The following is a 121,896-nucleotide window of genomic DNA, read 5'->3' as shown; positions in this document are numbered from 1 at the left end:
CAAGATTGAATAATATCCCCTTTTTCTAAAATGATTGAGGACAATCAAATTAAGAAGGGAGGAGTTAACACTAAACATATTTACATTTCTCACCAAACATATTTACATTTCTTATTAATTATTACGAAACGTATAAGCATATTTTTTCTATACTTTTGCTGACTATCATTTCCTGTTTACGTCCCAAATTTTGTTTAGCCCATTTCTGATCGTTGCACGCGCGACCCAAAAGTGCTGACGTAGCGTCTGCATTGAATGCACGGTCACGTTGCACTGCATGTGATCGCTGCTCACACACTTTTAATTCCAATATAACTAATTTTTAACATAAGTTTCATTTCAGTAGTTAAGTGGTAGTCAATAAGAATAGTTAAGAAAAAGAGGTTGGACTAAAAAGACATAGTCTTCCCAACGAATAATAATAAATAACCGAAAAAAATTGTATTATAAAATAAAATCCTTTTTAAAATAAAAAAATGAAAAGTATTTTATTAACTTACTTACAAGATGCACACATATGTATGTATTTACCTACGATTTGTACCTACCTCTATTACCGCCTACCTTCAAATAATATTTTATCTGCCGAGATGCATCCCGTAGTAATAATAAGCCATGGTGTGCGGAATTGACTAAATTTAAATAGAATATATATTGTCTATACTGATTGTATATATGTACATTAGAGTGGGTCAATTTTTTTCTTGACAAAGCGGTTATCAAAATCGTAAACTACGATGAATTCTAAGAAAATTTGCTTAAGAAACCATGGGTCGAATATGAAAATCGAGCTTCCGGTTTTTAGCGAGAAAATTTCGTGTATTGTATTTTGTAAAAAAAAATCCAATTCCTATTCCACTGTCGATTGTTTGCTTGTTTTGTAGCTATCGAAGCTAATTTGCTCAAATTTGGTATGTGATGTTGTATTTAAGCAGAAAATTCGACAGTAAAGAGATTTTTTACAGGGGGCGTGCCACTGCCCCCTTTGAATTCATATGTATGTATATCTCTGGAACCACCCCACCGATTTCGTTCAAATTTGGTATACATATTACACAATGCCTACTTAAGGGATATCTGGAAAATGATTGAAATCGGATAATAACCACGCCCACCTCCCATATAACGGTAATTTTTGAAAACACTAAAGATCAGAAATTTTAATAACTGTTGAAGGGAAACATCTTGAGTTTGGTATTCGGTGTTGTATTGTAGCCAGAAATCCGACTATATGAAAAATTGGCATGTCACCGCCCACTTTTGAGTGCATATGTAAATCTCTGGAACTACTTTATCGATTTCGTCTAAATTTAGTACACATTTTAGATTGTAGCTAGTTAGGTGAGATTATGAAAATGATTAAAATTGGGCAAAAACTACGGCCACCTCCCATATAACGGTATTTTTCTGTACGGTCACTGCTTTATGTTTTCGACTCTAGTAGTTGTTACGTATACTGTCTTCCTTTTCATTTAGTAAAAAAAAAAATCAAATCATTCCAAAAACAAAAAAAAAAACTGCTATATGACTTCTTTGTTAAAAAGAACATAGCTCTTTTCGATCTGGTTGGTATTTGTTGCGACGGTGAAGTCAGCAATACTGGCACGGAAAACGGCATATTACGACGGTTTGAAGTGTGGTAGACAGACCATTGCACTGGTTTGTTTGCTTGTTACATTTAATGGAGAGGAAACATATACTTTATTTTTAAAGGTCACAACGTTTTATTTCTTAAAATTATAAAACCTATGAGCTTTTACTTATCTTGTGTATTTATGATTTAATGGCCAATTTCATAAAAAACTTTTTTAACATTAATCCAAACATCAAAATTAGACCATTATCTATACAGCTTCTAAAGCTCTTGGAATTTCCTTTCGATCAAATCCAGACATAACCACTTTTGTTAGTTTTCTTAAAAGATTCAATAACATTTTTGAATGTTTTAAATTTGTGTAGAGCACTTTCTCAAAATTGCAAGTATATAGAGATCTTAAGATCAATTTGATATGCATCACAAAAAGAACGCTGATGAGAAGGTGTAGCAGCACCTCTACGGTCACTGCTTGATGTTTTCGGCCCCAGTAGTTGTTACTATTTTCCATTTCATTTATTGAAAAAAAAAAAAACAAATGAAAAGTTTCTCGTTAAAAACCGGAAGCTCCATTTTGATTTGAGACCCATGGTTTCTTGGTCAAATTTTCTTAGAATTCATCGTAGTTTACGATTTTGATAGCCGCTTGGTGCATTTTTTTTGCTCCATACAAATTGACCCACTCTAATGTACATACATATATTTAGCAGGTAATTCAACCCATACAAACATACTTAGGTACAATAACCCTTTTCAAATGACGTCAATTGGCGCCAAATAAAAAAGGGAAGATAATTGTATGTCTACTTTTAAAATAGAGGGACAAGTGTATCAATTAATAGGGTCCATAAACAGCACACCCGGGTAAATATAATGCTCCAGCTGTAAATGAGGTAGCCGTCCTCTTAGTTGACGAAGAAAAACGCGCATAAGATATAGTGCTCCATGGTAGAGACGGCCAACATAAAAGGGTTTATGAGTTACACCGATCGTATAAGCGCATAACAAAACAATGACGTGCATGCAATTTTATGTATTTAGGTTGATGGTTAGAACTAATTGTTTCAATCCATTACACTGTGGTATTAGAGAGATTTAGGTGTTCATTCTAAATTCATTAAACCCTTTTGGACTGCCACATGAATTGGCTTAAAAAATTATGCTACGAAAGTAAAATATATAGTAAAGGCCTTTTTAGAAAAAAAATGGCAGGCTGCGAGTATTAGATATTTATCCTTTTGCAACATGTTGCTACATAGTATAATATTTATGTTCACCTAACTATTATAGTCCAAAAAAAGATACACAACTGTTATATAGTATGGTGCAATGAATCACGAATTTAAAAAAATTGTCGTGGTTCCGACTGCTAATTGGTTTGATGTATATACATATTTCCCAAACCACTCAAACTATTTGATAGTATACAACAGCCCTTGCGACAACGCGAAAATATGTGAAAGTGCGATAAAGCAGTAACTAATGCGAGAGGACTTTATAGGAGACGGTGTCAAAATAGGACCGTGCACCGCCCAACTTCATGTGACGTGACATATATATATCCGGACTTACTTTATAAATTTCAATCAAATTAGGCATACGGGAATATTTTCATATACGATATCAGAGAAGAACCACTCCTATTTCCCATATTAATCACCTAAAAATCTATATTTATTTCTATATTTACCAAAGATACCTCGTTTGAGGACGTAAAATCTTATGTTTCGCCATTAGGTTAGTTTAGATGGCTGATCAAGAGATCGCACATGGACTAGTAGAATTAGTCCTTTGTGAAGCCATTGAAAAACGAACTCTGGTGTTCGGACTTAGATATCGGCAAACCGTTTAGTATCCAATACAAATCTACAGAGACGCTTAATTTCTATGCTCGCCAAGTCGGCGGGTGTTTTGAAGCTATGTGCCCCCAAGTGTCTAAGTCTTGACCTCCCATAAGCAGGGCAGTCAAGAAGGAAGTGCTGGCTGGTTTCTACTGCATCCTCCTCCAAGCATTCTGCATGCGGCGTCCGGTAAGATTCCCAGTCTTACAGCATGTATGCCAATAGGGCAGTGGCCCGTTAGGAGCCCCATCATTAATGAGAGGCTAGCCTTACTGAGGGCAAAGAGATCACCAGATTTCGCCATTAAAAAATTAATAATATTTATATCCGTAAGCTTAATCATCGTTTAAAATATACGTTTCTCTTGATATGATTTTATACATCTCATTCTGGCCACCCTAGGCTTTAATACGTGAATTTGTTCCGAGATTTAGAAACCATAGTGAGGAAACAATTATTAAAACTCCGAAAGTAATCACCAAGGCAACCCAAAAATTGCACTAAAAACTTCATTTTTGGCGCAATAAAATTGCACCAAAAATTGCGTTTTTTGCACTTAAAATTGCACTTTAAAAAAACCTTACAAAATTGTTTTATGTAAATTTTATTTTTATAATATGTATATAAAAGAGACAAAAAACTTAAAAGAGTACGTATTCATAGTACCAAAGGTTTCTCTTGTTGTAAAAAAGAAAAATAAACTTAAAAAACTACTTATTCATAGTACCACAGATTTATCTTGGGAATTTAAAAATGAAATAGAAATATTTTAATTTTTTGACTTATTGTTTGAATAAATCACAAGCATTTGCATTAAATTACTTAATAAAAAAACTATGCCAATTGTCGCGACAAATAGATTTATACATCGAAACCGATCTTTCTACTTCAACTGAAGTCAGGGGTGCGAATCTAAAAGCGCAAATTTCTGCAATGTCGTAATTTAAAGTAGCACCAATCTTCTCTCCAGAAATTTGATTCGATATTTCTTTTATTATTGGAAAACCTTTGTTTTTTGTTAAAATCGAATTAAATTTTCGTACTATAATATCGTTACCACTTTGTTGAAGTACTCGTAATTCTTTGGCCTCCAGTATTACTCTAAGTTGAGTATGTAGAGCTAATCCGTTTGATTCCAAAGTTTTAATTGATTTGAGTATAAACCCGAAATTACTTGAGATAGAAATTAAGTTTAGGCGGACGTCATCATCGTTTAGAATATCAATGGCAATTTGTATAAATTTTGATTCAGTTTTATCGAGCAACAAAAGTATGCGTTTAATTTTTTCGAAATTTTTCGCATAATAAAAAGCTGCCTCCAGCCAAGTACCCCATCGAGTGATAATTGGCTGTGAAGGCAATTCGAGCCCTGGCTCAGTGGCTTTGAAAATATGTACTCTTTTTGGTGCCTTAACAAAATTTTTTTTACGCTAGAGATTAATTGGTCGACTTTTGGACTGCTCTCGCGAATCTTTTAGCATACTCTGTGGAGACCATGAATGAGACATGTTAAATGCGTCATTTTTGGATAGAAAATCTTTAAAGCAGTTGCGGCTTTCACCATATACGGCGCAGCGTCTGTGAGAAATAAAAGAATACGAGTTTTGTCAAATTTTGGGTCCAACAATTTAATTGCATCGTCAAAACATCTAGCAATAGCAGTGTGATCGGGTTTCTCTAACTCTGCTACATGCACAAAAAAATGTTTTTTGGCCTCTTCGGGATTCGTATCCAATATGCCACAGACGACGTTAGCAATGTACGAGTCGGTTGTCTCGTCAATCGATATCCACAAATATTTGTTTTTTATTTGGATTCTTATGGCTTCAAGAGTTTCGTTGTAAATTTCACCAACTATTCTACGCATGGAGGTTTCAGAAGGAATAGTTAAATCTACATATTTTCCAAAAAAACTTTTTAGGTTTTCATTCCTTAATTTATGAAGTGGAATGTCCGATGCAACTAATGCTTTGCATAAATCTTGCGCGAACTGATTTTGATTGGAACTTGTGGTTTGAGTTAATAATGGCTACGTACTTGTTGATGATTTTTTTTTCCGCTTCACTATGTGCCAAACTTGCAACATGCGATTGCAAAGAGTATAATCTTTCTGACGACACAGACTTGTTGCAAGCTTTGCAAAACAATACGACGCCATCAGTTTTAAAAATAGGATATTTCGCGACATAAGAAGCTAATTTGTCCGTTTCTCGCTGTTTTGCTTTCGGCATTATCTAAATTATAGAATAAAATAAATAAATCACTTTGTTTAATTGAAATTGAATAAATTTACCTCACTCGATTCTGCAACTAAAAATTAGTTACATGCCCGGCCACGCTATATAACTTTATGTTAGATATGGTAAACTTCAAAACATCTGTTCACAGAGATGTGACATATGATAATTTGTGTATCGATAATTTTTCAAATGTAATCGAAATTATGAAAATGGCTACTTGAAATTGCATTTTTGCACAAAATTGCATTTATTGTTCAAACTGCTTCATAAAATCGTATTTATTTGCAAAATTGACACTAAAAAGTCATTTTTGCAAAATATTGCATTTATTGCTAAAATTGCAAAAAATTGCAACAACAAGTTTAGTTTAAATTAAAGAGAAATTTACAAAACGTATTCCTAATTAACCGACATTAGAATTGCGATCACGCAAACAACTTGCAAATGCAATTTTTGGGTTGCCCTAGTAATCACATACCAAATTAACTGATTGGTACTTCAACAGAACTAATTGTAGTTTTTTATAATAGTTGTTTAAATAAGCAAACATCCCCCTACCACACCAATCTATTCGGGAAAAACTGACACACCCTAGCACAACTCACCACACTTGAGAATAACACCACACTCAACATCTAAAACGAACATGCACCGGAGAATATGTTAAAAATGATATGCCTCAACGAGTTGAGGAACCAACTACCAGTAAATTTCAGCCATGAGCTGGAAGCATGGACAAGCCGCTTTGTACTTATTCCATGAGAGATAAGTTTCGTTTCCCTCGTATCCTTCGAAAGTCACTGGAGGGAGAGTAGATGTGGCAACTCCGCCTGCAATAAATTCTACTACGGCACCATTACAGATGTTGATGTTCAACAAGTTTATTGAAGCACAGAATATCTATAATATAAAAATAAATCGCAAAATGTGTTGGTAAACGCATAACTCAACAACGTCTGTACCAATTTGGCCAATTATTTTTTCAGATATTCGTTGAAGTCCAATGATGGTTTTTACGCCGAGAAAAATGGCAAGAAAAGCCCTAAAAACAGCCCTGTTATTGAATGTTTGTTTGTTAGTCAATTCCAAAAAGTAACTTTTTTCCATACAAATTTTTCTTTTTCCATTTATTTTTTTGGTTTTTTTTTAAATATTTTGATTTGTAAATTATTTGAATCGTTCAATTTCGGTCGCTTGCTTTTTTATTCCGGCTATTGAAAAGAAAAATTATTGAAAATTATTCAGTGAAAACTTTATGTGTGTTTCAGACGAAGTGATCAATTACAGATTGAAATTTGTTACGAAGCCACGAAGAGGTCACGCTAATATCGGTCACCAAGGCACTTGGATGAGTACTCCCAAGATGCGATGACATACGTGTGGAATTATAGATCGCGGTCAATGGCCAAAGCGATTGTCACGATGTCACAGCACGACTTTTCAAACAACATCTACGTTGTGTTCTATGTTTGATGGACTTTATCTTGAAGTAACGTATGGTACATATGGTGCTGTTAGATGCTGGAAGTACTCTGTTGAGTTGCAAAAAAGAGGTTTGCCGCACGCACACATCCTCCTTTGGATGATGGATGGTGGTTACACTAGATCAAATTGATGAAATCATTTCTGTGGAAATTCCAAATCCAGAGCAAGATCCAGTATTATGCGGAGTGGTAAAAACCAATATGGTTCATGGACCTTGCGGACACAACAATCCCTTTTCGGTTTGTATGTCTGCGTCGCTCAACAGATAACAATGGCAGAACATTCAACATTCAATTTAGAAGAGCGAATATCGAAGTTGGCAACACATGGAACGTACTATATTTCCCACTATTGTCTAATTCACATTCAAAACCCATATTATTGTTAGAATTGCAATTTGGTGAAATCGATAAAATACGTTTGTAAGTACGTCACTTGGCGGTTTTTGGTCTTGGGCGATACGGCGATATGTGAACTGCAATAAAGCGCTTTGTAGGATATCTACTTTTGCAATTCATGAACGTTTTCCGACTGTTGTGCATCTCGCAGTTAATTTGGAGAATGGCCAAAGAGTGTATTTGAACCCAGAAAAAACAGTACAGCCAGTGGAAACACCGCTTAATGACGCGGTTCAATTTCATTTGAGTCATTGCGTAGTGTGAATGGTACGGTGTGTGCAACTTTTTGAGAAGCAAGCCTGCAACTACAATTGCTCCAATACGATAATCACGATGCGATAGCTACTTCGAATGCAAATGAAGATCGCACACTTTTCGCGATAATCATCTCGACATATCACCCTTCAAATCTGCGCCTGTTCAAATATCATTGAACATGCTTACTTATCAGCAAAGCCGAATTTCTACTAAATAGAAATATCTATTTATATATTAATATACATACATACATACATATATACATAATGCATTTACAAGCAATGCACATCTAATAATAAGTAATAAAAATGCATGGGACACAAATCATAAATTTACAGAAGAGATAACATTAAACACACACACCCACATGTATTAAATTGTACTCTTGAAAATAACCCCATGTCAACCAGCAATAAACAATATGCTGCAATAGATACAAACATACACACATACACATATATTTAGTTATTTAAGATAGTGTTAATATTTGTATATAAGCAAGAAAAATACGGAATAAAATCAGAATGAATAAATTCTCACTCGATGAAGGTCTTTTCATTTCCCCCCACCAGAGGTAAGGAATGATAAATCTTTATTGAGTTACAAACGGCGTCAATTATAGGATACGAACAAAAATGACATTGCTGAAGACATTTTACATCGTACTCGCATTCGCTAAGAATTGGAGCAACTCCAGTGGTTTGATATTAATTCCATTTGCCGTTTATCAATTCACGAAAGATGAACTCATCACCAATGTTCGGATATTGGCCAAATTATCGTAACTATGATTCTTTAAGAACACGCGCATCCAAAAATACCGATGTTGTTGACTTAAACTGGAAGATTCAAAGTCAAATTCCGAGAGACTTGCGTTCATACAAATCTACCAAACGTCTTGACAATGAAGACGTCGCACAGTGGTGCCGCTTCATACAAGCCGCGGCAAAAAATAGAAGGAATCGAGGTAGGGCTTTGAAATTTGGCACACATCTCTCATATTGCCAAATTAGATGAAAAAAAAATTTGTTAAAATCTGACCACAACCACGCCCACCTCCCATATAACACAAAAATCAAAAATCATCCTACAGTAACAAAATTTTCTACAGTGTAATATTTTGTAAATATAAGCTTGTCCAGAAAAAATAAAGCAAATCCGCCCACAATTACGCCCATCTTCCATATAATATAATCACAAAAGTTGCAATATTTTCGCTGTTATCACAGTTAGACTGTTAAAAATTGTCAAACGGATTTGAAACAATAAAAATTATAATTTCTCTAAAAATGAAACAAGTCCGCCCATAACTACGCCCACCTCCCATATAACATAACCAATAAATATTCAAAAATGATCATATGTATATTATTAATTATTTATTCAACAAGTAATTTTTTAACATCATCGTCCAATTTTTTTTTGGGATTTGTTCTGAAACCATTAATAAAAGGATCCGATGAAGCTAAAAGCAAGTGCATTACATCTTGATTTGTAGAAATTCTGTCGCATTTTCTAGAATGATTAAGCCTATATTTCTTGTAATCTTTATTGCGAGCTTCTTGAGCCTCCTCTGATAGCATGCCCAATGGTAAAATAGAGGATGAAACAATTTTACTTCCAAGCATTAAAACTTTATGTACCGTCATTGGCATATAGTAAAATTCATAAAGGCTGACATATAACCTCGGAGTTTTCATGCAATAAATTTCAAATTTTTGAGGATCTATTGCTGCTTGACTATTGATTGTATTTAATATTGTTTTAAATTTCTGCAATATCACAATATTTTATTTCTTTTCCCATTTCAAAATTTCGTGTTTTCTTAATTTTTTTTCACCCGTGTGCACTTCTCTCGGTATCACATACGACATACGAACGCCAAACACTTTGAGGGTTTTACTATACTGACCTAGTACGATCACCCTGACTTGGAATTTCTCACCCCCCAGATTGGCTGTTGTATTGTGTAATTAGTTCAAATAATATAAGGCATATAAACTAGTATTTTGTTGTTGTTGTATAACGAGAGACAACTCCAAAAAATAACAACTAAGCAGCAAACCGAACAATAAAAAAACAAACAAAACAACGAAAAAAAAATGAAAATGCAACAGACAAGGTTGTAGCTATCTTTGATCCTTATCCTCACGTATCCGCAGTTCATTTTTTCGTTATCAAATCCCTTAAAGTGTACATAAAATATTAGGACTAACTAGACTATGTAGGTACATGTAGCTAATAGTCAAAGCTATAATTTTTACACAATTTTCAAGAGTTCTATTTTTATTTGACTTTAAAAATACGTTGTTATGTCAGTGCAATGTCAATTCGCAAATACGTGATGAATTAAACCGTATTCATTGTCTAGAAACACTACTGGAATGAAATTTTGTTAAAATTAGAAAGTTAAAAATTACATATTTTTTCCGCCTTTTACCCACTGTGCGTCGCCGTGAATTATCCAGTGGAATTTCTAAATTCTTTGGAGAGGCTTGGTAGTAAGCTACCGCATAATTTGCTTTTCAAAGTAGGATCTGTCGTTATTACGTTTCGCAATATTCATGCGCCGAAACTGTGTAATGGAACCCGATTGATTGTGCCGCAGCTATTGAATACAGGGAGGCAGAATGCTTGATTCTACGAATTCCTTTGAGTTCTAACGATTTGCCATTTCAGTTCAAACGTACACCGTTTCCAGTGTGGCTAAATGAGCTTCTGAGTAAAAAAGTAAAAAAGTGAATACCTGTGGACAAACTAAGTGCGAAAAAATTTAACAAAAGTGCGGTTACCAAACTGTTTTCGGTATCCGGTTTATTTTCCGTAAAACCGAGAAACCGCAAACAAAGCAGTTTGGTACTGTATATAGCGGATTATTGATTGCCGGTAAATGCTTACCGTTGTGTTATAAAACTATCCCAAAAACAAAACAAAAAAAAAATTTCAAGTATTGACTTGCACAATTTTCCAGCAATACCCCTTCTAATTAATCAAGTATAAGCAGGATTGCCTAAAAAGCAACGGCAATCATAAGGAAAAAAAAAAACAAACAAAATAAAAGCGTATGTTAAAATAACATTCCTTATATTATAAACACATACATACATATATGTCCCATATCACATATTTACATATATTACATACTGAGAGCATAACTTGCTCATTTATTATATTAAGTTGGTTAATATGTTTAACAATTCTCACATCTGTATATGTATTTAAAAATATATACATACATACAGCTCAATTTACAAGATTTTTCTTTCTTTTCGCGGCTTCTTGTCACTGCGGATATATATATGTGGCAACGCCGTATTCACCGCTCATAAGCAACCCTTTGCTACGTTTTCAACACTATCCTTTAGCAACGCTGTACTACCTTTTTCATTCTAGCTGTAAGCAACCCGTTTCCCAGAATCCTATCATTCTTCCCTTTTTTCTACAAACCGTCATACCGATCGGACGTATCCACGGACAACATTTCTTCGTGCTAAGTATTATTTAAGTATTTGTAATAAACATCTAAATAAAGAAACAACTTCTAAAACTGGTGACCCCGAACAAGTGAAACGTACCTACAGATGGAACAGCAAGGAGAAAGCACCGCACAGGCATCTCCGCCCGCGAGCGTACGACCGGCAGCGCAGGCGAATCAAACTCAAGGCATTCTGGCCAGATCAGCAATCGAAGTGCATCAGCCCGATCTGCACGTGGATGCAGCAATGGTTTCTCGCATTAGACCGCCTAATATGAACGACACCAACATCGAGTCTTATTTTTTGTCACTGGAATTCTGGTTCGCGGCTACAGGTGTGATCCACGACGCACGAAAATACAATCTGGTCATGGCACAAGTTCCACCAAGCAAGCTAATGGAGCTGAAGACCATAATCGACTCTACTCCCGCCATAAATCGTTACGACTACATCAAGTCCAAACTTATAGCTCAATTCGCGGATAGCCAACAACGACGCGTACAACGTGTTCTTTCCGATATGCCATTAGGCGACTTAAAACCAAGTCAACTTTTCAACGAAATGCGCCGGGTGGCCGGCACAGCACTTTGCGAGACAGTAATAATCGACCTCTGGGCCTCGCGTCTACCTCCTCACGTTCAAGTTGCTGTTATCGCATCAAAGGGTGACGTAGCAGATAAAGTTGCTATTGCAGACGCCAGAGGAATTAAAGAAGGAAATCGCGCAACTGACGAGGTAAATCGAATCCATAAAAACACACCGATCGCGAAGCCGTAGCCGAAGCCGACCGAGACAAGAACGAAATACACGCCAGGATTGCGCACAGCCAAACGAATTATGCTGGTATCACCATAAATTTGGGGCCAACGCTCGAACTTGTAAGAAACCCTGCTCTTATAATACCAGGCAAAAGAGCGAATGACTATCCGAAACGAAAACTGCAACGCCTATCGGTAACGGAACTCCTGCAGTCACACAACGCTTGAAACTCTTCGACGGACTTTCCCAATACAACTTTTTAATAGACACCGGGGCAGATGCATCGGTAATTCCCAAAACCACTCGAAACAACAACATGAAGCCATCAACCGTTAAACTGTTTGCGACAAACGGCACCGCAATTACCGTATACGGCGAAGTGCATCTTAAAATCAATTTAGGCTTAAGACGAGAGTTCCTTTGGAACTTCCTTATCGCCGACGTTACGAGCGGAATTATTGGAGCCGACTTTATAAGTCACTATGGACTGTTGGTTGACTTAAAAAAGAAACGATTAGTCGACAACCTAACTTCAGTGACATCGCCTGGGAAGCTCGTAAGTAACAATAAATTATCAATAAAAACATTCGACACGTCATGCGCATATGCAAGTCTACTCAAAGAGTTTAGCAATTTACACACACACACGCGTGGCACAACCCGGAAACCCAGCTGTATCCTCAGTCATTCATCACATCGAAACTCGCGGCTCACCTCTATCTGCACGACCAAGACGCCTTTCACCAGATAAACTGGCAGCGGCTAAAGCAGAATTCGAAAGTTTAATCAAATTGGGTATCTGTCGCCCATCGAACAGCAGGTGGGCCAGCCCTCTTCACATGGTAATAAAAGCAGACGGTACCTGGCGACCATGTGGAGATTTCAGGGCACTCAACAGTGTAACAGTTCCAGACCGATATCCAATTCCGTACCTACAGGACTTCACCTGTAATTTAAAGGATAAGACGATATTTTCAAAGATAGATCTGCAAAAAGCCTTCCACCAAGCTCCTGTAAATCCAGAGGATGTTCCGAAAACAGCTATTATTACGCCTTTCGGCCTCTTCAAATTTATATTTATGCCTTTCGGTCTTCGCAACGCAGCGCAGACACTACAAAGACTCATACACAATGGACTGTATGGAGGAGGACGAGGACTAGATTTTGTATTTCCATATATGGATGACATCTGTGTAGCATCATCATCCTTAGACGAACATCTATCTCACCTCCGTCAACTTTTTGAGCGCCTACAAAAACATAACCTACGACTGAATGCTACAAAGTCAATCTTTGGAAAGTCCGAAATCACATTCTTAGGACACACAGAAGGAATACGACCTCTACAGTCAATGGTCTCAAACGATTCTTGGCCACAATAAATTTTTACAGACGCTTTATCCCACATGAAATCGAAGCGCAAATACCACTTTTAGCCATGTGTCCCGGAAACAAAAAGAACGATCGCTCTAAGCTCCACTGGACGGAAATTACGACAGCAGCTTTCGAAGAATGTAAAACCCAGCTTTCGAATGCATCTCTTTTAGCACACCCCTCAAAGAACGCCGAGTTGTCATTATGGGTCGACGCTTCAGATAAAGCTGTAGGAGCTGTCCTACACCAGGTAACGGACAGATACTTCGAACCCTTAGCATACTTTTCAAAAAAATTCGACAAAACGCAGGTACGTTATAGCACTTATGACAGAGAACTTACAGCAATATTCATGGCCGTTCGTCATTTTAAATACATACTAGAAGGACGCAACTGTCACATCTACAGCGATCACAAACCGCTAATTTACGAATTTCAGAAGAATCCTGAAAAGTGCTCCAACTGACAAGCTCGCCAGCTTGATTACATTTCCCAGATAACTACAGACAGTCGCCACGTGGAAGGAAAAGAGAATGTAACAGCTGACATGCTCTCCAGAATTGCGAAAATCCAAACAACCAGTATTGATTACAACAAACTCGCTGAAGACCAAAAAGTCGATCAAGAACTCAAGCTTCTACTCAAAAACAACGTTATCTCATCGCTTCAGTTAAAACTATTTACAATACCCGGATGCGATAAACAAATAGTCTGCGACGCATCGACCGGAAACATAAGACCATTCATCACAAAGAAGATTCGATCTGAAGTGTTACGAGCTACCCATGGGTTATGCCACCCAGGTACACACGCTACAGCCAGACTACTGACAAGCAGATTTGTTTGGCCTGGAATTCAAAAAGACAGTATTGCATTCGCAAGAGCATGCGAACAATGCCAAACGGCAAAAATCACTCGACACACATTTACGCCTCTCAAACGCTACGAGTCCGGAGACTCGCGATTCGATCACATTAATATCGACATTGTAGGACCATTTCCCTTACATGCAGATAACCGTTATTGTCTAACAATCATCGAACGCTTCTCTAGATCGCCTGAAACTATTCCTATACCCGATATGACAGCACCAACTATCGCAAAAGCTCTCATCGTCAATTGGATCGCAAGATTTGGAGTTCCAGCTATCATTACATCAGATCGTGGACCTTATTTGCAGAGCTAACAACATCGCTTGGCATAACTCATTTGAAGACAACACCATATCACCCACAAGCAAACGGTATAGTAGAAAGATGGCATCGAACGTTGAAAACTGCAATTTTATGCATTAACTCCAAACGTTGGACCGACTTTCTACCAACAATACTTTTGGGCCTACGAACCGTCTACAAACAAGATTTAGGAGCGTCACCGGCAGAACTAGTCTACGGTGTACGCTGTACTACCTTTTTCATTCTAGCTGTAAGCAACCCGTTTCCCAGAATCCTATCATTCTCCCCTTTTTTCTACAAACCGTCATACCGATCGTACGTATCCACGGACAACATTTCTTCGTGCTAAGTATTATTTAAGTATTTGTAATAAACATCTAAATAAAGAAACAACTTCTAAATATACATACAAACGAGTTAACTTGAGAAAATTACCTACGATCGGTGAATTCTCTTTTCGTGGCTTCTTCGTACATATATACATACATATATACGTATATATATATATATATATATATATACAATATATATATATATATATATATACATATATATATATATAATCGTTTTTTGTTATATTGATTAATTTATTTAAGTTGTACCACGTATATATATATATACAATATATATATACAATATATCAGCAATAATGTCGATATATATATATATATATATATATATATATACGTGGCACAACTTAAATAAATTAATCAATATAACAAAAAACGATTTTTATAACTTAATTAAATATTGTACATAAGTGTTTCGTCACATACGTAGTACGCTCACTGCTTCAAAGTCCACATTGCCATATTTCCCGCAATACCCCTTGATTTTTGATCAACAAAAACAAGCAGGATTGTGTAAAAAGCCAAAGCGTAATACATATGTACATACATACATGCATATGTACAAAGTGCAGTGATCTCCAAAACGAGCGCTCATTTGCACATAATAAATAAAATATCCACCTATAGGTATACCCTATAGGACATTTGGACATAAAGCATAAATAAAAAGTATATACAAAGGAAAAAAAAATACTTAGAATAATTTCCGGTCATTAAAAAAAAAAAATAATTATTATAATTAAATCAAACTTAAGCAATTAATTATTTACTTAATTTTAAAACTCTTATTAACATAAAAGAGTTCGCGATTACACATATTTACAAATACGTAAAGCGTTATCTACATATATCAATTTCGTTCAAAACTCTTATTTACCTAAAAGAGTTCTCGTCTAATCATATAAATACTTATATAAGTTAATGTTTTACTTTATTGAGTTTTGGAAAGAAACTGATACATAGAATCTTAAAAATACCCTAAGCTAGCTGTGGTTCAACGGCAGCGGCGTCGGCAGAGTTTGGATGTTGAATAGTCAGCAGAATTGAAGTTGATTATTGTTGTATTGATCAGCAATAATGTCGATCACTTTTGGGAGTTGCGTCGGCAGAGTTTAACGGATGTTGAATGGTCAGCAGAATTGAAGTTGATTATTGTTGTTGATATTATTATTTATTGATCAGCAATAATGTCGATCAATTTTGGGAGTTGCAGCGGATGTTTGTTTATGTTATTCAACTTTAACAACAACATTGTTGCAATGATTGTTGTTATGTTGAAATAAATATTTGTTGTGTCAACTTTTAAGTTATTGAACTTTAACAATTACATTGTAGCAATGAATATTGTTGAAATAAATAAATATTTGTTGTATTAACTCTCCCTCCTCAAATTCCTACTTGTCCTCAAGTAGCTTTAAAAGTATGGTATGTTATTAAATTGTGGTTGGACTGATCTAGGAAAATTGTTCGTTTCACTCATGATTTCTGTCGGAACTTTTCCAATTTGTAGGATTAGGTTTTCCTTTGGTTTTATACAACTATTGCTATAATAATGGCCGATAGAAAAATTTTAGCTATTCGGTTCGAGGAGGAATCTGTATTTATTAGGTCTAATTGTTTCCTATTTTTTATGTTGAGTGCGTGAAGGGATTCCAATGATAATATTTGAAGATGCTCCAATTCTATTGGGGTCATTTGGATGAGTGGTGCTCCGGGTTTCAAAATAGTTTTCTCCTTGTTGCTGAATTCTTTATTATTTATGGTTATGTTCTCATTCCAATAGTGTACGAGATATGTTCCTTTCAGATGATGGGTTATATTATTCTGTATTAGGCTGCCGTTAAAGTTGTTAAGTAGGATTAAGCTGTTGTCAATCTCTTCGATTTCTGGGATATGGTCTGCATTACTGAAATCACACAGCGATTCTTTGCCCTCAACTAATTTAGAAATACATTTGGATTCTCTTAAGTTAATGGTTGTATCTTTTTTACAAATTTTTATATTGTTGGATATTTTACAATTTTTTGGTACTTTTAACATAGATTTTTCGGACAAAAATATTTCATTTGTTTCTAAGTGAACTATTAGTTTATTTTTTACAACTGGTTTTATTAATAAATTTTGATAATTGGTTGCTTCTAATTCTGGAATTTTTACAATGTAAACAATAGCTGTTTTATTATGTAAGACTGATACTTCAGCGAACTCTAACATTTCTTCGACTGATAAAGTTGTTATATTATTTTTTTGAAATATTTTGTGGACTTCTTGTAATTCTATTTCGTTTAAAAGTAAAGTATTTATTATATTTTGTTTTGCCCATTGAGTTGCATATTTGACATTTATTATTTCTTCTTTGATTAGTCTTACTTGATTTTGGAAACTTATTGCTATTTCATTATTAAACAAATTATCTTTCTTTATTGCATTTTTTAACATATTTGAAATTGTAGTTAAGTCATTAATTCTATTCTGTAGTTGATTATTTATAATGATCTGGTTGTTATTGTTTGCATTAAGGCTATTTAGATTATTTTGTATTATTAATAGATCATCATGATCTGGATTTCCTGCAACATATTTCCAGGCTGATCCGATCCAATTTATTGATCTAGTTTGGCGGTCTTGCGAAGTGAGTGTATTTAATGCAGTGAGTGATTGTACTATTTCGTGAGTTAGAGTATGAAAGAGATAACTTGTTTTAAGATCTTTAATGGTATGTTCACGAATTTTTAGAAGTTCAATTTCTATTTGCTGAAGATCTATTAAGTGGATTAATTTTATGGATGACGTTTGTAGCTTCCCTATTCCTTTATAGATGGTAATGGTATGTGCGTCTGTATAGTTCGTAATGTCGAGATTTGCCTTTGCCATTGGCAACCACAATAAGAGTAAAAGAGTTGGTTGAAAAACAGTATGTCTATGAAATGTAGGAAATGGAATGGTAAACTTGTAGTCAGGAGGATGTTCTTTGTAAATAAAAATTTGGTTTTTAAAAGCGTTTATCGGTACCTCAATGCTGGGAATAAGATTATGAGAAGAGCTTTGAACACTGTGTTGGGTTTCTGTTATTGAATTAATTTCATATTGTTTTGGTACTCGAGACAATGCATCGGCTACAATATTTTCTTTTCCTGGTTTATAGAGTAATTTCTTATTGTACTCATCCAGGTATGACTTCAATCTTTTAATCGCTATTCCACCTTTTTTCCAATTACAATTATGTGTAAGTGGTTCGTGATCTGTACTTGTGCGTATTTCGGCTTCAACGTTAGTGGTATAGGTCAGTTTGTCATCGGGTTTTGGAAACAAATTTGGGCATTTTTTAAACAAATGATTTAATTCTTTTCGTTGATAATTTGCGAGATGATCTAATTTGGGTATAATTGCATTTACTGATTCAAAATTTTTCTCTTTTATGGGAATACTCATGCCGTTTCTAAGGAACAATTTACCTCTTTCGGTGTCAATAATTGCACCAAGTTCCTTCAAACTGTCATTTCCTAATATTCCGTCAAATGTTCTGAGTGTGGGTAATAAAAAGAATTTAACTATTGATTTTGGATCATTAAACAAATTAGCCATTTTGTAATGGGTTATTTTTATTTTACCTCCTACGGATACTGCATTAAATGGGGTTTCATTCTGTAGTGGATTCTGAACAAATTTTGGCTGAATATAATTTCTATTGGATCCGGTATCAATCAGTATTTTAAGCATTTGTCCGCTACTCACCTTACATTCGAAATATGGAAGTGAGGAGTCAGTTATTTCTAAAAAATTAATATAAATAGAATCGGTTTGCTGTTCTTGGTCACTATTTTCAATAACTTCGGTATAGTCGCTAAGTGTTTCATCGTAATCTGTCTGTTCTTCTTGTTCTGAAATAGTTTGCTGATAATCAGCCATAGTTGGTACTGGTTCTTCTGTGCCTGTTTGTTGGTAAGTATCTGTCTGAATATTAAAATTCCTTTGTCGTTTGGCTATCTCGGCAGTGGGCATGGGTGGTCTTTTACCTAAATCAAATTGTGGTCGGTTCATGTAGTTAATCTGCTTAGTTTGGATACTTCTGTCAATGTCCATCGGTTCTGGTCGTGGTTGTGGTTTGGCAACCATAGGACGAGGTGGTTGGTATAATGGTCGTTGTATGTTATGGTTCTGTGCGAATTGGTTACCTATATTAGTAAAATATGGCCTTTGTTGTGGTTGTTCAAAAAAATTATTTAATTGTCTGGGATTCATGGTTGGGTTTTGCGGTGTTTTAATTCTGGATGGAATAAATGGTCTAGCTTGAAAATATGAAAAATGAGGTGTCGGAACTTGGCGTGGTACTGACGTTGGTCTATTGGGTTGATTTCTAAATATGTTTTGTTGTCCTCTATTTGACGCATGATTGGTACGGTATGCTTGATTTTCCAGTTTCAAACATAAATGCAATGCAGTTGGTAAATCAGCAGGCTCCTTCATGCCGAGAAGACGTGAAAGGTCTCCACGTAATCCGCGAATAAAGGTATCAAGAGCCTTATCCCTGTACAGCTTGGTCATTAATTGTTCCGATTCTCTGCCTAATTCCATACACCCTATCTTATTAAGGATCAACGATAAATGTTTATAGACGGCCTGATGGAATTCCTCAACAGACTGGTTAGCACCTTGTGCTATGGTGGTCATTTGGTACTCTAATGTACCCAAGTCTCTTTTATCTGCATAATGTAGCGTAAGGCATTTGGAGATGGCACTCCAATTTAAAGGTACGTTGTACGATTCTAACGCAGTGTCTGCGTTACCAGTTATTTTATTGCGAATGGTATGCAAAATACCAAAGTATTTTGGCGTACCAACTGTGTGTTCGTAAGTTCTTAAAATTCTGTCTACACTTTTTTCCATGAACCAAACTCGGCTGGGTCACCGGAAAATTCTCTTAAACTTTTTACTATGTCTGGCACTTTGTCTAGTTCTCCTAAATTACCTAGGTGCTCTTGGTCAATTCCTTGACTCTCTACATTGATAAAATCAAATGTTTGATTTTGAGTTTGTTGTAATAAAATCGGTAATTGTTCATATAACACTTGCCGAATGGCATTTGTTAAGTCGCTAGGTTGGGTCATATTTCTGTTGTTTTGAAATGTCGCTTGTCTTTGTAACTGTCTTTGTCGTTGATGGGGATTTTCTTCAATATCAATTAATGGGGGTCTAACTAAATTATTTGGATTAGCCATCCGTTTTATCAAAATTTAATTTTGTATTATTAACTTGATTGGAGTATTTTTACTACCATAAGTTTTTCATGATTCGCCTTAATCAATCAATAACATTATTTTAATTTATTATTATTGTTTTTGAAAACCAGTAGCTGGTTTTACCCTTTTATCTTGGAGGGTCCTTTGGGTAGGAATCGCAGAATTGGGTTAAATTATACTACTTTTGCTTACAAAACTTCGTTAAGTTAATTGTTTGCAAAAGTAGGAGTTATTATTTTTTTATCGCTTTACGCCCTTTTGATTATTTGTAATTTTATATGCACTTAAATTTCACAATTTCAATTAGTTAATTTCACTTTCACTTAGGTTTAATATTTTATGAAATATTTATATAAAATTTTAGTTTTCTACTTAATAATTATGTTTTGAGATTTAATATCAATTTGTTTGTATAAAATTTAAAATTCTCTAATATAATTTTTATTTTCAATTAAACTTAATATCTGTATATTTTTTTCATAAATTTTCAACATTTCAGGTATAATTTCTGGCGTACTTTATTTATTTCTTTTCTTTTCACTTTCAAATATCAAATTTTAATTTTTTAATTCACTTATGTTTCAAAATTTCTTAAATTCTAACTTACATACATTAGGGAATTTGATGTGGTCGCTCCTCCTGGTAACTCGGATTTTGTCCCGTTTGCTTCCTACTAGGGATCCTGCAGCTTACACAAGTGTAGAGGATGTCCTGCGGGCTGACCTGACAAGACTTGCAATCCACCGATGTTGTCCAACAAGGTCTACTTTTAAGTTTTTATCCTCGTTGGTCCCTGCTCGGGCGCCAGTTAATGTTTTACTTTATTGAGTTTTGGAAAGAAACTGATACATAGAATCTTAAAAATACCCTAAGCTAGCTGTGGTTCAACGGCAGCGGCGTCGGCAGAGTTTGGATGTTGAATAGTCAGCAGAATTGAAGTTGATTATTGTTGTATTGATCAGCAATAATGTCGATCACTTTTGGGAGTTGCGTCGGCAGAGTTTAACGGATGTTGAATGGTCAGCAGAATTGAAGTTGATTATTGTTGTTGATATTATTATTTATTGATCAGCAATAATGTCGATCAATTTTGGGAGTTGCAGCGGATGTTTGTTTATGTTATTCAACTTTAACAACAACATTGTTGCAATGATTGTTGTTATGTTGAAATAAATATTTGTTGTGTCAACTTTTAAGTTATTGAACTTTAACAATTACATTGTAGCAATGAATATTGTTGAAATAAATATTTGTTGTATTAACTTATATATATGCAAAAATATTTTGAAATCTCGGTTTATTAAAAAGCCATTTGGTTTATTGATTTTTTTTTGAAACTCTTACATATAAATTCCATTCCATTCAACATTTTATATACGAAATTTTTTCTAAACATATATTTACAAGTCTAGTTTTCACTAAGACGTTTTGATTCATTCTATACATCTTTTAAATGAGCTCAGACTCAAAGGAATCTAAAACAGCTCAGTTGCCAAAAGTTCCAAAGATGATTTCGGAAGAAAAAGGTCCATGCACACCGGCAAAAGCTACACGCTCAAAGCAAGGTGCTACAAAACTAAAGAGGGGTAAAGATATTTCATGTACAAAATTCATTGCTGAGAGTGACAGTTTGATTCGATACTGCACTCGATTTTCATCTTCACCGATTAAAGACAACTCTGAATCGGTATTAGAAATCAAAAAAGACAACTTCTGGACACGCCTCCAAGCGGCATATGACGCAATCGTAGAATCTGATAATTCAGATCTACCAGAAAATTTTAAATCCTCGGCATACACCAAATATGAACACTGCCTAGACCAGTTCGAAGACACAAAGGCAATGATTTCTGATCAACTAAAGCTATTAAGAGCAATTGCACCTACTCCACAACCGAGTTCAGGCATTCACCTTGAAGTGCCAGTATGCGACACAGATATATTTCATGGTGGTTATGAACAGTGGTCGTCCTTCTGGGACATGTTTACAGCTGTGTACATAAACCATCCTAAATTATCACAAGCGCAGAAATTATATCACCTCAGATACAAAACCAAAGGTCAGGCAGGCGTAATAGTCAAACAGTTCGCTCTCAATGACGAAAATTTCAATTTTGCTTGGGAAGATCTTAAAGCACGTTACGAAAACGAGAGAATATTGGTCGACAAGCAAGTGACGATACTAATGAATTTACCAAAAATTCAGAAAGAAACCAGTGAAGAATTCATAAAGCTTCAATCCACTGTTTCAAATTGTTTGTCTGTTTTATCGACACAGAATATTCCCACAGATAATTGGGACCCCATTCTGGTAAATATATGCACAGCTGCATTACCAGAAAAATCGTTACTTTTGTGGGAGCAGTCGCTCTCATCGCGAAGAAAGTGCCCAACGTGGCAGCAAATGAAAGAATTTCTTAACGAAAAACGTTCAAAACGACCTCAATAGAAGCTTTAATAGACCCCAAGCAAGTAGCCACAATAATTTAAACAGAAGCTTTTTTAAAAATCAATCGTTCACATCCGAACAATATAAACAAACGTCATGCGAACTTTGTAGAGGAGGTCACAAGCTAAAACGTGCAATTGAAAAAAATGAATGTTAGCGATCGAAACAATTTCGTAAGAACGAAAAAATTATGTACCAACTGTTTGTCGCATGCGCATACGCTTAAAGATTGCGAAAGCAAATTTAATTGCGTTTATTGCCATAAAAGACATCATTCTATGTAACATATAACCAATTTTTCCAGCTCACCCCCAAACAATGCAATGTCACAACAAATTCTGAATACTGCCAAGAAGCACCATGCTGCTCAAAGGCGTTAAAAACCCAAACCCTACATAGCGAAACCGAGGAGAACTGTTTAAACTCAGAGCCTTAATAGACCAAGGATCACAACGATCATTTATAGCGTCTAGGGCACAAAACAGGCTACAGTTACCAACAAAACTGGCCAACTTTGAAATCATGGGAATGGGCGGAAGTGTTGTTCAAAACTCAAATAAAATCTGCCCCATTACCCTCTTTTCCCCAAAAGCGGATAAGCGCATACAAGCAGAAGCTATTGTCTTACCGCAATTAACCAACATGCTACCAAGCTATCATATAAATAGCAAGCATTGGCAAAAGGTTTCACACCTAAAGCTAGCAGACCCAAACTGCAACACCTCCGCTCAAATAGATCTTCTATTAGGCAGCGATCTCATACCACAGATAATACTCGAAGGTATTGAGAAAATTACCAAAACACTTCTGGCGCAAAATACCATTTTCGGATGGGTCCTAAGTGGACTAGTTGCGGAACCAGTTAGATCATTGACAACTCAAGTTGAGGAAGTCTCAAATGAGTACCTCAATTCACAATTGTGAAAATTTTGGGAACTAGAAGAACTCCCCACCATATCAGTCACAACCCCTGAAGATCAGTGTTGTGAGGATTTTTACAAAGCCACAACTACAAGATCAGAAAATGGTCGGTACGTCGTACGGCTACCACTTAAGCAACAATTTCCTAACACACTCGCCTTAGGTCACTCTCGCACCTCTGCAATACAGCAGCTTCTAAGTATGGAAAGGAACCTACTTAAAAAAGGCGCACTCAAATCTGAGTATGATGGTGTGTTAGAAACACGGAAACCGAAAAAACCAAACCGATAATATCGCGATATAATAAAATCACTTAAACTTTCACTGTAATACGAGAAATACGTCAATATCGACCGTTAAAAGAAATAACAAATCGTCAAAAAATAAACATGGATGTAGATACGCCAGTCGCTACAACGCCAACCGCTCGTGCTACCAATGCGCCGCGCACCGGGCCTACACCAGCGCCCCGAACTGTGGTTGCAACACCGCCGGCACCTGTTCCGGCAACCGCGCCTGCAGCGGTACTTGCACCCGCATTTCGCGATGGCACCCTACCATCACCGGCCACATCAAGGACTTTGGAGACCCTTCGGATAAGGTGCCCCATCTGTCGATGCCCACATCGTCTCCACCATTGTGGAATATTCCGGGGTATGCGACCTATGCAACGGCAGCAAGTTGCCCAGGCCCACGGGCACTGCCTTAACTGCCTGTCGCACACTCATGCTACTCCAGAGTGTGAGTCACGGGGGCTGTGCCAAACGTGTCACCGGCCGCACCACACGCTGCTACATCGCAGCTCGTCACGCACGCGAACCGGCCACCCAACCATCGCGGCCGCGTATCTCGACTTCCACCCGCTGATCGTGTCATACACCAGCGGAGTGGAACCCAGTTGCGGCGTCGACAGACTGGACCACCACCTCGTCGATCCACGGGCCTCTGCAGCGTTGTGGCAACGCTGCAACAGCTGCAGCGCCTTCTAGGCTAAACAGTCGTTTAGGGGGGCCGGGATGGCTAAATGAGCACCTGACCCCCCTCTTAATATAATACTCCTACACCCCACACATAGACACCATACTCAACACGACTACACCATCTGTATCATCCACACATCATACTCAACACATCTATACCATATTCATCATCCACACCTCACACTCAACACACCTGCTGATAATCAGCCATAGTTGGTACTGGTTCTTCTGTGCCTGTTTGTTGGTAAGTATCTGTCTGAATATTAAAATTCCTTTGTCGTTTGGCTATCTCGGCAGTGGGCATGGGTGGTCTTTTACCTAAATCAAATTGTGGTCGGTTCATGTAGTTAATCTGCTTAGTTTGGATACTTCTGTCAATGTCCATCGGTTCTGGTCGTGGTTGTGGTTTGGCAACCATAGGACGAGGTGGTTGGTATAATGGTCGTTGTATGTTATGGTTCTGTGCGAATTGGTTACCTATATTAGTAAAATATGGCCTTTGTTGTGGTTGTTCAAAAAAATTATTTAATTGTCTGGGATTCATGGTTGGGTTTTGCGGTGTTTTAATTCTGGATGGAATAAATGGTCTAGCTTGAAAATATGAAAAATGAGGTGTCGGAACTTGGCGTGGTACTGACGTTGGTCTATTGGGTTGATTTCTAAATATGTTTTGTTGTCCTCTATTTGACGCATGATTGGTACGGTATGCTTGATTTTCCAGTTTCAAACATAAATGCAATGCAGTTGGTAAATCAGCAGGCTCCTTCATGCCGAGAAGACGTGAAAGGTCTCCACGTAATCCGCGAATAAAGGTATCAAGAGCCTTATCCCTGTACAGCTTGGTCATTAATTGTTCCGATTCTCTGCCTAATTCCATACACCCTATCTTATTAAGGATCAACGATAAATGTTTATAGACGGCCTGATGGAATTCCTCAACAGACTGGTTAGCACCTTGTGCTATGGTGGTCATTTGGTACTCTAATGTACCCAAGTCCCTTTTATCTGCATAATGTAGCGTAAGGCATTTGGAGATGGCACTCCAACTTAAAGGTACGTTGTACGATTCTAACGCAGTGTCTGCGTTACCAGTTATTTTATTGCGAATGGTATGCAAAATACCAAAGTATTTTGGCGTACCAACTGTGTGTTCGTAAGTTCTTAAAATTCTGTCTACACTTTTTTTCCATGAACCAAACTCGGCTGGGTCACCGGAAAATTCTCTTAAACTTTTTACTATGTCTGGCACTTTGTCTAGTTCTCCTAAATTACCTAGGTGCTCTTGGTCAATTCCTTGACTCTCTACATTGATAAAATCAAATGTTTGATTTTGAGTTTGTTGTAATAAAATCGGTAATTGTTCATATAACACTTGCCGAATGGCATTTGTTAAGTCGCTAGGTTGGGTCATATTTCTGTTGTTTTGAAATGTCGCTTGTCTTTGTAACTGTCTTTGTCGTTGATGGGGATTTTCTTCAATATCAATTAATGGGGGTCTAACTAAATTATTTGGATTAGCCATCCGTTTTATCAAAATTTAATTTTGTATTATTAACTTGATTGGAGTATTTTTACTACCATAAGTTTTTCATGATTCGCCTTCATCTATACCATATTCATCATCCACACCTCACACTCAACACACCTGCATCATATACACCACACACGAGGATACCGGACACAATGCAAAAAAGGGACTGACGGACGGCGCTGAGGCTCTTTCTGATTCGATTGGTGCGCTTATACGTATGTACATACTAATCAGTCAACCGAGTATCCCGCGAGATACACCCCGGTGTTTGTCCGATCAGGGTTATTTTTTTTTGAAGCGCGGCCAAAGGCCACCCACGCAAAAAAAAAATTCAATGCGTAAAAACTTTGATACACGCAAAAAAGAGCCATACGCGAAGAAGTAGCAATGCCATAGAGGGTATAACAACCTCTCTAACATCTGATCATATTTAACCATTTGATAAATAAATTTTAACAATAAGTTAAATATTGAAATAAAACTGTTTTTGTACTATATAATGTTAAATAAATGTGTACAAACGAATTAGTGAACTGCTAGTGGATACAAAAGTGCAAAATTAATTTTATATCGAGAATATACGTACTTCAAATAGTGGTAATTTTCAACTTTAAACGCGAATATCTCGAAAACTATAAGCTTACTATATATTTTCTTGATCTGGAGAATCTCCCCTATCCGACCATACCCATTTTATTCCCCAAGTCCTGGGACGGTATACTAAAGTTTTCCCGTTTTGTGGTAGAAGGCGGGGTCATGCCTATTTCTTACAACTTTTGAAACCATGCTCGCCTCTTTCCAGTGGTCAGATTTGAATTTTATATCTTCGTTTGTGATTTTTATTAAAATTAACCTTTGTTGGTAATAGTGAACACAGATCACAATTCATCTTAATTGTCATGCTGTAGGAAATTTTATAAATGAACTTAGCGTTATAGTTAATTCGGGGAATGTTTAGTTTAGTATCCCATTTTGAAGAGGTTTTGCGCAAAGGGGAAGGGGGCTGGGGACTTGCTACCCCCCTCATTTGAAAGGTAATGAATGGAGCTTTTGAATAATAGCACCCTTCCCCCCTAGGACCACGGAGGACTCTAGGGCAGCCTCCTGAAAATTGTGTAAAATCGTAGTTTTTCCAAACAATTTTTACTAATTATTATAAAATTTATGTATTTTTACGCATAGAGTGACTCTATGTTTATTATTTTTATTATTTCAATGAATTAAAGTGGAAATCCACTTTATTTAAATAATAAAAACACTGAAAATAAAAAATTATATATGTATCGGTAATAATGCATACAAGTAGTTGAAGTACCAAGATAACCCAACCAACCATTTATACAAGACCCCCTAAATAATACAATTGGGTTTTAATCGCGCAATTTTTTTTCCAAATTTTGAATATATTTTCAGCATAATATACTACATTGAAACAAGCGCCGCAGTATATAAGACCTACCATTTTGTTTCGTTGGGTTATTACTGTCTTCCTTTTGTGCTTATTTTCTTGGTCGTTTGACAGTTCATATTCAGCAATTTTGCTTACATTTCAAGGAACTTTATAACACGTAATTGAAAGCTGTTTTATTTATTAAACTAGAGGAGCCGTCCACGCTTCACTGTGGCTGATACATAGATAATACTACTCCTACCATCTACATATGTATATGTATATGATTTCTATTAGTTGGATTATAACTATTAGTTAATGAGATATAGCATTTTTGTGAAGCAACTTGTGTTAGTTTACAAAAAATGGATCATAAAACATTTCGTGTGTCAATAAAGCATTGTTTTTTTGGGGAAAATACTGTTGAATTTGGGCTCAGGGAAATCCACCGCTGAAAAGACATTTGCTAAGCTGGAAACAGGCGAAATAAACAAAGTAGGCGGCTCGCAAGTTCATAATCCAATAAAAACAACGAATAACAGATTCTGAGAAGTGTTTAAGTGCTCTCTAATCGGAATAAAGTGGGTAATAGAAACATAGCTCCATCATTTCCCACTGGAGTCCAATCGACAGTCATTCTAGTGGACTGCACATGATGAACCGGTTCTCAGGCGTGGAAAAACAAAAAAGTCGGCTGGAAAAGTTATAACATCAGTCTTTTGGGAATCAACGACTGATTACTGAGCCAGTTATAATCTACTTCACTGCGTATTTGGTTGCAGTTCATTTCTTCTGTTCCAAATACTTAGCAATTGCATTATTTTTTAGAAGCTAAGCTACCTCTCCACCAATTTTCAGCCAAATCGGTTAAGCCGTTCTTGAGTTATAAATGATGTAACTAACAACAACTTTCTTTTATATATATAGATGTGAGGTTTTTTTTATTGTTTTTGCTTTGTTTTTTTTTTTTTTGAAGAAATGGAATATTCAAATATGCTTACAAACATGAATTTTGAACAAATGCTTATTTGAAATATAATTTTTGTATTTATGAGTTGTATTAAACTTTGACATAAAGAGCTAAAAAAGGTATCCTATGTCATTAGCCTGGTTCTAAACTACCTCTCCACCAATTTTCAGCCAAATCGGTTAAGCCGTTCTTGAGTTATAAATGATGTAACTAACAACAACTTTCTTTTATATATATATAGATGTGAGGTTTTTTTTATTGTTTTTGCTTTGTTTTTTTTTTTTAAGAAATGAAATATTCAAATATGCCTACAAACATGAATTCTGAACAAATGCTTATTTGAAATATAATTTTTGTATTTATGAGTTGTATTAAACTTTGACATAAAGAGCTAAAAGGTATCCTATGTCCTTAGCCTGGTTCTAAGCTACCTCTCCACCAATTTTCAGCCAAATCGGTTAAGCCGTTCTTGAGTTATAAATGATGTAACTAACAACAACTTTCTTTTATATATATAGATTGTACATAAAATTGCAACTTAAAATTCATAATTTATCATTAATTCAATTAAATATATTTCAAAGAATGTGTGTGTGTTAAATTGGTTAAATTTTTTGCAAGCAGTGCAACAAAAACTTCAAAAGAAGTTTAAAAGTTTAATTCATTGGCTATCCGTGCTATATAAATTTAAAAAAATCCGTGCACGCATTTAAGAGGAATAAGCAGTGAAAATGAGATACTAAACTAAACCCAACCCGTTAATTCTATTAGTTAATAATATGTGTATAAAATAATAAAAAAAAAAAATATTTTCTTACATAAAGATTAACGAGCAAATAAAAGTGGTGTTTAAAGAGCTTATGAAAGGTCGTTACGCCGGATTTGATCCAGAGATGATTGTTGAAGAAAGAGAGTCAACACAATCATTAATATCTAAAACATCCATACCAGATAGTGCCAATGCAATTTAAAAATATGCTCTCCTTCAAACGTAGCAGATATTTAATTAAATTTATAGTTTAATTTTGTTTTAAATTTCATTATATGTATATGAAATTAATCAGCTCACGACTTCCGGTCTTTGACCAAGTATCCTCTGGGTAGCCTAAGAACATCCGTTTGAAGGCGAGCTAAACTGAGAAGGCGAAACATCTCCTGCATAGGGTTGTGCGCTGGGTTTGGGACCCGCCACGTAAAAAATAAAAACCACCAACAGCCTCGGATGAGAGACCCCCCCTTTTAATGACGACCATGGCAAACGAAATAAGGACTATGATTTGAGGGCATGCACCTGGAATGTCCGGTCCCTTAATTGGGAAGGTGCCGCTGCCCAGCTGGTAGATGTCCTCGTAAAGATAAAGGCTGACATCACCGCCGTCCAAGAAATGCGATGGACGGGACAAGGACAGAGACGAGTAGGTCCTTGTGACATTTACTAAAGTGGCCATATAAAGGAGCGCAAGTTTGGTATTGGATTCGTGGTGGGAGAGAGACTCCGTCGCCGAGTACTATCATTCACTCCGGAGAACGAACGTCTAGCCACAATCCGCATCAAAGCGAGGTTCTTCAACATATCGCTGATTTGCGCCCACGCCCCGACGGAAGAGAAGGACGATGTGACCAAAGATGTCTTTTATGAGTGCTTGGAGCGCACTTATGAGAGATGCCCCCGCCACGATGTCAAAATCGTGCTTGGCGACTTCAACGCCAGGGTGGGCAAAAAAGATATCTTTGGCACTACGGTCGGAAAATTCAGCCTCCACGAGGAAACATCCCCAAATGGGTTGAGGCTGATCGACTTCGCCGGGGCCCGAAATATGGTTATCTGTAGTACTAGTTTCCAGCATAAGAAGATACATCAAGCTACCTGGCTGTCTCCGGATCGAAAAACCACCAACCAGATCGATCATGTTGTAATAGACGGAAGACACGTCTCCAGTGTTTTAGATGTGCATGCGCTCCGAGGTCCTAACATCGACTCGGACCACTATCTTGTTGCAGCCAAGATTCGCACCCGCCTCTGTGCAGCAAAAAACGCACGTCAACAAACACAAGGAAGGTTCTATGTCGAGAAGCTGCAATCACAACAGACAGCCGAAAGATTTTCCACTCGGCTTGCACTCCTGCTCTCTAAGAGCACTCGTCAACAACTCGGTATGAGGGAACTGTGGGACGGCATTTCAAACTCTTTACGTACAGCTGCAACCGAAACAATTGGTTTTCGGAAAGTGCAAAAGAACAGCTGGTTCGGCGAGGAGTGCCGTGTCGCAGCGGAGAGAAAACAGGCTGCCTACCTCGCAACGTTCCGATCGACCACAACAAGTGCGGGATGGGATAGATACCGAGAGCTGAAGAGGAAAGCGAAACGCATTTGCAGACAGAAGAAGGAAGAGGCCGAAATGCGTGAGTACGAACAGCTTGATAAGCTGGCCGACAGGGGTAATGCTCGAAAATTCTACGAAAAAATGCGGCGACTTACAGAAGGTTTCAAGACCGGAGCATACTCCTGTAGAACCCCCAAAGGTGATCTAGCCACCGATGCCCAGAGCATAGTTAAATTATGGAGGGAACACTTCTCCAGCCTGCTGAATGGCAGTGAACACATAACACCAGGAGAAGGCGAACCCGATTCCCCAATTCATGACGATGGAGTAGACGTTCCATTACCCGGCCATGAAGAAGTTCGAATAGCAGTTGCCCGCCTGAAGAACAACAAAGCGACAGGGGCCGACGGATTGCCGGCCGAGCTATTCAAACACGGCGGCGAAGAACTGATAAGGAGCATGCATCAGCTTCTTTGCAAAATATGGTCGGATGAATGCATGCCCAACGATTGGAATTTAAGTGTGCTATGCCCAATCCATAAAAAAGAAGACCCCACAATCTGCGCCAACTAAAGTGGGATAAGCCTTCTCAACATCGCGTACAAGGTCCTATCGAGCGTATTGTGTGAAAGATTAAAGCCCACCGTCAACAAACTGATTGGACCTTATCAGTGTGGCTTCAGACCTGGTAAATCAACAACCGACCAGATATTCACCATGCGCCAAATCTTGGAAAAGACACGTGAAAGGAGAATCGACACTCACCACATATTCGTCGATTACAAAGCTGCTTTCGACAGCACGATCGAGGCGACTCCCTATCGTGCGACTTTTTCAATCTGCTGCTGGAGAAAATTATTAGAGCTGCAGAACTGAATCGAGCAGGTACAATCTTTTATAAGAGTGTACAGCTGCTGGCGTATGCCGATGATATTGACATCATCGGTCTCAACACCCGCGCCGTTAGTTCTGCTTTCTCCAGACTGAACAAGGAAGCAACGCGAATGGGTCTGGCAGTGAACGAGAGCAAGACGAAATATCTCCTGTCATCAAACCAACAGTCGTCGCACTCGCGACTTGGCTCTCACGTCACTGTTGACAGTCATAACTTTGAAGTTGTAGATAATTTCGTCTACTTAGGAACCAGCATTAACACCACCAGCAATGTCAGCCTGGAAATTTAACGCAGGATTACTCTTGCCAACAGGTGCTACTTCGGACTGAGTAGGCAATTGAAAAGTAAAGTCCTCTCTCGACGAACAAAAACCAAACTCTATAAGTCGCTCATAATTCCCGTTCTGCTATATGGTGCAGAGGCTTAAACGATGACAACGACCGATGAGTCGACGTTGCGAGTTTTCGAGAGAAAAGTTCTGCGAAAGATTTATGGTCCTTTGCGCGTTGGCCACGGCGAATATCGCATTGATTAAACGATGAGCTGTACGAGATATACGACGACATTGACATAGTTCAGCGAATTAAAAGACTGCGGCTACGCTGGCTAGGTTATATTGTCCGGATGGATGAAAACACTCCAGCTCTGAAAGTATTCGACGCAGTACCCGCCGCGGGAAGCAGAGGAAGAGGAAGACCTCCACTCCGGTGGAAGGACCTAGTGGAGAAGGACCTGGCCTCGCTTGGAATATCCAATTGGCGCCACGTAGCGAAGAGAAGAAACGACTGGCGCGCTGTTGTTGACTCGGCTATAATCGTGTAAGCGGTGTCTACGCCAGTAAAGAAGAAGATATAAAATTATTAATGTCACGGTATTCAATATACTTTAATTAGCTAATGGTCAAAGCTACATTTATTTAGTTTTGATGAGTTATTTTACTTACAGGTAGATTAGAGTGGGCAAAAAATCCAATATTACTCTGAACACTAGGTTCGCTTAGACACCTGTAAGAAAATTTCCCTAAGTGTGAGGTCTTAATTGTAACGGGAAGGTTCTATACCAGTTCTCTAGTTTTTCTTATTATCATATGGAAAAATTCAAATCTCGCATCCAGCAAACCGGACCTTTTAAAAGATAGTGAAATTTTCTTATTTCAAGGCATTTTTTTAATGAATTTTATAAATGATAGTTTCGTAGGAAACTACAAAATATACTAGTTTTTTACTAATATTAATACCAGAGAATGTTATTGAATAGAGAAGGTGCAAATGTTAAATCAAATATTTTTGAGTAAACATTATGTGTATGTACATAAATATGATAATCACACATACAATCATAACCGTCCGCTAATGCTTAATTCATCTTATTCCGTAATGTTCCAAGTTCTTCACTTTTGTTTTTATAAGAGAACGAACGCAAACCACCAAAAATTAAAAAAATGGGAATAATAAACGTTACAAAATTTTTATGAAATCTTATCCGTTTACCAGAGATAATTTGAACGAATATTTCCAAAATAGTGTCCGTGCCCGGTCATTGGAACGTAATCTTATCCGGTTATAGGAAAATTTACATCACAAATTTGTGAGGAAATTGCGAGGATTTGAGCTTTTGAAATCACCAGCATATGAAAACCTCACAATAGTGATGGAGGTAATTTTTGTGAGGGCCTAAGAATAAAGCTGTTAAGTTTAATTTATTTGCCTGTGATATTTGACATTTTAATTGCACTATTTAGTTGTACATGTCGGCGCACCCTAATGGTGTGTGGATGTTGGTTTGCGTGTGTGAGTGTATGTGTACACAGTTTAGGGAATTTCATTAGAAGACTAAGTTCTCATTATTCCATCAGCCGTTAATTGTGCTGTGATTGGTTGACGCTTCAAGAAGTACCGCTTTAGCAGGGCGACAGCGTGGCGACGCCACCATCGAGTGCGGTTGTCTGCATGTCGTCTCTTCAAGGAGTACCGTTTTAGCGGGACGGCAGCGTGGCGTCGCTGTCGTCGAGCGTGGTTCGGGGGCAAGCACAGAAAGATTCCTTCTTCAGTTGAGTTTTAGAACTTAGTGAGTGAACAAGTGAACAAAGTGTATAAGTGAACAAGTGAACAAACATAAAAGCCGAAACTCGCTGCGCTACTACGATGTCCCAAAATTACGATCTTGCTGCAACATCAGAAGTGGGATCTGGCTCGCTACCTAACGAATTAGATGGGCCATGGCGAGTTGCAATGGAAATGCAAAACAAAAATTTGATTGAACTTATCAAGGCTGTTCAATCATCGACACCCGAAACAACGAATAAAAAAACAATTCGCTACCAAAATTTAACGCAGACCTTGATGGCGCCGACGTGTCGGCATGGTGTTCCACAGCAAGTATAATTTTGACGGAAAATACCGTAAAAGGCAGTGCGTTGGTGATGGCCTTGAGTGCATCGTTGGAAGGCAGTGCGTCGCAGTGGCTTTCTCAAATATGTTATCCTGACATAACTTGGGACGAATTTAAAGAGCTTTTCATGCAGCGTTTCGGTAGTGTAGAGACGCCAGCGGCTATGTTTCTGTCAATGTTAGCTAATTGTCCGACCGATGGCGAGTGCCTCTCCAATTATGCTAGTCGTATGATGACGTCACTTATCACAAAATGGCGCGACATGGACTTGGAGGAAATTGCAGTTTCTGTGACGCTTGCGAAGATGGCTCATGTTGATAACAGATTGCAGCGCCTAACCTTTACTTCAAATATGCGCACCAGAAGTGAATTACAAACCGAGCTTAAAGCATTCACGTTCAACAAAAGGAAGAAAAATCTGCAAGAAGAAATGTGTTCACCTGAAATAAAGCGTCCGAAACTTTCAACAATCAAATGCCATTTCTGTGGAAAATTAGGCCACAAGATGATGGAATGTCGAGCTAGACAGCATCAAGATCATCCTTCGTCTCGTGTTATGAATAGTAGCGGAAGGAGTGCATTTGGCCACCAGCAAAAAGCGAATGTAACCTGCTTTAAGTGTGGTGAACTTGGTCATATTTCAACACATTGCAGTAAATTCAAAATGGATAAGGTCAAGGATACACACCAGACGAAAAGAGTGGAGCTATGCGAAGTTGTTGAGCCCAAAGGAGAGATGATTCATCATGGTCAGACGTTTATAACAACATTCGACTCTGGAGCGGAATGTTCATTAATTAAACAAAAGATAAGTATCAAATTAGTTGGTAAGAGAATTAACAATGTTGTGATGTTAAAGGGTATTGGTGGTGACGGCATATGTAGCACGTTACAGATACTTAGCAACGTAAGAATTAGTCAACACTATATTGAAGTTTTGTTTCATGTTGTGGACAATGAATATTTGAAAAATGATATTATTATTGGTCGAGAAGTACTGTCCCCTGGATTTAATGTTATAATATCACCAGGCAAATTCGAAATTATTAGATCAAAAACTGTAAACTTTTGTTCAAATGATGAGAAATTTTGTGAATTAAATACTGATCTTGTTGGGGAAGATAGAGATAAATTACAAAATTTATTGGAAAAATATTCAAAATCTTTTATTAAGGGAATTCCTTCGAGTAGAGTTATTTCGGGTGAAATGAAAATTAAATTAGTAGATCCAAGAAAAACTGTTCAAAGAAGACCATATAGGCTTAGCCCAAATGAAAGAGAATTAGTACGAGACAAGATTAATGAATTATTGCAATGTAAAATTATAAGGCCAAGTTGCTCACCTTACGCTAGTCCCATAATGTTGGTTAATAAAAAAGACGGCACACATCGTTTGTGTGTTGATTACCGCGAGTTAAATTCTAATACAGTCGCAGATAGATATCCCTTGCCCCTTATATCAGACCAGATAGCCAGACTTTATGGAGCGAAATATTTTACATGTTTAGATATGGCAAGTGGGTATTATCAAATTCCCATGCACGAAGAATCGGTAGAGTGTACAGCATTTGTCACTCCAGATGGGCAATATGAATTTTTGGCAATGCCTTTTGGGCTCAGGAATGCCCCTTCAATATTTCAACGCACAGTTATGCAGACACTTGGAGATCTTGCAAATACGTTTGTTGTTGTTTATATGGATGATGTAATGGTGGCTGCTGCAACAAAAAGTGAGGCTTTGGAAAGGTTACAAATCACTCTTGATTGTCTCACGAATGCTGGATTCTCATTCAATATAGGAAAATGTTCCTTTCTCAAGTCAACAGTTCAATATCTAGGATATGAAGTGAGTGCAGGTGAAATCCGCCCGAATTCGCGTAAAGTTACAGCGTTAACTACTTTGCCACCTCCTCAGTCAGTCTCTGCTTTACGCCAATTTATTGGATTGGCGTCTTATTTCAGGCAATTTATGAAAGGATTCTCCTGTTTTATGAAACCGTTATATCTTTTAACCTCGGAGAAGAATGATTTTGTTTGGAAATCGGAACATGAAGAAATTAGACAAAAAGTTATTTCTATCCTTACGCAAAAACCAGTCTTAGTAATTTTTGATCCGAACCACCCTATTGAGTTGCATACCGATGCAAGTTCTCGGGGATACGGTGCCATTTTGTTACACAAAATCAACAACAAGTCGCATGTCATTGAATATTTTAGTAAAGCTGCTTCTCCTGCTGAATCACGGTATCATTCTTATGAGTTGGAAACTCTTGCTGTTGTTTTGTCTATAAAACATTTTCGCCATTATTTATTAGGTAGAAATTTTGTTGTCTTCACTGATTGTAACTCACTTAAAGCATCAAGAACTAAACAAGATCTATGTCCCAGGGTACAAAGATGGTGGGCGTATTTACAGTCCTTTACATTTGACATACAATATAAAGAAGGTAAACGAATGTCTCATGTTGACTTCTTTTCAAGAAATTTGCCTTCAACAGAGTTGACTTGCAAAGTTCCAGAAAAACGAGTTAATTTGGCAGAAATATCTGACAATATTGTAAATAAAGTAAAAGAAAATTCTCTTGCTGAGGATATTGCTAAAACTTATGAGTTGAGAGCAGGAATATTATATCGAAAAATTCAGCGAAATGGTAGAACTCGATCTTTACCAATTGTTCCTCGACCATTTAGATGGTCCGTAATAAATCAGATCCATGAGTCCATCATGCATTTGGGATGGGAGAAGACCTTAGATAAGGCCTACGACTATTACTGGTTTGATAACATGTCCAAGTATATTCGAAAGTTTGTTGAGAACTGCATTACGTGTAAGATGTCAAAGTCTTCTTCGGGTAAAGTTCAAGTAAATCTTCATCCAATACCAAAAGTAAATACACCTTGGCACGCCATTCACATCGACATAACTGGAAAGCTGAGTGGCAAGTCTGATCAGAAGGAGTACATCATTGTTCAGGTGGACGCCTTTACCAAATTTGTTTATTTAACGCACACGCTTAAAATAGATGCTGAAAATTGCATAAATGCTGTCACGTCTGCTATTTCTCTGTTTGGAGTACCGGATCGCATGATAGCGGATCAGGGCAGATGTTTCGCCAGCACTAGATTTAGTGAGTTTTGTTCACAACAAAAAATTAATTTGCATTTGATTGCGACAGGTGCAAGTAGAGCAAACGGACAAGTTGAACGCGTTATGAGCACCTTAAAGAACTTATTAACTGCCGTTGAAACTAGCAATCGATCTTGGCAAGATGCATTAGGAGAAGTTCAATTAGCTTTGAACTGTACGGCTAGTCGAGTGACAAAGGCAAGCCCCTTAGAATTGTTTATCGGCAAAGTTGCCCGCCCGTTAGGGTTGCTTCCACCTTGCGATATAGTAGAGGAAATCGACTTGGCAGAGGTGAGAGCACGAGCAGGGCAAAACATTTCAGCTGCAGCAGCATATAATAAGGAGCAATTTGATAAAAACAAGGCTAAAGTTGTAGGATGCAGGGTTGGAGATTTCGTATTATTAAAAAATGAAGAGAGGCATCAAACAAAATTAAGTCCCAAGTTTAAAGGGCCGTTTCAAATAACCGAATTGTTAGAGGGGAATAGATATATGCTCAGGTCTTTGACAAATAATAGAAAATATAAATATGCTCATGAAGATATAAGGAAAATGCCAAATGGGCAAATACCAGTTGACTTTGAAAGTTGTGATAAGGATTTGAGTAATGAAATAGTTGAAAAAGACACTGTTGAAAGAGACAGTATTGAAATAGTTGAAAAAGACACTGTTGAAAGAGACAGTATTGAAAGCATGTAAGATGAAACTGTTGAAAGAGACAGTAATGAAAGCATGTAAAAAGGAAACTGTTGAAAGAGACAGTAATGAAAGCATGTAAAAAGGAAACTGTTGAAAGAGACAGTACAGGTGCCTTAAGGGCCAATAATGAAATTTGTAACAATAATGAAATCTGTAATTATAATGTAAGCACAAGTGCAAAACAATTGTTTTGATCATGGCGTGTGGCGCATTAGATAACAAAATGTAAAACCTGAATGGTTAATGAGAATGTAAAATCGAGCTGTGTCAAAGAAAACAATTTGTATTAGTAAAAAACAAAAAACAAAAAAATGGAAATGTAAATGTAAATGTAAATGTAAATGTAAAGTAAGTTGTAATGGAAATTTTAAGTTTTTAAATGGAAAATTAGAAGTTATTATTGAATAAACTTTATAAGTTGGTTAATTGATAACAAAGCATCTTTGATAAAATTGCACGAGGTCGTGTATTGGTCAGGATGGCCGTGTCGGCGCACCCTAATGGTGTGTGGATGTTGGTTTGCGTGTGTGAGTGTATGTGTACACAGTTTAGGGAATTTCATTAGAAGACTAAGTTCTCATTATTCCATCAGCCGTTAATTGTGCTGTGATTGGTTGTCGCTTCAAGAAGTACCGCTTTAGCAGGGCGACAGCGTGGCGACGCCACCATCGAGTGCGGTTGCCTGCATGTCGTCTCTTCAAGGAGTACCGTTTTAGCGGGACGGCAGCGTGGCGTCGCTGTCGTCGAGCGTGGTTCGGTGGCAAGCACAGAAAGATTCCTTCTTCAGTTGAGTTTTAGAACTTAGTGAGTGAACAAGTGAACAAAGTGTATAAGTGAACAAGTGAACAAACATAAAAGCCGAAACTCGCTGCGCTACTACGATGTCCCAAAATGACGATCTTGCTGCAACATACATATATTCACAAACATATATGTACATATATGTATGTACCAAGAGCAAAAGTATAATAACAAAATATAATAGTTATGCTAACTGCTATTCCACTATTCTTGTGAAAAAACAATAAATATAAATCAGTGTTGTCCAACGTGACTGTGTGCACGTTAGGCTTGTGTTGGTTATTTTAGCGTCAACTGATCGCCAAATTCTTCTTTGCTTGCCTACGAAGTTGAATACAGTAGCACAATCGTGCTTTCACAGACACTTGTCGCGACATGTTGGTGTGAGGTGTCTGGCACTGTCCGTGCGCTATTGTGCGCATAGGCCGTGGACAACGCTGATATAAATTAATACACATGCTTGCATATTATACATACGAATAACGTTCTCAATAACGAATAGTACAAATTAAATCCCCAGGGGAAATAAAAACGATGACTTTGTAGGAAATATTTTAATAACCCTCAAAAAATTCTGTTTGCCGATTTTATTCTTATAAGCAGGGATCATACCAGTTATGATGAAATAAGAATAAAATCAAGTTTAATAATTACTTTTCAATTTATATTTTTTTCTCACAAAATAATCGCTATATTTTGATTTTATTTTTTCCTTTACAAAATGAGAGTTAACATAAATTATTATTATTGCTCACTGAGTAATAGTTATGTTCTACGTTTTATAACGCAATTCTATAAGCAGTCTCTAGTCATTATTTGAGACATTTTAAAGTAAATAATAAAGTCACAAAATATTGTCTCAAATTTGTCAGCTGGTAGTAAACAGGTCACAAAGGTAATAAGAAAGGAAAACAGACATTCAATTCAATCATTCATAGCAATGAGTATAACAATATTAAGCGTATTTTATTTGACCAGCAAATTAGCTTATTTTGTATGGAAGACATAAGCTATCATATGAAAATGTAAACAAAACAAAATTACAAAATTTTGTGTTTTGTATAAGTTAAAATTAATACAAATATGAGCAATTGTTATACATTTTTTGTATTAATATCATCAAATTAACAAAATAAATATATTTATATCTTCTTCTTCTTTACTGGCGTACACACCGCTCACGCGATTGTAGCCGAGGTAACAACAGCGCGCCAGTCGTTTCTTCTTTTCGCTACGTGGCGCCAATTGGATATTCCAAGCGAAGCCAGGTCCTTCTAAACTTGATCCTTCCGACGGAGTGGAGGTCTTTCTCTTCCTCTGCTTCCCCCGACGGGTACTGCGTCGAATACTTTCAGAGCTGGAGTGTTTTCGTCCATTCGGACAACATGACCTAGCCAGCGTAGCCGCTGTCTTTTAATTCGCTGAACTATGTCAATGTCGTCATATCTCTCAATCGAGGGAGGGAGCGGGAGTTGTGGCGGTAGTGCCAAAGTGCCAATGTTGCCGCGAAGGGGCTGTCGGAGCTTGCCTCAAAGTATGAGGCGCTCCTGATGACGGTTATTACCGAAAATGCCCATCTTCGTGGCCAAGTAGATGCCCTTAGGGGAAGTTGTGGGAAACCCTCCTCGACGCCGAGCAGGTCAATGCCGGCTCCGTCGGCACCGATGCCTGCATCTCCGGCACCTGTGCTGAAGGCAATTGCACCGGTGATGCCAAAGCCTGTGGAGGCTTGGTCGGTCGTTGTCAGGAGTAAGGGGCCTACAACTTCCTCTAATGAGGTAATAAAAAAGTCGTGAAGGAGGTAGGTCCCTCACTTGGTGTGAGGATCCACGAAGTAGGGCTTACAAAGGGTGGTGGGGCGGTTATTCGCACTCCCTTTGTTCTCGAGAGAGAGAGAGTGGCGAATAACAAAAAAATCGTGGAGGTGGTCCATTCGGACAACATGACCTAGCCAGCGTGGCCGCTGTCTTTTAATTCGCTGAACTATGTCAATGTCGCCATATATCTCATACAGTTCATCGTTCCATCGAATGCGATATTCGCAGTGGCCAATGCGCAAAGGACCATAAATCTTCCGCAGAACCTTCCTCTCCAAAGGAAAGGTGCTTCTGGACTTTATCATAACTGCAATAATGAGTAACTTATAGAGTTTTGTTTTTGTTCGTTGACAGAGGGCTTTACATCTCAGTTGCCTACTTAATACGAAGTAGCACCCGTTGGCAAGAAATATTCTGTGTTGGATTTCGAGGCTGACGTTGTTGTTATTGCTGATTCCAAGATATAGGAAATTATCTACAACTTCGAAGTTATGACTGTCAAAAGTGACTTTCGTTAGTTAACTGTCGACGCGAATAGACGTGAGTTATGTTACTCTGTTCCTTCGTTGAATAAAACACCTTATCTCCTTTAAGGTTACACCAATAATAATCTTTATTTTTAAATTAATTTTACATGAAGGTAAATAAGCAAAGAAATTTGATGAGTCAGTAAAACAATAATAATTGTATAAAAGTTGGTAAACAGGAATTAAGTATCAATTACAATTGGTGCAATGTTTTAAATTTAATGAGTCAATAAAAATAAATAAGTACAATAAGAAAATAAATACAATTGTTGCAATGTTTTGAATTTGATGAGTCGATAAAAATAATTAAAGTACATTATTGTTTTATTGGTGTCTTCTGGGTAGAGTATAGCGATGGCCACAACGAAGTTGGTGGAGACAGAGCGGCTTCAGTGGGCTTAGGATAATACCGAATTCTGGGATGTTTCCATAACAGAGTTACACTAGTGATGGTTAAGGTGATAAGTGTTGTTATCGTTATTATGTTTCTTCTTTGAATTGCATTTCTTAATTTCATAATACCATTTTTGTTGATGAAACTGTAATCTTTGATCTTCTCTAGGCTTAAAGTCTCTGTTATTGTTGTTATTTGCACTTTCTCTAGATTTGGTGGTGCTACGAAGTTTGTGTCCCAATGGACTGAAGGGTTATCTTTATATGTTGTTCCCGCTATCGTGACGGAACAATTCGAGTAGTGGAGAAGGGAGGTTCCTTCAATTGTGAAGTTTTGCCCACAATCAGAGGTTATCGGTAGTTCCTTTACGTTGATAACCATTATATAATTATCTTCCGTTAGAAATATATTCGATGTGGGCCCCACATCGTTCACAGGACATATTGGTGTTTTATTATTCAAGATTCTACCGATACAAGTTGAATTATTGGTGCTTTCGAAGTCATTTGACCTCTTGCAGTAATACACGTTCTCAATTTTTGGGCAAATCTCTGTTAAGTACTGGAGCTCGTGGTTATTGTAACTTACGTATGGTTTTGTTTTAATTACTTTCGTATTATTCATAGGAAGAGGAATAAGATGGAAAAACGAATTCGTACTTTTAACCAAATTTGGTAGTTTTATATTAAAAATTAGGTTGCTATTATTATAATATGCTTGGAGTTCCAAAAATTCGTAAAGGTGTCCATCCGAAACTAAGTCAATATTCTGGGACTTAAAATGATGTCTTATTTCATCCAATTCATCTGGATGAAGAATAAGCTTTGATACTATACCAAGCTTTGCGAGCATTACAGCTTCTATTATGTTAGAGATATGGTTCAATAATAAATCTATATTATATTCAAGCTGATTCATGTATTGGATTTCTAATAGCGCATTGTCTTCTTTTAGAATATGATTAGTTGTTTTTGCTGAGAGTTTTTCTAAAAATTTTGTAATGCGTTCCTGATTGTTATTTATATGCTCTGTCAAATTTTTAAACCTCTGTATTATTTGTATATTCAAACTTTTTTGATTTTCCTCTATTATTTTTGAATTTAATGTTGTGTCCTGGAGTTCTTGTATTTGTTTATCTGTAGTCATAGCGTCATTTGCGTCCATGTTCCCAGTTACATATTTTATTACAGTGCCTAAGCGGTTGAATAGTCCTCCTTTTGTACGTTATTATGGATTTAATGTCTGTAGTTTATTTTCGAGTCCCTTAAGTTTCAGCTTACAAATTTTAGCAGCATCTTTTAGAAGGCTATTTTTTTCAAATTTGTCTACGGTAGTAATTAATTTTGAAGTTTGCGAATTATAACTGTTCAAGTCTGTTATATGAATGAAATTGAAATAACTTTCAATCGTTCTCGCGTGTCCAATCTGCAGGGCTATCATATCCTGGTCTTTGTCAAAATTTTGTATTTCCAAGACTTGTCCATATGCAAAGGCTATTCTAAAGGTAAATAATTGTTTATTATTTTCGTGGTCACAGTTTAATTTTTGATTTGTGTAATTTTTTGTCTTTAGTAGTTTGTAAATTAACGTTATTACCTAGGTCTCACTCTGGATTCTACCCTGCGGTGGAAGCAGCACGTGAACCAAACGGTAGCCAAGGCAACAAAAGCACTGATGGTGTGCAAACGGCTGGCGGGTAAATCCTGGGGCTGTAAGCCAAAGATCATTAGGTGGTTATATACCATGATTGTCCGACCAATAATTACGTACGGGGCGGTGTCCTGGGCCACCGTGGCGGCGCAGGCTTCGGTGGTAACCCAACTAACTAAACTTCAGCGGCTAGCATGCGTGTGCATGACGGGAGCCATGCGGACCTGCCCTACGGCGGCTCTGGAGGTCCTGATGGAACTCACACCGCTCCATATAATAATAGGTCAAGTAGCCAAGCACTCACTTCTGCAGATAACAGCAGAGGGTTGTGGTAAAGGCAAAATAATTTCGTCCCAGAGGATGGAGAGGATAAGTGGCGATATTCCTATTGCCCTCCTCCCGAGGGACGGCATTAGCAAAACAACCCATTTAACGAAGAGGTTTAAGGTTACCCTCGGTAGCAAGAGTGAGTGGAACGACCCCACTCTTGAGAAAATGCTAAGGGATAGTACATTGAGGTGGTACACCGACGGCTCGAAGACGGAGGAAGAAATAGGTGCGGGTATTGCGGGTCCGCGTACCATGCTCCCCATTCCGATGAGGAATTTTCCGAGCATTTTTCAAGTCGAAGTTCTGGCCATAAGTCGGTGTATTGAGATAAACCTCCACCGCAACGAGCGAATAGCTATACTCAGCGATAGTCAAGCGGCACTAAAAGCGATCTCTTCCTACGAGATCAAATCGCTACTAGTGCAGGAGTGTAGAGGAAGGCTTGACAACCTAGCCGAAAAGAACCGGGTACACCTGATCTGGGTGCTTGGTCACATTGGAATAGCCGGCAATGAACTGGCTGACGAGCTTGCCCGCTCCGCAGCCTCCACTACTATGGTGGGGCCCGAACCGTTCACTGGAGTGGGTCCCCATACGGTGAAGGAGCTGCTCCGCAAAGAGGAAAGAGCGTGCAGGGAACACATTGGCAGCGAGCGCACGGGATGCGTCATGCCAAGCTGCTAGTTGGGGGGTATAACCAAAAGATGTTCGAGTCGATAATAAACCTCCCAAGAAATAAACTCAGGCTCCTGGTAGCATTCTACGCCGGCCACTGTAAATTAAAAAGGCATTTACCGAACATGGGCCTTTCATCTTGCGCTAACTGTCGGTTCTGCGACAGTGAGCCTGAAACCCCGGAGCACCTGCTATTCGACTGCAACGGATAAGGATCACATCGCCTCGATACCACCCAGCAGAATATTGGACTTTATCAATATGCTGGGGCTAAGCGAGTCTTTGTGAGTTAAAAGAGGGCACAATAGACCCATGGTCGCAGTGCATGCCTCAATTACTAATCTATCGAACGTCATTATCTTTTAATACTTTACGTTTTGAGAATCGTGCAGTTATTTTGTTTCTGCTACATTCTTTTCTATATATATCCTCTTCTTTGTTCCTACACTCTGGAGGTTTCCTAGACTTGTTAAGACGACTAATATTTTTTAATTTAGCTTTCATAACTTTTTCTTTAACAATGGGGTACAGTTTTTCTTTAAATTCATTTAACTTGACTAAAAATTCGTGTTTGTTGTCGTATTTTATGTCTCTTGAGAAGTTATACGGTCTTCCAAAGAATAACTCATATGGTGGAAATTTTGTAGATGAATGGATTGTTTTATTGTAAGTTATAAACGTCTCATCTAATATCTCTTCGTGATCTAAAAATGGTAATGTATAGCCTGTCGCATATTTAAAAAAATTATCGATCATGGACAAAATACATTTACTATTTATAGTAGTTACTAGGGGACGCGTCCACGCTTCACTGTGGCTGATACATAGATAATACTACTCCTACCATCTACATATGTATATGTATATGATTTCTATTAGTTGGATTATAACTATTAGTTAATGAGATATAGCATTTTTGTGAAGCAACTTGTGTTAGTTTACAAAAAATGGATCATAAAACATTTCGTGTGTCAATAAAGCATTGTTTTTTTGGGGAAAATACTGTTGAATTTGGGCTCAGGGAAATCCACCGCTGAAAAGACATTTGCTAAGCTGGAAACAGGCGAAATAAACAAAGTAGGCGGCTCGCAAGTTCATAATCCAATAAAAACAACGAATAACTGATTCTGAGAAGTGTTTAAGTGCTCTCTAATCGGAATAAAGTGGGTAATAGAAACATAGCTCCATCATTTCCCACTGGAGTCCAATCGACAGTCATTCTAGTGGACTGCACATGATGAACCGGTTCTCAGGCGTGGAAAAACAAAAAAGTCGGCTGGAAAAGTTATAACATCAGTCTTTTGGGAATCAATGACTGATTACTGAGCCAGTTATAATCTACTTCACTGCGTATTTGGTTGCAGTTCATTTCTTCTGTTCCAAATACTTAGCAATTGCATTATTTTTTAGAAGCTAAGCTACCTCTCCACCAATTTTCAGCCAAATCGGTTAAGCCGTTCTTGAGTTATAAATGACGTAACTAACAACAACTTTCTTTTATATATATAGATGTGAGGTTTTTTTTATTGTTTTTGCTTTGTTTTTTTTTTTTGAAGAAATGAAATATTCAAATATGCCTACAAACATGAATTTTGAACAAATGCTTATTTGAAATATAATTTTTGTATTTATGAGTTGTATTAAACTTTGACATAAAGAGCTAAAAGGTATCCTATGTCATTAGCCTGGTTCTAAGCTACCTCTCCACCAATTTTCAGCCAAATCGGTTAAGCCGTTCTTGAGTTATAAATGATGTAACTAACAACAACTTTCTTTTATATATATAGATGTGAGGTTTTTTTTTTGTTTTTGCTTTGTTTTTTTTTTTTTTTGAAGAAATGAAATATTCAAATATGCCTACAAACATGAATTTTGAACAAATGCTTATTTGAAATATAATTTTTGTATTTATGAGTTGTATTAAACTTTGACATAAAGAGCTAAAAGGTATCCTATGTCCTTAGCCTGGTTCTAAGCTACCTCTCCACCAATTTTCAGCCAAATCGGTTAAGCCGTTCTTGAGTTATAAATGATGTAACTAACAACAACTTTCTTTTATATATATATAGAATGTCAATGTGCAAAATTTGAAGAGGTTCGTTTGGTGTTTCTGTAACTTGGAATTCTAATTTTTGTGGGTGTCTGTCGTATTTGAGTGTATTGCAAATTTCACAATTATTTAAAGTTTTATTTATTATAGACTAGCTGACCCCGCATACGTTGTCCTGCGTGAAGTTATGTGTTTTGAAATGAAAAGAAAGTTGAATTTACGTTGGGTTAAAAATCTTTTATTTTCGACTTTTCTAAATTTTTTCAATGTAACGCAGTGTGATAAACGTCATTTTTTGGTTTCTATTCCGGAACGTAAATGTACAGAGAAGATGGTTTTCCAACTCGGGAACACGCCACGTATAACTGGCACGCACTCATGCAATCGTAGTAACGATAATTTGGCAAATTTATCATAAACATTCGTGATGAGTTCATATTTCGTTGAAGTAAATTGACAAAAGGCAGGTGGAATTGATATCAAACCACTGGAACCGAAATTTGCCTATTTCCAATTCTTATCGAATACGATGTAAACTTCTTCGGCAATGTAATTTTGTTTGTATTCCAAAATTGACGCGGATTTGAAGGCTGATATGTCGAAGTGACCATCGCGAAAAGTGTGCGAACTTCAGTGGCATCGTCCATCGTTTCCATTGATTATCATGTTCCAGCAATTTTAATTGCTTGCATGCTTCTCAGAAAGTTACACACACTCTACTATTCACAGTGTGCAATGTCTCAAACGAAACTGGACCACGTACATTTATCAATAGCAACCGAAGGTATTCGCAATCGTCGTTTTTCGGGTGGATTATGTAAATTCGTCCTCAGGTATTAGTTGAGAACGCACCTGGATGGCAAACGAATCACTGACGCAAGTTGAGAAAAAACTCGTCAATGTCAATGTTGTTGGAAGTATTTCCGCTGGCTGTACTGTATTCTCTGGGTTGAAAAACACTATTTAGCCATTCTGCAAATGAACTGCGAGACGCACAACAGACGAAAAACGTTCATGAATTGCAAAAGTAAATACCCTACAAAGTGCTTTATTGCAGCTCAAGTATCGACCGTATCGTTCAAGACCAATAACCGACATATTGGTTCCTTTGGTGACGTACTTACAAACGTATTTTATAGATTACACCAAACTGCAATACTAAACATTGATATGCGTTTTGAATGTGAATTAGACAACAGTGGAGAATATAGTACGATCCATATGTTGTCAACTTCGATATTCACTACTCTAAGTTGTATGGTCGTCTGATGAGCTACGACGATAGAGGGGATATCCATCATTTCCAGTTTGTGATTCCGAAAGAAAAGCAAGTGGATAATGTTTCGTGCATTTATTGTTAGACATACAAACCGAAGTGGGATTGTGGTCTCTGCAAGGTCCATGAACCATATTAGTTTTCATCATTTCGTTTAATACTGGATCTTTCTCTGCATCAGGAATTTCCGCAGAAATGATTTCATCAATTTGATCTGGTGGAACCACTATCCACCATCCAAAGAAGAACATCGTAACTGTTGTTTGAAAAGTCGTGCTGTGATGCTCTGAACACATAACGACGACAGACGACAAACGACATCTGTCAAATATTACACACGTTCTTATGGACACTTATTTTGACGACGACACGAAAACACGACTGTAGGCCGACAGTTGTCATTCTCGCTAATTCCTATTTGCCAAATACAGTAGAACGACAGTAGAATGGAAGAAGAGAGATGAGGAAGAGTGGTGATGCCACTAATATGTAAAATGTAAAATTATTCACAACTCTTACAAACTTGACGTTATTTTACAAATAAAAGCATAAAATAGCTCTATTATATCATTTGTAATAACAATTGATAATTTAAAACAAAAATATATACCTATTTACTTATTTTTTGCATAAAAAATTTAACTTTGAACAAAATATTAAAATTTCATTGAAGTGCAAGGTATTAGTATGGCCACAACGTTGTGTACATGCAAAATGGACAGCTGTGTTGTTTTGTTTTCATTTCACTTTCGTACTCTCGTTTGTCGTTTGTCGGCTGTCGTCGTTTTGTGTTTAGTACATGACAACGCGACGATCACTTGCTGATTGTCCCCGATCCATAATTCCACACGTATGTCATCGCATCCTGGGAGTACTCGTTCAAGTACCTTGGCGTTGATGGCAAAAAGAACGCCGACCGATATTAGCGCGATGTCTTCGTTGCTTCGTAACAAATTTCAATCTGTAATTGATCACTTCGTTTGAAACACACATAAAGTTTTCACTGAATAATTTTCAATAAATTTCCGGCTATTTAGCCGGAATAAAAAAGCAAGCGACCGAAATTGAACGATTCAAATAATTTACAAATCAAAATATTGAAAAACAAAACAAAAAAGAATTGTACGAAAAGTCACTTTTTGGAAATTTCCAATTTCTCGACTTTTCCTTATGAAAAGTATATGTTTTTTTTTTATATCTAACCCTTTCCAGATCCACAGCGAACAACTTCTGATTTCATGAAGATTGGTTCCGTCATTCTCGAGCGTTAGCGTTACTAACAAACAAACAATCATTTTTACTTACATATGTATGTATGTATGTATATACAAAATAAAACGTTTGTATGGGAAAAAGAAAAGGGCTGTTTTTAGGGGTTTTCCGGCAACTTTCGTAATTTTTTCTTACATAAGAACCTTCTCCTAATAATAACAAATACAACAAAAAAAATCAGCCAAATCGGTTCAGCCATTCACGCGTGATGCCGTGACAACAAAAACGGTTTCATTTTTATATATGTATGTATAAGATTTTAAAATCGTATTGGGAAATTTATTTTCTTCATATTTTTTTTTCGGTAAATTATCTAGAATTTTCTTAAGTATTCTCCTTGTTTGGGTGGAGACCTGTCCGAATTGGTGGTAATCACCGAAATCGGTCCAGGCGTTCTCCAGTTATAAGCGTAGTAACTAACGTCACTTTCTTTTATATATATAGATAAGATTGCATAAAGGGAAAATAATATTGTCTCTTTAAATATTCATAAATTTCGGTAATTCCTCTATAGTTCCTATTTTCATGACAGGTACGAATTAGTTCAACTTGTTTATCATTGTCAGTTACATCTGATAGAATTTTAGTGCATCGGACGATACGAAATTGTTTTCCATTTGAAAAATATTTTGAGTATATCAGTTGAATAGTTCTGAAAGTTGGTTCATCGGAGAAGATGGCAGTTAGTTTACCTGAGGGTATAAATTTTGTGAAAATCTGAACTATTGTGTTTTGAGAAAATTCTTTTTCTCTTATAGTTCTACGTTGTTTGTTTCGAAAGATGGTTTCAACAGTCATACTGGGTTTTTTGTCAGGTCTTTCTTATAAAAATTACAAGTTGAATTCATTCAAAGGTTTTTCTGAAATTGGTATGCCATCATTCACATTTTCCTTACATGAATGTATTGTAGACAGTTCTTCCAAATCACACAAATTTATATCAGCGGTTTTATCATGGTCTAATTTTATCCTGCTCAATGCATCTGCGTTACTGTTCAATTTTCCTTTTTTGTATACGATCTCGTAGTCATACTCTTCCAACTTCAGGCGCCATCTCACCAATTTCGAATTGGGCTCCTTGAGACTCATTAGCCATGTAAGTGGTCTGTGGTCAGTAATTATTTTAAATTTACGACCGAAGAGATATGGGCGGAAATATTTGGTTGCCCACACTATGGCTAAAAGCTCTTTCTCAATAGTGGAATAGTTAATCTCACTCTCAGAAAGAGTCCTACTTGCGTAGCAAATAGGTTTGACACTACCTATGTGACCTTGAGAAAGGACTGCTCCAAGCGCAATGTTACTTGCGTGTTGTGAGTAAAAATGGCTTTGTGAAATCAGGGTATTGCAGTCTTGGATCGTTCATTAAAATGTTCTTGCATGTTTCGAAAACTTCTAGATATCTGGCGTTTAATGTTATGCTTCTGCCCTTTTTTAAGTTCTGTCATTGGTTTTGCAAGTCTTGCCAGGCTCGGGATAAACTTCCTATAATAACTAAGTAGGCCTATGAACGATTTTATTTCACGATTAGTTCGTGGTATTGGAAATTTCTGGATAGCTTCTATTTTTGTCGGATCCGGTTTTATGCCTTCCGTCGTAGCTACGTGTCCTAAAAAAGCAATTTCTTTTCGCATAAACTCTGATTTCTTAACTTTAGAAAGACTTTTTCTAGATTCTCAACATGTTCCTGGAGGGACGTCGAAAATATATTTTTCCAACCAAATCATTTAGGACATTATCCATAACCCTCTGTGAAGTTTAGAGTACGTTTTTAAAGCCAAACGGCATTCTTACGTATTCGTATTGACCCCCTTCCACAGTAAAGGCTGTTTTTGATATGTCCCGTAGATTCATTTCAATTTGATGGAAGCAGCCACTTGCTAAGTCCAAAGTCGAAAAATAAAGGCATTTGCCCAGTTTATCCAAGATGTCAGATATGTTCGGGAGTGGGTACCTGTCCGAGACGGCTTTCTCGTTCAACTTCCTATAGTCAATGACCAGTCTCCATTTCGTCTTCCCCGTTGCGTCCTTCTTTTTTTGAACAATCCATACTGGAGAGCTCCATGGGGAAAAGCTCGGCCTAATAATCCCTTGCTCCAACATCTCTGATATCTGTCTCCGAACTTCCTCTTTGTGAACGAAAGGATACCTGTAAGTATGAATAGGAATATCGTCCGTCGTCCCAATTCTGTTCATTTGCAAACGTCAACTTTTCATCCTCTCTATAAAAGATATCACTATATTTAGTACATAGTTTCAAAAGTTTATGCTTTTCTTCGCCATTCAGATGTTCCATTCGGAGTAAGTCAGATAAATTTGCAATTCTTTCACTGTTTGATTTGCAATGCATATTAAAGTTATTAAGTTCGATGAAGTTTTCTGAATCATACGGACTTGTTTTCAGGGGTTGCTCTAGGAAAATTGTTTGGTCATTCCCCGTGGGATTAACTACTTCTATTGTACTAAACCAGTCTTTTGCAAAGTATATGCCTGGAGTTAGGGATGCTCGATGAACATCGATGTTCGATGATCATCGATGTTGAAAGCAAAAACATCGATGTTTTAATATCGATGTTGCCATACGAAAAATATCGCAACATCGATGTTAACGGAATCAATCATCGATGTCAACTTACGGCCTCACGCACGACACGGACGTCCACCAAACCAATGCAACTTAGGAAACAAATTATGTCTTCTATGAACGCAGCCTCAAATCAAATTTTTTAGTTGTGAACTTCACAAACTGATTTGTGGCTGCGTTCACAATGTGAACGCGTCATTCCGGTCGTGCCCTTCATTCGTTCGCTCTTCGTGATTCATCTTGCACATTTACGCTCACTCCCACTTCTACATATTTGTTTGTTAATAAAAAATTGTGTTGTGCGTACCTATTTAAATTTACTGATTTGTTCGTATTCTACTGGTGTTGTGCATATATATATATTACATGGAGTACAACAATATGTAAGTTTTAAATGATTGAATTCTATCTAAATATTGAATTCATCTGTTTGCTTTTTGCGCATGCTAAAGGAAATTATTCTTTTTAAGGTTATAAATGCATATAAATTATAAATGAATAGAATTAAACATGCCGCCAAAAAGTCGCTTCTGGAAATTTTTTGAAAAACTTGAAAATATCGAAGCCAAATTAATCTAAAATTTTTAAATTGAATTTCAGCTTTTTATATTTTTATAAGATATTTGACAATCATATACTTACTTCCCCATTAAACTGTGAAATTTAATATTTTATTTTTAAAGTTGTAATAACATTTATTTATAATTTGTACTTCATGTTTTCAAAGATATGAATAAATAAATTCATTTAAAATGAAATATGCGTTACGATTATTTAAAAATACAAGTATAACATCAAGAAAAACGTTTAAAATAAGTCGTAAATGTGCTATGCACACTGGCTGTGGCTTAATAAATTTCGAATTTATAGATTGTGTTTTATTTCTTTGTCAATTATTAATGTAAAAATTATCGATGGATCCAACATCGATGGATCCAACATCGATGTTCGGTTTTTGATAAATATCGAACATCGATGTTGAGCTTTCGATTATGACATCGATGTCAACATCGATGTTTTTTGAATATCGATCATCCCTAGCCTGGAGAAATAAATAAGCCGTTGTCCAAAGTTATTGTATTTACCATAATATCTCCTTCCTTAGAATCAACTGGTAGTTTTACGATTTGTTTCGAATTTGCCTCTATTGTGAATTTATCAGAGGAAAAATTTGGTTTCATTTTAAGAGGTATTGTAATAACGGGTGATTTTTTTGAGGTTAGGATTTTCATGCATTAGTATTTGACAGATCACGTGGGATTTCAGACATGGTGTCAAAGAGAAAGATGCTCAGTATGCTTTGACATTTCATCATGAATAGACTTACTAACGAGCAACGCTTGCAAATCATTGAATTTTATTACCAAAATCAGTGTTCGGTTCGAAATGTGTTTCGCGCGAGTTACATTCCTATACTCTAAACACCTTGTAATAATATATACTTATGTATGTATATAGTAAATGCTTAATAGCTCACTAACATAAAATTAGGTTCCACATTAGCCTTAGCTGTGGAATAAGAGAGTGAGCGTATTTCGGGTATGCTAACGCCAACTCAACTAAAAACATAAATATATACATACATATATATATAAATAAGTATATATAAGTAAATAAGCTAATGTCGAATGATAATACAGTTAAGCCTAATATTAGAAGCGAACTAACTAAGAATGTTAGTACAGTTAGCATTAGAATAAGGAGTATGTAAACTAATAAGGAATGTAAAGTTAGTTAGTCTTAAGATTCATTTCATTAAATACGGTTGGAAAAAAAGGCCGAAGCTCTTTTTATTTTCAAACGATATAACTGGCGCAGTCGGGTAAACTTTGATCAAAAGATCAAAGGAATCGAATCGTTTTGCCGAAAATATTTAAAAAAGTTTAATTAAAGTGAAAAAGTTTAAAATATATACTTAAATATACATTTTACAAAAAAAAGGAAAGTGCGAAAATAGCAAGAAATTCTATAAAAAACGAAAAAATAGTGTAAAAAGCTTAAAATATATAAAAAAACGAAACAAAAGTGCAAAAAGTTTAAAATAAATAGTTAAATATACATTTTACAAAAAAAGGAAAGTGCGAAAATAGCAAGAAATTTTATAAAAAACGAAAAAATAGTGCAAAAAGTTTAAAATAAATACTAAAGTATACATTTTACAAAAAAAGTGAGCGTGAAAATAGTACAAAAATCTATAAAAAACGAAAGCTACAGTGAAAAATCAAAAAAAAAAGGGAAAATTTTTTTTTTTTTTTGTGAAAATCGAACTCAAATTTCTAAAAAACAAAGAAAGCAAAAGCTACAGTGAAAAATCAAAAAAAAAAGAAAAGAAATTTTTTTTTGGTGAAAACCGAACTCAAATTTCTAAAAAACAAAAAAAAAAAACGAAAGCTACAGTGGGAAAAATTCAGAAAATTTTTTGGTGAAAATCAAACCCAAATTTATAAAAAATCACACGAAAAATGTTTAGTGAAAATAAAGCGTTATACAAAAAGCACTAAAACCTTAAAGGAAAAAAGAAGTGAAATAAATGCTAAAAGCGATAAAAGTTTACAAAAAGTTGCAAGTCGTGCTAAAAAGTGCTAGTGTCACGTATCACAAAAAAAAAAGTACAGTACTCGTATACATATATATAAAACACAGTTTCAAAAAAAAAACAGTACAATAATACCGTTTAATATAAAACAAAATTGTTTGCTGTAAAAAGTACAGTATCGACAAAGCTAAAATTTAAAGCTTGCAACACGCGTTAAAACAGTAACAACGGAACTTGCGGTATATACATATATACATATATGTATATATAAGGCACAGTTTCGGAAAAACAAACAGTAAAATAATACGGTTTAATATAAAACAAAATTGTTTAAAAAGTACAGTACAGTATAAAGCACAGTTTCGAAAAAAGCAACTACATTTTTACAACCGTTTTGTAAAAAAAAAAAACAAGTTGAAACCAAACATTTTTGCGGAACCAATAAAACGAATTCACAGTTTAAACAAAAAAAATTTTCACATGGTAACAAAATTAAAACCAACTTTCAACATAAAGTAGTGAAGCGTGCTACGAGTACCTACCTCATTATTCATCAATTTTTTTTTTTCGAAAAAAAAAACGTAATTTTCACATGTGTCTAAAACTATACATATATAAATTGAAAAAAATTAAAATAAAACAAAAGCGAAAAATATTAAAAAGATAAAGAATTGAAATATTATTAAAGTGTTAAAAAACATATACATATGTAAATACTGAAAAAAATAAAGCAAATAAAATATGTAAAACGAAAACGAAAAACATATTAAAAAAAAAAATTTAAAATATTTTTGTGAAAATTTAACAATTTAAGAATCAAAAAAAAAAACGAAAAAAAACGTTTCTAAAACACAAAAATATACACAGACAATCGAATATAATCATCAAAATAAGTTATACTGGTTATTGTGAAAATATTGAAAACAAAAAAAATATTAAATACGTATATACATATATTAATAAAAATAATATTAATATATTAATAAAAAAAGAAAAAAAAAAGGAAAGAAAAATTTCTAAAAGCAAGACTACATAATAAATAATAAAGACAGTGGCATACAATTAACTAAGTTAATGTGCACACAGAAATAGAAACAAAATACAAAAACAAAGTTTCTAGAACGTTTAAAATTTTCTAAATAAAAGGAGAATACATCTTTACTTTTTCACAACTGGTCCAAAAAGACATACTTCGCGGACCACATCTTCAAATTACATCTAAAACGATTTATTACTACTACAACAATGGAGAATCTAAACCAAACCATCGCCGAGCTGGAACGGGTTATCTCAAGGCAAGAAGAATTGCTACAAACCCAACAACAAGAAATGCAACAACAACATGCTCAACATTTACTACAACTACAAATGAATCAACAACCACAATTCTACAGATTTCAAATGTCACCAAGGGACATCATGGACCAATTCCGGAGAATGAAGCCACTAGACGACCATCACAATCCAAAAGCATTCATTAAAGCGGTCGAAACCAATATTTCTCTCTGCGGCACAGACCAGGAGCTCATCCAACATTGTATCAACATTATAGCAAACGAAAAAATACTGGGCACCGCTGGAAAAAGAACGAGAGAACTGGAGGACAACTCATCGTGGGAAGCGATTAAGGCCAAAATTCTACAAGGATCTCGTCCGAGGAAGACATACGCAGAGGTATTCAATTTTTGTAGGACGGTCAAAGTAAGTAACCTTAATGAATTATTTATAATTTTCGAAAAATGTAAGGCAGACATAAATGAAATATATATATTTGACCCTTTAAAACCAGGCATTTACAAACCTGAAAATGTAGATAGGGACCTTGTTGATATAATGTTAGAGAAGATCGATGGGCCTATAAGGGCACATATAACCGAAACGGAAACATTAAACGACATAATTGTCAAATATTCAAAGCTAAAATTGCTTCAGGATAAAAGAGCTATAGATTATAGACATCGAAAATATGTCGATAAAAACAAAGCAAATTACGAAGGTTTCAAGAAAAGTTATAGATCTTACGAAAATAATAAAATTTCAGACAATAGACAAACCAAACCAACAAACGACAATAGACAACAAAGCGGGAACAATAACAATTATATACGTAATACAAATTTTAATCGTAACAATTACAACAATCGGAATAATTACGATTACGGGTTTAACAATTCTTCAAATAAAATACAACCAAATTTACCGAGGCAAACTAAAAGCTCTCATATGAGCGTCGATTACAATCCAAGTACAAGTCGTTTGTCCAATAATTCAAATTTGATGGAAATTGGCAATGGTGAAGAAAAAGAAGTAAATTTTTTAACACCGCCTCAAACCCTCAACTCCCCATAATAACAGTAACAATAGGGAATCACAGAATTAAATGTCTAATAGATACAGGTTCAACAACTAGCATTATGAAACCAAACGCCTTGTTCGAAAACTTTCAAAAGGAAAAACTTTCCAAACCGTTATGCTATGGAACTATCAACGGAATTAATGAAATAAAATATAAAATTGTAACACCTTTTCCGAAGGAATTTAACGTCTTAGGTACTTTATCATGGAAAGTAATAGATTTTAACAGCAACAAATACGAAGCTATTATAGGACAAAATTTTCTTATTCCTTTTAAAGCTAAAATTGATGTAGAAAACACGTTTATTAATATATTAGGAAACATAATTCATTTTGATCAACAAATTCCTTATGGAAAAACGGAAATTTGCGCACTCGAATTCAGTGATATGAAAAACTTAAACTTGAATCATTTAAATATCGAAGAAAGCCAATCGATAAAAGATCTATTACAAGAATTTAACGAATTATTTTTCAAAGAAGGAGATAAACTTTCTTTTACGCATGAAATCAAACATCAAATTTTTACAACAAACGATAGACCCATTTATTCGAAAATTTATAGGTATCCACAAGTTCATGAATTAGAAATACAAAAACAAATAAAAGAAATGTTAGAACATAATATAATTAGAGAAAGCAGCTCTGCTTACAACAGCCCTTTGTGGATAGTCCCCAAAAAAGCGGATGCAGACGGAAATAAAAAATGGCGTATCGTCGTCGATTACAGGAGATTAAATGAAATTACTATTAGCGATAAATTCCCGATACCAAATATCGATGGTATCATGGATAAACTAGGAAGAGCACAATATTTTTCCTCTATCGATCTCGCGAAAGGATTTCATCAAATACTGGTAGATGAAAGCGACAGGAAGAAAACAGCGTTTTCTACTCCGTTAGGACATTATGAATTCTTAAGAATGCCATTCGGTCTTAAAAATGCTCCATCGACATTTCAACGTCTTATGAACTCAGTACTTCGAGATTTTATAAACAAGATATGCGTTGTATACTTAGACGACATTTTGATTTTTAGTACTTCTTTGTCAGAACACATAAATAATATGCGGAAAATTTTTTCAAAACTAAAACAAGCAAAATTGAAAATACGTTTAGAAAAATGCAGTTTTTTAAAGAAAGAAACAGACTTTCTAGGTCATATACTAACTCCTGAAGGAATAAAACCAAATCCAAATAAAGTTGAAGTTATCCAAAAACTAAAGTTACCAATTTCTCAAAAGCAAATAAAATCTTTCTTAGGCATTACCGGCTTCTATAGAAAATTTATAAAAGACTATTCTAAAATAGCTTATCCTATGGTCGCATATCTGAAAAAAGATGCAAAGATTAACGTTAATAACCCAAGTTATATAACCGCTTTCGAAAATTTAAAAAATATTATTACAAATCCCCCCATTTTAAGGTATCCAATTTTTACAAAAAGATTTAAATTAACTACAGACGCTAGCAACTTTGCTATTGGCGCAGTTCTCACACAAGACGACCACCCAATTTCATATGCTTCACGCACATTAAATACTCACGAGAGAAACTACTCAACCATCGAAAAGGAACTATTAGCAATAGTGTGGTCAGTAAAATACTACAGACCCTACTTATATGGAAGAGAATTCGATCTAAAAACAGATCACCAACCACTTAAATGGCTGCAGAAAAAAAATTCTGGTAAGGATATAAATCCAAGACTTCAACGTTGGCTAGTACAATTAGGAGAGTACGATGCAAAAATCGATTATATAACCGGTAAAGAAAATAAAATAGCGGACTTTCTGAGCCGAATTAACAGCGATGAAATAAACATGGTGAATTCCGAAAATTTGGGAATGACCCTTAACAAAATGTTGCAAATAAAAGATTTAAACGCTGGCGAACAACAAGACCAAACAATGCTTTCAATAGAAGTCCAAACTAGCCATTCTCATGAAGAAAATCTTTATAATCATTTTAACATTCTCAATACAGTCGTAAATCGTTTCAAACAACAATTAATTTTAGTCGAAGAAAAAGAAAAAGAAGTAGAAAATATTTTCAAAAACAAACGCATTTTTATCGATATAAGAGATATTAACTCTCATAACGTTATTAATATTGTAAATAAACATTTTGAAAAAGGTAAGATCGCTATATATTTTGAACTTAATGAAGAAAAACATAATGAAGTGGAACAAATACTTTTAAATTCTTTCGCAAATAATCAAAATATTTCTTTTGTAAATTGTACAAACTTTGCCAAAGATATCGAAGATGAATACGAACTAAAGAGACAAATATCGTTTTTCCATAAAATCGAAGTAGGACATTCAGGCATTATTCCAACTTATGAGGGAATGAAGCATAAAGTATATCATCCAGAATTAAAAATTAAAATCCATGAAATAATAAATAATTGCGACATATGTAATGGTGGAAAATATGATAGAAATCCGATCAAAGCTAAATTTCAAATTACCGAAACACCAAATACAGTTAATGAAATTGTTCATATAGATACTTATGTTAACAGTAAACAGTCATTTATAATATTTATCGATAAATTTTCAAAACATGTCATTTCTTTCCATTTACCCGATAGAAATAGTCAAACAATCATAGATAAAATTAATGAATTTTTGTCAATTAAAGGCCATATAAAAAAGTTTGTTTTCGATAATGAATTTAATTCAAAACCAATCCGGGAATTTTTAAATAGAGAAAATATAGTATTTCATGCCACTAAACCACATAGCCATACGGGAAATTCAGATGTAGAGAGAATAAATAATACCCTTACCGAACGTATAAGAACCCTAAATTTAGAAGAAAAAGTTCCAATCACCATTCAAATGTGTAAAGCCGTAAAACTTTATAACAATTCATTTCATACTACAATAAAAGCTACACCTTTAGATGTTCAAAACAACAAAATTAATCATAGCATAATTAAAAATCGGTTAGAAGAAGCAAAATTGAAGATCATTTCTAAACATAATACAAGAAAGGAAAATTATCTAGAAACAAGAAGAGAAGGTTTCATTCGAAATTACAAAAGCGTTAGACATAAAGAAGAACCAAAATTTATAAAAAGAAATCTAGCAAATGTACATACATCAAACATTAAACGCCCTTTTAAGTTTGCAAATGACAACAGAAACTCTAACGACAATTAACCCATTTTAAAACAAAAACCTATCTACTTTAGTGGAATGTATATATAACTTTTAAATGAAGATAAAAAAAAAAAAATATACCTTTTTCGAATTCCGAATATATGTATATAACCTATATTCCCATCGATCGTCTCAATTTGAATTTTTTTTGAATTTGAAAATAAAATTGTAAGAATATAAAACAATAATTACCTATCATAATTTATATTAATATTAATATAAAACAACGTTTCTTTTGTTTAAGCACTATATATAGATATACTAAGCTATTAAAATCATATTTAAAACAACTCCAAATTAAAAATGTTTACAATTTACATATTTATAAAAAACAAAAAAAAACTTATTTTATCTATTGAATTAATTAAAATTTAATAAAATTATTATATATTTTTGTAATGAGATCCAGGAGAATCTCAAATCAAAGGGTGGAGGAGTTACATTCCTATACTCTAAACACCTTGTAATAATATATACTTATGTATGTATATAGTAAATGCTTAATAGCTCACTAACATAAAATTAGGTTCCACATTAGCCTTAGCTGTGGAATAAGAGAGTGAGCGTATTTCGGGTATGCTAACGCCAACTCAACTAAAAACATAAATATATACATACATATATATATAAATAAGTATATATAAGTAAATAAGCTAATGTCGAATGATAATACAGTTAAGCCTAATATTAGAAGCGAACTAACTAAGAATGTTAGTACAGTTAGCATTAGAATAAGGAGTATGTAAACTAATAAGGAATGTAAAGTTAGTTAGTCTTAAGATTCATTTCATTAAATACGGTTGGAAAAAAAGGCCGAAGCTCTTTTTATTTTCAAACGATATAACTCGCGCGTGTTTTGTTCAGCGATGAGGCTCATTTCTGGTTGAATGGCTACGTAAATAAGCAAAATTGCCGCATTTGGGGTGAAGAGCAACCAGAAGCCGTTCAAGAACTGCCCATGCATCCCGAAAAATGCACTGTTTGGTGTGGTTTGTACGCTGGTGGAATCATTGGACCGTATTTTTTCAAAGATGCTGTTGGACGCAACGTTACGGTGAATGGCGATCGCTATCGTTCGATGCTAACAAACTTTTTGTTGCCAAAAATGGAAGAACTGAACTTGGTTGACATGTGGTTTCAACAAGATGGCGCTACATGCCACACAGCTCGCGATTCTATGGCCATTTTGAGGGAAAACTTCGGACAACAATTCATCTCAAGAAATGGACCCGTAAGTTGGCCACCAAGATCATGCGATTTAACGCCTTTAGACTATTTTTTGTGGGGCTACGTCAAGTCTAAAGTCTACAGAAATAAGCCAGCAACTATTCCAGCTTTGGAAGACAACATTTCCGAAGAAATCTTCATATGTATATACATTAGAGTGGGTCAATTTTTTTCTTGACAAAGCGGTTATCAAAATCGTAAACTACGATGAATTCTAAGAAAATTTGCCCAAGAAACCATGGGTCTAAAATGAAAATCGAGCCTCCGGTTTTTAGCGAGAAAATTTCGTATATTGTATGTATTTTGTAAAAAAAAAATCCAATTCCTATTCCACTGTCAATTGTTTGCTTGTTTTGTAGCTATCGAAGCTAATTTGCTCAAATTTGGTATGTGATGTTGTATTTAAGCAGAAAATTCGACAGTACAGAAATTTTTTATAGGGGGCGTGGCACTGCCCACTTATGAGTTCATATGCATATCTCTGGAACCACCCCACCGATTTCGTTCAAATTTGGTATACATATTACACAATATACTACTATACTTAAGAGATATCTGGAAAATGATCGAAATCGGATAATAACCACGCCCACCTACCATATAACGGTAATTTTTGAAAACACTAAAGATCGGAAATTTTAATAACTGTTGAAGGGAAACATCTTGAGTTTGGTATTCGGTGTTGTATTGCAGCCAGAAATTCGACAATATGAAAATTTTGGCATGTCACCGCCCACTTTTGAGTGCATATGTAAATCTCTGGAACTTCTTTATCGATTTCGACTAAATTTGGTACACATTTTAGATTGTACCTAGTTAGGTGAGATTATGAAAATGATTAAAATTGGGCAAAAACTACGGCCACCTCCCATATAACGGTATTTTTCTGTACGGTCACTGTTTTATGTTTTCGACTCTAGTAGTTTTTACTGTTTTCCTTTCCATTTATTAAAAAAAAATCAAATCATTCCAATTTCTGTTACACTGTCAATTGTTTCTTTGATTTGCACTTGTTTTTTTTTTAAATTTTATTTGTTTGCTATGATTTTATCAACTTCTCAGAGAAAGCAAAGCAACGCTGATGAATTACTAATAAAACAATTGTTTGTTGAGATGATAAACTTAGATAACAATAGCATTTTGTCGGAGCCGCCCTTCACTGCAAACATAACCTATTACCATTTGCTCGAATACATAGAATTTGACAATCCTCCACTTCCGGATCCACAAATTCCTCCACATATTCAAGGAACCGAGCGCTTTGTGCAACTGCTGACTAGCGTTTCACGTCGAACTATAGAAAAAAATCGCGATGGTGTTATGGCAGTCACGGTTGCAAGTCGAAACGCAACATCTAGGATGGACAGCAAACAAGACCTTAAAACTAATTAATTCTGAACTTTAGAAGTATATTATATTTTGTTTGGCCCTTAACAGTTAAGTTTTTGCTTTATATATAGATATAAAATGATATTTTTAACTGCAATACGATTTCGCGGAAGATGAAAGCTATTAAAGTTTGAATTTTATTTATTATTATTTTAATTTTTATGGGTGGATAGGTAACATATACACACACCGACCACAGCGGCCAACGACCATACCACGCTGAATACATCGGTTCTCGTCCGATCACCGAAGCTTTTTAAAACCCGATCTAAATACTATTATTTTATAAATATCTAATTTATTTTTAAGGGTCACAACGTTTTATTTCTTAAAATTACAAAACCCATGAGCTTTTACATTTCTTGTGTATTGATGATTTAATGGCCAATTTCATAAAAAACTTTTTTAACATTAAGCTAAACATCAAAATTAGACCGTTATCTATACAGCTTCTAAAGCTGTTGGAATTTCATTTCGAACAAATCCAGACATAACCACTACTGTTAGTTTTCTTAAAGGATTCAATAACATTTTTGAATGTTTTAAATTTGTGTAGAGCACTTTCTCAAAATTGCAAGTATATAGAGATCTTAAGATCAACTTGATATGCATCACAAAAAGAACGCTGCTGAGAAGGTGTAGCAGCACCTGTACGGTCACAGCTTGATGTTTTCGGCTCCAGTAGTTGTTACTATTTTCCATTTCATTTATTGAAAAAAAAAAACAAAATGAAAAGTTTCTCGTTAAAAACCGGAGGCTCCGTTTTGATTTTAGAGCCATGGTTTCTTGGGCAAATTTTCTTAGAATTCATCGTAGTTTACGATTTTGATAACCGCTTGGTGCATTTTTTTTGCTCCATACAAATTGACCCACTCTAATATACATAATTACTCGTTAGATGATTTGAGCATTAACATAAGTAAAGAAAATTATGAGTACAATATGTGTATGTATACATGTGTGTATAAATGTAAGCAACGTAAATTGAGTTATTAACAAGCAATGAGATGAAAAGAGAGTTATATTAACAATTCATTACTTTTATCCGAAGCACGGCTCACTCTCATTAGGGTGACCCAACATCCCGGCCCCCGTTGAAAGGACTATCTTTCAACAAATCGGAAGAATGGCTAATTTATGTATTGGCCTACAAAGAGTTCCATTGGCAGCTCGGAGATTCACCACTCGAACATGGCCATCTCGTCCAAGCACGGTTGATTCGACCCGACCTAATCTCCAACGTTGCGGTGGCAGATTGTCATAGTGTATGATCACTAAAGCACCGATAGTGAGATCAGGTGAAGGTGTTGTCCACTTTACACGGACTCGTAGTTCGTTTATATATGTAGTTCACAGACCAGCGACGCCAAAAACTTTGCTTGATGGCAGTGATTGTGTTGTAGCGATCAAGATGTGAAACGGTCTTCAGCTCCAGTGAGCGCTCAGGCAAGCCACGCAAAGAATCACCGACCAAAAAATGACCAGGCGTCAGTGCACCAAAGTCGTTAGGATCTGATGACATTGATGACAGCGGACGTGAGTTAAGAATGGCTTCCACTTCTACAGCAACGGTGTTTAACTCTTCGAATGTTAATTTAGTGTTTGCCAATGTGCGATTTAACAACCCCTTAGCGCTTTTTACCGCCGAAGTGAGGTGCCCTGGGTAGAATGAAATGGAAATTAATAAAATCAGAGGAACAATATTTATAGATTTCATTTAACGTTTCGGTTTTGAATAAGAATTGTTTGAGGTCCTTTAACAGGTTAGATGCGCCCACAAAATTGGTAGCATTGTCGCAAAAGATATCACATGGCATTTTACGACGACCACTCATTCGCTTTAATGCATTTAGAAATGCATTTGTTGAGAGGTCGGATACCACCTCGATGAGCACAGCTTTTGTTACGAGGCACACGAATACAGCTAAATATGACTTGGTGGGTGGTTTTCAACGAATTCGAAGATATGTGTTTATTGGTCCACAAAAGTCGATTCCGCAACGTTCAAATGGGCGTGCAGATGTAATACGTGTAACTGGTAGTGGTCCCATTACCTGTTGTAACAGCACTGGCTTGTAACGAACACAATGCACACAGGAACGAACGATGCGACGAGCAACATCTCTAGCGTTGACAATCCAAAATTCTAATCTGATGAAGGGGACCAATGCCTTTGGGCCTGCGTGAAAACTTCGCAAATGTAGATGTCGAACGCATTTTAGTACAAATTGGGAATCGCTGGGTAGTAGAATCGGCTACTTCTGGGAATTCGGTAAATCTGCATAATCCAGACGTCCACCAACCCTTACGAGTTCAAAACCGGTTACGTTATCCAAGAATGGAGTAAGAAACTTCATGCTACTTTTTAAAGCTTGGTTTTTTCGAAGCAATTGAATATCGTTTGAAAAATGTTGTTGCTGAATATTGAAGATAATGCAATATGATGCGAGTCGTAGTTCGTCAGGAGATGGAGAAATGGCGTTTGTCGTAGGCTATCGTCTGCATTTATCACTGAACCGAAAGAGCCAGGCGATGAGACGCAGACAATGGATGTACGAGCTTATGCCATCAATGACATCGATCAAGTAATTTACCTCTTTAACTACAGCAAATATCTTCTTGCGTTTCTCTCTGTTCACAACATCCATATCAAGCTCAATATTGCCTGTGTGCCTTGGCCATTTCATTGCGTTTTCTTGTAAAAAGTGAGGACCAGAAAACCATATCGAAGATTTGAGGTCAGCAGCAGGGCAGCCTCGAGATACTAGGTCGGCTGGATTCTCTTTGGAAGGCACATACCTCCATTGTCCACCTGCAGTCAATTCCTGTATGTCAGATACCCTGTTGCCCACGAACGTTGACAGCGTAACAGAATGTTGTTTTACCTAATGTAGAACTAGTTGCGAGTCAGTCCGAAAGAAAGTAGTTATGCGAGCAGTGGAGAATATGTTCTTTATCTTAGCATACAGGCAAGCGAGAAGGTGGGCACCGCAAAGTTCGAGTTTTGGGAGAGACTGCTTTTTTACTGGTGCGACCCTTGATTTCGAAGTGAGTAAATGTACAGCAACCTGTCCGTCGGAGTCTTCTGTGCATATGTAAATCGCCGATCCGTATACCCGAATTGATGCGTCGCAAAATCCATGTAACTGTATGTCACGAGTATTTGGTAGCAAACAATAACGAGGCAGGCTGAGTAATGAAAGCGAGTTAAGAGATGCTAAACAACAATTCCAGGCTTGGTGTATATGTTGGGGAACCGACTCGTCCCAATCTAATTCTAGTAGCCACAATTCCTGCATGATTATTTTGGATGTTATCACGAGTGGTGAGAGCACTGCAAGTGGATCGAAAAGCGATGAAGCGATAGACAGTATTGTGCGCTTTGTGACAGACTTATGAACTTGCTTTGGTGTGAATGAAAACAACAACGTGTCGTTGCGTTGATTCCAAGTCACCCCAAGTGCACTCGATGTAAAATCGTCGGTAATGCTAAGCTCTTTCGTAGTTTGGCTTTCCATGAAATCTGGGTGATTGGAATGCCACTTGGAAAGAGGAAACTGTCCGCGTCGAAGTATCTCAATAACTTCTTTCTTTAATCTGTGTAAGACATCTGTGTCATCCGCACCACATAGAAAATCATCAACATAGAACGAAGTTTTTACAGCCGCAGCGCCAATTGGAAATTCTGCCATATGCTTATCAGCTAAGTAGTGAAGGCTTCGCACTGCTAGACATGGAGCTGAGGCGGTACCATATATCACAGTGTTGAGCAGGTATGTGAGAAGATCTGCGTATGCAGAAGCTCGCCAAAGAATGTAATGAAATTTACGATCATTTTTATTCAAAGATACTTGCATGTACATTTTAGTGACATCTGCGGTGATAGTGTAACGATACAAACGAAAGCGCAGTAGCAACATGTACAGCTCTGTTTGGATGGTTGGTCCAACTAAAAGAAAATCATTTAGCGATGTTTGTGTCGTAGTTTGGAAAGAGGCGTCGAACACTACTCGTAACTTTGTTGATGCGCTTGTACAGTGCCACATATACGTATAAACGCACTCTTAGTTTTAATTTTGCTAACTTCTCTCTTTCTTTGCATTGCGCTAATTACAACAAAATCTCTCTCACATTGTTTGTTAAACTAACGGAAATTCGTATTGAGTGCAAACTCCCACTTTTGTTGTTGTTGTTATATTTAAATCGTTGTATTTTAAATCAAATAGCAAAAACAGGCACATATTCGTTTAAACGCATCTGATTAGAGAAGCCGACAACGTGTTTGTGATTAAAAATAAAAAAAGTTTTTTCAATTAAATTGAAGATTGGTAAGTTTTCGTTTATTAAAGTGCAAAAAAGTTGTTATAATATTTTTTTTTAAGGTTTTATTAAAATGCCAAAAGGAAGATACTTAAACGACAGTGAAAAGGTCCAAATCAACCTGTACCACAAAGAAGGTTACTCAAATCGAGAGATTGGGCGAAGAATCGGAAGATCAGCGGCAGTTGTGCGCTCCTTTTTAAAAAAAAGGTGAGAATTATGGCTTAAAAAGCCCACGAAAGGCAATAAAAAACTTAATTCACGCCAAATAAACCAAATTAAAAGGGAAGCCACAAAACATTTTTTGAACTCCACTCAAATAAAGGAGAAGTTGGATTTACCGGTGACAACAAGGCACATTGTCCAGACTCGTACAGTTGTTACTGGCATGACTTGCGTAACAATGACGTCCGTATGTCAAAGAAAAACTTTGATGGTGGCAGCGTTATGGTGTGGGCTGCTTTCTCATCGATAGGAAAAGCAAAAATTTGCTTTGTGCCGCCCAAAATGAACTCAAAACAAGTAAGGAAGGACTAAGTTCGGGTGTCACCGAACATTTTATACTCTCGCATGATAAAGTGATAATCGAGATTTCATTATCCGTCATTTACATATTTTTTTATTTTGCTGTAAAATTAATTAGAATTAAATTCTGAGAGATTTACCGATATTTTCGGTGAAAAATTAGGTTAGGTTAAGTTAGGTTAGGCACTGAGTTCTTCGTGTTCGATATAAGGGACCTTGAAAAGTTATATATATATATATATGTGTAAAGTTTTATTCCGCTATCATCATTTGTTCCTAATGTGTATATTATAAAGAGAAGGCATCAGATGGAATTCAAAATAGCGTTATATTGGAAGAAGGCGTGGTTGAGAACCGATTTCATCCATATTTCCTACATGTCATCAGGGTGTTAAGGAAATATTATATACCGAATTTCATTGAAATCGGTCGAGTAGTTCCTCAGATATGGTTTTTGGTCCATAAGTGGGCGACGCCACGCCCATTTTCAATTTTTAAAAAAAGGCTGGGTGCAGCTTCTTTCTGTCATTTCTTCCGTAAAATTTAGTGTTTCTGACGTTTTTTTGTTAGTCGGTTAACGCACTTTTAGTGATTTTCAACATAACCTTTGTATGGGAGGTGGGCGTGGTTATTATCCGATTTCTTCCATTTTGAACTGTGCCTGAAGGAAACGGCTCTATAGAGTTTGGTTGACAAAGCTATAGTAGTTTCCGAGATATGTACAAAAAACTTTTTAGGGGGCGGGGCCACGCCCACTTTTCCAAAAAAATTAGGTCCAAATATGCCCCTCCCTAATGCGATCGTTTGTGCCAAATTTCATTTTAATATCTTTATTTATGGCTTAGTTATGACACTTTATAAGTTTTCGGTTTCCGCCATTTTGTGAGCGTGGCAGTAGGCCGATTTTGCCCATCTTCGAACTTAACCTTCTTATGGAGCCAAGAAATACGTGTTCCAAGTTTCATCATGATATCTCAATTTTTACTCAAGTTACAGCTTGCACGGACGGACGGACGGACAGACAGACATCCGGATTTCAACTCTACTCGTCACCCTGATCATTTTGGTATATATAACCCTATATCTGACTCTTTTAGTTTTAGGACTTACAAACAACCGTTATGTGAACAAAACTATATACTATACTATATTATACTCTCTTTAGCAACTTTGTTGCGAGAGTATAAATATACACAGAATTGTTGGACGATGCTCTCATTTCATTTTTGGAAGATAAAATGGATGAATATAGCATTTTTCAACAAGATAACGCTGCCATCCACGTCTCTAAGGAGTCTCTGAAATGGTTTGAAGAGCACAACATCTCCCTTATGAAATGGCCTGCATGCAGTCCCGATTTGAATCCAGTGGAGAACCTTTGGGGGCACATGTCGCGAAAAATCTACGATCAAAAAGCTCAAGGACACCTCTTTAAAACAACATTTGAGCTCAAATTGCCTATTAAGGAAGCTTGGGAAGATTTGGACCGGACGTTGCTGCAAAATTTAGTGGACTCGATGCCAAACCGTATTTTTGAAGTTATAAATAAAAATGGAGGACCAATAAATTATTAAAAATTAAATAAATGTAGCCTTCTTAAAAATTAAGTTGATGCGTTTAAACGAATATGTGCCTGATTTTGCTATTTGATTTAAAATACAACGATTTAAATATAACAACAACAACAAAAGTGGGGGTTTGCACTCAATACGAATTTCCGTAGTTCAACAAACAATATGAGAGGGATTTTGTTGTAATTAGTGCAATGCAAAGAAAGAGAGAAGTTAGCAAAATTAAAACTAAGAGTGCGTTTATACGTATATGTGTCACTGTAGGTTTCAGTACGCAGTGATGTGGTATGTAATAGTGTGGTTCATCTAATTTCGGCGCTTTTACTGCAGACATGTGACCAAGACGTTCGAATTCTTCCATGAATGAGACGTCCTGGGAATAAGTTTCTGGTGACTGCGAAAGACGGCGTTCGATTGCTAGGAATCGGCGACGAGCGATGTCGAATGAGGCTCCAAGTGCAGCGGGATTGTCCTTAAATGGCAGCCTCACAATTATGCGTCCAGTAGTATCTTGATGTGTTGTGGCTATAAAATGACGTTCACAAATCCGATGATCAGGTGAAATAGGGTTGGGTTTCCAGTCGACAGTTTCGAGCTCCCAAAGGCGTTGCATGTTTGCGTCAATAGAGTCTTCACGAAATAGCAGACATGACTTTGAAGGCGTATAATGCTTCGACTGGTATCTTCCAGAAACCACCCTACCAAATAATGTTTTTTGCAATGTAGGTAAATTTTGGCCAAGCTTTATTTGACCAACAGCGAGAGCTTCAAAAAATGCCTCTGTTCCAAGCAACAGATCGATGCGTCGAGGTTTGAAGAAGGTTTCGTCAGCCAAAGTTGTGTTGGCTGGCAAATTCCAGTTTAATGTGTCAATTTCAGCGTCAGGTTGATATGCAATATGGGGTGTGATAACAAACTGGAGCGAAAGTTGAAATGCTGATGTACGTGACTTAATTGTTGTGGTGGTTCGAGCTTTAAGATTGGTGACTGAATCACCTATGCTGCGAATGCCAATGTGGTACTTTTCTCGACGAAGGTGAAGCCTTTGTGCGAACTCATCTGTCATGAAATTCACTTGAGAACATGAGTCGAGAAGAGCTCTTCCAAGCTTGTAGGTACCCATGGAATCTTTAACTAAAACTAAAGCTGTTGCTAGAATGACCTGCCCGTGATCCGATGTCTCTATATGCGAATGCGGGGCTGCTAGTTGGTTGTATGTATGAGGTTTGGTTGAATATGATGATGATGGTTGAAACGATTGCGAAACAGGAAGAGATGTTGGACTTGCAAGTGTAGGCAGAGTCGCGTTGTCATGATGCAAGAGCGTATGAAGCGTTCTCTTACAGGAGCGGAAGCGATGCTTCGAGACACACTGAGCTACTCTGTGACCATTGCTCAGACAATTGATACAGAGGTCGTATTTCTTGGCGGCATCGTAACGTTGATTCGTGTTCATGTCCTTGAATTGAGAACACCCAATAATTTTGTGTTTATCGCTAGAGCAAAGAACACAAGAAGGCTTAGTGATGGTGAATGATGAGTTTTGTCCACGCGTAGTAATCCGAATTGGTTTGGTGGACTCGAACTTATGGTGTGACGAGGAGTCGGATGAATGCAAAAACTGACAATGGCGTTCTAAGACTTGGGTGCATTGTATCCAAGTTGGAAGCGATTTGTAGTCTAGCGATACATTCCATTTGTTGTGAGTTTGCTGATCACATTTTCCAATAACAATGTAAATCAGCATTGCTTGTGCGATATTGGAGCTGGTGCCCAATGATTCTAACGAACTAAATATGGCTGATGCCTTGTCAATCAAACTACGCAATTGGTGATAGTTTGATTTATCGGCTGTTTTCAGCGTGAATAAGGATGCAATTCCTTCCAAAAAAATTAGAGTGGGATTATCGAAGCGTTCCCTGAGTCTGTCTAAAGCTTTCGGATAGTTTTCGCTGGTGACCTGGAAGGCTCTTACGGTTTCCAGGGCTGAACCTTTAAGACACGACAACAAATAATTAAATCGTTCTATATTTCATAGTCTATGTTCCCGAGCGACAAGTTCAGTAAACGATGCAATAAAGTTTTTGTATTCTGCATAGTTTCCGCTAAAGGTAGGCAGCGACAACCTTGGAAAGAATGATGGCGTGGAAACAGGAGTTGGAGCTGTTGTCTCGGGGTAATTAATTGTAACGTTTCCTTCGTCCCCAAGTTGTGCTTGAATGCAAAGTTTAGCTGTGACATAGCTATCCTCTAAATCTGCGCGACCTGTGTCTGATGGATCCAAATCTTCAATGTCAGCTTGAACTGAGAGTGCTTGTTTAAAGTATGACTCTAGAATTCCCAGTCGGCACTGTAACTCCACATGTGAAGGCTTTTCATCAAAGTCTTTTGATCCCTCAACTATAGATTTATTGCGCGATATATTGCGTTTTATATTAGAGCGTTTGCGTTTAATGTGTTCAAGAGACATTTTTACGTTTATTTTTGGACACCCTTAATGTAATCGAAGAGAATAACTACCAGCGGCCAATAATAACGACAGCAAAAAACGAAGTTATATACAGATCACTAACAATGCGTAGTCTCACTAAACAATGTCTCACTAACGTTTAGTGCAGGCAGCTTATGCAAAAAAATGTAGAGAAAGCGTGTAACTAATAAAGCGCGATAATAACTGCTGCTAGCAGCAGAGCTCTCAGAATAGATGCGTTGACAGAATAGCGGCGACGATGCAGCGGCTAAGCGGGCGACGCTTTAAAGTGCCGGCAGAGCTACGAACGTTCTGCTGAGCAGTGCAGTAGGCGGTGACTTATGTTGAGTAAGCGATGATTTGCTAACAAAGGCAGCGAATGCAACTCCGTTAACCAAAATGTTGTAGCGAATTATGTATGCAAGTAAATGGATAAACGTATGTATGATGATAAGTAATTTTTTTTTATACATACGCTTTCCAATGAGCGGTAATTTCAGCAGCAGTAGAGATTCTTAAAATCTCACCAGACAAATCATCCGATGTGAAAATAAACGGAAATCAGTCCAGGAACCCACCAACAACTTTATGTAAGTTAACCCTTTCGGACCTGTTGGGACACATACATCCGAGAAAAAGTTTTCTCATAACTAAATTCTTAATTTTCCATTTAAACTCATTTAAAACTGTCCCGTATGGTATTTCGAAGTTCCGATAACGGCTCTGTGTTTTTTTTGTGCTAAAATTGTAAACAGAAGACGCTCAGTTTTCTTCGGAATGTTACTGTGCTTGCATCAATTGCTATTTTCATGTGAATATTCAGTGATTTTAGTGAGTATAAGTATTCAAAAGAGTGTTCTGGATCGCTGTAATTAGGTAAGTAATATTAGTAAGTAATATATAAGGTATAAATATGTCCCGTTTAGAGCTTGCCGACATTCTTTAACCTTTAGTAATTTACGAAAAAATGTACTATAAACCTGTTTTTTTAGACAAACTTTGCACAATGTCAAGTAAACTAAATGAGGAGGATGTATTGGCCCAGCTTATGGAGTGTGACGAATCTGGTGACCTTTCTGACGTCGATTTTTCAGATGGAAGTGGAGAGGAGATAATTACGAGCCCTCTGATGATGAAAGTTGTCTTACAGACAAATCTGACGAAAATAATGAAGGAAATTCTTTTAACAATGATGATTTGCAATCAATAGAAAGCGGCGAAAATAACAATATGCCATACTTCGAAAATGTTACGGTTTGGTCAATACCTGATGAGAATTTCCAGCCGCGTAAGATAATTCAAGCTCAACGAATCCCTAACATTGCTGCACATTTCGGCCGATCTGACTCGGTAATAGAAATATTCAATAAAATATTTCCGAAAAGCTTGCTTATTTACATAACACAGTGCACAAACGAGCGCCTCCAACTAATGCGTAAGTCTCCAAAATATGCTAATTTGAAGCTTACCGATATAGGTGAAATGCAAGTTGTTATCGGTTGTACACTTATAATGTCGTATATGCGATTACCTTCGATGAGAAACTACTGGTCCAAACATAAGGCTATGGGAAACCAAGCTATTAAATCGGCAATTGCTCGCGATCGTTTCTTAACTCTTTCTTCGAAAATGTATTTCTCATCTACAGAAAAACCTGTTGGTGCTAGCAAAACATACTACGTAGATGACATCGTGGAATGTTTGAAAGGTCGGTTCCAAGCAGCTCGTGGTCAAAGCATCGACGAATCAATGACCAAATTCAAAGGTCGTTCCTCTCTGAAGCAGTATATGCCTCTAAAACCAACGAAGAGAGGTATAAAGATGTGGATGTGTTGCGATTCGCAGACAGGTTATTGTTATGACTTTAATATATACTGTGGAAAAGAAGAAAGTCCTACGATTGGAACGCTAGGTGAACGAGTGGTTAAAACCTTGGTACGCACAGTACGAGAACCGGATGTTACATTATGTTTTGATCGTTTTTTTACAAGCGTTCACCTTTTAGAGAGTTTGGACTTTGCTGCGCTCGGTACGTGTATGTCAAACAGGAAAAATTTGCCAAAGATAACACAAAAATTGAAAAAAGGGGAAGCAGTGTTCAGAAGCAGTAGTTCTGGACTAATGTACACGAAATGGCAGGATACAAAAGAAGTAATCCTCCTAAGCAACTGCCATGATGACGAAATGGCAACCGTAGAAAAAAAGCAGAGGGATGGGCAAATAATAACTATACCATGTCCAAAAATGATAAAAATCTTATCGCGAGATTATGGGAGGAGTCGATAGACTGGACCAAATGGCTGGCTTATATGATTTGAACCGAAAATCCAAAAAGTGGTGGAAAAAAGTTTTTTATCGCCTCTTGATGATGTCTGTTGTAAATTCATGGATAATAAATTCAGAGTTACGTCGTAAGAAGACGCCACTGATTGATTTTCTAGTAGTTTTTGCAGAAGAGCTCATTGATGAAGGTCAGAAAACGGCAGCCAATGTTCGCAGTGGAAGGTCTGGTTGCATTTCCAAAAAGAAGAAGACTTATAGGAATACCGCTACTCATTTACCAATTGAAGGAGGCACAAGACGAAGATGTGCTGGATGTCGCCTCAATAATATTGAAAAACGCACTAAAACGATATGTGAAGAGTGTCAAATTCCACTATGTAAGAATTGTTTCGCACCTTATCATAAACGATGATTTATCTAATATTTTTATGAAATATAATTTCAGTTTTACTAACTTTTCCTTCAAAATAAATGCCATAAAAGATTTTTAGTTGTTAAAAAATATCCAACATACTGTTTAGTTGTTCTTGAGTTATGTGATATAGAGACCCAACGGGACTTATACGTCCCGCTCAAAACAACGGAAGGGACACATATGTCCCACCCCCCTTAGGCCCTCCTGGAGGGGGTAGAGACTCCACTTGAAAATTTTCCACTTTTAAGGCCTATACTAAAGCTATAATAATCAATAAACCAGGAATTTTCCTGCTGGTTGCATTCAGGTTCGAAAGGGTTAACACACCATAGTAGCCAACAACAAAAGAACAAGAGCAACAACACTCTTCCGGACAACATTTTAATTCCACCGAAATCGCTGACGATGCGTCTGGAACTGAGCGTGCGGAAACTATTTTTCAAACTACAGAAGCCAGGTACTCCACTGCCAACGATATTGCTGACGACGCGATCAACGAGTTGCGCGTGACAACAACAAACACCTATCGCTGCTACTGCGCTGGCAAGTCACGCGGCAGAGCGTGTGCAGTTTATTCAGACAGGTATTTAGGCGTAGTCGCCGCTGCAATAGTTTTAAAAAGTTCAGTTGTATTTACTCGCTCAGCCTATACGGCTGCCCTTGCTCTGAAGCAAGGGAAATAAAGAACATGATAAACTTATAAACAACCGATCTTGTCATTTGTACTTTATGTACTGATTGCTTCACTAAGTATTCGTTGGACGTGTATATTTTTTAATGTAATTTCAGGAACCACCATTAGGTTTTTCAAAGTTTTTCACACTTTGCACAAAAATAAACTTATTTTACACTGCCCCACGTTGGGCGCCAAAAATGTTGAAGCAAGAAGCGTTTTTCTTGCTTTATTTTATTATTTTAAAATGCGGGGGTGTAAAACAATGTAAAGTGCAGTGTGCTCTTGTTCACGGTTTATTAGCGAGTGATTTATTTGCAAAGTTCTTCATATTGTTACGAATTTACTCTTGCTAGTTTACTTTGTTAGGTTCGTATCTCTGGATTGACAAATAAAATCAACACTGTTTAATTTAATTCAACAACTCTTTATTTCACAACTCGTCTACACTATAGCAGTTTACTCTTAGCACTGATTGATTACGTTGGCGCTGCCACGGCTTATATAGCCACGCACTTCTCGCTGATGCCGACGTGTCCTTCTAGAATATCGCGTCTGGAAATTACCAGAACATACGGCTATACGGCGCCAGACGCAAGCAGACAGTCGCGGCGCCAGACTCAGCAATTGTTTACCTAGACAAGCAGACAGTGCGGCGCCAGATGTCTATTGTTTCGACGAGCAGACAGCCGTGGCGCCAGATGTCTACAACAAGACAAATGCTATTCCATATACCTACAGCTATTGTTCATAATCAGGGATGCATATAGTAATACAAATATAACTTAATACTACTTTTGTAACAATATGTATATACATAATTACTCGTTAGATGATTTGAGCATTAACATAAGTAAAGAAAATTATGAGTACAATATGTGTATGTATACATATATGTGTATATGTGTATAAATGTAAGCAACGTAAATTGAGTTATTAACAAGCAATGAGATGAAAAGAGAGTTATATTAACAATTCATTACTTTTATCCGAAGCACGGGTCACTCTCATTAGGGTGACCCAACAGTATGTTATATTTTCTTTTAAATTGTAAAGATTATATATATATATATTTTTTTAATGATCTTTGCAATCCTTCTTTTGAATTAATAAATTTTTATTTAAAATTTTTCTAATTTTATCTATTTTCGCAATATTATACATATGTATGTTAACTTTTCTTCAAAATTTTTTTTTTTGTAATTCAATATCCACTCATTTACTTACAGAGTCCCTATGAGAATTGTACGCATGAGAGATTTAGGTCCTTTTTCCAACGGTTCTCGAGTATTTCGACTTATTTTCCTTGTAGCCTTATACCAATATGCTCTTGATATTTGTTCTTCGTCCGATATTCCTTCGAATTTTTGAACAGGCGGCCCCTTATGTGGTCCAAGGATTTGATTATTAACAAAGATATTATTTTGTTAACACTTTTAGTTAAGTTTCAACCCGAACCGTTGGCTTTTCGACTGCGCCAGTTATGTTACTATGTTCCTTCGTTAAATAAATCACCTTGTCTCCTTTAAGGTTACACCAATAATAATCATTATTTTTAAATTAATTTTACATGATGGTAAATAAGCAAAGAAATTTGATGAATCAGTAAAACAATAATAATTATATAAAAGTTGGTAAACAGGAAGTAAGTATCAATTACAATTGTTGCAATGTTTAAAAATTGATGAGTCAATAAAAATAATAAAGTACAATAAGAAAATAAATTTGATAATTTGTTGTTATTGTTTTATGGGTGTCTTCTGGGTTTTGGTGGGGGTTGATGTGGATATAACTCGTGCGTTTTTTCGGTGATTTTCATTTTTGCGATTTTCTTTTGTGCGGCCGTTTGTTTACGCTGTTTAGCTGACACCGTTATTGCCTGGCGCGTTTGCGGTTAATTTGTTAGTGCGATCGTAGGTAGCGAGGCTAGGTGTGAGGGTTGACATATCGATGGATAAAACGATGGCAATGCTGCTGAAAGGCAGATTGTCACCGGTTCGTCCGCCGATTGTCCGTGTGAATGGGGTCAGAATCAGGTATGTGACGTAAGTCAAATATCTGGGGTCGACCATGAGTGAAAGGATGTGTTTTACTCCACACTTGGCGAATGTGAAGGAGCGTTTGCAGGAATGGACCCCCTGTATGGTGGGAGACAGCCACGACTGTCTTGGGGTCTCAAAAACTCCACTTAATGCAGCGTTGTATGATGCTTACTTGTTTGCCTGTATGTCGCACCGTCTCAACGAATGCGATGCAGGTGTTATTAGGTGCACCCCCTCTTGACCTGCTTGTCATATAGCGTGATGTTGCATTCAGGTTAAGAAGGGGTTTGAGTGTGTCATTGCTGCGGAATGACTGAATTTCCGACGATGATGTGGAGGGGGAGGGATATCTAGGGAGCAAGAGGATTCTAGATGATAGGGTCAGGTGTAGGTGGCAAGAACATTGGGACAATAGTTCTAACGGCCGAGTGACGTACGAGTACATTCGGGACATTGGGTTCGTTGAGGATAACCCAGACTTCAGATTTTGTCTGAGTCTGGGTTTTCTGCTTACGGGGCATGGGCCTCTGAATGCATTCTTGCATCAGTCAATGATATAAATATCATCGGCATACGCCAGCAGCTATTTACTTTTATAGATAGGGTTCCCATATTGGTCTCAGCTAAAATCAGTCCCGTGGCATATGTCGCATAAGTTCGTACATTCTTCACGTTTTCCCTTAGCATTCAAAGCATTGAGTTTGGTGGTTAAAGTGAAAGGAATGAAATTTTGTTCAAAAATGGACATGTGAGCATGTACAAACAACAAAAAAGATTCAACAAAGTCATTGGAAAAAAAGAATGTGAAAATGCGGGGAGTTTCCCAATCGATAAAAAATACGACTTCTTTCTTTTCCTTCAACTACTGGAAATAAATTAAGCCCCTTAGTTTTGGAATGGGACAACATAGGCTCGTACTCAACTTGAAAAAAACTCGCAAAACGTTTTTAATTCTTCTGTGTTCAAAGTGTAAATTGGAAAATGTTTGAACAATTTGAAGGCTATGATTTCATCGTCAAAATTTGCATCGAGTTTAAAAGAATCCAAGCTATAATGAGCAGAATTATGCAAAATGTGAGCTGGGCAGCCGATTTCACAAGCCCAGGATTGAAAACTCTTTTTCACAAAGAAAAAACATTTTGTTAATCTTCTCGATTCAATCCACCGAAATTGACAAGGGCATTATCAGCTATATAAGCTGATACTTGTTCTTCCAATTTTTTTCTTTTAAAACTGTCGTAATTAAATTGCTTGCAAATCAGGAATTCTTCTCGAAAATAAGGGAATCAGTGCCGAAGGTCAAAATTAGGGAATTCCCTGGCAAAACAGGGAGCTTGGTTACCCTACTTATAGAAGTTGATACCTTCTCTATTTTGTTCTGCAGCTTTTTTCTCCAACAGCAGATTTAAGAAGTCGCACGATAGGGAAACGCCTTGTCTGAAACCTCGTTTGGTATCGAACGGCTCGGAGATGTCCTACCCCATCCTGACGGAGCTTTTGGCATTGCTCAACTTCAGTTTACACAGCGGTATTAATTTTGCGAGGATATCAAATTCAGACATCAAGGTGTTTGAATAGATCGCCCGGCAATTCATCGGCACTTCCGCTTTATTGTTCTTCAGACGTGTAATTCTAACTTCTTCATGGTCGGGCAATAGCACATATGCTCAATCTGATTCGCCTTCTCCTGGCGGTATGCTTTCACTGAGCATCGGTTACCAGATCACCTTTGGGGGTTCTACAAGAGTATGCTTCGGTCTTGAAACCTGTTATTAGTTGCCGCATTTTTTCGTACAATTTTCGAGCATTACCCCTATCCGCCAGCTTGTCAAGATCTTCATACTCGCGCATTTCGTCCTCTCTTTCTGTCTGCAAATGCACCTCGCTTCCCTCTCCAACTCTCGGTATCTATCCCATCCCTTCACTCCTCATCGTATCAAGTGTCCTTTTGCATTTTCCGAAAACCAATGGTTTCGGTTGCAGCTGTACTTATGGACCTTGAAATGCCTTCCTACAGTATCCTTATACCGAGTTGTTGACGAGTTCTCGTAGAGAGCAGGAGTGTAAGAAGATTGGAAAATCGCTCGGCTGTTGTTGTGATCGCAGCTTCTCGACTTCGGACCTACCTTCTGTTTGTTGACGTGGGTTTTTTGCTGCACATAGGCGGGGGCGTAGCTTGGCTGCAACATGAAAGTGGTCCGAGTCGATTTACCACAGATAACCATCAGCCTCAACCCATTTGGGGATGTTTCCTCGGGGAGGCAGAATATACCGACTGTTGTGTCAAAGATACCTACTTTGCCCACTCTGGCCTTGAAGTCACCAAGCACGATTTTGACAACGCGACGGGAGCAGCTTTCATAAGTGCGCTCCAAGCGCTCATAGAAAGCATCTTTGATCACATTCCACAAACAGAGACCGATGGACATACTAATCGGTAGAGACATCTACCCGTATAATATTTGGGTGGAGCTAGCGAAATATTCTAGGCTCACTCAAAGCTCAAGATTCACAGTTCAGACCAAGAATAAAGGGATTCCCAACTTATTCCAATGTGAGAGCGTCTCAAAATAAGCGTTTTTATAAAAATTTCCTTTGTAGCCAGATCGGACAAAATAATAATTTTTGGGCATTTAAATTAAAACACCCGACGTTTATTACGATTAAAAATTAATATACACCCAACTCTTTTTTTACACGGATTTACACGTTTTTTTTTTGAAAAAAATTTTAATCTACTACGGTTTTTATATTACTTCCTTGTAATTGTAATTATGTTTGTTTTTACCACATTTAGCACCATTGCTGAAATGAACATACATAGTAGTAATACATCGCATGATATTATATTTACTTACATTGCTGAAATGGATATCTCCAGCGATCATACCGACTTTAGTCCAGTTCGTCGCAAACAATGGCGCTTGTTAATATTTTTTCCTTATTTCTATTCTAATTTTTTTGTTCTTAGTTCTGGATTAACAGATTTCTTTTGTTCTCTTGTTACTTAATCTACCAATTTTTCACCTGTATGAATTATGTATTTTAAGTTTTAATGCTCAATAAAATGGCAGATGAACATACAATTTGTATGCATATCTGAAATTATATAGTTTTCAACATTTTTTACACGGTTTTTCGAAGTAAATATAGTTCTTTATTTAATCTTACACGGTTTTTTGATGACATGGGTCGTATCCCCCCTTTTTCTATAGGAAACGCCTCTTTTTTTACACGGATTTCTGAGGAACGTATCTACCGTGTAAAAAAAGAGTTGGGTGTATATAGGACTTTTAATATATGGCGAAACTATTTAAATCAATTATATTAAAACAACTAACTTTTGAACTTTCAATACTTAATGAAGGGAATTAAGCCTGTTAGCTCTCAATTATTAATATTTTTAAGAATGATTGAAGCCCAAATGTAGGAAATCTTACAACAAAAACATTTTCATTCATAAACCCAGGCGCACATTCAACATGCAACTTCCCCTCATTCTTAAAAACCGACGCCGTAACAACTTCACGAGCATGCCTTTGACTACAAGAGTCTTTTCGCGACGATGCCAAAAGCTAAAAATCATAAATTGAACAACTTTCTGATATTCTTCAAGGAAAACTGACAACCCCGCAAACTCACATTACCCCGAAAAGAGGAATAAAAGTAGCCACAAAGTTCTGGTCGATTTAAAATATTTGTCAAATCTAAAATATTTTGCCGTGGCTCGCAAAAATCAGAGTCGATATGTATCCAAGCTCATACAGAAACATACATATTTACGCTAGTTTGTTGGCGAAGCTATTACAGCGGCAAGGGAAAGGGGACAATCGGGTTTCCTTTGTTTGTGTTTTTCGGTACAGATCCGATTTTCTACCAACAACACAATGTTGGGACGCTTTCTCGTCGCATCAGTGCTTCGACACATTGAATTTTTGACAAAACGTGAGCTTCGGCCATTGATTATCCGTGACAACGTGATGCGTGCGGCACTTGTTATTCCCTTAAGAATGTTTGTACATACATATGTATATAAGTATGTGGCTCGTATTTGTGTGTGACAAATGTGCAAATGAAATAAAATATATATGTATATGCCATAGAAATTCTATTGATACAAATGTAGATATGATAACGAAATAATGTGTAAATGCATATGTGAAGGTCATTTTAACTTTTTTTAAACAAAAGTTAACAGGAGTTTTTAAATCTAGCGCCCCCTGGTGGCGCCATCGATATGTTGATAGGTGCGTTAGAATCTTTATCGATTGTCCATTAGAATGTCATGACATTTCATATATAGGAAGTGAAGTTATTGCGTTTTAAGTGTCAGTATATTTGTGTTATCGGTGCGAAAATGAGCTTCGAACAAAGAGCCAACATTAAATTTTGTTTTAAAATTGGTACAACTTTTACCGAAACGTTTCAATTCATAAAACAAGTTTATGGCGATGATTGCGCCAGTGGTTTCAACGTTTTCAAAGTGGTCGTAAGAACATAAATGACGATCAACATGTGGGCCAATCAAAATCCATGATCACCGGAAATTCAATCGAAACTATGAGTGAATTCATCAAAAAGCAGCCGAAATCATCATTGAAATCCATGAAAAACGTGAATGCGGTATTCTGCCTTGGACAATGTCGCAAATATTGCGAAGATGAAAGAAGGCGTTTGTTGCACGATAATGCGCCACTCATCGAACGACGCTTGTGACCGATTATTTGACCAAAAATCACCAATAACCACTCCCCGCTCCCCGTATTCACCTGATATTGCACAAATTCTCTTCGGAAAAATGCATTTGCCCATGAAAGGAAAGCGTAGAGGCCATTCAAAAGGCTTGCACTGGCATACTGGCGTCCATACCGGCCAACGAGCTAAAACACTCGTTCGATATGCTTTTGGAATAAAATAAATTGATTTTGCCAAATGAATTTGCTCAGTTTTTTTTTAAGTCCTGTTTACTTGGGGAAACGTGCTCATTTCTGCTAAATAGCAGCGAGAATGTGAATTCCTCACTTCAATTCTATCAGCTCTGTTAGCCGTCCAATCGAACCATCATACAGAATTCAATTTGCCTTCTGCATTCGTTCTTAACAAAAAAAATATAACAAATCTTAAATAGAAACTATATAATATATTTAAAATTTAGCTTCCTTAATAATTTATCGACAAATTATGTATTTAAGTAAAATGACAGCACAGTGTTGCAATTATTTTTTTACGTGTCATTGCACGGATTTGGTCTGACATATTTTACAGCCATTGCAAATAATTTTCTGCGTGTGTTTGTTACAGTGCCGTTGCACCAAGAGGAAAATTCTGCAATTTTTGCACCATGCATTATTAATTAACCATTAAAAAACACATACATAAATATATCTTCAGATTCATTTTGTTTTCAATAAAGTTTTTAAATATTATTTCTTGCTCATAGACCGACAAGCAAAATAAACCAATGCTTACACAGGAAATACATAGTATGTATGTATATTATTTCTTTGGCACATTTGTCAGTATGTTTACGAAAGCCACATGTTCATATGTACAAACATTCATAAGCGAATAGCAAGTGCCGCACGCAGGGATACCCAACTTATTCCAGTGTGAGAGCGCCTCACTATTAGAGTTTTTTATAACATTTTCCATTATAGCCAAATCGGGCAAAATAATAATTTTTGAACATTTAAATTAAAACACCCAACATTTATTACGATTGAAAATTAATATAGTTATTATATTATATAGAGTTCGTTTAACATATGGAGAAACAATTTAAATTTATTTGTGGTATGTTAAAAAAACTGAATTTTGACGTTTCAATACCCAAAAAAATGATTTAAGCTTGTTCAATAAATGTTTTTAATCATTATCTATTGAAAATTAATACTATGATGCTTCACATTACAAAACGCTTCATCAAATACATTCAAATTTCACAAATTTATTTAATTTTCATTTCTATAACTTTTTTATTAGTGGTCTTGAACGATGTAACAAATCCCTGTGTTTACATATTTTTTTGTTAAGATTTCAATCTGGCCATAGCTCGTTTCCAATAAAAGATGATTCAGACAGAAACAAGTGAAAAATTCATCAAACTAGGATCCACTGTTAGGACTCTATTCTGGTAAAACAATACACCGCAGCATTACCAGAAAAATCTTTAGTTTTGTGGGACCAAACGGTGCCCAACGTGGCAACAGATGAAACATTGTCTTATTACCCAAACCTTAAACACGTCCAAACAGAAAAAACAACGAACAAAGTCAACAATCGAAATACTTTTGACAGGCCAAAAAGACTTTGCACAAATTACTTGTCACATGCACATACATATAAAAATTGCAAAAGCAAATTTAATTGCTTATATTAGGCGCGTTTTATTTGACCATCAAATTAAGCTTATTTTGTATGGAAGACTTACCCAACATAATTATGTTGGCTTGTCATAAGCTATCATAGCTTGTATGTATAGGCATTGTCAGTTCATCGCTTTTTTCATTCATAATAGCTAAGATTTTTCCAATAAAAGTAGTTGGCAATAACGATAAAGTTCATTTTGACAGATGAAAATGTAAGCAAACCACAATTACAAAATTTTGTGTTTGGTTTAAGTTAAAATTAATACAAATATGAACATTTGTTATATAGTATATCTTTTTTGTATTCTACTTCTTCTTCTTTACTGGCGTAGACACCGCTCACGCGATTATAGCCGAGTTGACAACAGCGCGCCAGTCGTTTCTTCTTTTCGCTAAGTGGCGCCAATTGGATATTCCAAGCGAAGCCTGATCCTTCTAAACTTGATCCTTCCAACGGAGTGGAGGTCTTTCTCTTCCTCTGCTTCCCCGGCGGGTGCTGCGTCGAATACTTTCAGAGCTGGAGTGTTTTCGTCCATTCGGACAACATGAACTTACCAGCGTAGCCGCTGTCTTTTAATTCGCTGAACTATATCAATATCGTCATACATCTCATACAGCTCATTGTTCCATCGAATACGATATTCGCCGTGGCCAACGCGCAAAGGATCATCAATCTTTCGCAGAACTTTTCTCTCGAAAACTCGCAACGTCGACTCATCAGTTGTGGTCATCGTCCAAGCCTGTGCACCATATAGCATTACGGGAATTATGAGTGATTTATTGAGTTTGGTTTTTGTTTGTCGAGAAAGGATTTACTTCTCAATTGCCTACTCAGTCCAAAGTAGCACCTGTTGGCAAGAGCTATCCTGCGTTGGGTTTCCAGGCTGACATTATTGGTGGTGTTTATGCTGGTCCCTAAACGGACGAAATTATCTACAACTTTCAACGGTGACGTGAGAACTAAGTCGCGAGTGCGACGCCTGTTTTTTTGATGACAGGAGATATTTCGTCTTGCCCTCGTTTAGTGCCAGACCCATTTGCCTTGCTTCCTAGTCCAGTCTGAAGAAAGCAGAACTAACGGCGCGGGTGTTGAAGCCGATGTTGAAGTACAGCCAGCAGCTGTACACTCTTATATAAGATTGTACCTGCTCGATTAAGTTCTGCAGCTCGGCCCTTTTCCAAAATTTGGCGCAAGGTGAATATCTGGTCGGTTGTTCAGTAACCAGGTCGAAAGCCACACTGATAAGGTCATATCAGTTTGGTGGGCTTTAGTCTTTCACACTATACGCTCCATAGAACCTTATACGCGGTGTTCCCTCCATAGTTTTAGCATGCTCTGGGCATAGGTCAGTAAATCACTTTTAGGGGTCCTACAAGAGTATGCTCCGGTCCTTCTGTAAGCCGCCGCATTTTTTCGTAGGATTTTCAAGCATTACCCCTGTCGGCCAGCTTATCAAGCTCTTCATACTCGCGCATTTCGGCCTCTTTCTTTTTCTTTCTGCAAATGCGTCTCGCTTCCCTCTTCAACTCTCGGTATCTATCACATCCCGCACCTGTTGTGGTCGATCGTAACGTTGCGAGGTAGGCAGCCTGTTTTCTCTCCGTTGCGACACGGTACTCTTCGTCGTACCAGCTGTTCTTTTGCAGTTTCCGTATTAATATCATCAAATCAACAAAATAAATATATTCATATAGTAATTTAATACCCTTTTACAAATTGAAGAATTCAAAATGACGTTTTCTGCACATCAGACATTTTGAAACACCATTCAATGCTTCATTACAGCACATATCCCATCTCACCCGAAAGAAGCGTATATAGAAAAAGATAATTGAACATCAGGGCTAAGAGCACCCGCTCTGGCCATATCTGAGTCAGATATATTTCATAATAATAAAGAAATGCTAACAATTGCCGATAATACAGAAAAGGTAATAAAAACAGCTAGCCTTAACAAACCGATGTAAAGAAATTTGGGGAAACTTTAAAGTATAGTCCCAGGATTTCGGGAATAAAATGCATACGGTCGGACAGAGGAGGTTCTCCAAATTAAGAATATGTATAGTATAAGAAACTTATAGTTTTCGAGATATTTGCGTTTAAAGTTGAAAATTAGCACTATTTGAATTAGGTATTTTTTCGACTTACAATTAATTTTTATACTCTCGCAACAAAGTTGCTAAGGAGAGTATTATAGTTTTGTTCACATAACGGTTGTTTGTAAGTCCTAAAACTAAAAGAGTCAGATATAGGGTTATATATACCAAAGTGATCAGGGTGACGAGTAGAGTTGAAATCCGGATGTCTGTGTGTCCGTCCGTCCGTGCAAGCTGTAACTTGAGTAAAAATTGAGATATGATGAAACTTTGTACACGTTCGATGATGGGCAAAAAGATATTAAAGTGAAATTTGGCACAAAGGATCGCATTAGGGAGGGGCATATTTCGACGTATATTTTTTTGGAAAAGTGGGCGTAGCCCCGCCCCTACTAAGTTTTTTGTACATATCTCGGAAACTACTACAGCTATGTCAACCAAACTCTATAGAGTCGTTTCCTTCAGGCATTTCCATATACAGTTCAAAAATGGAAGAAATCGGATAATAACCACACCCACCTCCCATACAAAGGTTAAGTTGAAAATCACTAAAAGTGCGTTAACCGACTAACAAAAAACGTCAGAAACACTAAATTTTACGGAAGAAATGGCAGAAGGAAGCTGCACCCAGGCTTTTTTTAAATTAAAAATGGACGCGGCGTCGCCCACTTATGGACCAAAAACCATATCTCAGGAACTACTAATCTAATTAATTTTACAGCAAAATAAAAAAAATATGTAATGACGGATAATGAAATCTCGATTATCACTTTATCATGCGAGAGTATAAAATGTACGGTGACACCCGAACTTAGCCCTTCCTTACTTGTTTTGTTATGGTGTAAAATGGAGTGGTATCGTAATTGGTGTGTGATGTGGATTTTAGGTGATGTCGAGGTCAATGTGGTGAATGTAGCATGTTAGTGATGTATATTTTAATGTGCCTCTTATAGAGGACTTTGATATAGTCTTCTTGCCATCGGCGACTGAAATTATGATTGAGAATTTTAATTCTTTCCCATCTATTTAGTCAGGATAGCGACTCCGCGCCTGGCTCAGGTGAGGCCAGAATGGGTACTTCATTTAGAAAAGTCGTTGGAGTTAGGGCTGTGAAATCGGAGGGATCTTGCGAGAGAGCTGTGAGGGGACGTGAGTTAAGAACGACTTCGATTTTAGTTAATAATGTCACGAATTCTTCATTATTAAATTTGTAGCTGCCAGCTAGCTTCTTGAAATGAGATTTAAAGCTCTTTACAGCTGATTCCCATAAGCCACCCATATGAGGAGCGCTTGGGGGTATAAATTGCCAATTGATACCTTGCGGGGCGTACTTTTGTACGATATCAGGTGATCCACAAACTATTTTTCCATGACCCGTTGAGCTCCAATGAATGTTATGGGAAGCCACGTCGAGCGACGAAGCGAGCAAATGCCGCTAGAAAAGTCTCTGTCGTCAGATTAGTACATAGCTCAAGGTGTACTGCCTTTGTCGTGAAACATACAAAGACAGCCACAGCCTATCATGCCAAAATTGCAGCGTTCAGGTGGAAGCGATGTTCGGCGTGTAGCATTAATATGTGGATGTAATTCAGGAATAATGTAGCAAATGTAGACTTCTCAGGTATTATTATGGGGTGGCGTATGTTAGGCTTGTGTTAACAAGCCGACCATTGGCACGAAACAGACCTTTGTTTTTTGTAAGTCTTGATGCGTCAACGTATCGCAATGGGGGCAAGTTGCTCCTGTAACTTTAAGTTTAAGTCGCTCTAAGAACTTGAGCATATTGGCGTTTGTGGCCAAGAATTGGGAGATTCTGTTAACCATCGGGGGCCATTCCACCAGAGGGTGGAGGTGGTGAGATGCAGAGGTTTGCACCCTCTTGTACCTAGATCAACAGATCTAGCACTGGCTACGTGTCGCCTGATCTTACTAGATCAAATATTTGAGACGTTCTGTTAGAAATGTACGTTTTCCACCCATGGTGTTTTTTCTAACCATGCTAGAACGATTTCGGAATCGGACCATAGATAAAATTTTTATTTTGCCATATATGATGCTTCTAACTCCCAAAACTACCTTAATTGTAAATTAAGGAATTCATTGGATATTTCTTCAACTTAAGTTGTCATTGTGGTAACTGGTTCCGGAACTAGTTCACTTGCTTAGTATCCAATCGAATATAGTATTGTGAGCTAGAAGGGTGTTTGAAATTTTTTCAACACCTTCTAGTATAATTTGGGTTTAAGGTCGCTGCCTAATAGAAGGTCTATCTGAGCGGGGGTGTTATCGTTAGATTATCGCAAGATTTGAGTTTATGCCCTTTTGTACATAGTTCACTTGAGGTATGTTTGTTTTGCTTGGATGCGAACGATTGCGTTTTGAAAAAACTATGATTTAAGTTGTTGTTGTTATTAGCTTGGGTTCTAATGAAGCATTGATTTAGGTCGTGTTAACCGTTTTTAATTCTGACCATTTTTTTATCTACCCTTTTCGCAATTTCATTTTGGGTAGTTAAGAAATTTTTCATTTGTTGCCACGTTGGACACTTTCTTCGTGATGAGAGCGATTGCTCCCACAAAAGTAACGATTTTTCTGGAAATGCTGCGGAGCATATATTTACATATGGGGTCCCAATTGTCTGTGGGAATATTCTGTGTCGATAGAACCGACAAACAATTTGAAACTGTGGATTGAAGTTTTATAAATTCTTCACTTGTTGTGGACTTTGTTAAATTCATTAACACGGTCACTTGTTTGTCGGCCAATATTCTTTCATTCTTGTATCGTTCTTTTAAAGCTTCCCAAGCCAAATTGAAATAATTGTCATTAAGAGCGAACTGTCTTACTATGTGGCCTGCTTGACCTTTTGTTTTGTATCGCAGGTGATACAATTTTTGCGATTGTGATAATTTAAGATGGTTTATGTACACGGCCGTAAATATGTCCCGGAAGGACTGCCATTGTTCATAACCTCCATGAAATATTTCTGTGTCACATGCTGGCACTTTAAGGTGAGGCCTGAACTTGCCTCTTGGACCTGTGTTTGTGACAGCTCTACTTTCAGTTGTGGAGTAGGTGCATTTGACTTTGTTAATTTTAATTGATCAGAGATCATGGCTTTTGTCTCTTCATATTGGTCAAGGCAATTTTTATATTTGGCGTAAGCCGATGATTTGAAATTTTCTGGAAGATCTGAGTCGTCAGTTTCTACTATTACGTCATCTGCAGGTTGGAGACATGTTCAAAAATTGTCATTTAGTAATAGTAATACAATTAATAATAATAAAATATATATTTTCAGTGCGAACTGATAAATGTAAAAAGCCGAAAACTCTTTTCCGTAAATAAGAGGTTTAATTTCCGATTTAACTATTAAATTATTAAATTACGCGTATATCGTTTTTATTTACTTTTTTATTATTATTATTTTTTTCTTTGAAATATTTATGCAATAATATAATATAATTATATTTATGCAATAATATAAATATTATCCTGTATATTGTATACTCTATATATATTTTTTTTTGCGGACTTATTTGTATGCCTCGTATGTACACTCGTCAGTGCATGGGTCAATACACTTTGTATACAAGGCTGGTCTGCACGTAATGTTCTATAATATAAATACATATGTATGTATAAAGTAAAGACAAAGGAACAAGTTTGCCAATGTGAAAGCACGTAGTTCTAGTTTTATTCGTCGCATCGGGTCATGCTATACCTTTTGGGAAAGCTCATTTCACGCGCTAACACGTGTTTGATTTATTGTCGTTTCTTTTAAGTCGGCCGTAGCAGCCGTAGCATCGGTCAAGAGATGGGCATGAGTCATCAAAAATTTATTTCAATTTCAATACAAAAAAAAAAAATTCAACAAAAATACCGCAAGACTTTTTTGACAACCTAATATATTATTTTTTTGTTGTACCGGACCGTTTATATATTTTCAATAAATGTCGGATAATTTTTACAAATTTAAAAATTAGATTAATGCTTTTTATAATTGATTGTCCCCTATGGTAGTATACCAAATATGAATATATAACTAACGTTCGTATTGTGTTCGCGTTGTTTTGTTGTTGTAGGCGCGATACAAATAGAAGAGAGTTCACAATGTACCCGTGTTAACCTCTTTATATATATAAATATTGTATGTTGTTAAATATGGAGTTGTTATTAGTTGATATGCTTGTATCTACATATGTTTGAATTTATTCTTTCTTTTATTTCTCTTCTTGTATTTTTATTGTACCTTTTGCTAGTTTATTTTAAATATACTGCTTACTGTTTTGAGAAACAGGAGTATAGCGGAAAATCTTAGAAGTGGATACTTGAATTAAATTAATGTTTTATTAGTTTGTTACGTGTGTTTGTAACACAGGGGTAAGTAAATAGGCAAAACAATTTTTTTTGTTACATATATATAGATGATATACGAGTACATAATTACATTTTTCCCCGTTTTGTATCGTTCAAACGGATTATATCAAATATAAATCCTTTTGTTATCATACATACGTACATACGTATAATAAATAGAAATGAAAACGATACATTTACTTTTTCTCGCCTCAAGGGGGTTTTGGAGGAAAGTACGAGGACTGTCCGATAAATAACCGACCTCAACGTGAAGCTAGCGGCACATCTGAAAAAAAAGTTTCTACTTCAAATTGTGCATATTATAATAGCTACTCGCCAAATTTCAGAAATTTATCTTGCGCAATTATCTGTTGACAGTCGTTTTTGTGAGTCTATTTCGGTGATTTCCCCAAAATGGAAAGAATTGAATATCGAGCTGTAATTAAATTTTTATTTTTGAAAGGCAATACGCCTTCACAAATCAAAGATGAGTTGGACTCTGTGTATGGTGACTCTGCACCATCGTTTACCACCGTAAAATTTTGGGCAGCTGAATTTAAACGTGGTCGCAGGAGCTTGGAAGATGATGAACGTCCTGGGCGTCCAAAAACTGTAACCACTAACGATAACATTGCTAAAGTTCATCAATTGGTACTAGACGACCGCCGGATTAAAGTTAGGGAAATAGCTGAGATTATGAAGATGTCAAAAGAAACTGTTTGTCACATATTAAACCAAGATTTGGGCATGAGAAAGCTGTCCGCGCGTTGGGTGCCGCGTTTGCTTACGCTAGACCACAAACGTGCGCGCATGAACATTTCCAGCGCTCTGTTGGCTCAGTTTAGAGGCAATAAGACCGAGTTTTGGCGCCGATTGATAACTGTAGACGAAACTTGGATTCATCATTATACGCCCGAAACAAAAAACCAATCTAAACAGTGGATTGAAAAGGGGGAACCAGCCCCAAAAAAACCTAAAGCTGTGTATTCGGCTGGGAAAGTGATGGCGAGTGTTTTTTGGGACAGCCATGGAATTATTTTTATCGACTATCTTGAAAAAGGAAAAACTATAACAGGAGCATACTACGCATCATTATTGGACAAGCTAAAGGGAGAAATTTCGAAAAATCGGCCACATTTGCAAAAAAAGAAAGTCTTGTTCCACCAAGACAACGCACCATCTCACACCTCAACAGTCGCCATGGCGAAAATCCACGAATTGCGGTTCGAACTGCTTGACCATCCACCTTATTCACCGGATCCAGCACCAAGCGACTTTTTTTTGTTTCCTCAACTTAAAACTGCGCTCGGCGGCCAGAGATTTTCGTCAAATGAGGAGGCAATCTCTTTCGTGAACTCGTATTTTGCAGACAAAGACGCCAAGTACTATTTGGAAGGGTTGCAGAGATGGGAGCATGGCTGGGAGAAGTGTGTGGAGTTACAAGGAGACTATGTAGAAAAATAAAAAACAAAATTTTGAAAAAGTCGCGTGCATCATGGTTAGGTCGGTTATTTATCGGACAGCCCTCGTAAGTGTTTGGTTTGTGAAGGTGTTATTGTTGTGGTATGCCTGTATCCGCCAGTATGCCTTGTTATGGTATTGAAATAAGGTGTTTTTATTGTCCGATCGCGCCTGAATTACGTTTTGTAATAAGATTTTAGATTTAGATTTAGATTTTTACTACGCGCTTAATTTTGGCTTTGTATAATTTATGTGTTCTAATAGCTTTTTTCCTTGCTTGTTGAACCATTTGTATACACGTATTTATTTAATATTTCAGTTTATGTACACATTTTTATATTGTAACTGTATTAATTTTGTTTTCTATAAACACTTGTACCGGTACGTTTATAAATGCCAATCTTTTTTTTTCCTACAGTATCTTTCTACAGGCTCGAAGGACCATGTTTTAATTTGTTGGGAAAAGTACGAAATACAAGGAAAGCACTTACAGTTCAAAAATAATTTTTACAAACTTTACATTATTTTATATTGTTATAAACTCTAATTATTAATTGATGTTCGCAGAAAAAAAAACAAATAAATATGTATATATAAATGTATGTACAAAAGGGTAGAACTCGGTATAAACGGAACACGTCTTTCGTTCGACAGCGTATCACAAAAAGAGGTGAAGTTCTCGTTTCTCCGTCCCTTCTGTTCCTTTTTTGTTGTAGTGTAAAATGCAGTAGATGCAGTGGCGGATTAAGTATTTTGCCGCCCTAGGCCCCGTCTGATTAGCCGCCCTTTTTAAAGGATGAAATTTTATTTCTTTGAGTCTGTTCATATTTTTAAGATATAATAGTTATTTCATCAAAGTATAATTGTTAAACAATACAAATAAATATTAACAACATAAATAACAGTTAGTTTTCTTAACCTATAATGTATAACTTAATTTTTAAATATCTTCTTTCTGGCTTTCGTCTTACTAAAATCATCAATTATGTCGTTGTAATCAATTTCTTGAACTAGTTGGGCTTCAATTGACAGTAGTGCTAAAGCATTGAGTCCATCTCGGCCCATACTTGCGCGTAAATACGTTTTGACTCTTTTTAAGGTGGAAAAAGATCTTTCTCCTGAACAGTTCGTAGCCGAAATACTCAAAAAAATACGTAGAGCAATGTCTATATTTAGATAAACATCTTGAAGATTTTGAGAATGCAAAAAATTGTATATTCCTTGCGCATACGAATATTTTTTGTGGTCATTAGAGAATCTTTGAGTTGACAGTGCAAATGAATACATTCATTCGCGAAAGTATCTTCCAATTCATCAGAATACTTAGTAACTATTTCATCTGCGCGAATTTTTAATTCATTGGTATCTATTTCATATAAATAGTCAAAAAAATTAAATTTTTCGTAAAGATTATGATAAGCACTTTTACGTCCTGTCAATTGTACACTTAAAGTATCTAAAATTAGATAGTAAACGTTGGTTCGAAAATTTTCTTCTCCAGATAAAGCTGTTCTTTCATTTTCCCGTGTCTCGTCAGCCTGAAGTTTTCGGGTTTTTTTTTTACGACGGGTGTCATAGTGGTAATAATTTTGAACTCCAGATAGTGCTTTGGCGTGTTTTCATAAACAGAAAATTGTTTATCTCTCATAACTTGGAGAAATAATGCCAAAGAACTATATATTCTTATCACAGATGATAAATCAGCTTAAGAATCATGAAGCTTCTTACTCGCAGCATTAAAGCGATCCAAAATTGCTTTCCAAACAATGACTAGAATTGCTGTTTCTAGATGTTGTAATTTTTGCTGCAGTCCCTTAGCTTCAGCTCGCATGGTAGGTTTTTCATCTTTGTTTTCACCAATAAAGTTTAGTGCAACAATTATTCCAGGCCACTCTTTTTCTAATGTGTAGCATGCATCATGTCGAGCCGACCAACGAGTTTGAGAAAGGCTTTTAAGTCTTAAACTTGTATGCGGTCTTAAAATTTCCCAACGATGTGTCGAAACGGTAAAAAAAATTGTAAAGGGTGATTTTTTAAGAGCTTGATAACTTTTAAAAAAAAAAAAACGCATAAAATTTGCAAAATCTCATCGGTTCTTTATTTGAAACGTTAGATTGGTTCATGACATTTACTTTTTGAAGATAATTTCATTTAAATGTTGACCGCGGCTGCGTCTTAGGTGGTCCATTCGGAAAGTCCAATTTTGGGCAACTTTTTCGAGCATTTCGGCCGGAATAGCCCGAATTTCTTCGGAAATGTTGTCTTCCAAAGCTGGAATAGTTGCTGGCTTATTTCTGTAGACTTTAGACTTGACGTAGCCCCACAAAAAATAGTCTAAAGGCGTTAAATCGCATGATCTTGGTGGCCAACTTACGGGTCCATTTCTTGAGATGAATTGTTGTCCGAAGTTTTCCCTCAAAATGGCCATAGAATCGCGAGCTGTGTGGCATGTAGCGCCATCTTGTTGAAACCACATGTCAACCAAGTTCAGTTCTTCCATTTTTGGCAACAAAAAGTTTGTTAGCATCGAACGATAGCGATCGCCATTCACCGTAACGTTGCGTCCAACAGCATCTTTGAAAAAATGCGGTCCAATGATTCCACCAGCGTACAAACCACACCAAACAGTGCATTTTTCGGGATGCATGGGCAGTTCTTGAACGGCTTCTGGTTGCTCTTCACCCCAAATGCGGCAATTTTGCTTATTTACGTAGCCATTCAACCAGAAATGAGCCTCATCGCTGAACAAAACACGTGCGCGAAACATATTTCGAACCGAACACTGATTTTGGTAATAAAATTCAATGATTTGCAAGCGTTGCTCGTTAGTAAGTCTATTCATGATGAAATGTCAAAGCATACTGAGCATCTTTCTCTTTGACACCATGTCTGAAATCCCACGTGATCTGTCAAATACTAATGCATGAAAATCCTAACCTCAAAAAAATCACCCGTTATAATTCTTGCAAAGTAGAAAAAAAGTCAACTGCTTCGGTAACAGATTCAGCTGCACAAGTTCCCACTACATTTAAAGAGTGACCAGGATATTCAGCTAATGGATTAGTTGTTTTGATTCGTGCTTTCACTCCTGAATATAAACCTGACACGTTGCTTGCTCTTACGTTGTAAGATTCTGGGAAAACTGTTGCCGAAATTGCTGTTTTATTGAATTGTTCCCGGAAAATGGTTTATAATGGCCTTAAACTCATTAAATCTAATGAGATCTATTTGACCAAAAACAAAAAAAACTCCAACCACCGCGAAAGACAACAATTACTGAAGATATAGCCATAGTCCGGAAAAAACAAGGCCGAACCGTTTAAGTCTTCAAGACAAATAATGCAGGAAATCAATGACGAATATGGATTAAATATATCGCGGAAGACTGTTGGAAGACGTGGGCCCAATTAGTATTCGTATTAACGGAAAAATGCACCGATATCAATATTTAGACATATTAAGGAACGAAGTAGAACTATTTGCTTTTAATTGCATACCCCTTCGCTGGACTTTAATGCAGGATAACGACCCTAAGCATACGGCGAAGGTCACAAAGGATTGGCTTATGAAAGAAAATATAAATGTTTTGGATTGGTCAGCGCAAAGCCATGACCTTAATCCCATAGAAAACCTATAGAACAATGTTAAAATTAAAATTTCGGCTAAAAATTTCTCAAATTTTGAACATTTATGGGAAGGTATTAAGGAAGCTTGGTATTCCATCCCAAAGAGGAGAGGTGTGAGCAGCTTGTAGAAAGTACAGTCCTCAGATGTAATGCCGTAATGCAAAATCGGGGATATAGTACCAAGTTTTAAGAATAAAAATATTTTTGTATACAAACAAAGAGATGAATTTTAAATGAATACTTATATCAATTCATATATGAAACACCAGAATCATTGAAAATAAAATAAGAAAACATTGTGCAATTTTAGAAGCGGCTCACTTGTAAGATTAACTTTACTAAAGATACAACAAGTCAACAGAGCTTTGAAAATTCGTCAGAAAAAGCTTATCAATATTCAATTATTTCTGTTATAAAACATTTTTTATCAGTATTGCACTCACGAATAAAAAAGTTTATCAAGTTAATGAATTACATTCTATTTCATAGAAATTTATTTGTAAATTTATATAAAAAAATCAGAATAAATCCTTAAAATGTATTGTCGTGACATTATATCAGATTTAAAATTTTGACGTTCTGAAAAATTTGCCGCCCCCAAATTGTGCCGCCCTAAGCCCGGGCCTCGCGGGCCTAGGCGGTAATCCATCACTGAGTAGATGTGTGATGTGGATTGTAGGTGATGTCGAGGTGAGTGTGGTGAATGTAGCGTGTTAGTCATGTATATTTTAATGTGGTTTGTGTAGCGTATTATTGGTTAGGTGTTCGGCTTCAAGTCCACGTCAATTATGGGATACGAACAAAAATGACTATGCCAAAGACATTTTACATCCTATTCGCTAAGAATTGGAAAGGGCCGATTTCGGTTGATACTTCCAGTGGTTTTATATCAATTTCAGTTGCCTTTTGCAAATTCACTTCAACGAAAGATGAACCCATCATTATCCGAACATTGGCCAAATTATCGTAACTACGATTGCACGCACAATTTTAGTTTGCAAAAATACCGATGTTAATGACTTAAACTGGAAGATTCAAAATTCCGGGAGGTTTGCGCTCATACAAATCGATCGATCGTCTTGACAATGAAGACAAAGCCGTGAATTATCCAGTATAATTTCAAAATTCTTTAGAAAGGCTTGGTATACCGCGTCATCGTTTACGTCTCAAAGTTAGACCTGTCTTTATTATGTTTTGCAATTTTTATGCGCCAAAACTGTGTAATGGAATTCGACTGAATGTGACGCAGCTGTTGAATACAAGGTGCCCGAATGCTTGATTCTATGAATTCCTTTGAGTTTAAACGATTTGCTATTTCAGTTCCAGGAAAAATTCTATTTGCGATGACAATCAACAAAAAGCAAGGATAGTCGCTAGAAGTGTGTGGCATAAACCTGGAACTGCCTTGTTTTTCACACGGCCAGCTATACGTAGCGTGTTCACACGTTGGAAAACCATCTTCTCTGTACATATAATCACCGAAACAGAAACCAAAAAATGTTGTTTATCAAGCTGCGCTACTTTGAAAAAAATTTAGAAAAATCGACTTTATTTTCATTTCAAAAAGAATGGACCACAAATAGTTCTTACAGTAATATGCGTTTTCAGCTTTTGCAGCAAGTACTCTGCGCCCTTGGCTACTCCACCAACAGTAAACCGAAATACACGATATAGCATTACGTATAATTCTAGGCAAGATATTCGCTTGGGTGCCCAGTATGTTTAAATGAGTTAAGGCTCCACCCACTCAACGCGTAAAAACTGGCACACCTTAATAAAGTCACCACAGCTGATGACACCACAACTCAACACCGACACAACTCACCACACCCATACACCCACACATCAAAAACGATGTACAACGGGAAAGCAGACACAATTCGATTCTCCATTGCGCCGCGTAAACATTACATTCGTTTTTTAGACAACCATCCTGTGCGCTGCAAAACATTGATTGAAAACGGTTTCTGTTCGCTGCGTTCAACTTAACACCGATCCTCTGCGCCACTGAAATGGAATTAGACTCTCAACGGTCTTGGACGATAATGGTTCGATTCCGACATCGTTACCTTGCGCAATTATATATACCATACATTATTTAATTCTACTTCAATAAAGTTGTCGTATTAAAAACCTTATAATTAAATACATATGTTTTACTTTACATAATTAGTGGGTGCTTATTAAACTAAAAATAAAGTGTGTAAAGATGTTTCCACTAAATTGAGCATCCAATTATTCAAATTGATTTATTGGAATGATCCAATAAATTTATATTATATAAACTTTTTGCACTTCTTAATCAAACTATGCAGAAATTGCTCAAATTTTGTTTTATGTTCTTTGGCATCATCGAATGCGCTGTGGACAATGCGCAAAGGGCCATAAATCTTCCGCAGAGCTCGTATCGTCGCTTCATCAGATGTTGTCATCGTCCATGCTTCAGCACCATATAGCAGTACGGGAATAATGAATGACTTATAAGAGTTTAGTTTTTGTTTGTCGAGAGAGGCCTACTCAGTCCGAAGTAGCACATGTTGTCAAGAGTTATTCTACGTTTGATTTCGAGGTTTACAATGTCATCTGTTGCTGTTAATATTGGTTTCAAGATAGACGAAATTATCTACGGCTTCGAAGTTTTGACTGTCAATAGTGACATGGGAGCCAAGTCGCAAGTGCGACGACTGTTTTTTTTTTTTGTTTTAGGCCGTAAGGAGGGTTTAAAATGCCTTCGCACCATATAGTGATCGTCATCCTACGTGAGTGGTGTCTGGTCTGGAAGCGTAAAGACGGCAACTCCGGCAGCCAAACGCAAAAGCAGCCAAATTACGCCACAGGAGCCACCAAACTTCAACAGACAACGGGGCAACTACACCCAGGTAGCTGGTGGCCAGCTCTCCGCACCGAATCCTGCTCGAGCAGCTGAGGGACAGCGCAGATATGCGGATGCCTTAACGGGCATACAGATGGCTGTGCTGCCTCTGAACTACCCCGCGGAAATTCTGGAAGCGGAGGAGCTCCCCGCTCTGCAAGATCTCTTCATGGAAGAGGTGTACAGGGGTAGTAAGGACCCGGTAGCCTTCCATGGGGTATACTTCAAGGGCGGGTTCATGCAGGTCGACTGCAAAGACGAAGATAGCGTCAACTGGCTACGGAAGATCGCTTCCAAGCTGACCGGCTGGAAAGGCCTCATTCATTGCGTAAGGGGGGGAGGATATCCAGATCATGCACTGTATAACGGTGCTCCTCCCAAGATGTGAGGGGAAACCCTACGAGTTCGCTTTGGGGCTCGTCAGGAACCAAAACAGAGGGATCAATACCTCGGACTGGCGAGTGGTCGACAGCGAAATGGAGGGTTCCGGATGGAGGCTGAACTTGTGCGTAGGTGACGAGTCCTACAAATTCTTCCGGAAGGAGGGCTTCCGTCTGAGCTATCGGTTTAGCACGGTAGTCATGAGGCCCTACAAGCCGAAGACAACCGGAAAGGAAGACGAGAAGATGCAGGTGGACGAGGAGGCCTCTCGTCCCAGCATCATGTCCGCTGCGAAAACCACAGCGGAAGTCCAAGCAGTGAATCCGACCGTGGAAGAGGGGGTGCTACCCTCTACGCAGGAGCTCCTGGAGGGACTTGACGGAAATAGCCCAGGTGAACCTGCATTATGCGGCGTCAGCATCCGCTGTAATCGCGAGCAGGTTCTCGGCAGATAACCTGGGCATCCTGTTAATACAGGAGCCATGGGTCCACAGAGGAGAAGTCAGAGGTCTCAATGTGGACAGCAACAAGGTAATCTGGAATCTCTCCAGTGAGAGACCCCGGGCCTGTATAGCAATTAGAAGAAATATTGATTATTTATGTATTTCAGAATTCCTAACACAGGACTTAGTTGCGGTGCAGGTGGAAACGGACTTCGTCTTGGCAACGGCCTATCTGCCAGGAGATACACCTACTGCACCCCCTGAGGCTGTGCAGGGCCTGGTAGACTACTGCAGGAGAAACAAACTGCCCCTGGTCCTGGGGTGTGACGCGAATGCGCACCACACGGAATAGGGGAGTACGGACTGCAATACACGTGGTGAGTCTAGCCTAGAATTTATCATTAGCAATAATTTAAGTATTGAGAATGTTGGGTGTGAACTCACATTCGTCACGAGCAACAGGAGGGAAGTGCTAGATATCACCCTGAGCAACGAGCTCATGTCAGGGGTGGTCTCGTAGTGAAGGGTGTCGTTAGAACCCTCGCTGTCAAGGATATGCGGACGACATTGTCATCATAGCCAGACGCAAATTTGAGAGTACTCTCTGCGATATCATACAAAGGGGACTAGGCCTGGCTAAGGGTTGGTGCAACAGTTTTGGACTAATCATCAACCCTAATACCTAGGTCTTACGCTAGATTCCACGTTGATATGGAAGCAGCATATTGACCTCTGATGGTGTGCAACCGGCTGGCTGGTATATCCTGGGGGTGTAAATCAAGGATTATCAGATGGTTGTACACTATGATAGTGCGACCAATTATCACTTATGGAGAGGTGATCTGGGCACCGAAAGCAGTGCAAACGACGGTAGGACTTAAACTATCGAAACTGCAAAGGCTCGCATGCGTCTGTATGACAGGAGCTATGCGCACCTGCCCGAGAGCGGCACTTGAGGCATTGCTTGAGCTCACCCCGTTACATCTAGTAATTGGTCAAGTCGCCAAGCACACTCAGCTTCAAATGACAGCAGAGGGGCCTGGCAACGGAAAAGTAATCTCGTCCCAACGCATGGAAGAGCTAAGCGGCTCTTCATCCTAGGGACAGCATTACCAAAAAGTTTAACTTCACTAAGAAGATTAAGAGTTTGCTAATCCCCATTAGGATGGTAAGGGTTGTTTGTGTTGTCGTCGAGGTCATCTAACGGTAGGCCCAAGAAACGTGCTGTTTCGACGGGGTTGGACCAAAGGGAGGAAGGTGTTAGATGGGTAGGGTTTGTGGGGCATGCAAAGAGGTGGCCAGTGTCATGCGGAGACTCGTTGCATGCAGGACATACATTAGGTATGTCGGGGTCGATTCTGGATAAGTAAGAGTTTAACCTGCTACAGTATCCAGAACGAAGTTGCGCTAGGGTCACTCGGGTTTCTCGCGGCAACTGGAGCTCTTCGTCTGCAATAGGTGGTGGTTTGACTCCAAGAACGCCATTCACGGGAAGGGAGTCGGTGAAGGTGTTGATGGCTCCACTGTGAATGGTGGTCAGTGCCAGTCGGAAGTCTGTTGCGTCCGAGGTCCGGTCGGCGTACTGTTCGATGTCGTCGACGTAGTCGAGGAATGACCTCTTGATGCTTCTAGGAGGCGGTTCCACTCCAAGCAGATGGCTGCAAGGGTGATTCCTACGGAAACATCCCAGCAGGAACTGCCTGGAAAGGAGTTCATTATGCTCCTTTACAGGTAGCATGCGCGTCTCACTGTGGAGGTGTTCAATGGGAGACATCAAGAGGCATCCCGTCGTGGTCCGGAGTGCTGTATTCTGGCAGGTTTGAAGTTTCCTCATCTGCGTACCACTGCATCCAGGAGACCATATTGGTGCTGCGTAGTTGAGGACCGGCCGGCCGATTGCCTTGTAAGCTGCCGACGTTTCTTTGTCTTTTCCCCATACTCCTTCGTCCAGTTTGTAAATATGGTCGCTGTGGATTTGGTGGGAAAAAGTTGGAGATTTCGTGCAGTGAGGAAACGAGAAAGGTCGGAGAAGTAAACAGCTGTTTACTTTCGAACACATGCCATCGATTCCATTGCCCGACGTCAATATCGAACAGTCATCTGCGTACGAGGTTATGGAAACCCCCTCTGGTGGTTGCGGGAGTTTCGAGATGTAGAAGTTGAACAGTAGCGGGAGAGGACACCACCCTGCGGAACCCCCTGTTTAATTCTTCTCAGTTTGGATTTTTCACCTCGAAATAGTACGGATGACTGACGACCGCTCAGATAGTTCATGGTCCACCTCTTTAACCCTGGAGAAGCATTGTTTTTTCTATATCCTGCACTAGCGTTGTGTGGTTGACTGTGTCAAAGGCTTTTGACAAGTCCAACGCTACGAGGATCGTTCTCTCACAGGGTGGCTTCTGGTTGAGGCCACTAAGTGCTGTGGTGGTGCTGTGTACTGTTCGGAATCCATGCTGGTGACCGCCTAGGCTCAGGTGGTGAGTGAAAGTCGGGAGTAGCAAGGCCTCAAGTGTCTTCACTACTGGGGAGAGGAGAGTTATCGGGCGATAAAATTCCCCTTTGTTGGCGGGTTTCCCAGGTTTCAGTAGTGGCACCACTCTTCCGATTTTCCACACATCGGGTATTTGAAGAGTGGTTAGTGACAAGTTGAGGACCTTGGTGAGATAACTTACTCCCGCCTAGATGCTTTAGCATTAGCATGTTGATTCCACCAGGGCCAATAGATTTGGATGATTTTGCTTTTTTGATGATACTCTGAACCTCATCATCGGTGAAAGTAAGCGGCGCGCAGTTGTTTGGCATTTTGCGTAGCCGTCGGTTAACACATCTCTTGGCTTTGTCTACCGAAGGGTTCAGTGTAAACTGCCGGCTAAAATAGCTCGCCCACTTCTTCGGGTCCGAAGAGGCATGACCATTTAATTGAATTTCAACTCGGTCGTGATGTCTCTTCGGATTAGACAAAGCTTTGACAGTAGCCCAAAGCTTACTGAAGGTACGGTTGTCCACAGAAACGAAATCGGGAGGCTTCTCGATCGAGATAATTATGGGCAGATGGTCTAATGCGAGAGTTAGCATAGGTCGCCAGGTTATGCTATTTATCAGACCACCACTAGCAATGGTAATAGCAGGCGAGCTATTACAGGTGCCCATAACTCTGGTGGGGTGCTTCGTCATTCATTATGCAGAATGTCGAATCGTCAATCTGTTCCGCCAGCCAAAGATCGTGGTGCACGTTAAAGTCGCCTAGTACCAAACGGTTTTCACCACGAAGTAACGCACCTATATTCGGGTGTTATCCTGTAGGGCAACATGTAATTGGGGGGATGTATATATTAAATATTTCGAGCTCGACATGGCTGACCGGATAGCTATGCCCTGACACTCTAGGGTAGTATCCCTGGGGTCGATGTCTTCATCGATTAGACGATACTGCACGGTGTTGTGCAATATGAAAGCTAGGCCACCACCACTGTCTCGCTCGCGATCTTTACGTATAACGTTGAAACCTGCACAACTCAGAAGTCAGAGTGGGAGCTATGTTGCCTGTTTGAGCTCCTGACCGTAGAGGTCCTCTGTTGGCCACTCTGGTTGAGTGGCGGCGCGGCGCGCGAACTATGTGCAGATTGCACAGCCGTAGAGGCTTGTATAGCAGTATTGCGCAGGCAACATGGAGCCACGTAACGCGTGGTCCACTCTCTATGAGTCTTAAGGCCTGAGCAGGTCCTAAGATGGCTCCATCCATTGCATGTAGTACACCTGACCGAGGTGGAGTTTGGACGGAGCCTTTTTGCGCAGACGCAGCAGAAAAATTCCTACGGGCCCGGGTTGGACTCAATGCCAGCACGACTCAGGAGGTTACGGAGCAACCCGGCTGCAAGGCGTTGCTTCAGTGACGACAAGCACAAATTAGTACTCACCGATCCAAACGGGCTTAGATCGCCGAAAAAACAGCCCTTGATCGGATGAAATCCGAGTCAATTCTAGTGCGTAGAACCGGCTGTCGTGGGAATAACACCGACGGCTCGAAAACGTCGGAGGGAATTGATGCAGGGGTCACAGGACCAAGTGCAAAACTCTCCATACCTATGGGTAGATTTCCGAGCATATTACAAGCGGAGGTATTTGCTATAACGGGCCATCCATAAATTACGTCACACGAATTTAAGGACTTTTTAACACCTCCCCCCTCCTTGTCACAAGTTGTCACATTTTGATCTAGCCCCTCCCCCTTTCGTGACGTCACACATTTTCCAATTTTATGGATTTATCAAAAAAAAGGTTATTTTATTTATTCTTATATTTATTGAATAATCTTTAATAAAATCAACATTTCGTTAAATATTAAAGTACAGACACAACGAATGACTAGTCAAGAAATAATATGTAGATACTTAATTATGCTAATTAAAAATACAAAACTTAATCATGTTGGGTCCATGGAATTTTGACCCACTCCTTTATATCATTTATTGCTGGTAAATCAGGCACTTCATTTTCGTTCTGAATCCGGAGGACAGGAACATTTTTCGTATCAACATCGTCTTCTTCCATCCATAAAGCATCGCCATCACTCATTAAACAGAGAATCTCTCGGGCACGTCTAGCCGCAATTCTTTGAGGACGAATTTTCGCGATAGATAACAGCTCTTGTTTTTTATGTGCTTGTTTGTGTTGATTGGTGGCTTAATATGAAGAAAAATATAGGCCACATATGCTACACGATCTTTTAAATAAGTATGATTCGACACTAGGGCAATAACTATCATATGGAACTTGTTTCAGATGGGGTGATGCTTGGAGATTTAATAATATCTGTACTAATAATGGAGCAAACTTAGCGTTGTCATCACTCCCTGGGACTCCATAACCTTCTGATGTCTGTTTAATTGACACAGGAGGTGGTAAAAATCCTTCTTTTAATAATTTCCAACGACTACAACGTCTTACACCGCAGCATGCAATAGTTTCACATTTAACTACTTATTTCTAAAAAATATTGTGACTCACGTACATTAGCTTACCAAGTACCATTATTTTTCAACATCATAGCCTGTTCAATATCTAGTCCAGTAACAGTTGGAGCAACACATTCAACAACGACTGGAAAATTATCAATGACTAACTTGCCCCAAAGGTCAGCCAACACATTTTCCGCACTTTCGAAGCTTCGTTTTTTTAGATCTAAGTCAGTAGTTCGAATACTTGAATCAAAATGTGACCCAAAATCATCATTACTTAATAGTACACCAGTAAGTTCGCGACTGAGAGGTACCATGCGTGGGGTATTTGTAGCTATATAAATTGCATCTAAATGAAAATATTTAACATGTTGTAAAGCTAAAACTATAACGCGGGAGACAATTTTGTAACTTTGATTAAGATTATAATAAAGTACGATTCGCAGAAGAGCCCCAATGTTTACAAATTTATTATAACGAACCCTGGATACGACGAGTATACCTCAGCAAGTTATAGTTACTTGTAAGAAGCAGGGGCAGTAAAAAGCTTCGTTACAACTTAAGTATTAAAAACAAAGAGTGTGTTCATAAATGTTTAATATTTTTGTTTACCTATAAATTTCACGTTTGTACATCACAAATTTTGAAATTTGATGTCACAAAAAAAAAATCGTTTCTGGCCACTCCCAAGTGAATGGCAATCAGAGGACTTTCCTCACTTACGTAAACTTCTACACATGACTCCATCCTTCATTCTCCTGCACTTAAACTAATTGTGCAATTAAATGAATATAGATTAATTGATTCCCCGGTTAATTGCACTAAAATTTGGCATATTCTGAAGAAAAATTATCCGGGGGATATTGAATATACATTTCTTATTGCTTAAAAGCTTACATACAGTATATAGAAAATTTATAAAAGTATTTTTGTATATACATATATCAGTGGTGTGCACGCCTCAATACTACTACATTTTACGTTTGCGCTGCACAAATACTACTACACGTTTTCGCTGCCAAGTACGCTGAACAAATTTGTATGTTTGTTTTAGAACAACAGCAACAAACGCCGACTCTTTGTCTAGACCTAGCGTACTCGTACGTGTTCAGCCGCTTTCGTGTGCGTGTGATATTTTTCGCAGTAGCAGAATTATCAGTCAAACACGCGTGTTTGGATTTTTTTTGCGTTGAGCGCCACTGATATATATGTATTGTAAAAGTATAAATCAAAATATTTTAATTATTAAGTCTAAATACACGCATATTATGAATACGTAAGTATGCTAATATAGCGGAAAGCTAAACCAACAAACTAAACTAAACTAATCTGACAGTGATCGCGCCAAAAAATTCGGGACAAGTATAAGTACCGCCGGGATAAATACATACCGTGCAATTAGGTACCCAAACAGATCTGACAAACAGAATATTTTGGCAAAAAGACGCGTATGACTTCTGTACAATCAGATTTTGACGAAGTTCAAAGGCTGTCTTGTAATGGATGACGAAACTTATGTCAAACTTGATTGCAATCAACTTCCTGGGCAACAGTTTTATGTTGCAAACAAGCGCACAGTGGTTCCATTTGTATGGAGGATAGCGACAAAAATAGTTAGAATAGAGATACTGACCTGCAATATACACAGCATATTTCTGTTCATGCAAGTACGATATTCTGAAAAAATCGCAATTGTATAACGCCCACTTTTCATATTCTACATACATATATAATTCTCACGTTAAAATACCTGAGCATGTGATAAATTTTGTTCCAATTCCCGGATTTATTATTAATAAATAGAAAGGAAAACAGATGTGGCATTTAATTTTATAAAATTAAACAATTTATTTTTTACAGTTCAAATAAAATTTGTATTAATTTGGAAGAAAAATAAGGACGTTGTAAACCTCATTAAAAAATTCCTTTACGTAATTAGTCTTCCAACAATTCTATTGTAGATTTTAATAATGCGCTTTTCTTTTTGCATGGCAATTTTCGTTGACCTGTAATAAATGGATCTGAGCTCAACAATAACATATTAAGTAAATCCGTATTTGTTGCAATTCTAGAAGTTTTCCTCGTATGTTGAAGCCTATACCTCTTAATATCCTTGTTTTTGGCTTCCGTAGCTTCCTCTGATAGTTCTCCAATGGATATTATTGCACTTTCGATGGCTTCGGAACCATGCACTAGGATCTTGTGAACTGAAGGTGGAAGATAGAACCAAGGGTACTTCTCTACAAGCCCTTTAGCAGTTTCAAGTGCGAATTGCTTAAATTTGTCCGCGTTTATTTTAATCTCAGAGAGAGAGAGTGAGACAACAACAACTAATTCTACATTAGTTTATTGACATTACTTGCAAAAACCAATGCTATAACACGCACATTTGATGTACAAAATACACTTTGAAACTAAAAAGTTAGGTTAGTTTAATGAACTTTATTTAGAAACCTGCAAATCCCTGCACATGAACTTAATATTATTTTAAACTATATACTTTTATCAACATTTACACACTAATCCGGTCACTGCATTCGGTTGACAAAGTTACTAAATCTCCAAATACATTTAACAAAGAACAACAAAACTGAATCAAAAAGACACTTCATTAAAATTTGTTATTCTAAAAACAACAGCACAATTTAAAAACTTGTTATTACTGAAAAATAATACTATTACCATCTACTTTAATTTCCATTTTCAGTATTTTTATTAAGACACTTTCTTAAATTAAACTTTTGCAGTTGAATGTACACGTTGCTTTCGCTTTTATTTTTGTCAACTATTTACTTCTGTGCAAGGCCGTACATATGTTGCTTTCACTCAAGAAGTTCCGTTAGAAATAATCAAAACAAACTCAAAATACATAAATTTGATGGCATATGCAACTATTTATTTAGCTACAAGCCCAATATATAAACATAGACTTTTTTATTTTTGTCGTATGGGAGGAACCACCGTGAAGCGTGGGAATGTGGAAGCAAAATATAAATATAAAAAAATTGATAAATACGGTCAAAAAGTTATGATTTGGCAAGCAATATGCTCCTGTGGCCTTAAAAGGCGTACTTTCGTAACGTCGAACACAATGACATCGGATATTTATATAAAAGAGTGTCTTGAGAAAAGATTACTGCCGTTTATTTGACATCACAGAACTTCTGTAAATTTTTGGCCAGATTTGGCGAGCATACACTATTCTTCCACTGCCATGAAGTGGTATCAAAATAACAAGGTGGAAGTAATCCAAAAATCTTTAATCCGCCTAATTGTCCACAACTTCGCCCAATAGAAAAATATTGGGCGATAGTAAAAAACAATTTGAGCAGAAGTGGTCGGGTAATAAAAAAATATTACTCAATGTTGCCTTTATAGAATAAACATACAGCTAAAGTAACAAGAAAAACTGTTCGAAAGTTAATGTCCTCTATTAAAAAACATGCTCGCAACTTCCTACATAACAAAGATGAATAATTATATCTTGTATTAAAATTAAAAGCTTAATAAATTCTCTTCTTTAACGTATTAAAATTTTTAGTTTCCGTTGTTTATCTTTTTAGTTATAATAATATTTTTGCGTACAGATTTTAAGTGAACAATGCTTTATTTAGTAAAATGGTGCATTATATATATGTCGGAATGCCATTGTCTTCCTTAGACATGGTCATAGCGTAGCGAGTTTCGGCTGCACACTTATACTTCATAATATTTTCTCACTTCACAAAATTAACCTTTGAACAAGACTTCGCAAGATCAAGTCCTCAACTCGACAGCCTCTATGTACGTCGTTTTCTTCCTTTTAAACTTACCACCGAACCACGCTCGACGATAGCGACGCCACGCTGTCGTCCCGCTAAAACGGTACTCCTTGAAGAGGCGACATGCAGACAACCACACTTGATGGTAGCGACGCCACGCTGTCGCCCCGCTAAAGCGATACTTCTTGAAATGACAACTAATCACAGCACAATCAACGGCTGATCGAATAATGAGGAACTTAGACTTCTAATGAAATTCCCTAAACTGTATACACATACACTCACACACGCATACCAATATCCACACACTATTAGGGTGCGCCGACACGGCCATCCTGACAATTACACGACCTCGTGCAATTTTACCAAAAATGCTATGTTACCTTTCAATCAACTTATAAAAGTTTATTCAAATCTAACTTTAAATTTTTCATCTAATCTTATAATTTCTATTGACAAATTACATCTTCATATTTCTGTTTCCTTCTTACTAATACAAAATCTTTTTCTTTAACACAGCTCATTTTCACATTATCATTAACCACACATGTTTCACATTACAATACCCAATGCGCCACACACCGTGATCAAAACAATTGTTTTGCACTTGTGCTCACATTATTATTACAAACATCATTATAAGCCCTTAAGGCAACTATAATGTCTCTTTGAACTTTCAACTTCCTTTATTATTGTCTCTTTCAACAGTGTCTCTTTCAACTTTCTTTATTACTGTCTCTTTCAACAGTGTCTCTTTCAACTTTCTTTATTACTGTCTCTTTCAATAGTGTCTCTTTCAACTTCCTTTATTACTGTCTCTTTCAACAGTTTCCTTCAACTTTTACATTACTGTCACATAATCAATTCATTACTCAATTAAATGCGCCACACGCCATGATCAAAACAACCATTAGTCTGTTTTGCACTTGTGCTTGCATTATGATCTGAGTACTCTGCCATTGTCTTTGGCAAACCATTCATATACTTTGTCATTCTTATTCGTTTACTTCACTCTCTTTCGTGATTTCAACATTCTCAACATCTCCATTCTCATTTTCTTCAAACTTCAACACCCTCAATACTTTCAATATTTTCATTTTCACTCTCCTCACCGTTCGCAACGGATTCTCTACTTGCAACAACATCCTCATCATCACCATCATACACATTCGGTTCCTCGGGCACTAGCGCCTTTGGTAAACCTTCTCAAATCTTCGCCTGCATATCAACAACATAACCCATTGGTCAAGAATTCCAAAATGTACCTGTCACCTTTTACAACCCTTTACTATTTCAAGTCCCTTGAATTTCAGACTAAACTTTGTCTGATGTCTTTCTTCACTTTTAAGCAACACAAAATCTCCAGCTTGTGTCTAACTACTTTTGCCTTACCTTTACCAAACCGCCCTTCATCACAATCTGCAGTGGCTAACGCATTCTTTGCAGTTTGCACTCCCACGTTTGGTAGATCAAAAATATTTTTTTTTTTTATGTCACCAGGTGGAAGTAATCCTAATGGACGTGCCACCTTTCCCAGTAACATTTCTAAACATTTCTAAGGGACGGTTGATTGTACAATTGATTGCCAACCGCACCTTTTCCAACACATCCCGCCAAGACCGTGCTCCAGTTTCAACCGTATAGCATTAGCATATTTTTGTTCTCCTTTTTTTTTTAACGTGCTCGAGACTATAATTAATATTGAACTGGGAGAACTTGGAACCGCAATTTTATTCAAAACTTGGCACTGGTCGCAATCACCTTTTCAATAACGTCATGTCGAGATAAATGAATTTGAGTACTTTGCTAACAATGAATGTAGTTCTACCCCATCTCGTCCCCCAAGCCCAGCACCAATATCGGTCGGCTCATTTCCAGTATATAAATTAACCATTTTGGTTCATGAAATTTTAAATTGGATTGATGAAATAACAATATTAAAACCCTGATTGAGTATTTCACGGCCAATGACAATGTCATTTTGCATATTATCATCGCCTATTACATAAAACAAAATTTCAATACAACCATAGTCAATTTTTACGTTACTTAATATTTGTACAGTGCTACATACTCCATTACTGCCTATATATTCTAGCATAACAATGTTATTCAATATTTTACCAAAAAATTTTATACTTAGCTTTTCTTTCATTAACGAAAATTCCGATCCAGAATCAAAGGTGGTTTCAAAACTTTGGTCTCTGTGGTTCAGGCATCCTTTAGGTACTGCAACGCTGCACTGTTCCACACGCTTTTTATAGAACACTTTTATTAAGCTTTTTCTATGACAACACACGCAATTTTTTATTTTTTTATTTTTTTAACCACTTTATTTCCTCTTTGTTTTACTTAGCTTACTCACTTATCACATATTTCATCACTTTGTACACCTTCGCCGTAAGCGTTTTTTTTTTTTCATTTTGCATGAACTTTAAAATATTATTTACCGCAGCACTTTGCACAACTATTTCACTGTTAATACTCGAAGTAGTTACACTCTATCGCCCGTCCGTCCGTCCGACCACACACACTTCTCATAAAGCCAACTCAACTACGCACATTACCTTCTTCGAAGTACTTTTCAATGCACAAAAACAACAACACTATTTGCACGAGCGCTTCTCAATTGGGTCCATTTACTTGCAACAGCCACCCTGCAACGCTTCCATATACATCGCGTATCCATCCACATCTCATGCTTTGTCTGGGCCGAAGTTGGGCAGTTGCACAGACCTACTCCGCCCCGCATCAGGCACAGCCAGTTCCATAGCCCACACAAGCTCAACAATCCATCATGGCCATGGTCCATCCAATGGTTGAGGCAAATGGGCAGATTCCACTTCTGAAGTCGGAATGCCATTGTCTTCCTTAGACATGGTCATAGCGTAGCGAGTTTCGGCTGCACACTTATACTTCATAACATTTTCTCACTTCACAATATTAACCTTTGAACAAGACTTCGCAAGATCAAGTCCTCAACTCGACAGCCTCTATGTACGTCGTTTTCTTCCTTTTAAACTTACCACCGAACCACGCTCGACGATAGCGACGCCACGCTGTCGTCCCGCTAAAACGGTACTCCTTGAAGAGGCGACATGCAGACAACCACACTTGATGGTAGCGACGCCACGCTGTCGCCCCGCTAAAGCGATACTTCTTGAAATGACAACTAATCACAGCACAATCAACGGCTGATCGAATAATGAGGAACTTAGACTTCTAATGAAATTCCCTAAACTGTATACACATACACTCACACACGCATACCAATATCCACACACTATTAGGGTGCGCCGACATATACTAAAAAACAACAAGCCTTCAAAAACACGTAAGTTCATTATTCTACGAAGTCGTGAATGAATTACAATAAAATTTGATATTTTTAATGTTATATTATATGTAGGTCATTTAATAACTATATTTTACTTCCCGTCAGCGAAAAGTTATATGAGGGATACGGAGTGTTTCCACCCGATTTTATCCAATTTAGGCGCAAATACGCTTTGTTAGGAGAAAAGTGTAATAGCACATTGAATGAAAACTTGAAATAAAAACATGTACAAATTTACACCCCTATCACGCATTTCGACTTGGATTGAAATTTTCTCCGTTTGGCGACTTTGGTATCATGCGTTCCGTTCCCGTTCAGTTCAACTTCGAAATTTACGATTCTGCCTATCATGTATTTCGATCGTAGCTCCGTTTTGCTAAGTTGCAATTTTGTTGGCGGAGAACTTTTTGTGTTTTTATTTTGCTGCGAAAATTTTATTATTTGCGTGATTTTTTTCAATTTTCTAAAAATGTAAGTAAAACTTGTATTTAAAAGTTGTGAAAGACAAGGAGTCATATGTAGAAGTTCACGCAAGTGAGGAAAGTTCTCTGATCGCCATTCACTTGGGAGTGGCCAGAAACGATTCTTTTACATATGACTCAAGCAGCTCACGACTTCCGGTCTTTGACCAAGTATCCTCTGAGTAGCCTAAGAACATCCGTTTGAAGGCGAGCTAACGTGAGAAGGCGAAATATCCCCTACATAGGGTTGTGCGCTGGGTTTGGGACCCGCCACGTAAAAAAACAACCCCAGCGAATAGCAACAACCAGCCTCGGATGAGAGACCCCCCTTTTGATGACGACCATGGAAAACGAAATAAGGACTACGAATTGAGGGCATGCACCTGGAATGTCCGGTCCCTTAATTGGGAAGGTGCCACTGCCCAGCTGGTTGATGTCCTCGTGAAATTAAAGGCTGACATCACCGCCGTCCAAGAAATGCGATGGACGGGACAAGGACAAAGACGAGTAGGTCCTTGTGGCATTTACTACAGTGGCCATATAAAGGAGCGCAAGTTTGGTGTTGGATTTGTGGTGGGAGAGAGACTCCGTCGCCGAGTACTATCATTCACTCCGGTGAATGAACGTCTAGCCACAATCCGCATCAAAGCGAGGTTCTTCAACATATCGCTGATTTGCGCCCACGCCCCGACGGAAGAGAAGGACGATGTGACCAAAGATGACTTTTATGAGCGCTTGGAGCTCGCTTATGAGAGCTGCCCCCGCCACGATGTCAAAATCGTGCTTGGCGACTTCAACGCCAGGGTGGGCAAAGAAGGTATCTTTGGCACTACGGTCGGTAAATTCAGCCTCCACGAGGAAACATCCCCAAATGGGTTGAGGCTGATCGACTTCGCCGGGGCCCGAAATATGGTTATCTGTAGTACTAGATTCCAGCATAAGAAGATTCATCAAGCTACCTGGCTGTCTCCGGATCGAAAAACTACCAACCTGATCGATCATGTTGTGATAGACGGAAGACACGTCTCCAGTGTTTTAGATGTGCGTGCGCTCCGAGGTCCTAACATCGACTCGGACCACTATCTTGTTGCAGCTAAGATTCGCACCCGCCTCTGTGCAGCAAAAAACGCACGCCAACAAACACAAGGAAGGTTCGACGTCGAGAAGCTGCAATCACAACAGACAGCCGAGCGATTTTCTACTCGGCTTCCACTCCTGCTTTCTGAGAGCACTCGTCAACAACTCGGTATAAGGGAACTGTGGGACGGCATTTCAAACTCCTTACGTACAGCTGCAACCGAAACCATTGGTTTTCGGAAGGTGCAAAAGAACAGCTGGTACGACGAGGAGTGCCGTGTCGCAGCGGAGAGAAAACAGGCTGCCTACCTCGCAACGTTACGATCGACCACAACACGTGCGGGATGGGATAGATACCGAGAGTTGAAGAGGGAAGCGAGACGCATTTGCAGACAGAAGAAGAAAGAGGCCGAAATGCGTGAGTACGAAGAGCTTGATAAGCTGGCCGACAGGGGTAATGCTCGAAAATTCAACCAAAAGATGCGGCGGCTTACAGAAGGTTTCAAGACCGGAGCATACTCATGTAGAACCCCCCAAGGTGATCTAGTCACCGATGCCCAGAGCATACTTAAATTATGGAGGGAACACTTCTCCAGCCTGCTGAATGGCAGTGAACACACAACGCCAGGAGAAGACGAACCCGATTCCCCAATCGATGACGATGGAAAAGACGTTCCATTGCCCGACCAAGAAGAAGTTCGAATAGCAATTACCCGCCTGAAGAACAACAAAGCGGCGGGGGCGGATGGATTGCCAGCCGAGCTATTCAAACACGGCGGCGAAGAACTGATAAGGAGCATGCATCAGCTTCTTTGTAAAATATGGTCGGACGAAAGCATGCCCAACGATTGGAATTTAAGTGTGCTATGCCCAATCCATAAAAAAGGAGACCCCACAATCTGCGCCAACTACCGTGGGATTAGCCTCCTTAATATCGCGTATAAGGTTCTATCGAGCGTATTGTGTGAAAGATTAAAGCCCACCGTCAACAAACTGATTGGACCTTATCAGTGTGGCTTCAGACCTGGTAAATCAACAACCGACCAGATATTCACCATGCGCCAAATCTTGGAAAAGACCCGTGAAAGGAGAATCGACACACATCACCTATTCGTCGATTTTAAAGCTGCTTTCGACAGTACGAAAAGGAGCTGCCTTTATGCCGCAATGTCTGAATTTGGTATCCCCGCAAAACTAATACGGCTGTGTAAACTGACATTGAGCAACACGAAAAGCTCCATCAGGATCGGGAAGGACCTCTCCGAGCCGTTCGATACCAAACGAGGTTTCAGACAAGGCGACTCCCTATCGTGCGATTTCTTCAATCTGCTTCTGGAGAAAATAGTTCGAGCTGCAGAACTTAATCGAGCAGGTACAATCTTTTATAAGAGTGTACAGCTGCTGGCGTACGCCGATGATATTGATATCTTCGGCCTCAACACCCGCGCCGTTAGTTCTGCTTTCTCCAGACTGAACAAGGAAGCAACGCAAATGGGTCTGGCAGTGAACGAGGGCAAGACGAAATATCTCCTGTCATCAAACAAACAGTCGTCGCACTCGCGACTTGGCACTCACGTCACTGTTGACAGTCATAACTTTGAAGTTGTAGATAATTTCGTCTATCTTGGAACCAGCGTAAACACCACCAACAATGTCAGCTTTGAAATCCAACGCAGGATAACTCTTGCCAACAGGTGCTACTTCGGACTAAGTAGGCAATTGAGAAGCAAAGTCCTCTCTCGACGAACAAAAACCAAACTCTATAAGTCACTCATAATACCCGTCCTGTTATATGGTGCAGAGGCTTGGACGATGACAACATCTGATGAGTCGACGTTGCGAGTTTTCGAGAGAAAAGTTCTGCGAAAGATTTATGGTCCTTTGCGCGTTGGCCACGGCGAATATCGCATTCGATGGAACGATGAGCTGTACGAGATATACGGCGACATTGACATAGTTCAGCAAATTAAAAGACAGCGGCTACGCTGGCTAGGTCATGTTGTCCGAATGGACGAAAACACTCCAGCTCTGAAAGTATTCGACGCTGTACCCGCCGGGGGAAGCAGAGGAAGAGGAAGACCTCCACTCCGTTGGAAGGACCAAGTGGAGAAGGACCTGGCTTCGCTTGGAATATCCAATTGGCGCCACGTAGCGAAGAGAAGAAACGACTGGCGCGCTGTTGTTGACTCGGCTATAATCGCGTAAGCGGTGTCTACGCCAGTAAAGAAGAAGAAGAAGAAAAGACACGATATTTCCAGTTTTAGTGATGTTTTTTGATATGCTTTCAGGTCAAAAATAAAACCACCAGAGCAATATGGAAAATTGGCAGATATGATGGAGAGTAAGCTAGATATAGCCAACGGTTTCCACCAGCGTCCTAAAGAAGATGTGCAGGCTTTTTGGAAAAAGGAAGCATCAAATTTACTTGCCGTCGTTTCTTCCGCAAACGTATCTAGGACATACTTGAATGCGTCCTTATTCAGACGAAAGTTTTTTTGAATCTAAATAATAAACAAATTGTAAGAAAAATGTCTACTTTCACGTGCAATTACTTACAGCTCGTCATTCATCTGGAAGGATCGCACATATCTCGTAATCTTCTCCTCTCAATTCTCACCCCAGCATTCTGAGGTGCGCTGCTCTCCTCCTCAACCAGTAATATCGCCGCGGATAAATATTCCATAGTTACGTTTAATAAAAATAATAACAATATAAAAATTTTACTTTTATTTATTTTCTTTGAACAGCAGTAATTTTGTATTTTTGCTTTATGTTCCAGTTTCACATATTTCAAAGCAAACAGCTGATTTCGAAAGAGTTATAGCTCTCCCTCTTCTTCTTTCAATCCAATTGCAACGCATGATACCTAATTTCGACTCCGGCGGAGCGTAGAGCGGGAACGTAATCGAAATGCATGATAGGGGTGTTAATTTTAATGATAAAATGATTTATTTTCAATGACAAAAAAAGATAAGTTCAAATAAATTATATATAGTTATCTAATCATACCGTATCTAATCTACCCAACAAATTAATTATCGTAATACAAAATATTGGTACATTAACTTACAAAACATTGAACACTACAAATGAAAGTCAGCCGCTTTGAAAAGTAGAGTAAAATATATAAACTGACGAAAGTCCGAATGAATATACTCTTACAGAAAATTATATTAAGAAAACGATACCATCAGCAACCATTACTTGATTGTCTTCAGTCATTTGATGCATGGCAGCTTCAATTTCAGAACTTGAGAATTGTTCAGAATTATTTTCATTGATAGCGTTTGTAATTCGTTCTAGAGATAAACTCTGTTCCCTAGCCTCCCGGAACAATTGTTGCAAACTATGTTTGAATATGCTCAATCTTGAATCTGATATAAATGGAGTTAAATCTTCACTTGTACGAAGTGTACTTTGTTCGTGCCGTTGAGTGGCCGCACCAACAGCTGTTGTAACCTTTCGACCCGTATTATTTGACTTTCTTGTTTCACGCCGTGTTAAATCACCTGCGTCCGGTTGAGGTGCTTCAATTTCTTCATCAGTATCATATGCAGCACTTTCCGTTTCCGCTTGTAATGTTTCTTTGCGAGTACGTTTACTTTTCCTGTTTGGTGATTTCTGGTTTTCATCCTCATCAGTTGATGCATCCCCACGTCGTCGTTTGTTACCTTTTTCTTTTTCTAAGACTTTCTTAAAATATGCAAACTGCACCAACTCTATTGCACTCTGTGCGTCATCTGCGGTTACAGTTTTTGATAATCTAGCACGAGCATGTGCTGTAGCAAGTCGTATAAGAGTTTCTAATGTTCGAGCTGTAACTGGTTGAGTACGAGCAACATCGGATTGCACATTTTCTTGAGATCTCAAGGATGAATACTCCGTCGCAATAACTTCACAAGCTTGTTCACTTAATTTTGGCTTCATGCATTTTGCAATATGAATATATTTACGCATAAAATCGACAGACAAAATTTTTTCTTGCCGCTTTCTCGACTTACCATGGAGCAATGGGTCATATTTTTCAAAGATTTCTATTTCTTTTTTCTGTGAATTGTAGAAAAATTAATATATTTTTTCTTAGATACCTAAGTATGTACTACCTCATCAGAATTTGCAGTGAATGATAAGGAATCTGCATACGAGCTACCCATTGAAAGAGGTTCACCATCTGTTTCCTTTGGATTACTGAAATACACAAAATTAAATTAAAAACAAAACAATATCTAAAATATGTTACCGGTAACGGTGCATACGCACAACATGATCCGAAATCATTTGGTCAATATCGCTATCAATTACGTCCAACATTACGAATAGTAAATCAAAACGGGAAAGAAGCGAATCTTGAAGGCCAATATTTTCCATTGGAGTTTTATATTGATCATACTAAAAATATTTTTTTTTAACATTGGTTGTAAAGGTTTTTATTTTTACACTATTACCCTTCCATAGACTGGATTTGCAGCCGCTAATACTGAGCAGCGTGCATTTAAAGATGCATGGATTCCAGCTTTTGAAATTGTAACACGGCCTTGTTCCATGACTTCGTGAATTGCAGTACGATCAATGTCACTCATTTTGTCAAATTCGTCAATACAAACCACACCCCTATCGGCTAAAACCATGGCACCTGCTTCTAATCGGCGCTCCCCAGTTTCTTGATCAGTCGTAACAGCAGCCGTTAAACCTACTCCACTTGAACCTCGACCTGTGGTTGGTATTGCCCTTGGCGCTGTATTTAACACATACCTTAATAATTGGGATTTCGCTACACTGGGATCTCCAATAAGAAGGACATTGATGTCACCTCGCAACCGAGTACCATTCGGTAAAACCTTTTCTACTCCTCCTAATAAGAGGCATAAAATTGCTCTCTTAACGAAAGAATGTCCATGAATAGAAGGAGCCAAACTCTTAGCCAACAAATCGAAAATATCATTATTTTTGGCCAATTTTTTGCATAAGATAATGTCTTCACGGCAAATAAGCATGTTATTATCTTTGCTTAAGAGTGAAATATTGTTTGCTAGCAAGACAGTACGGAATGTGCCAGAAGTATATCCTCCAAACTTCCCTGGCAGACAGCGATAACTTCCCACTATCTGAACACGATCACCAGGTTTGCATCGATCAACCATATCGTCATCACATATAATATCAACAGATCGAGGTAATTGGCCTGCTGGTGCTTTTTCAGGCATTTCTTGTATCGTAACAGTTTGATGATCTTTATATACTGAGAGCCCAAATTCAGTTTCCAACAAATTTCCCTCATCATCTTTTGTGGGATAGACAGCGCTTGAGGGAACTGCTTCAAATGAAGTTAAATCTGTATATTTCCTTTCCATAATTTTTTTCGTTGCTGGACAGTAGTGAATACTGCGAACCACTTTCGGATGTATTAAAGAAACCTTTGTGACAATACCTTCAACACAAACCAAATTCCCCAAATAGCTAAAATGAAACTAATCAATTGTTTGCCTAAAATAATAATAAAAACTTACATTGATGTTAAGGAACGGGGAGTAACATGCCGATTTCCAAAACAGCCTTCAAATCCAACAAAAAAGTCCTCATGTTGTTTTGCATAGGTAGGATCTACAGTTGCAACGTATTCCTTCAAAGCTCTTCCAAATGCTAATTGCTCATCACATGCATTTGATAGAAGTCCTTGAGCGCGTTGAGGATTTTTGCGTTTCAGATCACTTATGTTAACGATTAGACGACGACCCTTCTCAGCAATCATGTCCTTAATAAGTCCCGAATAAATTCCTTGGTCCTCTTCATCATCTAAAAAATCTACATATTCTCGCTGTATGTCCCTAATATAATGTTCAGCATCCGCCATAATTATTGGTAATAAATGGAAACTTTGAGTTAAATGAATCAATCTCACACCAACGCTCTTCAAAACATATGCCAAGCTCCCGCGCTTTCAATTTAATGCGATCATTGTGTTACCAGATTATACAATATAATAATTGCCACATTATTACTTGAGCGATTGATTACTATACGTTCAATATATATCTTGTCAGTATTTATTCAAAATAGCAGCTTGTTTTGTTGAAAAGTATTTAAAATGTTTTTTTTTTTTAATGTAGTTAAACAATAAACAGGGTACATTCGGTTAAAATCAAGATTTTTTTGTTTTAATGACAAAATGTCATATTTGGCGGAATATACTTATAGCCGTGACAGACGAGCTCAATTAACGCGCCTTAAGCAACGCTAATGCGCAATGAAATTTTATGGTGACAGACGGCAGACTTGCGCATTTAGGATTGAAATTTGTTTATTTATTAAAAAAAAATGTGAAATAAAATTGAATAAGAAAAATTATTAATAGAAATTTTGGTAATTTTGGAAAATCAATATAAATTTAACGAAAAAATTCGGTTATTATTATCTATGTTAAAAGATAATAGAGTGAAATTAATAACAATAACTGATTGTTATGCGGAAAAAAGTTAAGAATATTGGAAAAATGGAGAGCAACAGTGCAACATCTGTCAAAAAATATCAAAAATCTACCATTTTTGAGCAGTGTTGCCTACTCAAATTTGGTAAATTCAACCAAATGCACGAAATTCTTGTGCATTACAAACTTGCATTAACATGGGTCAAATGCGCAAATAAATGTAAATTAAGCCCGCTAATGCATATTAGCGCTGTCGTCTGTCAGGGCTATTACACTATTTTATGATGTTAAAATATACTTTCAAACATTCACTTACACGTTTCTATTGATGTTTTTAATCAGAAAGACCTACGCTGTTGATTTTCATGTTTTTTTCTTTGATAAATAACATGAATAACAATAAATGTTTCGATGTACGTACTGCATGCGGAGACCCCATATTTTTCACGAGGCATCTCGACAGGCAAAAACTATGGTATACTAACTGTATTGCCTGTGTAGACTACTGATTGCTTAAGTAATACAATATCCCTGCAAGACGGGTAGCTGTTAGCAAACGTGTAAGCGAATTGTTATTGTTCACTTTTGCATTCGTTAAAATATTTGTTACTTTTGTTCAGAGAGTGGGAAAAAAGTAAGACATAGCTATTTGATGTTCAATGGTTATCTCGCTCTAACCAATGGCAAATATCGCATGCTGCCTTGTTCTAACAGAATACACACATTTGTTAGCAAATCTCTTCACAGTATGTTACGGGTAACAAATTATTTTGTTAGCGCATAGCTTACCTATCTGTTATGGATAACAAAAAGTATTTGTTACCCGAATATCTGTTAGTGTTATTATTTTGGTTATCAGTTTGTTACCTTTAACATATAAGCATGTTAGGAAGAACAAGCAGTAACAAGATTATCTGTTACACATTTGTTTCTTCTAGCAAATTCAATTCTTTTAAATAAAACTCAGTTTTTTTTATTATTTCGCTTTATTTAATAATAAAATCATACTTACTTAAACATAAGATTAAGTTTACTTCAGTATAAAAGTTATTAGTTAAAAAAGCATATTAGTAAAACTAAATTTAGAGACTTCAACTTAGAACTAATATATACAACTTAGAACTAATATTTACAACTTAAAACTAATATCCATTTTCATTTGTGAATGTTTGTCCCCGAAGCACCCGTGCTCTTCCGATGACATAGGCAATTTCGACTCGAGCTCCACGTAACGCTCATCCTCCAAGTCACCGGTGATGCGGCTAATTGAAATGTTTGTCTTTGCCGCTATGACGCGGCATGCGTCTGCATCTCGGCCTTTTCTGGCATCTAGAAAATTAATATTGTTACAAAAGTAGCATTAAGTTATATTTGTATTACTATATGCATCCCTGATTATGAACAATAGCTGTAGGTATATGGAATAGCATTTGTCTTGTTGTAGACATCTGGCGCCACGGCTGTCTGCTCGTCGAAACAATAGACATCTGGCGCCGCACTGTCTGCTTGTCTAGGTAAACAATTGCTGAGTCTGGCGCCGCGACTGTCTGCTTGCGTCTGGCGCCGTATAGCCGTATGTTCTGGTAATTTCCAGACGCGATATTCTAGAAGGACACGTCGGCATCAGCGAGAAGTGCGTGGCTATATAAGCCGTGGCAGCGCCAACGTAGTCAATCAGTGCTAAGAGTAAACTGCTATAGTGTAGACGAGTTGTGAAATAAAGAGTTGTTGAATTAAATTAAACAGTGTTGATTTTATTTGTCAATCCAGAGATACGAACCTAACAAAGTAAACTAGCAAGCAGTAAATTCGTAACAATTGGTGTCAGAAGTGGGATTGTCAAATAATCCAAATTCAAGATGGTTAAATTCGGAGAATTGAGAATTCAGCAATTAAAAAAGGAACTGGAGGAGCGCAATTTGCCGATAAGCGGGCAAAAGGCGGATCTGCAGGCACGACTACGTGAAGCAATGGAAGCGGATGGAATTAATGTGGACGAGTTCGAATTTGATGGGCCAGGAACTTCTACAAAGGTAGAAGAAAAATTAGAAGAACAACGAACATCATCAAGTGTAGACACTAACATGCTATTAGTGGCTATTAAGCAAATAGCAGAAAATGCAGTGCAAACAGAAAATCGTCTGGCACAGCAAATAGCAGAAAATGCAATGCAAACAGAAAATCGTCTGGCACAGCAAATGACGCAAATAGCTGAAAATGCAGAAAATGCAGTGCAAACAGGAAATCGTCTGGCACAGCAAATGACGCAAATAGCTGAAAATACATCACAGTTAGAGTCTCGCCTTACACAACAAATGACTGAAAATAATACGCAGTTAGAAAAGCGTTTGGTACAACAGATTACAGAAAGTAATACACAAGTGCAACAGAAAGTTTCAAAATTGGAAGACGAATTAAGCACGTTAAAAAATGACGAAGAAAATTTGAAATCAGAAGTTCTTCATTTGAGTAATCGGATGCGAGAACTGCAACTGCATGGCCCTGCACCATCAACAAATAATCCAAGATTGAAGGCACCCACATTCGATGGAAGTATTCCATTTCAAATTTTCAAACTTCAGTTTGAAAAGACAGCATTGGCCAATAACTGGAATGCAGCGGACAAAGTGGCGCCCTTGTTTGTATCATTGAAAGGACCTGCGGCAGAAATCCTTCAGACTATTCCAGACTGTGAACGGGACAACTATGAGGCATTGATGAGTGCGATAGAAAGACGATATGGTAGTGAGCATAGGAAACAAATATACCAGATCGAACTGCAAAATAGGGGTCAGAAGATGAACGAGTCATTGCAAGAGTTCGCAACTGAAATCGAACGACTGGCTCATTTGGCAAATGCAGATGCACCTGTGGATTACATTGAGAGGGTAAAAATTCAATGTTTCATAAATGGAATTCGTGATGTGGACACCAAACGCGCCACATATGCATTGCCAAAAAGAACGTTTGCTGAAACGGTTTCGCACGCCCTCACACAGGAAACAGCTTCCCTACTAAGTAAACCAGCACACAAAGTACAAAGGGTTGAAATGGAACAACCGGCGCTGATGGAAGAAATATTGAAGACTCTGAAGACAATTGCTGCACAGCGAGTAAATACAACAGGAAGATGTTTCAACTGTGGAAAAGCGGGTCACTTTGCCCGAAATTGCAATATAAAAGTAAACCCATCAAAACGGAAACAACCAACAGATAACGAGGACGGAGCATCCACATCTCACAAGTCGTTAAAACTAAAACGGAACAGTTCAAAGGGGCGTGAGCTGGTTCCCACAACTATTTGCCCCGCCATCTCGATATCACAAATAGGTCGCCATGACAACAATCTTACTATCAACGGCATCGTAAATGGACGACTGTCAACGCTTACTTTGGATACTGGTGCCACACATTCAATTATCCGACCGGATGTGGTAAGAGGAACGGTTGAACCATTAGTCGGTTGCAAGCTTCGAACGGCCACCGGGGAGGAAGCAGCTGTCGCGGGAAAAGTGTTTTGCAAAGTGATGATTGGTACCCTGGAAGTTAATCACACCTTCATCGTAGCAGAAATCACGGATGAAATTATAATGGGAGTAGATTTCATGATTGATCACGGGGTTACTTTGGATTTAAACAAGCAAATGCTGTTTTGCCAGAACATGGAGATGCCTATAAACACCGGATATGTGACCAACGTTGAAAGTAAGAGGGTGATTGTTGATGATAATCAGAGTATTCCACCAAAATCTGAGGCGATTGTATGGGCCAAAGTGAATGGAGGAGGTGGGACTGAAGAGTTGTGGATTGTGGAACCAACAAAAATAGATACACCCGTATTGGTAGGAAGAACGCTTGTGAAATCTAGTGAAGACGCCACCATTCCGGTCAGAGTAGTGAATGAATTCAACACGCCTATAAGTCTGAAGAAAGGAGCCGTAATTGGACAGTGCCAGAATATAAGTGCAATAGCACGATGCGAACGGTCACAACAGAAACCTACTATTGAGCCACAGCAGATAAGTCCTACACTCCTAAATAATTTGCTG

General features: G+C 37.6%; 2 protein-coding genes and 1 long non-coding RNA gene across 4 annotated transcripts in view; all 3 read right to left on the bottom strand.

Moving 5' to 3' along the window:
• Positions 1-677: 677 nt before the first annotated feature.
• LOC125776334 (uncharacterized) lies at positions 678-66,075 on the bottom strand. 2 transcript variants are annotated; one of them, XM_049448077.1, is made up of 2 exons: positions 62,569-66,075; positions 678-1,407 (listed from the first exon to the last, which is right to left on the bottom strand). In XM_049448077.1, the coding sequence occupies exon 1, from the start codon at positions 65,964-65,966 to the stop codon at positions 64,806-64,808; it is 1,161 nt and encodes a 386-aa protein (XP_049304034.1). In that variant the 5' UTR covers positions 65,967-66,075; the 3' UTR covers positions 678-1,407; positions 62,569-64,805. The 2 variants fall into 2 exon arrangements, with proteins under 2 accessions (XP_049304034.1, XP_049304033.1); XM_049448076.1 differs by lacking the exon at positions 678-1,407 and adding an exon at positions 60,855-61,417.
• Positions 66,076-114,349: 48,274 nt separating this feature from the next.
• On the bottom strand, positions 114,350-117,561 carry LOC105232973 (DNA replication licensing factor Mcm3). The gene is made up of 5 exons (XM_011214896.3): positions 116,931-117,561; positions 115,869-116,880; positions 115,664-115,812; positions 115,527-115,611; positions 114,350-115,470 (listed from the first exon to the last, which is right to left on the bottom strand). The coding sequence occupies exons 1-5, from the start codon at positions 117,272-117,274 to the stop codon at positions 114,592-114,594; spliced, it is 2,469 nt and encodes an 822-aa protein (XP_011213198.1). The 5' UTR covers positions 117,275-117,561; the 3' UTR covers positions 114,350-114,591.
• Positions 117,562-118,826: 1,265 nt separating this feature from the next.
• Positions 118,827-121,896, bottom strand: part of LOC125776391 (uncharacterized) — a 6,938-nt gene continuing 3,868 nt past the window's right edge. Inside the window, exon 3 of the long non-coding RNA XR_007421661.1 lies at positions 118,827-119,176. This is a non-coding gene — a long non-coding RNA (uncharacterized LOC125776391). The remainder of the gene's footprint in view (positions 119,177-121,896) is intronic.

The sequence above is a fragment of the Bactrocera dorsalis genome, chromosome 2 (assembly GCF_023373825.1).
Source record: "Bactrocera dorsalis isolate Fly_Bdor chromosome 2, ASM2337382v1, whole genome shotgun sequence".
Taxonomy (NCBI): Eukaryota; Metazoa; Arthropoda; class Insecta; order Diptera; family Tephritidae; genus Bactrocera; species Bactrocera dorsalis.
The sequence above is the reverse complement of the archived record's forward strand: the minus strand, read 5'-3'. Positions and strand labels throughout refer to the sequence as shown.

Excerpts from the sequence above, each read along its gene's own strand:
- LOC105232973 (XM_011214896.3), bottom strand. The coding sequence starts at position 117,274 with ATGGCGGATGCTGAACATTATATTAGGGACATACAGCGAGAATATGTA. Across the intron at positions 116,881-116,930 it reads CCCCGTTCCTTAACATCAAT|CTATTTGGGGAATTTGGTTT; the intron begins GTAAGTTTTTAT and ends GTTTCATTTTAG. Across the intron at positions 115,813-115,868 it reads CAAATCCAGTCTATGGAAGG|TATGATCAATATAAAACTCC; the intron begins GTAATAGTGTAA and ends AAATATTTTTAG.
- LOC125776334 (XM_049448077.1), bottom strand. The coding sequence starts at position 65,966 with ATGTGGCACTGTACAAGCGCATCAACAAAGTTACGAGTAGTGTTCGAC.